This window comes from Coregonus lavaretus (genome assembly GCF_964263955.1).
Source record: "Coregonus lavaretus genome assembly, chromosome: 33".
Lineage (NCBI taxonomy): Eukaryota > Metazoa > Chordata > Actinopteri > Salmoniformes > Salmonidae > Coregonus > Coregonus lavaretus.
This window is the reverse complement of record NC_140020.1, coordinates 22,070,279-22,214,457: the sequence shown is the minus strand read 5'-3', so window position 1 is coordinate 22,214,457 and position 144,179 is coordinate 22,070,279. Positions and strand designations below refer to the sequence as shown.

Below are 144,179 nucleotides of genomic sequence, written 5' to 3'. Positions count from 1 at the left end.
CTCCAAAACCGGCTTTAAAAAAAGCCTGACTACAGTTTGCAACTGCACATGGGGACAAAGGTCGTACTTTTTGGAGAAATGTCCTCTGGTCTGATGAAACAAAAATATAACTGTTTGGCCATAATGATCATTGTTATGTTTGGAGGAAAAAGGGGGTGCTTGCAAGCCGAAGAACACCATCCCAACCGTGAAGCACAGGTGTGGCAGCATCATGCTGTGGGGGTGCTTTGCTGCAGGAGGGACTGGTGCACTTCACAAAATAGATGGCATCATGAGGAAGGAAGATTATGTGGATATATTGAAGCAACATCTCAAGACATCTGTCAGGAAGTTAAAGCTTGGTTGCAAATGGGTCTTCCAAATGGACAATGACCCCAAGCATACTTCCAAAGTTGTGGCAAAATGGCTTAAGGACAACAAAGTCAAGGTATTGGAGTGGCCATCACAAAGCCCTGACCTCAATCCTATAGAAAATGTGTGGGCAGAACTGAAAAAGCATGTGCGAGGAAGGAGGCCTACAACTTCACTCAGTTACACCAGCTCTGTCAGGAGGAATGGGCCAAAATTCACGCAACTTATTGTGGGAAGCTTGTGGAAGGCTATCCGAAACGTTTGACCCAAGTTAAACAATTTAAAGGCAATTCTACCAAATACTAATTGAGTGTATGTAAACTTCTGACCCACCGGGAATGTGATGAAAGAAATAAAAGCTGAAATAAATAATTCTCTCTACTATTATTCTGACATTTCACGTTCATAAAAATAAAGTGGTGATCCGAACTGACAGGGGATTTTTACTAGGATTAAATGGCAGGAAATGTATTTGGCTAAGGTGTATGTAAACTTCCGACTTCAACTGTATATTGCAACACCTTCCCCATAAGCATTCCTGTCTCTCTATAGATGTTATATCCTTGTATTGCTGCTGCTGTATCATGAAAGGAATTATCTAAGTGAGTTTCAGAAATGGCTAATACAGTGTAAATGTTATCTGATTAACCTTATTTGTAATGTGACATACTGTCACACCCTGATCTGTTTCACCTGTCTTTGTGCTTGTCTCCACCCCCCTCCAGGTGGCACCCAACGTGGGGTTCGAACCCACGACCCTGAGATTAAGAGTCTCATGCTCTACCGACTGAGCAAGCCGGGCTCTCTTCCAGGTATGGCGACACTGGTGGACGAACATCTGGGCCAAGGGTATGCTGACTTCTTCCTCTTGCTCCGGGAAGAGCAGGGGTTGATATCCTAGGGAGCACTCAAAAGGCGAGAGACCAGTGGCCGAGCAAGGGAGGGTGTTACGGGCGTACTCTACCCACACGAGCTGCTGGCTCCAGGTGGTGGGATTGGTGGAGACAAGGCATCGACGAGTTGTCTCGAGGTCCTGATTGGCTCGCTCCGACTGGCCGTTAGACTGGGGTTGGAACCCATAGGACAGGCTGGCCGATGACCCAATGAGCGTGCAGAACGCCTTCCAGAACTGGGATGAGAACTGAGGACCCCGGTCAGAGACCATGTCCACCGGAAGTCCATGGATCCGGAAGACGTGCTGCACCATTAGCTGGTCCGTCACCTTGGCTGAGGGTAGCTTGGGGAGAGGAACGAAATGGCCGGCTCTGGAAAACGGTCCACCACGGTAAGGATAACCATGTTGCCATCAGACGGGGGGAGACCAGTTACGAAGTCCAGGGATATATGTGACCAGGGACGGTGAGGGACAGGAAGTGGTTGAAGGAGGCCAGCCGGAGCTTGCCGAGGAGTCTTATTCTGGGCACACACGTGCAGGCGGCGACGAACGCGGAGACCAGTAGCCCAGTCGATCAGAGGATTGTGCCTCCGGAGCCAGGAAAACCCCAAAACCACGGGTGCATGAGGGGATTCAATGGGCAGGAACTGCATAGACTCACTGTGATTACCCGACACTTGTGTGGGGATTCCCAGCTCCAACACCAGGGTAGTGTCCATAAAGCTCTTGTCGGCCCCAGAGTCAATGAGCACCTGGAGAGATTTGGACCGGTCACCCCACAACAGGGTAGCATGGAGAGGGGTACGAGAAATGGAAGATGGGAAACTCCCCATACGTCTCACCAGCGTACTAGTACCTACTTGATGAGCCTGGTTCTTTAATGGGCAGGTAGATAAAAAATTAACCTTATTTGTAATGTGACATACTGTCACTCCCTGATCTGTTTCACCTGTCTTTGTGCTTGTCTCCACCCCCCTCCAGGTGCCGCCCATCTTCCCCATTATCCCCTGTGTATTTATACCTGTGTTCTCTGTTTGTCTGTTGCCAGTTTGTCTCGTCAAGCCTAACAGCGTTTTTCCCATACTCCTGTTTTGCTCTAGCCACTGTTTTCCAGTTTTTACCGGTTTTTACCATTCTGCCTGTCCTGACCCTGAGCCTGCCTGCCGTTCTGTACCTTGTGACACTGTTCTGGATTACTGACTTCTGCCTGCCCCGACCCTGAGCCTGCCTGCTGTTTCTGTGGATACTGTCACACCCTGATCTGTTTCACCTGTCTTTGTGCTTGTCTCCACTGGAGGGGGGTGGAGACAAGCACAAAGACAAGTGAAACAGATCAGGGTGTGACACATACAGTATATTAATATGGGCTATTTTCAGCCCTTTCCTGGGGAGCTTATCAGAGATAGATATAATACGGAAAATAACAAACAAAGCAAGATACAAATAAAAATAAATTCAGCAGTCCGTTAATCAGTTGGTGTGTAAGTGTGTGTGTGCTGCGGGGTTGAAGCTACGAACCCATAGGCTTGGCTTTCTCATCGCTTCCAGGCTTTTGGGAGGGATGGTGGACAATGAACCTGTCATAGCGGATGTAAGTAATGTCCCCACGTGCTCTGGCAGCTTTCATGGCCCGGATAAGTTATTTTCTCTTCTGGCGCACAGCTTCAGGATACTCCTCGTTGAGGAAGATATATGTTCCTCTCAAGTTCTTGGCTCTTTCAAGAACAGCTACCTTGTCCTTGAACCTCAGGAACTTGACCACTATTGGCCTGGTGGGTTTTCCAATCCTGTGGGCGCGCTCCACCTCAATCTTCCTGTGGTCCATCTTCATCTTCTCCGATATCATTTCCCTCACTTTGTCCTCAGACTCCGTCCAGGTCTCATGTGAAGATTCTGCAATTCAGTTCACAACAATGTTGTTTCGCCTGTGATTGTCTCTCGAGATAATCTGATTTCTCCGTCATTGTTATCATAGACTCACATACAGAACTGATGTCCTCTCTCAGTGACTTACAGATTGCTGTCATCTTGCCATTTTCCTGTTTAACCTCTACGGGATCGGTGTCCCGTATACGGGACGGTTGAACTAAAGTGCGCTAATGTGATTAGCATGACTGTTGTAAGTAAAAGCAAACTTTCCAGGACATAGACATGTCTTATATGAGCAGAAAGCTTACATTCTTGTTAATCTAACTGCACTGTCCAATTTACAGTAGCTATTACAGTGAAAAAATACCATGTTATTGTTTGAGGAGAGTGCACAACAACAACAAACTTATCACGGCAACTGGTTTAATACATTCACCTCTTAAGGTAAATAATGTACTGACATTGAGTAATCTTGCTCTGATTTGTCATCCTAAGGGTCCCAGAGATAAAATGTAGCATAGTTTTGTTTGATAAAATCAATTTTTATATTCAAATGTATGAACTGGGTTCTACTGTTTGAACCCCTGCTGTCTCTGGCTCCACACCCACCCTGTCCGGCCAACTAAACTCAGCAAAAAAAGAAACGTCCTCTCACTGTCAACTGCATTTATTTTCAGCAAACTTCACGTGTAAATATTTGTATGAACATAACAAGATTCAACAACTGAGACATAAACTGAACAAGTTCCACAGACATGTGACTAACAGAAATTGAATAATGTGTCCCTGAACAAAGGGGATGTCAAAATCAAAAGTACTGCAGTGCATCTCCTCCTCATGGACTGCACCAGATTTGCCAGTTCTTGCTGTGAGATGTTACCCCACTCTTCCACCAAGGCACCTGCAAGTTCCCGGACATTTCTGGGGGGAATGGCCCTAGCCCTCACCCTCCGATCCAACAGGTCCCAGACGTGCTCAATGGGATTGAGATCCGGGCTCTTCGCTGGCCATTGCAGAACACTGACATTCCTGTCATGCAGGAAATCACGCACAGAACGAGCAGTATGGCTGGTGGCATTGTCATGCTGGAGGGTCATGTCAGGATGAGCCTGCAGGAAGGGTACCACATGAGGTAGGAGGATGTCTTCCCTGTGACGCACAGCGTTAAGATTGCCTGCAATGACAACAAGCTCAGTCCGATGATGCTGTGACACACCGCCCCAGACCATGACGGATCCTCCACCTCCAAATTGATCCCGTTCCAGAGTACAGGCCTCGGTGTAACGCTAATTCCTTCGACGATAAACGCGAATCCGACCATCACCCCTGGTGAGACAAAACTGCGACTCGTCAGTGAAGAGCACTTTTTGCCAGTCCTGTCTGGTCCAGCGATGATGGGTTTGTGCCCATAGGCGACGTTGTTTCCCCTGATGTCTGGTGAGGACCTGCCTTACAACAGGCCTACAAGCCCTCAGTCCAGCCTCTCTCAGCCTATTGTGGACAGTCTGAGCACTGATGGAGGGATTGTGCTTTCCTGGTGTAACTCGGGCAGTTGTTGTTTCCATCCTGTACCTGTCCCGCAGGTGTGATGTTCGGATGTACCGATCCTGTGCAGGTGTTGTTACACGTGGTCTGCCACTGCGAGGACGATCAGCTGTCCGTCCGGTCTCCCTGTAGCGCTGTCTTAGGCGTCTCACAGTACAGACATTGCAATTTATTGCCCTGGCCACATCTGCAGTCCTCATGCCTCTTTGCAGCATGCCTAAGGCATGTTCACGCAGATGAGCAGGGACCCTGGGCATCTTTCTTTTGGTGTTTTTCAGAGTCAGTAGAAAGGCCTCTTTAGTGTCCTAAGTGTTCATAACTGTGACCTTAATTGCCTACCGTCTGTAAGCTGTTAGTGTCTTAACGACCGTTCCACAGGTGCGTGTTCATTAATTGTTTATGGTTCATTGAACAAGCATGGGAAACAGTGTTTAAACCCTTTACAATCAAGATCTGTGAAGTTATTTGGATTTTTACGAATTATCTTTGAAAGACAGGGTCCTGAAAAAGGGAGTTTAGATGTGTGCAAGTTAGTGTATAAGCTGATGATCCATCATGTATGACATTCCTGGGAGTGTTTAAACGTACATTTTGTATTACCATATCATTTGTGTATGTTCTCTATAGTTATGTACTTGAAAATGTATCAATTGACCAATACGGCACATTTGGGCAGATTTGATACAAAATAGTCCAGTATTGCAATGCTTCACTAGAGCAATCTGAAACTTTGCACACACACTGCTGCCATCTAGTGGCCAATATCTAAAATTGTGGCCATTCTCTTGTATTTCAAAGATGATGTAACAATTATTTTTTGAAAACGCATGTTTTTTTGTTTTGTATTATCTTTTACCAGATCTAATGTGTTACATTCTCCTACATTAATTTCACATTTCCACAAACTTCAATGTCTTTCCTTTCAAATGGTATCAATAATATGCATATCCTTGTTTCAGGTCCTGAGCTACAGGCAGTTAGTTTTGGGTATGTCATTTTAGGCAAAAATTGAAAAAAAGGGTCAGATCCTTAAGAGGTTAAACTCATCAAGCTAACCCTGGGAGAACTGCAAACTGCTCTTCAGGTCCTGGACCTCTCTGGTCATGTTGTCTATTATTTTATTAGTTGACTCCACCAGTATTTGGACACAACACTTGAAGCGCTTGTTGTTGTAACAACTGCTTGGAGAACTCTTTTTGTTTGTTTAAAATATCCTTCACCTGTGATAGATAGACACCACAGTCCTCAACGGTACTCCCACCAGCTTTGGTCTTTGTCATGGCAGCAACGTAGGTTACGCTGTTACTCCTCGCAGTTCCAGACAGGGCAGTTTACCGGGAAGATGGAAACATCAAAAAACTGCAGGGATCTAGACAGCCACAAGCCCGGGACAATCCGTGGTCCCAGCCACAGGGGCTAACCAAGTCGCGGGCTGTGTTCAAGCCCTAAAGGAAATGCTGTTAGCTTGATAGGCAGCTAACAGTGGCAGCTGGGCTAGCTGCTACCCCAAGCAGCTCATCAGACCCTTGGTCGGCAGGATCCCTGGACAGATAGCAGCGGTCCCAGGAATTGATGCCAACCGTGTCGCGGGATCCAAACTCAAAAGTTAGCTAGCTAGTAACCAAACTTATTTAACACTTTTTCAGAGACTTTAAAAACTTTCCAAAACAACAAACCAAGCTCTCCCTTGTTCTGTGTTCAACGGGAAGTGACGTCAGAGTACGATCTAACTATACAAAGTGTTCTCTTATTTAAGAACTAGAACAATACACCATGCATACAGGGTAGGCTAAATGGGATTTGATATGGTTGATGCTGCAGAGAGTAGACAGAAGGCAACAGGTAGGTAAGGTGGACTCGTTTTGCTAGTTCAAAATAGGGCAGTCCAGTATGGCATAACCAAATACCTGCAATGCTGGTTCGCAAATGACGACTAGGTAACCTTAAATACATAACGTTGTCACGACGTACTGACGATGAAATGACAATGTAAGCAACTTACGTTGTACCAACCAAAATGGGTATTTTACTTTGATGTTGTAGATTCGTAACTACAGTGGGGAGAACAAGTATTTGATACACTGCCGATTTTGCAGGTTTTCCTACTTACAAAGCATGTAGAGGTCTGTAATTTTTATCATAGGTACACTTCAACTGTGAGAGACATAATCTAAAACAAAAATCCAGAAAATCACATTGTATGATTTTTAAGTAATTAATTTGCATTTTATTGCATGACATAAGTATTTGATCACCTACCAACCAGTAAGAATTCTGGCTCTCACAGACCTGTTCGTTTTTCTTTAAGAAGCCCTCCTGTTCTCCACTCATTACCTGTATTAACTGCACCTGTTTGAACTCGTTACCTGTATAAAAGACACCTGTCCACACACTCAATCAAACAGACTCCAACCTCTCCACAATGGCCAAGACCAGAGAGCTGTGTAAGGACATCAGGGATAAAATTGTAGACCTGCACAAGGCTGGGATGGGCTACAGGACAATAGGCAAGCAGCTTGGTGAGAAGGCAACAACTGTTGGCGCAATTATTAGAAAATGGAAGAAGTTCAAGATGACGGTCAATCACCCTCGGTCTGGGGCTCCATGCAAGATCTCACCTAGTGGGGCATCAATGATCATGAGGAAGGTGAGGGATCAGCCCAGAAATACACGGCAGGACCTGGTCAATGACCTGAAGAGAGCTGGGACCACAGTCTCAAAGAAAACCATTAGTAACACACTATGCCGTCATGGATTAAAATCCTGCAGCGCACGCAAGGTCCCCCTGCTCAAGCCAGCGCATGTCCAGGCCCGTCTGAAGTTTGCCAATGACCATCTGGATGATCCAGAGGAGGAATGGGAGAAGGTAATGTGGTCTGATGAGACAAAAATATAGCTTTTTGGTCTAAACTCCACTCGTTGTGTTTGGAGGAAGAAGAAGGATGAGTACAACCCCAAGAACACCATCCCAACCGTGAAGCATGGAGGTGGAAACATCATTATTTGGGGATGCTTTTCTGCAAAGGGGACAGGTCGACTGCACCGTATTGAGGGGAGGATGGATGGGGCCATGTATCGCAAGATCTTGGCCAACAACCTCCTTCCCTCAGTAAGAGCATTGAAGATGAGTCGTGGCTGGGTCTTCCAGCATGACAACGACCCAAAACACACAGCCAGGGCAACTAAGGAGTGGCTCCGTAAGAAGCATCTCAAGGTCCTGGAGTGGCCTAGCCAGTCTCCAGACCTGAACCCAATAGAAAATCTTTGGAGGGAGCTGAAAGTCTGTATTGCCCAGCGACAATCCCGAAACCTGAAGGATCTGGAGAAGGTCTGTATGGAAGAGTGGGCCAAAACCCCTGCTGCAGTGTGTGCAAACCTGGTCAAGACCTACAGGAAACGTATGATCTCTGTAATTGCAAACAAAGGTTTCTGTACCAAATATTAAGTTCTGCTTTTCTGATGTATCAAATACTTATGTCATGCAATAAAATGCAAATTAATTACTTAAAAATCATACAATGTGATTTTCTGGATTTTTGTTTTAGATTCCGTCTCTCACAGTTGAAGTGTACCTATGATGATAAAAATGACAGACCTCTACATGCTTTGTAAGTAGGAAAACCTGCAAAATCGGCAGTGTATCAAATACTTGTTCTCCCCACTGTATCTTACTTACGTAACTAGTACGAAACCAATATGAAAACTTTGTGTTGTGTTATGTTGTGACAACATAACATTGTTTTGTGGGTAGTCACCTACAAAATGATTGGCACCCTTTTCTTTTATACTAATACAATTGCTCAGAGAAAAATGTTTTGTTTAAGTAATAAATAAGACATCACTAAAAGATAGGTATCGATTATTTGCACCCTTAAAGATTCGTATAAATACAAATGCCTTACAAATGCTTACAGCAAATGCTTTATGATAGCATAATCTCCCGTAGCAACCGTGCAATTCCAAACACAAAAACCGGGCAAATAAAAAAAAATACAAAACACAGCGGAATATAAAGTGGCCAGCGGCAAGTAAGAGGATGACTCTTACACGTCAAAATTGTAGGAGAAGGCCCTCCCGCAGTTGAGAGGCTTACAGTATTATAATATAGATAAACCATACTATAACATTGGATGCTAGGTAAATGTTAACATTTCATGTACACATTCAAATCTCATTAAAATCATGTTTCCAGACACAAATCTCATTCCATCATTGCAGCACTACACTCAACAGCAATGTTCCCTAATTTTTTTTCCAGCACTGAGCAAATTGCAGGTCTGCTGAGCGCAAACTTGAAAGTTGGGAAAATCCTGTACAACCTCCGGTACACGTTTATTGTGAACAGTGAGGCTGTACCCGCTTTAAGTTATAGTTTTAACAGTAGCCAAGTAGGCTACTGTGGCTATTTGATCATAATGTAGGCCTACCAGAGTGGCCTACCATCAAAAACAATGGAGGAAATGCATCCCCATAACATTTTAACATGGATATAGCTGTTCTACCATTCAGCTTACAGTAGCAGCCAATGTGTGGTGTTCAATGTAGGCCTACATTCCATGAGACGTTTGAAAAAAACATGCAGGGCTTGACATTAACCTGTTTGTCCCCTTGTCTTTCAGACAAGGAGGTGACTGAAAATGTTGTGCTTGATGCAAGAAACCACTTTACAAAATAAAATGCATTATTATTCCCATACCATTATTACAGAGAATCAGACAAATTATGCTACGCTCTGCCTATTGGCTACTTAGCTTGTTCAAGACGTCTCAAAATACAACACTGCCCCTTTAAGACATAGAAAAAGCTCTTTACCTGACTCGCTTTTCAAAGATGGCTCGAAATCCTCACATTTTGTGTTCTTGTAGGAAGTAACCACTCCGCTACTGTTGACCAAAAATTGTCTATAACTGGGCTAATAACTCACTAACTAGCAAATAATATGAGCATGCAGCTCTCACTTTGATCTCAAAACAAGCGCATCTGCTCTCGACTGCTCATACTGTAGTCTAAACACAGTCCAGTTCAAAGTGAATGGCAAAGATCCATATATGGCAATGACTATTTGCATATAGGCCTACTGCAGCTCTGATTGATTATGGCGCAATGGTCTGTGTAGAGTCCGGGCCTGAGTCATGCCTGTCAATTCAATAGAATCCTACTCCAATGCGCTCTGCCAACAAGAAAATATTTGGAACAATTAGTTTTGCATACTACTGTATGTCTTGCATAGTTATTTTTGTTACGGTATGTTACATTGTAAGTGTCTAATATTGCATCGATTCGATCACAATTCCCACAGTAGAGCGAAACGTTGATAGTGTTATCTAAAGGGGAAAACTAGAAAGTTCAGTGAAGTTCAATCTAGTGCTTCTCTGCATAGGCTTATATTTATTCTGCTGGGCAGTCCTAGGGGAGCTGTGTGCAGCTTAGAGGGAACATTGCTCAACAGGCCATTCGAGGAGGAAGGAAAGGATGAAGAAATCAACTTAATGACTTGGTTTGAAGATACTTAGTGGTGATAGTCCCGTGTAGCTCAGTTGGTAGAGCATGGCGTTTGCAACACCAGGGATGTGGGTTCGTTTCCCACGGGGGACCAGTATGAAAAAAAATTAAAAATGTATGCACTCACTAACTGTAAGTCGCTCTGGATAAGAGCATCTGCTAAAATGTAAAATGTGATCTGGCCACACATTTTGAACATTGTCACAACTTCCTCCGAGGCTGCCTCCCCTCCTTGTTCGGGCAGGCTTCGGCGTTCGTGGTCACCGGCCTACTAGCCACTGCCGCTCCATATCTCATCATTCCATTTGTCTTGTCTTGTCAATTACACACACCTAGTTCATATCCCCTCATTAGTACGTGTATAAGTGTTCCCTCTGCCCCCTTCTCCTTGTGGGTGATTGTTTCGTGTGAGATGAGTGTAGCTCGGTGGAACTACCCGTACTTTGTATTGCCGGGGTTATTTTCCCCGTGTGCCTGTATTGTATTCCAGTGCGCCTGTATTACTCACTGTGCTGTTGACGCTATCCAGCGTAACTGTGTACTACGGAATAAACTCTGTTCTGTGATTTACCCTCCTGCGCCTTCCCCCCGAATACCTTGATTTGGCGCACGCGTTCTCTAAAACGCAGGCTACCAAGTTACCACCTCATCGGGCGGGGGATTGCGCGATAAACCTCCGGGTAGACGCTGTACCTCCCAGGAGTCATGTGTACCCCCTGTCGCAGGCTGAAACGGAGGCTATGGAAACATAAATCACCGAGTCCCTGTGCCAGGGGTTTATACGTCCCTCCACTTCACCCACCTCCTCGAGTTTCTTCTTTGTGAAGAAGAAAGATGGCGGTCTGCGCCCTTGCATTGATTATCGACCACTGAACAGGGAGACGATAAGATTTAGTTATCCTCTCCCCCTCATTTCTTCAGTGATCGAGTCAATGCATGGGGCGCGCTTCTTAACCAAATTAGACATCAGGAGTGCGTACAACCTGGTGCGTGTCCGAGAGGGGGATGAGTGGAAGACAGCATTCAGCACAACCACGGGGAATTATGAATACCTGGTGATGCCCTACGGTTTGATGAATGCTCCATCCGTCTTCCAGTCCTTTGTGAACGAGGTGTTTCGGGACATGCTTGGTCGCGGGGTAGTGGTCTACATCGATGACATTCTGGTGTATTCCGCTACGCGCGCCGAGAATTTGTCCCTGGTTCGCAAAGTGCTGGCCCGACTGTTGGAAAATGACCCTTATGCCAAGGCAGAGAAGTGTATGTTTTTCCAGCAGTCCGTCTCCTTCCTCGGATACCGTATTACCACCTCAGGTGTGGAGATGGAGGGAGATCGCATTTCAGCCGTGCTTAATTGGCTGACTCCAACCACGGTTAAGGAGGTGCAGCGCTTCCTTGGCTTCGCCAACTACTATCGGAGGTTTATCCGGGGCTTCGGCAAGGTCGCAGCTCCAATTACATCTCTGTTGAAGGGTGGGCCATCCCGGCTCCACTGGTCTGCTGAGGCTGACCTGGCCTTCAGTAAACTGCGGGGTCTGTTCACCTCAGCCCCGGTACTGTCACGACTTCCTCCGAGGCTGCCTCCCCTCCTTGTTCGGGCAGGCTTCGGCGTTCGTCGTCACCGGCCTACTGGCCACTGCCGCTCCATATCTCATCATTCCATTTGTCTTGTCAATTACACATACCTGGTTCATAATACGTGTATAAGTGTTCCCTCTGCCCCCTTGTCCTTGTGGGTGATTGTTTCATGTGAGATGAGTGTAGCTCGGTGGAGCTACCCGTACTTTGTATTGCCGGGGTTATTTTCCCTGTGTGCCTGTATTGTGAGGTTGTGTCTCTCTCTGGCGGGAGTCCAAGGTAGTCCAAGGTAGACACAAACAACATACCTTATACGGATCAAGATCCCACAACCCACTAGTGCCAATAGGCTGCCTAAGTATGATCCCCAATCAGAGACAACGAGCTACAGCTGCCTCTGATTGGGAACCACACCGGCCAACATAGATCTACACATATTAGAATATACAACATAGAACATACACAACAAAGAATATACACACCCTGACTCAACATATAAGAGTCCCCTGAGTCAGGGCGTGACAGTAATAACGCATGCACACGTTGAAGTTTTACGGTATATATACCAATTTATTGCGCTTTTTCAGCTTTCCATACCATATTCAAAATGTCTTACAGTGTATAGCTATTTCTATGATGCACTTTCTATCCCTACAATCTACTCAGCTCCCAGTCACAAGTGAGTGCGTATCTGTTGTCTCTTATCCTATCATCAGTACAGTATTTCTCTACTATCAGCCCATACCAGGGATTTACTACACCTGTAATAGGTCTTTATCTGGTTTAGTATAGTGGGATTTAGAGTATCAGTAATGACATACACAGGTCTACAGTATATACAGTACACACAAACAGTTGGACACAGGGGATCAGACTACCTTACTCTCTCTGAAGAAGAACCTGGGACCTGCAGACATACCTGAGACGATCACACATACCTGGAACAGGTGAGTCCAACAGTAGCAGAGATCCAGGGCCAGCTCTAGCATTTTGGGGGCCCTATGTGAGATTTTGATGTTTTTTACCTGGTGTTTTTACCTGGTGTTTTATCTTTATTGCCCATTAATTAAAATACGCGGCTAGATTATCTCTTTGTGCTTTGGCTCTAATAATAAATACCTCTGTCTTTTCTTGATTTAGCTGGAGGAAGTTGTGAGCCATCCAAGTATTTAAATCACTAATACAGTCTAATAATTTATCTGTGGAGCTAAAATCCTCTGGTGACACAGAAATGTAAAGTTGTGTATCGTCTGCGTATTAGTGAAAATAAATGCTGTGCTTTCTGATAACGCTGCCAAGGGGTAACTTAACAGTACCGGACCCAAAATCGAACCTTGTGGAATGCCACATGTGATATCAATTTTTTCTCTGTGTTATGTTCACCAAGGATGACAAAAAACTCTTGACAGGTTAAATAGGTCCTAAACCAATTTAGAAATGCCAACCCACCTCTCCAGTCTGTCTAGAAGGGCATCATGGTCAACAGAACTTACATCCAAGAGTACAGACAGGACAGAGAGCTATTTGGCATCTGTTTTAATTTTGCTTAAGAATGGAAAGTTGGAGATTGGCCGAAATTGTTAAGAGCTGAAGAATCTAGATTACTTTTCTTCAGAAGGGGTTTCACCAGTTTTTGTGCAGTGAGGAATGTGCCTGTGAACAGGGAGTGATTAACAATAGCTTGCACTTCTTCAGATATGCAATTAAAAACAGTTTTGAAGAAGGTGGTGGGGATATGATTAAGAAGGCTTGAATTGTGATATCACTTTCCTGAGCATGTCTGTGTCAACTAGGGAAAATAACTCCATAGTGCCTTTGCGTGGTAGGCTAGGGCACACACAGTATCATCAGACTTCTCATCAGGCCTTGCTTGACTGATAAGATAGCCTAATGTTTGCTAATCTCTGAAATATGTTGCAAACTCATCACATTTAGATGTGGAGAAAAGTTCACATAGGTTTGCGGGGGTAAGATTTATCAGGCCATCAATGGTCGAGAAGAGCACTCTCAAATTATTCTGATTGTTAGTGATCAAGTTAGAAAGATGAGCCCGTCTGGCATTTCTAATTGCCTTGTTATATATGCAAAGTTGCTCTTTCAGAATATCATAAAGGACCTGTAACTTTGACTTTCTCTACTTCTGCTCTGCCTTTCTGCAATTTCTCTTTAATTGATTTGTTTCCTCACTCAGCCAAGGGGCCCTCCGTTTGGATGTGGCCTTTTTCAACCTTGCTGGAGCTATGGCATCAATGGTTGCCCTTAATTTGCTATTAAAGTTATCAACTAAATCATCACAAGAGGAAGGTAGAATAGGTGATGGTGTATTGTTCATACACCCAATAAAATCTGCAGCAACTTCAGAGGTAAGATAGTGTTTCTTAATAATGCGTTCAGTATTCCCCTGTGCTATGGGCAACAAGGTAGTAAAAAAAGACACAGTAGTGATCAGATAATGCAACATCAACAATAGAGGATATGTCAATAGAAAGCCCCTTGGTAACAACCAGGTCCAGAGTATGGCCTCGGTTATGGGTGGGAGTAGTAACATGTTGGATAAAGTCCATAGAGCTCAAAAGATTTTATCATAGTTCTCAAGGACAATAGACAATAGTTCAAATAAATCAGTAAAGAAAGTGGGGCAGTGCTTTGGTAGCCTATACAGGGTTATAGCCAGCACTGGTGGCTGATATTTAAACAGTATATAAATTATGCTCAAAAGACCCAAAGTCGCCAAATGAAATGTCCTTACAGCATTAGTAAAAATAGAGGCTGTCCCCCTACCCTTTTTCCCTTTTCTGATAGAGCATGAAAAGCTGTAGTCCGTGGGGGAGGCTCCAATAAGAGCGGCACTACAGTCGAAAAAAAGCAATGTTTCAGTGAGAAACATGCAACCAACTTTGCGCTCAGTAATGAGGTCATTCACAACAAAGGTTTTACTAGTGATTGCTCTAACATTTAAAAGCGCCATATTCAATGAGTTTGGGCCAGTCTGCCCCTGGGGCATCTGCCTCGAGGTAACCAATGGAATAACAACCAAATTATTAATGTTACAAAAACGTTTCATGATGTTACGTTCCCCAGTTTCTATGTTGTGGTTTGTGTATTTACATGTAGGTATTTCAGGAAATGGGTTCCTGAAATTCCCCAACAAGCAGCTGATTGGTTTAAAAACATTGATGATTGGAGAGCTGACACCGCGCCCTCGTCAGGACGCAGCTGTCTCCAATTTAACAACTCCTCCTGAAGCTATATAAGCCCCAGTTGCTCAGAAAAGGCAGGAGAAAAGGGGAACTAATTGCTGAGAGTTACAGCATGTTGGTTATATGCTAAGAGTTGGTATGTACTGTGTTGTTGTTACTCTGAGAACCAATTATAATGTTTTGTGTTAGTTTGTGGCTCAGAGTTTCTATAATGTCCTGAGTTAGTTTTTTCTCAGGTTTTTGTTGTGAACCAGTTTATGCTCTTTTTGTTTAATTTGTTCCCAAGGGGGGAAGGGGAAGGCACCTAGGGAGTGCTTAGGCAAGAGGCCCGCGTGCATACATTACCCGTAGAAGTTGACTGTCTATGCACACTAGGAAAGACCTGGGCGGACCATCCCTTGTATTTTGGTTAGTGCACCAGGTGGTGCTAGTTCAGTAAGTAGTGGGTAGGCAGGTAAGGTAGGAGAGGGGGCTTTGATATTTACTTTCTTTGCTTTGGTTCCGTCCAGCCCCTTTTCCCCAAACTTACCGTGCGAAGGAATAAATTCCCTGTTAACGGTATTCTCTGCCTTTTGTCATCCTTACTCACACCTACAGTCCCATACCTCTTTCACACCACGGAGAGTTGAGTTGTAGCAGGGCGTTGCGTTCCCTCTTCCGAGAGGTGTGTGTAACACATGACAATCTCCAATCTATCAGAATGGTAGGATATGACAGTTTGTATGAACTCACTAGAAGGCGGAGTTAAAGGAACATAAATTAGGTTACTCATAACCATAGCACTATTTCTATGGGAGTTGATATGCTTTCCAAGTCCTCTGTTGCTTATTCTGACAGGGAGGACTGGAGCACTACCAGACCCTGTCCGTCAGTCTCTAAAACAGTTCAATGTTGCTGGAAATAATTCTGGAACCCCTGTGGTTAGGGTGAATCCCGTCTCTTTTAAAAGGTGCTGGTTGCTCCCACAGCAAATCAAAGTTGCCACAAAATGAGACATTCCTGTACTCGTTTAGGGCAATGAGTTGGCTGAAACATTCTGAATCCCTTCGATAGCACCGGAGGGGGCCAGAAATAATGATTATCTTCCCTGTGCTAGCGAGGGTGTTAACATTTTTTAGTCCTCCCTCAGTTCCTCAGATTGCCTAAAGCGAAGGTCGTTAAAACCTACATGAGTGACGATGGTGTCAATATTGGAGTAGTTGGCCAGAACCGTGGGCAGGAGGGAGTTGATGTCATGGACATGGCCTCCTGGGTGACAGTGGACCTTTGTCGGTCGTAAGCAGGCAAAATTCTCTCACCATCGAGCTGCCCACAATGATGGTGGTCGTGATGGAATCCAATGGGGAATGAAGAAGGGGAGCGGAATGGGACTGCCTCGGGCAGGGGGGATGGAGGCTTCGAGCCAGGCTAGCCTGACTCTTCACACTAGCAACAGCGGATGGCATCGGAAACCCAAGGAAGGTGGAAGATGGCCCGAGACCCTTCTGTCTTGAGTCAGCGATCTGCTGAACTGTGGTGGCCGTGGGGGAGGGTGCCGCTGCCGGCTGGTGGTATACTCCCAGGATCCGTGCTGACTCTCGGAGCTGGTAGGTCGGTCTCAAGCGGGCCAAAGTTGTTTGATTGCTGGATCGGATCTTCCCGGATAGATTGAAGGGTGGCCAGACTGCCTCCCCGATCTCCTACGCCTTGCGAGTGTCCAGTCTCCCATGGGCCGCGGAGTTAAGCTTAACATCTGTCCGTTGGATTGGGACAGATCAACGCCACCCGACTCATCGACAACTTTGCTATAGGAGGCATTTATAACTGAGATTCAGTTTGCCTGGGCTACAGCAAGGTCGGTGTACTTAGAAATCACGTTATCCTTTTCTAGCAGCCGAGCGAGCAGGTAGAGGATGTCTTCCCTAAGCTGCTTGATGGTGGTGCATTTAGGGCAGACAAATCCCAGTCCATTTTTCAGTTACTCCTTATCTTCATCTTGTGACTGTGTGGAAATCATCTCACAACTAAAGCATTTGTGCCCAGCCGTGGATAAAAACACCGGTTGGCGAGCACTGCTAGCGTTAGCCTGCTCCGTTTTAATGACGGCTGCTACTTAACAGGAATCCGGATCACAAACTTGTGGTCCCAGCCGTAAAGGCTAATCGTGTCACGGAATCCGTAGCAATAAGAACTTTAGTTATGATTAAAAACCATTTCATGAAAACGATTTCATAAAAACAGCAAACCGAGTGTAGACAGTACACTGTTCTGTTGTGCACTCTGATGATGTTGATGCGTGATTTCTACAGGCTCAGAAAAGTTGGCTCGTCTCGTCTGATAATTTATTTCAGGTTTAAAGCTAATTTCCTGCAACGCTACACATTTTGCCATGACCTATGTATGCCATGTTAATGATATCTGAGTGAGAGTGACTAACAAAATCAATTGGGGCCCCCTGGAGGTCAGGGCCCCTGGGCACGTGCCCAGCGTGCCATTTAAGAATGATGGAGGCCACTGTGTTCTAGAGGGCCTTCAATGCTGCAGAATTTTTTTGGTATCCTTCCCCAGATCTGTGCCTTGACACAATCCTGTAACGGCACTCTACTGACAATTCCTTTGACCTAATGGCTTGGTTTTTGCTCTGACACGCATTGTCAACTGTGGGACCTTACATAGACCTTACATAGACCTAGCCAGTCTCCAGATCTCAACCCCATAGGAAATCTTTGGAGGGAGTTGAAAGTCTGTGTTGCCCAGCGACAGCCCCAAAACATCACTGCTCTAGAGGAGATCTGCATGGAGGAATGGGCCAAAATACCAGCAAGAGTGTGTGAATACCTTGTGAAGACTTACAGAAAACGTTTGACCTGTGTCATTGCCAACAAAGGGTATATAACAAAGTATTGAGAAACTTTTGTTATTGACCAAATACTTATTTTCCACCATAATTTGCAAATAAATTCATTAAAAATCCTACAATGTGATTTTCTGGATTATTTTTCTCATTTTGTCTGTCATAGTTGACGTGTACCTATGATGAAAATTACAGGCCTCTCTCATCTTTTAAGTGGGAGAACTTGCACAATTGGTGGCTGACTAAATACTTTTTTTCCCCACTGTTTGATGTTTTTAAGTTTATTACGATCCCCATATGCTGTTGAACATGCAGCAGCTACTCGCCCTGGGGTCAACATAAAACATAAAATACATGACAGAGTTCAGAACAGTTGCAGACAAGAACAACATAAGATAATATTTTATTCAATAAAAATATGAATGATATATTGTCAAGAAACCAAAAAGAAAATGTACACACTATTCATATATACATATTCATGTACTTATATACAGCATAGTTAAATTAGATCTTTAGAAAGAGGAGAGGCGCTGTGATACAAGATGTTTGTTATCTGTTTTTTAAAGCACTTTTTGCCTGAGCAATGTCTGGTGGCAGAGCATTACACGATGACATGGCTCTATACATTACTGAGCATTAAATCCGTTTTTGGTTTGGGTACCGTGAAGAAACCCATAGTCTTTAATGAGTCCGACGCAAAGGATATACTGCTTCTCCGAGACCAGTCCCAAATCCCCGTCATTCGAGTGAAGAAAAGACGGAAACACAGGGGGCGGAGATCGGGATGCCTTGTGAGAATTCGTCGGCTAGTGGGTAACCCGCCTCTACCATCTGTTCTATTGGCTAATGTGCAATCACTGGAAAATAAACTGGATGATCTCTGCTCGAGACTATCCTACCAACGGGACATTAAGAACTGTAATATCTTATGTTTTACAGAGTCGTGGCTGAATGATGACACAGATAATATTCAGTCGGCTGGGTTTTCCGTGAATCGGCAGGACAGAACAGCTACGTCTGGTAAGACGAGGGGTGGGGGTGTGTGTCTATTTGTCAATAACAGCTGGTGCTCGATGTCTAATATTAAGGAGGTCTCAAGGTATTTCTCACCTGAGGTAGAGTACCTCATAATAAACTGTAGACCACACTATCAACCAATAGAGTTTTCATCTATATTTTTCGTAGCCGTCTATTTACCACCGCAAACCGATGCTGGCACTAAGACTGCACTCAACAAGCTGTACAAGGCCATAAGCAAACAAGAAAATGCTCATCCTGAAGTGGCGCTCCTAGTGGCTGGGGACTTTAATGCAGGCAAACTTAAATCAGTTTTTACCAAATTTCTACTCGCATGTCACATGTGCAGCCAGAGGAAAAAAAAACTATAGAGCACCTTTACTCCACACACAGAGACGCATGCAAAGCTCAACCTCCATCTGGCAAATCTGACCATAATTATATCCTCCTGATTCCTGCTTACAAGCAAAAACCAAAGTAGGAAGTACCAGTGAATCACTCAATATGGAAGTGGTCAGATGACGAGCATGCTACGCTACAGGACTGTTTTGCTAGCACAGACTGGAATATGTTCCGGGATTCATCCAATGGCATTGAGGAGTATACCACCTCAGTCACCGGCTATATCAATAAGTGCATCGACGACATCGTCCCCACAGTGACCGTACGTACATATCCCAACCAGAAGCCATGGATTACAGGCAACATCCGCACCGAGCTAAAGGCTAGAGCTGCCGCTTTCAAGGAGCGGGACACTAATCCGGACGCTTATAAGAAATCCCACTATGCCCTCAGACGAACCATCAAACAGGCAAAGCGTCAATATAGGACTAAGATTGAATCCTACTACACCGGCTCTGACGCTCGTCGGATGTGGCAGGGCTTGCAAACTATTACGGACTACAAAGGGAAACCCAGCCTTGAGCTGCCCAGTGACGCAAGCCTATCAGACGAGCTAAATGCCTTTTATGCTCACTTCGAGGCAAGCAACATGGAAGTATGCATGAGAGCACAAGCTGTTCCGGACTACTGTGTGATCACACTCTCTGTATGCCGATGTGAGCGAGACCTTTAAACAGGTCAACATTCACAAGGCCGCGGGGCCAGACAGATTACCAGGACATTTACTCAGAGCATGCGCGGACAAACTGGCAAGTGTCTTCACTGACATTTTCAACCTCTCCCTGACCGAGTCATACCCACATGTTTCAAGCAGACCACCATAATCCCTGTGCCCAAGAAAGCGAAGGTAACCTATCTAAATGACTACCACCCCGTAGCACTCACGTCGGTAGCCATGAAGTGCTTTGAAAGGCTGGTCATGGCTCACATCAACACCATCATCCCGGAAACCCTAGACCCACTCCAATTCGCATACATCAGCGTTCAACACCAGAGTGCCCACGAAGCTCATCACTAAGCTAAGGACCCTGGGACTAAACACATCCCTCTGCAACTGGATCCTGTACTTCCTGACGGGCCACCCCCAGGTGGTAAGGGTAGGCAACAACACATCTGCCATGCTGACCCTCAACACGGGGGCCCCTCAGGGGTGCGTGCTTAGTCCCCTGCTGTACTCCCCGTTCACCCCCGACTGCGTGGTCAAGTACGACTCCAACACCATCATTAAGTTTGCTGACGACACAACAGTGGTAGGCCTGATCACAGACAACGATGAGACAGACTATAGGGAGGAGGTCAGAGACCTGGCAGTGTGGTGCCAGGACAACAACCTCTCCCTCAATGTGAGCAAGACAAAGGAGATGATCGTGGACTACAGGAAAAGGAGGGCCAAACACGCCCCCATTCACATCGACGGGGCTGTAGTGGAGCAGGTAGAGTTTCAAGTTCCTTGCATGTCACAGTAAGGTCTATACCTGTTGTATTCGGCACATGTGACAAAAACAATTTGATTTGATTTGATTTAGTGGCGTGTCAGCTGTCATGCATGTTCAGTAATAGAGTCTCCCTCTTTTATGTACTGTACATGTACTATGTCTTCACATTTCCAGGGGTTGGTGACATTAACATTTCATAGTAATTTAACCAGAAAGCCATTGGTAGATTATATTATCAATAAAGTGTTTTGTTTTGTCCTTTGAAAAAACAACTTTGACTGGAATAGAAACAACCATCTAACTGAAACCTACAGACTACCTTCAGAGAGTGAAAGTAAACTATAACGGCCCTAGAAGAAATAATAATTGAATGACATTGTACACACAGAGAGATATAGGCCATTATCTATGTCCTATAAAATCTCACCCATATCTCCCAGACACAGCAAACTGCTGACAGAAAATTCCAGATAGGACTCATAAACTTAAACTTAAGATAAGCCGTTGCCACGAGTAGCAGGATGAAGTGCAGATATGCGCAATGCAAGACATTGCATTCACACAGAGTATATGCACATGTGCACGGGTGCACATAACACTGCTGCAATGTGATAGCAGCAGGCCTCAGCAGGCTACCATATTTGCTTGTTCACTTTGAAAGAGTGGATCCCAATGTAAGGCATCAATATGTGAAATCTGTACAAGGGTGTGAATAATTCCACCAGGAACTGTGTGTTTCTCCTTGGTGCTGCTCTGCACTTAAATTGTCCCATTGATTGCAGACATTTATGGTAAAACAACAACTTAGTGATAACATAATTATGGTTTCCTTAACAGCAATATGTTTCTACTAAACCTGGCCATATTCAATAAGAAATATCTTGTTTCTTCCAGGTCATCCACCTCGAATATCTCGAGAGTCATCTTGGGGAAAAAATGGGTGGCACAGAGACCAAGTCTCTTTGTTGTCACACGTGCAACCAGCCCATTGAAAAGTGGGAGGAATTGTCATGCGACAAAAAAAGACTCAAAAACGAAGCCAAAGAAAGCCAAAGGACCAGTGGGTGTTAAGGGACAAAATGAGGCTATACTGTGTGCAGAGTGTCGCACTAAACAGTTGGACAGGAAAGATCCAGTGAGAGGAAAGGACGAGCTGGAGCAAGAGCTGAGAGAAGCACTGGAGGCGGCCAGAGAGCTGTGTGTGGCAGACAGACGGATGGAGGAGGAAAGGTGGCAGAGCTCGGAGGTCACCAGAGAGGTGTTCCATGAGGAAGGAGGGAGCAACCCTGGAGACGAGGCTGGGAGAGAGTCCACCCCTTGCCCTGCTGATGAGACTGATGCTCCACACCAACAGGCACTCTGTAAGGCCTTTAAACATCTCCTGTCTCAAGATTGGCTCCCCGCAGCCGATGCTCTGTCTCAGGCTCAGGACCGGATAATCGATAAACTGAGCCAAACGGCAGCAGGGGAGGCAGGGGGTCCTGTTGGCATGCCTGACCTGAAGCCCATTGTGCATGCTGTTAGTTACACAGTGGGGACGAAGACCACAAGACAGTGCCTCTTCACTGAAGCTCTGACTGACACCTGGTACAGCTTACTGAAGGTCAAGACCTTGAGTGACCTTGTCTGCTTCTCTCCCACCCTGCTCGCCTGGAGAAGGCAGGGACTCTGAATGATCTCAGATGACAGCAATGGCAAACTGAAATTCCTGGAGCTGCTTCTCCACAACCTCGACAAGCTCAGAGAGAGAGAGGCAGATGACACTTGGGTGGAGCTTCTCCACAACCTCGACAAGCTCAGAGAGAGAGGGGCAGATGACACTTGGGTGGAGGTACAGAGGGAATGTCTGAGATGTTTTCTGGATGAGATGGGTCTGGATCTCTCTGTTGCTTCCCCCCTGCTGGCGTTGACAGGCTGAGGACACTGGAGTGGTCAGCAGGCTCTAGGTATGTTATACACCCTGTCACTGATACAGCCTGATCCCTGCCACACAGTGGAGCTGCTGGAGCTTTTGCAGAGACACCACATTCTTCCAACCTGGACCAACCCACAGGGGCTCTCAGTAATGGACATGATCCAACAAGAATCTGAACTCAAAGAGCTTCACCGGAAACTTGAGAAGCAGCTAGATTCAAGGGAGGAAGACCAACTCAAGTTCTTGGAACAAAGCACTGCCTCTCTGGACAAGACCAGTAAGGTAGAGGTGCTTGTGAATACAATGTATCAAAAAGTAAATGGTGAAAACTTCACCAACCCATAGACGTGGCTTGAACGAAGCATTGTTGGTAGCCTGCTCCTGGTCCTTTTATGTAAGAGCTTGGAATATGCTGGCCCTGTCAGCCTCTGGGTCATGTCTGGCATGTTATGCTACCTCATGGTGGATGTTGTGTCCACTAGGAAGGACTGGAGCCAAAGAGAGGACCATACAGAGCAAAAGAACGTGTTAAAGCTACTTACAGATCTTTACAGAGCCTTTTCCTGTTCCAAAGGCAGGTCTCCTACATACCATGAGATGCTCACCCTGTGTGAGTTAATTACATCCCCAGAAAGAAAAAGGCCTTGGAGATATGTGACAGCGGTGCAAGACAACTCTTGCATAGCTTCCATGTTGACAGCGCTCCAAGTAATGCAAGGCAAAGTAGTAGGAGTTCTGATGGACTCACCGTCCCACAGACTAGAGGAATGGGAAGAATTCTACAAGAATCTGAACATCAAATCCTTCTACACCGATACAGTGACAACACAAATCTTTCCCATAGACAAGATGGAGGGCTTCATCAATAACTTCCTGCATCTACAGCTGTGGGTGGAGAAAATGGAGGAGAGGGGATCAGTGTTTAAGCCTCAGAGCCTTGTTCTTGGGGGACATCTCCCAGAAAACACCATTGAGTTTGGGCACTTAGGAGTAGACAACAATCATATTCAGAACACTTTAACAACTTGTGAAAGCAGCTAGTACGAGTATGAAGTATCAGACCGAGATGATCAGCATTCTTCTGTTTGCTCTAAACACTCTTTCAGACACCAAAGGCACAGACAGCAGGAAATACACACCCAAAGACAAGCTAGCAGCAATCTGTAAGCAGTTTTCTACCAGACAATCTCCAAGAAAGATTATAATCTTGTGAGGCTTCTGGAAATTGTCTTGAGATGCATTCATTGCCACCGACAAGATGTGGAGAAAGAGAGGGAGACACCTTTCGACCATACGCTTGAGATGCTATGTTTTGAACATCTGTTGTCATCAGCAGCAAGAAACTGTCAAATGGAACTATTTCAACATTCTCTCAAAGTGCTCTCTACCCTGGTGAGATTGAAACTCTGGGATGGAGTCGGAGTTCTGGATATCTTCCGTCTACTGGTTAAACAGCTGGGGAAAACTGGAAACTTCAGAGTAAAGATCACAACTGCCACTGAATGTCAGAAGCAGTTGAAACAGCAGACAATCGATAGCTCTCCTCTCACTCTCTCCTCCACACTCAAAGTTTTACACTTAATGGAGGTTAACTTGGTGCCGTTAAGTTTCAAAGATGCAGAGGGATCCTCCGTTGCAGAGCAGCTGGTGTCAAATGAAGATGGCCCAAGCCTGTTTGCTCAGCTGAAGGCCAGTCTGCAGATGGACAGGGAAACGAGCTTGGATGATATCCTCAGGGAGCTGCAGAAAGCAAGTGACTTTGAGGGGATTGAGAAGATTTGTGAAACAATAAAATACATTGTGGGTCATGTGGCTAAAGAAATAAGAAATCAGAGTGAAAGAGACACTCCTGTAACAGGAGAATCTAAGGACCCAGACCATCTGAAATGTATACTATTGCATCTGTGTCAATCGGTTAAATCTGTGAGTCCCATAACTCCTCGTCTAACACAGATGGTCCGCTGGTGCCTGCTGGTTCTGTCTGACTCTGGTCGTCTACTGCAGCTGGGTACTGGGGAGGGGAAGTCCTGTGTGGTGGCCATGTTTGCAGCTTACAAAGCCAAATGGGCTGAAAACAAGGTAGACATCCTGTCCAGCTCTCCTGTCCTTGCCAAGAGGGACTCAGATGAGTGGCGCCGATTTTACAAGGATCTCCAAATTACGGTGGACTGCAACACTGATAAAAACAATGATGAAGCTCGTAAAAGGGGGGCGGCACGTAGCTTAGTGGTTAAGAGCGTTGTACCAGTAAACGAAAGGTCGCTGGTTCTAATCCCCGAGCCGACTAGGTGAAAAATCTGTCGATGTGCCCTTGAGCAAGGCACTTAACCCTACTTGCTCCTGTAAGTCGCTCTGGATAAGAGCGTCTGCTAAATGACTAAAATGTAATGTAAAAATGTAATAAGTGCTACGAGGCTCAAGTGGTGTATGGGACAGTGGAGAGCTTTGCTGCAGACTGCCTCAGACAGGACTTTGAGAAGAAGGACATGAGACCTGACAGACAATTCCAGTGCATTATTGTGGACGAGGTGGATTCTCTGCTGTTGGACTATGGCGTGCAGACCAGCTATCTTTCCAGTGACATGCCAGCCATGGAACACCTCAACATAATCCTAGCCACCATATGGAGCATGGTCTGCAAGTACAGATTCATCACTAACTCAGACACCTCAACCATCCAAGGTCCTTCTCTGCGTTTCTACAAAGTATTGTATGACAACACTGACCTCGACGACGCCCTGCTCCAGGAGCTATTAAAGAAGACAGAGACAGTTCTTCTTCCTGGCTTCTGTGACTCACCAGATAGCATGACTGATAAATGTGAGGATTTTACACAAGATTCAATGATTAAGTTCTTCTCTGTGGCTTCGGACTTCTTGTCTGGCACGTTGTCATATTACACACAAGACAGTGATGGCCAACTGAAACTCTGTGAAGGAAGCAATGTGGATAAGCTGTCTTTCCTACTCCTTGACAAGGGACATTGCAGCGCTCTGTACGACGATGTTGACAGACTGTGGAGCAGGCAGTGAGGAATAATCTTCACTTTACCACTCCATCCCAAAACGCTGAATCTAATACAAGTCACGGAGGAACAATTGTATCACCAAAAAATGCCATCCTCCAGCGTGGAATGAAGGATGTTATTGAGAAAGTGAAGGTTGAAAGTTCCATTCATTGAATTCTGGACCAAAGAATCTATGGAACCTAACACTACAGGAAACAGATGCATAGATACCAGAACACACATCCCAGGCTTTTTGAAAGATCTTGTGAATCAGAAGCTAGGGCTGTGGGTACGAAATGCCTTTCAGGCTCTTCAGATGCAGGAGAAGGAGAAATACATTGTTAGCCCAGACGGCATCTGCCCAGTGGACTCTGAGCATACCGGTGTGGTGGAGCGCAACAAGAAATGGGGAGACGGTTTGCAGCAGTTCCTTGAAATGAAACACTGGACCAAGCTGAGCAGCATGACAGTCATCACCAATTTCCTGTCCAATGTTTCCTTCTTCAAGAAGTACAAGGGCAAGCTCTTTGGAACCACTGGAACTCTCGGGAACCAGTGTGAGATTAATTCACTGAGTATGATGGCCTCTCAACAGTCAAGATCCCCTCGTTCTTGAACACCAAGCTGTTTGAGGAGGAGGGTGAAATGTTGGGCGACAATGATCAGTGGACAGAAAATATATGCGTTTTGGTATTGCAGCAGACGCAAAGGACTCGATACAGGGGCGGGAGAGCTGCGTTAGTCATCTGTGAGACAATTAAACAGGCCCAGAACATCCATACAGCTCTGGACAAGAGGCAACAGCAACGGCCCAGTGAGATCAGGACCCTGAAGATCTACACAGATGACAGCGAAGACAACACCAACATCACAGGGCAAGAACTCCAACCCGGTGATGTCATAGTAGCCACCAATCTGGCAGGGCGTGGCACAGACCAAGATGTCTAAGAAGGTGCTGAGCGCTGGGGGCTTGTTTGTGGTGTTGACCTTCCTTCCCGGCAATGACCTTGTTGAGCAGCAGGCGTTCGGACGCACTGCCCGTCAGGGAAAGCCTGGGTCCGCTCAACTGCTGGCCTGCTCCACCCACCTCCCAAGCCGAGTGTACGACCGGCTGCAGACATCTCAGAGCCCTGGCCCTCTACAGCTGCAGGATGCCAGGCGGGCGTGGGACCACGTGTCAGCAGAGAGAGTGTCACGGGTTCTGAAGAATGACATCCCTAGAATCCTACAGAGAGAGGAGCTTTTCTCAGAATACTGCAGGATTCTACAAGAGGAAGTTTACAGTAAAACCAAAGAGAAAGCTGAGCAGAAGGTGGAAGTGGACATATTGAATGAGTACTGGGGCCTCTGGTACCTGCGGAAGTCTGAGGAGATCCGAAAAAATAACCCAGAGCAACTGAAGGAGGAATTGAGGACAGACATGAAGAAAACCTACGAGCATCTTTAAAAAAAAACACTCAATGCTCCAGTATATATCACTACATCAAATTTGGTAACAAATTGCTCTTCAAGAAGGACTACATACATAGTAAGGAGCTCTACACCAAAGCAATTGAGTTGACTGGGCAGCCATTGCTTACTACTACCGTGCTTATGTTAAACACAAAACAGATAACCGACTTTGGCAAACTGAAGGTGTCATAGAGGACTTGAAAAAGGCTTGTGAGTCAGTGGATATTTTCATCAGCCAGTGTCAGACCATCCTCTGCCTGCTGTCTGACAGGGGAAGCGACGAGTCACAGCCAGACATCAGTGTGGGGTTGGAGTTACCTGGTGCCAACAGGCAAACAGAAAAGAGAGAGAAGGGGGCTGAGGAGGCTAAGGAAGAGCAGAAACAAGAGAAAGTAGGAACCACCAGGCACACTCGAGGGGCTGTCAACTCTTTGCAGGAGCAGATGATAGCCAAGGTGCAGATGTGGTTATTTTTCCAACAGAACATTGAGGCGGTGATCAGAGACAACAGCAAGAAGATGGAGCAGTACACTCTCTTCTCTCTGATGAAGAGCCCCAGCCCAGTGGACCAAAGAGAGATGTTCCGGCTCCACCAGATGGGCCTGGAGAGGGTGTTCGCACCAGGGATACGGTGCGCTTCTGCTGGCAGGGCCTGGTGATGATATCCCTGGGCATGGTGGAGCTCTTTGGAGGTCTGATCCTTGGTGATGTGGAGATGGGCATAGTTGCTTCACTGGGGTTAGGAGCCAGTGAGAACAGCCTGGGAGTCCTGGGGAAGCAGGGCCTCCGCGACATCATGACTGGAATCAGGGTCATGAAGACGGGAGAGTTGAACTGGAATACCTGGATGAGAGACTGCATCTTTCATCAACAACTTTGTGGTTTTCGAGGCGGTCCAGAATCAAGTCCGAAAAGTACTCCAGCTTCCAGAGGAGAGACAGGTTGGGATGTTTGAGAACTTGCAAGCGTCCTGAAATCTATGATGAATAAGAATCTGGAGGTTTCCCTGAGACGCACAGTTGACAATGTCTCCGAACTAATCGGTGAATATGGACTGAGAAAGGAAGAGCAGATAGACTTGAAGGAGATCTGTGACTCTGTGATAAAGTCCATCCAGGAAAAGTCACTCTGCTTCATGGAGAGGAGTATTGAAAGTGAGCCCCTGAGCAATCTCATAAGAGACATGGTGAGACACTATGAGCCGATGGAGGATAACAGAGTCACTAGCTGTTACAGTGTTCTACCGGAGTACAAGGCATACCTGATAGACGTATTCATGGAGCTGGTTACAAGGGCTCTGGAGAGCCAGATCACAGGGAGGAAACAGCCAAAGATGCTGCTGGAGCTGATGGGGTCAGTGGGTCACAGGGTGGTTGAAAAGCTGCAGGAGGAAGAAGGAATGGGCATCACTGCGATCATGAAGCAGGAGTATGAAGCGCCATTCCAGCGCAATGCTCCCGAAGCACTCATGGCCACCGCTGAAAACTTCATCAAGGACCTCTGCCGTCTCCTCACGGATCACAGACTGGCCCAGGGGACCCGGAGAGGTAGGAGAGCACCCTCCGAAGAGCAGCTGAGATACTTCCGCGGGAATCTGGTCAAGCTTGCGGCCGGTGAGCTGTCCAAGGCACTGTGGGAGATGCTGCTGCAGTTTCTAGGCCGCCAGCAGGTGGATCTGTTCTCCAGCAGATTTAGGAGAGGCATGGAGGAGGCCTCACGCAGCTTCACTAAAACCAGGAGGAGCAGAGCAGGACAGAAGACACCGACCAATGCCCGGAGAGCACCTATGCAGAGGCAGAGTACCATCAATGTCATGAAGCGGCTGGAGGACTCTGCTGAGTAAATCCAGTATACCACACGCTTACACTCATGCACGCATGCACACAGGAATAGGCAAATGTTCATTTATGTTCTTAGCAGGTGATCCTACAGCCAGGTTATGTCAGAGGACTGGATGTACTTCTTCAGACCTGTTGTTCAGATCCTGTTGTTCAGACCCCCCCCCCCCAACACACCACCTACCACCCACTTATATCTCTCACTCTCTCTCCTGCTCTCTCTCTCTTTAACTTTTACTATTTAGTATACATATAAATAAAGTATTAGGGCTCTATTCCATCTGTATTGCTGAAGCATTAAAGATTGCACTATAGAAATATAAAGGTAATTTCCGATTGAGACGACATATACAGCGTTTACCATGAATGCAGTCTCTGCTAACGCCAGAACATTGCTTTTAAATTTCAATCACACTGTAAATCAGCGATACAGATTGAATAGAGCCCTTAGTAGTTCAAACGCATACATTGTCTCTTTTTATTTTAATTAAATTTTTTAGGGGGTAGATCAGCTTTAATATTGCAGATGGATTGTGGCATCCATCAATGTAATTATCTGCATCATTTCCAATCCCCCATATATATTTTTTTCATATATTTTCCCCTACCACCCCTCACCTAATTGGAGTAAACTAATGGACAACAACACTTAGGCTTCTACTTCCAGTTTATATATACTATATAGATTTTACAGACACAGTATATTTTACAATAGTTATCTTTTGTTTGTTTTTAGTCCCATCCTTCAGCTACCCTCAACCACTCCCATCTATCTCTGAAGACCATCCATTTTTACATTTCTATTTGCCATATATTTTCAACTGTGCTGTTTCACAAAAGTTCTGAAACTTTATACATTTTACAGACACAGTATGTTTAATATTAGTTATCTTGTTATTTTTATTCCACCCATCAGCTCCACTCAAACCCTCCCATCTATGAAAAGTATGGAAAAGTATGAAAAATGTATGCACTCTAACTGTAAGTCGCTCTGGATAAGAGCGTCTGCTAAATGACTAAAATGTAATTGTAAATCTATCTCTGAACACCATCCAGTTTTGATTTCTATTTGCCATATATTTTTCAACTGTGCTGTGATGTTTCACAAAAGTTCTGAACCTTTCTATTCTCATAGTTTCTAAAGATTGTAAATTACATACATTGTCTCTTGTTTTCATGAATTTTTGCATTACATATTACCAGAGATAACACTGTAGCGAACTTAACCCAACACCTAGCAACTTAGTCAAGAGCTTCTGGCCTCTTGGCATAACGGTTAAGATGTTGGCTTCACAGTCGCTGGACCCAGGTTTGAGTCCCGGTCGGGGACACGCTTTCCTGAAGGAAGGGAGTATTGTAGCAACCTTAACATAACACCTAGCGACCTCATCAAGAGGTTCGGACCTTTTGGCGTAATGGTTAATGTGTTGGCTTGACAATAGCATCCCCTCAAACTCACAACAATAGTTAAAAAACGTATGGGTAATGTTAGATGGTTTATCTCAGGATTAGGCAACCCTGTTCCTTGAGTGCCGCAGGTACTGCAGGATTTTGTTCCAACTAGGCACCACACCTGACCAACTGAGCTAATTGATCAGATCAGTGATCGCCTAAATTCAACACACCTGGTCTTCCAGGTCGGTTAAATCAAGAACATGAAGTGCCTGCGGCACTCCAGTGCCAGAGTTGCCTACCCCTGTTTATACACTGATCTTTCCGTGACATAGACTGACCAGGTAAATCCAGGTGAAAGCTATGATCCCTTATTGATGTCACCTGTTAAATCCACTTAAATTGGTGTAGATGAAGGAGGAGACAGGTTAAAGAAGGATTTTTAAGCCTTGAGACAATTGAGACATGGATTGTGTATGTGTGCCATTCAGAGGGTGAATGGGCAAGACAAAAGTTTTAAGCGCCTTTGAACGGGGTATGGTAGTAAGTGACAGGCGCACCGGTTTGAGTGTGTCAAGAACTGCAACATTGCTGGGTTTTTCACACTCAACAGTTTCCTGTGTGTATCAAGAATGGTCCACCACCCAAAGGATATCCATCCAACTTGACACAACTGTGGGAAGCATTGGAGTCAACATGGGCCAGCATCCCCGTGAAACGCTTTCGACACCCTGTAGAGTCCATGCCCCAATGAATTGAGGCTGTTCTGAGGGCAAAAGGGGGGTGCAACTCAATATGTTTTATGAGTACATTATTAGGAAGGTGTTCCTAATGTTTGTACACTCAGTGTATATTTCCATATTAATCTCCATTGCAGTAATGAAGATAAAAACTGCCACTGTTATTTTTCACTACACCAACCTTTTCTCAAGTCAAATAGGGTTGGGCAATATCAACCTTTGTCCTATTGTGATTATGTACTCATAAAACATTATGATATATGATGGTATCGCCCCCTATTGCGGAGGTTCGTAATATCAATATAAATAACTTGTACACTGTAAATTGACCGCAAGAAGCCCAAACAGATATAGTATTTGCCAAAACATCATCATTTCATTGAGATACGATCACGTATGCTCTCTATTGGGAATACTTTGGAACAGATCTCCTAAATCTAAATTATTTTGAGCTTATTTCCGGTTGATGTTACAGTCTTTAATGTCCAACAACGAAAATGATATCAATAATAAAAAATAATTTCCTCAGAAAACTTAGGGGGCCAAATAAAATCGCCCATGGGCCGAATTTGGGGAAGCCTGGGCTTAACCATCGTCTGTCACGTCACAATGTCATCACCATCGACGATGGCGGTCAATCATCATCGATTGATGATACTATCGTAATATCGCCCAACCCTAGAGTGAAGATCACTTTCTGAGTCAAAATGCAAGCGGAGATCTACTGCTCAGATTTTCAACATTACTTTAAAAATGTAAGCATATACAACATTAAACTATTAAAAACTGTTCTGTAGCAATGAAGTTTGTGCAGTAGGCTATAGGCCAAACACATTATAATATTGGCCCTGCCAATGTTGTTCTTCTCAGACTATATGTGTTTTTTAAAGTTTTTTTAATTACCCCTTTTTTCTCCCCAATTTCAATCTTGTCTCATCACTGCAACTCCCCAACGTGCTCAGGAGGCAAAGGTCTAGTCATGCGTCCTCCGAAACATGACCCACTAAACCACACTTCTTAACACCCACCCACTTAACCCAGAAGCCAGCCACACCAATGTGTCGGAGGAAACACTGTTCAACTGAAGACAGCCTGCAGGCGCCCGGCCCGCCACAAGGAGTCACTAGAGCATGATGAGCCAAGTAAAGTCCCCCCGGCCAAACCCTCCCCTAACCCGGACGACACTGAGCCAATTGTGCGCCGCCCTATGGGACTCCCGATCACTGCAGGTTGTGATACAGCCCGGGATCAAACCCGGGCTTTTCTTTTTGTGAGCTCAATGCACAGTTTCTGTAGATGAAAGAGAGTGATCCGGCTCTATGTCTTTTACTGGTTTGTGACTCACTGACACCGCCCCCGGTTAGAGGGGAATAAAGCAGCCCAAGAGCAGCCCATCTGCCACAAGACCATGGTGCTTGCCTATGGAGCTGTGAGGGGAACGGCACCTCCGTACCTTCAGGCTCTGATCAGTCCCTACACCCAAACGAGGGCAATGCGTTCATCCACTTCTGGCCCCCCTACCTCTGCGCAAGCACAGTTCCCGCTCAGCCCAGTCAAAACTGTTCGCTGCTCTGGCACCCCAATGGTGGAACAAGCTCCCTCACGACGCCAGGACAGCGGAGTCACTCACCACCTTCCGGAGACACTTGAAACCCCACCTCTTTAAGGAATACCTGGGATAGGATAAAAGTAATCCTTCTACCCTCCCCCTCAGACTCATCCTCTAGCTTCAAAACAGAAACCAAACTCTAGTGGTATGGTACTTGAGTGGTTACTCCTTTCCTTTCAACACCCCCACTCCTTTCCACACGCCCACTACTTTCCTTTCGACACACCCACTCCTTTCCACACACCAATCAATCAATCAATCAATCACATTTTATTTATAAAGCCCTTTTTACATCAGCAGATGTCACAAAGTGCTATACAGAAACCCAGCCTTAAACCTAGGAAGAAACCTACAGAGGAACCAGGCTCTGAGGGGTGGCCAGTCCCCTTCTGGCTGTGCCGGGTGGAGATTATAACAGTACATGGCCATTAAGGCCAGATTTTTCTCCAAGATGTTCAAACGTTCATAGATGACCAGCAGGGTCAAATAATAATCACAGTGGTTGTAGAGGTTGCAACAGGTCAGTACATCAGGAGTAAATGTAATTTGGCTTTTCATTATAACAGTACATGGCCATTAAGGCCAGATTTTTCTCCAAGATGTTCAAACGTTCATAGATGACCAGCAGGGTCAAATAATAATCACAGTGGTTGTAGAGGTTGCAACAGGTCAGTACATCAGGAGTAAATGTCACTTGGCTTTTCATAGCCGGGCATTTAGAGGATGAAATAGCAGGTGCGGTAGAGAGAGAGTTGAAAACAGCAGGTCTGGGAGAAGGTAGCACGTCCGGTGAACAGGTCAGGGTTCCATAGCCGCAGGCAGAAGAGTGGAAACGGGAGCAGCAGCACGACCAGGTGGACTGGGGTCAGCAAGGAATCATCAGACCAGGTAGTCCTGAGGCATGGTCCTAAGGCTCAGGTCCTCCGGGATGGGAGGGAGAGAGGGAGAGAGAGATAATTTGAGGGAGCATACTTAAATTCACACAGGACACCGGATAAGACAGGAGAATAACACCATATGGACTGCCAACAGCACAGAACTCGGATCCGAGACCCAATTCCACACCCTCTTCAAAGAAGTATTCGATCACTCTCCTTCCGGTCATCCTATAGGAGACCTCCTCATAGACCTTCAACAAGGACACAATTTAGCTGCCGAGTATGCCCTCGAGTTCCACACCATGGCTGCAGGGAGTGGATGGAGTGAGGCTGCTTTACTTACCGTCTACCGAAGAGGGCTCAACAGGGAACTTCAGGCGGAGCTGGCCTGTAGAGGTGACCTTCAGGATTGAAATCAATACATTTGTATGTCCATCTCCATCAACCACCTCCTCGCTGACCGCTGAAGAACTCTGCCACCCAGGAACCCGACACCTTCTCTTTCCATGATTCCGTCATCCCGTCCAAGTCTTCCAGAGTCAATGCAGTCGGGCCATGCTCCTCTCCCGTGTTTCGAACATCAAAGGCGGATCCAAGAAGGGCTCTGCCTATACTGTGGAGGGAACGATCATCTACTCAGCCATTGCCCTGTTCGCCCCCCCCCCCCCCCCCCCCCCCCCATGGAGAGATGAGAAGGGTCCCTCAGCTACCATGCAGGTAGGCGTGTCCTTATTTCTAAATATCTCCCAGAAGCAATTCTCCATCCCAGTATTGATAACTGTGAAGGGGGTTACTAAGTACGTAGAGGGCTTGGTAGATTCGGGAGCAGCAGGTCATTTTATTGATCACCAGCTGGTACAAGAGCTTGACATTGATCTAACACCTGTCACCCCTCCCTTAAGGATTAACACCCTGGACTGGCATCCATTGGGCACGGGCTTCATTACGCACCTGACACAGAGCGTCACCCACCAGATTGGAGTCTTCCACACTAAAACCATTCAACTCATGGAACTCTCATACCCCAAACAGCCACTCATCCTCGGACACCCCTGGCTTTGTTGTCACGACCCTGCCATCTCGTGGCGACAAGGTGAACTATTGTCCTGGTCTTCTACCTGCTTCACCAGTTGTCTCAGCCTACCCTGCAGAGCCACCACCATTGAGGACTCTGCCTCTGCAGTGCCACCCACCATACCATCTGAATAAGCCCAGTACAGCAATGTCTTCAGCAAAATCAAGGCCTCCACTCTGCAACCACATCGCCCAGGGGACTGTGCTATTGACTTACTCCCTTGAGTGTCCCCACCGAAGGGTCGTCTTTACCCCCCATCTATCCCGGGAAATGAGGCAATGGAAAACTACATTGATGAAGCACTCAAAAGGTTTCATTCGTCCTTCTTCTTCCCCGACTGCGTCCAGCTTCTTCTTCATTGAAATAAAGGACGGTGGTCACCGTCCATGTATTGATTACCGTTCCCTGAATGACGTCACGATAAAGAACTGTTTCCCTCTTCCTCTGATCCCAGCGACCCTTGAACAAGTGGGCCGCGCCAACATCTATACAAAACTCAACCTGCGAAGTGCATATAATCTTGTCCGTATACATGAAGGCGACGAATGGAAGATGGCCTTTATCACCGCACGAGGGCACTACGAATACCTGGTCATGCCCTACGGCCTTACTAATGTCCCTGCCATCTTCCAATCCTTTATGAACGAGGTTTTCCAGGATATGATCAACCGCTTTCTCATCGTCTACATTGATGACATCCTGATTTACACCCACTCCCTGAAGGAACACACACAGCATGTACAAAATGTTCTTCAACGGCTCCTTGACCATAACCTTTATGTGAAGACTGAAAAGAGCACCTTCCACGTAAGCTCGGTAAACTTCCTCGGTTTCGTACTGACACCTGGAGGGGTCAGCATGGATGAGAACAAAGTCACCGCCGTAATAAAGGGGAATATATATATTCAAAATAAAAATAAACATGGGGGATTGGAAGTGATGCAGACAATTACATTGATAGAAGATACAATCTATCTGCAATATTAAGCTGATCCATTCCCCCCGAAAAAAAAAAAAAAAAAAAAAAGGATAAAAAAGAAAAGCAACAAAAAAAGAAAAAAAGAAAAAGGAAATACAATCTATAAATAATAAAACAAAAATAAATAAAAATATTATAATAAGTCAGCGCCGTCAGTAACTGGCCCAAACACACCACCGTTAAGGAACTCCAATGTTTCATTGGGTTCTCCAATAAAGCTAGCTAGCTAGCGGGTAGCTACTGGTAACTATTAGCAACTGTGGATAGTTGTTTCCAATGTTATTTCACGCTTAAGAGTACCTGTGATTATGCCAGCTAGCTACCTACCATTCAGCTGTTTTTCTAACATCATTATCTGAAGCATTAACGTTAGGTAGTTAGTAGCTACTGTACTCGAAATGTAGTTAGCTTGTTGCTACCTGGATAGCTAACTAAACAATAGCTGGAACGACCTAGCTGTAATATTTGGTGACGCTTTATCTCCGTTGGGACAGACGCGAACTGGCTGAATCGATTCAGTGGCTAGCTTTGCACTAAACTGGCTAACAGTAGCTACTAAAAGGTAAGTTATGACCTACATTTTATTTTTGTTTTGTTTTTACATACTGGTAACCAGAGTCATTCAAGGGAATTCGGGACATGGGTGACTAGTTAACGTTAGCTTGGCTCTCCCTGTGTGTTTCGTGCCGTGGGAGGAGGGGTTTGTTCGTTGGCAGAGAGCAATGGCTAGCTAGTATGCTAACTATTCTAGCTAACTAACTGGCTGAATAAGTTGTTGACGTACTCACTCAAATTGTCAAAACTAACCCAAAACTTTACACAACGTTAGACACGGACACGAATGATCTGTTTGGCGTGGTGGTTTGTTGCAACCGAGTACTGGTGCTAAACCGTGATATTGGAGGTTGGCATGCTAGTTGGCTATGGCATCATAGGATTCGGTGCCCTGGACGGTTTTCACGGAAGAATACAGTACCAAGTTAGCTAGCTGAATAAACTAAGTTAGAGTCTATTCCTAGAAAACATTGAACCGCTGTAGTTTACAACAATTATAATTTCTAAAGTGGAAGTTGGGATAAGTTGAATGCAAGTGGAGTTATATTTGAGTTTCAGTGAAACGTAAGTGAGGGAGGACCCGCTCTCTCGCTTTCCCAGATGTTTAGTTTATTTCATTCCGATCTTCTTTGCATTATTGTAGCCTTTTTCTGTAGCCTGTCAACTATGTGTCTGTCTATCCATGTTCTCTCCTCTCTGCACAGGCCATACAAACGCTTCACACCGCGTGGCTGCTGCCACTCTAATCTGGTGGTCCCTGCGTGCATGACCCACGTGGAGTTCCAGGTCTCCGGCAGCCTTTGGAACTGCCGTTCTGCGGCCAACAAGGCAGAGTTCATCTCAGCCTATGCTACCCTCCAGTCCCTCGACTTCTTGGCGCTGACGGAAACATGGATTACCACAGAAAACACTGCTACTCCTACTGCTCTTTCCTCATCTGACAATGTGTTCTCGCATACCCCGAGAGCTTCTGGTCAGCGCGGCGGTGGCACAGGAATCCTCATCTCTCCCAAGTGGACATTCTCTCTTTTTCCCCTGACCCATCTGTCTATCTCCTCATTTGAATTCCATGCTGTCACAGTCACTAGCCCATTCAAGCTTAACATCCTTGTCATTGATCGCCCTCCAGGTTCCCTTGGAGAGTTCATCAATGAGCTTGACGCCTTGATAAGTTCCTTTCCTGAGCATGGCTCACCCCTCACAGTGTCTGCCTTTGACTCATTTCTCTCTGCCTCCTTCTTTCCACTCCTTTCCTCTTTTGACCTCACCCTCTCACAGTACCCCCCTACTCACAAGGCAGGCAATACGCTTGACCTCATCTTTACTAGATGCTGTTCTTCTACTAATCTCACTGCAACTCCCCTCCAAGTCTCCGACCACTACTTTGTATCCTTTTCTCTCTCGCTCTCTTCCAACACTACTCACTCTGCCCCTACTCAGATGGTAATGTGCCGTCGCAACCTTCGCTCTCTCTCTCCTGCTACTCTCTCCTCTTCCATCCTATCATCTCTTCCCTCTGCTAAATCCTTCTCCCTCCGATCTCCTGATTCTGCCTCCTCTCCTCCCTTTCTGCATCTTTTGACTCTCTATGTCCACTATCCTCCTGGCCGGCTTGGTCCTCCCCTCCTGCTCCGTGGCTTGACGACTCATTGCGAGCTCACAGAAGAGGGCTCCGGGCAGCCGAGCGGAAATGGAGGAAAACTTGACTCCTTGCGGACCTGTCATCTTTTCACTCCCTCCTCTCTACATTCTCTTCCTCTGTTTCCGCTGCTAAAGACACTTTCTACCACTCTAAATGTCAAGCCTCTGCCTCTAACCCTAGGAAGCTCTTTGCCACCTTCTCCCCCTGCTGAATCCTCCTCCCCTCCCTCCTCCCTCTCTGTGGATGACTTCGTCAACCATTTTGAAAAGAAGGTTGACGACATCCGATCCTCATTTATTAAGTCAAATGACACCGCTGGTCCTGCTCACACTGCCCTACCCTATGCTTTGAATTATTTCTCCCCTCTCTCTCCAGATGAAATCTTGTGACTTGTGATGGCCGGCCGCCCAACAACCTGCCCGCTTGACCCCTTCCCCTCCTCTCTTCTCCAGACCATTTCCGGAGACCTTCTCCCTTACCTCACCTCGCTCATCAACTCATCCTTGACCGCTGGCCATGTCCCTTCCGTCTTCAAGAGAGCGAGAGTTTCACCCCTCCTCAAAAAACCTACACTCGATCCCTCCAATGTCAACAACTACAGACCAGTATCCCTTCTTTCTTTTCTCTCCAAAACTCTTGAGCGTGCCGTCTCTAGCCAACTCTCCTGCTATCTCTCTCAGAATGACCTTCTTGATCCAAACCAGTCAGGTTTCAAGACTGGTCATTCAACTGAGACTGCTCTTCTCTGTGTCATGGAGGCTCTCCGCACTGACTAAAGCTAACTCTCTCTCCTCTGCTCTTATCCTTGTAGACCTATCCGCTGCCTTTGATACTGTGAACCATCAGATCCTCCTCTCCACCCTCTCCGAGTTGGGCATCTCCGGTGCTGCTTACTCTTGGATTGCGTCCTACTTGACAGGTCGCTCCTACCAGGTGGCGTGGCGAGAATCTGTCTCCGCACCACGTGCTCTCACCACTGTTGTCCCCCAGGGCTCAGTTCTAGGCCCTCTCCTATTCTCCCTATACACCAAGTCACTTGGCTCTGTCATATCCTCACATGGTCTCTCCTATCATTGCTACGCAGATGACACAGAATTAATTTTCTCCTTTCCCCCTGATAACCAGGTGGTGAATCGGATCTCCGCATGTCTGGCAGACATATCATTGTGGATGTCGGATCACCATCTCAAGCTGAACCTCGGCAAGATGGAGCTGCTCTTCCTCCGGGGAAGGACTGCCCGCTCCATGATCTCGCCACAACGGTTGACAACTCCATTGTGTCCTCCTCCCAGAGTGCAAAGAACATTGGCATGACCCTGGACAACACCCTGTCATTCTCCGCTAACATCAAAGCGGTGACCCGATCCTGCAGGTTCATGCTCTACAACATTCACAGAGTACGACCCTACCTTACACAGAAAGCGTCACAGGTCCTAATCCAGGCACTTGTCATCTCCCGTCTGGATTACTGCAACTCGCTGTTGGCTGGGCTCCCTGCCTGTGCCATTAAACCCCTACAACTTATCCAGAACGCTGCAGCCCGTCTGGTGTTCAACCTTTCCAAGTTCTCTCATGTCACCCCGCTCCTCCACACACTCCACTGGCTTCCAGTTGAGGCTCGCATCTACTACAAGACCATGGTGCTTGCCTACGGAGCTGTGAGGGGAACGGCACCTCCTTACCTTCAGGCTCTGATCAGACCCTACACCCAAACGTGGTTACTACGTTCATCCACCTCTGGCCTGCTAGCACCCCTACCTCTACGGAAGCACAGTTCCCGCTCAGCCCAGTCAAAGCTATTCGCTGCTCTGGCACCCCAATGTTGGAACAAGCTCCCCCACGACGCCAGGACAGTGGAGTCACTGACCACCTTCCGCAGACACTTGAAACCCTACCTCTTTAAGGAATACCTGGAATAGTATAAAGTAATCCTTCTTCCCCCAACCCCCATAAAAATAAAAGGTGGTTGTCCCACTGGCTATCATAAGTTGAATGCAACAATTTGTATGTCGCTCTGGATAAGAGCGTCTGCTAAATGATGTAAATGTACTATCGCCGGTTCATTCGGGACTTCAGTTCTACTGCCGCTCCCCTCACTGCCCTTACCAGTCAAAAGACCGGACCCTTCAATGGACTGATACCGCCCTGACTGCTTTCAACACCTTGAAACGCTTCTTCACCTCAGCTCCTGTCCTTTGCCAACCTAATCCGACCCCTCCTTTCACCCTGGATGTGGATGCCTCCGAAGTAGCAACCATACTCTCTCAGTGGGTGGGAACACCTCCAAAATCACATCCCTATGCTGCCTTCTCCAGGAAGTTATCCTCTGCTGAGAGGAATTACAATGTGGGAAACCGAGAACTCCTCGCCATCAAGCTGGCCCTCGAGGAGTGGAGCCACTGGTTGAGGGTGCACAACATCCCTTTCTCATCCTAACAGATCATTGTAATCTGGAATATATCAGAGGGGCCAAGAGGTTAAACTCCAGACAAGCCCGCTGGGCTCTGTTCTTCACACACTTCCATTTTCATGTTACTTAAACTACCGTTCAAAAGTCTGGGGTCACTTAGAAATGTCCTTATTTTCGAAAGAAAAGCAAAAATAAATTGTACATTTAAATAACATCAAATTGATCAGAAATACAGTGTAGACATTGTTAATGTTGTAAATGGCTATTGTAGCTGGAAACGGCAGATTTTTTAAATGGAATATCTACATAGGCGTACTGAGGCCCATTATCAGCAACCATCAGTCCTGTGTTCCAATGGCATGTTGTTTGCTAAGTTTATCATTTTAAAAGGCTAATTGATCATTAGAAAACCCTTTTGCAATGATGTTAGCACAGCTGAAAACTGTTGTGATGATTTAAAGAAGCAATAAAAACGGGCCTTCTTGAGACTAGTTTAGAATCTGGTGCATCAGCAATTGTGGGTTCGATTACAGGCTCAAAATGGCCAGAAACAAATAACTTTCTTCTGAAACTCATCAGTTTATTCTTGTTCTGAGAAATGAAGGCTATTCCATGTGAGAAATTGCCAAGAAACTGAAGATCTCGTACAACGCTGTGTACTACTCCCTTCACAGAACAACGCAAACTGGCTCTAACCAGACTAGAAAGAGGAGTGGGAGGCCCCGGTGCACAACTGAGCAAGAGGACAAATACATTAGAGTGTCTAATTTGAGAAACAGACGCCTCACAGGTCCTCAACTGGCAGCTTCATTAAATAGTACCCGCAAAACACCAACAGTGAAGTGGCGACTCCGGGATGCTGACCTTCTACGCAGAGTTGCAAAGAAAAAGCCATATTTCAGACTGCCCATCTTTATTTTTTATTTCAATTTCTTTCTTTTTTTTGTATGCTTCTATATGCCAAATCTTTCTAACTGTGCTCTTTCACAAAAGCTCACAATATATAACCTATGTACTTATTATGGACACAGCATGTCTTACACTAGTTGTCTTGTTGTTATTAGTTGTTGTTATTAGTCCCATCCTTCAGCTCCATTCAACACCTCCCATCTATCTCTCAACAACATCCATATTGGATTTCTATTTGCCATATATTTTTCAACTGTGATGTTCTACAAAAGTTCTGAACCTTTCTATTCTCATTGTTTCTACAGTTTGTGAATTGAAAATAAACATTTTTGCTAAAAGTATTATTATATTATTGATCGATTGACCATGACTTTTCAGATCACCCAGTAGTGCTATCTGCAGGGTCAGTTCCATGCAAATATTGCAATCCTTCAGCCATTCCTGGACCTGTGTCCAGAAACAAGCTACAAATGGACAGTACCAAAACAAATGATCTAATGATTCTGTCTCTTCACAGCCAAATCTGCAGAGCTGGGAAGATTGTATCCCCCGTACAAATAACATTCTATTGGTAGCAATAGAAATTGAACAATTCTAAGTTTTAAATCCGGCGTAGTTTTGCGTATAAGTTCATAAACACTATGCCATGGAATTGGTACGTCAAAAATCTCTTCCCAACTATTTTGCAATCTATATGGGACGGCTGTCAATCTTTTGGTCCTTAAATGAAACTGGTAAACTTTTTTACTTATCGCAATTTTCTTTAACCAATTATGTTCTTTAATGCAAGGCCGACAGACAAGTTCCTTACTTTTTCCTCCTTCCACTTTCCTCTTCCATTTTTGCGGTAATGCTGCAATTATTTTGTTGTAATTTTGGGTAGAGCAGACATTTCCATATGTTTTTGTTAGCTGCATGTGCGACATAACTCCACCATTCCTACCGATAATATCATTTACGAAGATTATACCTTTTTTAAACATTTTCTCAAAAAATAAAGTTTTTTTTAATCAATTAGTATATTTGAGTTTAACCACAATATTTGTTGCAATATCTGTTCTGTCATTTCTGGAGGATTAAATTGAAATTGCAACCAACTTTCTATGGCTTGTTTTAGAAATAGTGATATTTGGGAGATGATTTCCTTTTCAAATACCTGAAAGTGAGACTGCCCATCTTAATATTTTCTTTTTATTGGCCAATCCTTTGGTCCTTAAATAAAACTGGTATACTTTTTTATTAATCAAACTGCATTGCTGGTTAAGGGCTTGTAAGTAAGCATTTCACTGTAAGGTCTACACTTGGTGTATTGGGCGCATGTGACAAATAACATTTGATTTGATTTGATCTCTCTATTATGCGTGGGAACACTTTGGAACAGATTTCCAAAATGAAAATCACGTGTGGCTGATTCGCTGGTGTTTTTACAGTCTTTTATGTCCAACAATAAAACATACAGTATATAAATTTTTTTGTGGGGGGTCAGAACTTGGTGGGACAAATAAAATCACCCGCGGGCCAAATTTGGACCGCAGGCTGCCAGTTGGGGAACCCTACAGGAGGTGAACCTTTTTAGGTTTTCTGAGGAACCTTAAATGGGATGGGTCTTTGAAGAATCATGCAAAAATCAAGAGTTTCAAATAACCATTATTGGTTCCACAAAAAACCTTTTATGGTTATTTGTGGAACTCATATGGTTCTTAAAATTTGGGTGGTTCTCGTTTTTGGGTGTGTTAACACTGTAAGGCAGGGGTGTCAAACTCATTCCATGGAGGGCCTAGTGTCTGCAGGTTCTTTATTTAAATTTTTATTAAGACTTGAGGAGTTCGTTGCTAATTAGTGACCTTAATTCATCAATTAAGTACAAGGGAGAAGCGAAAACCAGCAGACACTCGGCCTCGGTGGAATGTGTTTGACACATGCTGTTGAACCTTATTTGCACATTTCCCAGAGTGCCTTTCGAGTGAATTTTAGAGATACCAGTACCACCCATGACTGTGTTTGCTAGTGACATACATGGTTGTTGCATTCATTCATTTTCAGTTCTGTGCCCTTCACCAAGCGAGATCCTGAGTAAATATGTTATCATTAAAATGGTATTATTTAATACAATACATACACTACCGTTCAAAAGTTTGGGGTCACTTAGAAATGTCCTTGTTTTCGAAAGAAAAGCAATTTTTTGGTCCATTAAAATAACATCAAATTGAGCAGAAATACAGTGTAGACATTGTTAATGTTGTAAATGGCAGCTTCATTAAATAGTACACGCAAAACACCAGTCTTAACGTCAACAGTGAAGAGGCAACTCTGGGATGCTGACCTTCTAGGCAGAGTTGCAAAAAAAAAGCCATACCTATTTTCTTTTTATTGGCCAGTCTGAGATATGGCTTTTTCTTTGCAACTCTGCCTAGAAGGTCAGCATCCCGGAGTCACCTCTTCACTGTTGACATTGAGACTGGTGTTTTGCGGGTACTATTTAATGAAGCTGCCAGTTGAGGACCTGTGAGGCGTCTGTTTCTCAAACTAGACACTCTAATGTATTTGTCCTCTTGCTCAGTTGTGCACCGGGGCCTCCCACTCCTCTTTCTATTCTGGTTAGAGCCAGTTTGCGCTGTTCTGTGAAGGGAGTAGTACATAGCGTTGTACGAGATCTTCAGTTTCTTGGCAATTTCTCGCATGGAATAGCCTTCATTTCTCAGAACAAGAATAGACTGACGAGTTTCAGAAGAAAGTTATTTGTTTCTGGCCATTTTGACCCTATAATCGAACCCACAATTGCTGATACTCAACTAGTCTCAAGAAGGCCAGATTTATTGCTTCTTTAATCAGCACAACAGTTTTCAGCTGTGCTAACATAATTGCAAAATGGTTTTCAATTGATCAAATAGCCTTTTAAAATGATAAACTTGGATTAGCAAACACAACGTGCCATTGGAACACAGGACTGATGGTTGCTCATAATGGGCCTTTTTACACCTATGTAGATATTCCATTTAAAATCAATCGTTTCCAGCTACAATAGCCATTTACAACATTAACAATGTCTACACTGTATTTCTGATCAATTTGATGTTATTTTAATGGACAAAAAAATTGCTTTCTTTCGAAAACAAGGACATTTCTAACTGACCCCAAAGTTTTGAACATATATATATATATATATATATATATATATATATATATATATATATATATATATATATATATATATAATATATATATACAGTGGGGAGAACAAGTATTTGATACACTGCCGATTTTGCAGGTTTTCCTACTTACAAAGCATGTAGAGGTCTGTAATTTTTATCATAGGTACACTTCAACTGTGAGAGACGGAATCTAAAACGAAAATCCAGAAAATCACATTGTATGATTTTTAAGTAATTTATTTGCAGCTTACCGATCACTGCACCTGTACACAGCCCATCTGTAATTAGCCCACCCAACTACCTCATCCCCATATTGTTATTTACATTGTTAATTATTTTGCTCATTTGCACCCCAGTATCTCTATTTGCACATCATCTTCTGCACATCTATCACTCCAGTGTTAATACTAAATTGTAATTATTTTGCACTTTGGCCTATTTATTGCCTTACCTCCATAACTTACTACATTTGCACACACTGTATATAGATTTTCTATTGTGTCATTGACTGTACGTTTTTGTTTTGTTTATTCCTGTCACGCCCTGACTCTGGGGACTCTTATTTGTTGAGTCAGGGTGTGATTTTCTATGTGGTGTAGATCTATGTTTATAGTCTAGTATGTCTAGATCTATGTTGGCCGGTGTGATTCCCAATCAGAGGCAGCTGTCGCTCGTTGTCTCTGATTGGGGACCATACTTAGGCAGCCTATTGGCACTAGTGGGTTGTGGGATCTTGTTCTGTATAAGGTTTGTTGTGTGTTACCTTAGGACTTCACGTGTCGTTAGTTTATTGTTTTGTTGTTGTGTTTATTCATAAAATAAACATGTATACATATCACGCTGCGCCTTGGTCTGACCCGTCTATGAACGAACGTGACAGAAGATCCCACCAAACAAGGACCAAGCAGCGTGCCCAGAAGGAGCAAACGCCGGAGATTCAACGGGAGGTAACTTTAGTAGATGTCCTCCTCGGTTAGGGGAGAATTACTGAGGAGGAGGCCGTCCGTTAACGGGAGGCGATGAAGGTTGATGCCCAGGTAGGAGAGGAGAAACGGCGCCAACCGTGCCGACGACAGAGACCCGAGAGGCAACCCCAAGAAATGTTTTTGGGGGGGCACACGGGGTGGATGACGAGGCAGCAGGAGGCCGTGGAAGGGCGAATCTGCAGGTTAGGAGAGGAGGCCACCATGTTACGGGGGCTATTGGTTCAGAGGGAGCAGGAGTTATTCGGTCAGAGGGAGGCGCTACAGGAGGCTAAAAGGGAGAAGGAAAGTGTAGAGGCACGGCGAGAGGAGCTGGTTAGGCAGCAGAAGGAGCGGGGGTTAATAAAGGAACCCAGTCCCGCTCCTCGCACCAAGCAAGTGGTGCGTGTCGCCAGTCCGGTCCGGCCCGTTCCTGCTCCCCGCACTAAGCCAGTGGTGCGCGTCGCCAGCCCGGCCCGGCCTGTTCCTGCTCCACGCACCAAGCCAGTGGTGCGCATCGCCAGTCCGGTCCGGCCTGTTCCTGCTCCTCGCATCCACCTAGTGGTGCGCGTCGCCAGCCCGGCCCGGCCCGTTCCTGCTCCTCGCACCAAGGCAGTGGTGCGCGTCGCCAGCCCGGCCCGGCCCGTTCCTGCTCCTCGCACCAAGCCAGTGGTGTGCGTCGCCAGCCCGGTCCGGCCCGTTCCTGCTCCTCGCACCAAGCCAGTGGTGCGCATCGCCAGTCCGGCCCGGCCTGTTCCTGCTCCTCGCACCAAGCCAGTGGTGTGCGTCGCCAGTCCGGCCCGGCCTGTTCCTGCTCCTCGCACCAAGCCAGTGGTGCGCGTCGCCGGCCCGGCCTGTTCCTGCTCCTCGCACCAAGCCAGTGGTGAGCGTCGCCAGCCCGGCCCGGCCTGTTCCTGCTCCTCGCACCAAGGCAGTGGTGTGCGTCGCCAGCCCGGCCCGGCCTGTTCCTGCTCCTCGCACCAAGTCAGTGGTGCGCGTCGCCAGCCCGGCCCGGCCTGTTCCTGCTCCTCGCACCAAACCAGTGGTGCGCGTCGCCAGCCCGGCCCGGCCTGTTCCTGCTCCTCGCACCAGACCAGTGGTGCGTTTGTCCAGTCCGGCACGGCCCGTGCCCGTTCCACCAGTGCCTGGTCCGGCACCGGTCAGCTGCTCCACTCCGGAGCCAGAGCAGTCCGCTCCACCGGGATCCAGTCCAGCTCCGGTCAGCGGCTCCACTCCGGAGCCAGATTAGTCCACTCCACCGGGGTCCAGTCCAGCTCCGGTCAGTGGCTCCACTCCGGAGCCAGAGCAGTCCACTCCACCGGTGCCTGATCCAGCTCCGGTCAGCTGCTCCACTCCGGAGCCAGAGCAGTCCACTCCCCCGGGGTCCAGCTCCGGTCAGCGGCTCCACTCCGGAGCCAGAGCAGTCCACTCCACCGGGGTCCAGTCCAGCTCCGGTTGCATGGTCCCATGGTGTTTATACTTGCGTACTATTGTTTGTACAGATGAACGTGGTACCTTCAGGCGTTTGGAAATTGCTCCCAAGGATGAACCAGACATGTGGAGGTGTACCATTTTTTTATGAGGTCTTGTCTTGTCTCAGACAATTACTTGTGTCATGCACAAAGTAGATGTCCTAACCGACTTGCCAAAACTATAGTTTTGATAGATTAATTATTAATGACTAATTATTACACCCTGAAACTGTGTGAAATGTGTTAGAATGTGTGAGTGTAGGACTAGTAAAGATTATGACATTGTGTTACTATTTAGCAATGTGAGTAAGAGTTAGGCCAGACAACAAAGGACAAGGAGAACTGTCTACCGGCAACTGATAACTGAGGAATATAGGGAGGAGAGAAACTGTTAGGCTTTTTAATGAGTATGAAATTTGGTGCAGGATAGTGTGAGGCAGCCTGTGTGTGTGTGTGTGTGTGTGTGTGTGTGTGTGTGTGTGTGTGTGTGTGTGTGACCTAATGGTTAGGAGAGCAGTTTTAAAGTGGAAAACTACAGCCCGCCTACAGAGAGGAGGGATGTTTGTATGACGTATGAGTATAAAAGATGGACTCAATGAAAAAATCTCTGACTATGCAGACCGGGACACTGTCCCTTACTTAAATCCCAAAATACTTACAACCTTTTGGGAGACGCACAGAGACACTGAAATAGTTTGTTAAATAATTCACTTAACAAGTTTGTTAACAAGAAATGTGTGGATTGGTTGAAAAATGAGTTTTAATGACTCCAACTTAAATGTATGTAAACTTCCGACTTCAACTGTATATATATAAACATGTCTTACAGAGCCTTTCCATAAGTCCACTCAAGTTTCTTCTACTGTCTTCTGACTGTGATTAGAGCGATGTTGATGTTGTGCCATGATGCCAGCAGATTCCAGATGGCCTTTGCCGATCGCTCATCATCTTCATCCATCAGTGAGTAAATGGCTTGAATAGTCTCGCTGGAAATGGAATATAATGTAAAATTGTGCAGCAGACAGTAAAGACCAGCAGTATAATTATTTAAGCATTATTTTTAGCATTATTAGGCCTACTGTACAGTATTGTAGCCTACTGTACTGTTCATTTTCCTGGGCTTTCGCGTTCGGCGTAACACAGGCATCTGATGATAGTGTTTGCAAATAGCACTGTCCGTGACCGTAATCCAAAAGTCTAACAGTATTTTACCGACAAGCCTACCCGCGTGTGGTTAACTGTTTCATCACCGTTTAGCGCTGCTCTGAGACAAGCATGGGGACTGGTCTTGATAAATCAATCAGATTTTTATTTTCACTGAATCTCCGTTTGGGTATTGGTTAGCCTACAGTTAGGGTGTGGAAATGTTAGGATTATTTTGCTCTTCACTCGCAGTCACTTAGTAGCCTAGGCCTACTCCTGACCGGTCACGTTGTACAGCGCCATATTTTCCTCACGGAAACCCTGAGGCCTACATAGGCTACTGTAAAATGCATTTATGTTTTTCTTGGAATAGAAATACCATAATATTAATCAAATTAATTAAGCTACATTTCAAAAAAATCAATCCCATATAGTCTGTTTTAACAAAAAAAGGTTTTAAAGTCTCTAGTACAGCCAATATTAAAAACAGTCAAATGCATTTATGAATTAAATCGCTTTAACCGACATGTTGCGGTTTATTCACTGTTTAATTATTCAAGGCTCCCTTCGTTATTTCGTTTTATAACTAAAATGCTTGACTGTATTTAAAGACATGGATGACTTGCACTGTATGCTTTGCCAATAGGTAAGTTATGCTAAAAGAGCTACAGTAAACATGACTCTTAGGCCTACAGCTCCATGTCATTTCAATAACTTAGCTTCTCACAGATGCCCTCTGGTGGGAAAACTAGCACTAACTAGCATTAATGGCAACAATGGCTGAATGCTGCAGTACGACGCAACTTTTAAAGGAAGAATATATGTAAAGACAAGATTAAATCAAGAATAGTCTGATGGGTGACAATATTAGCCTATCGCTTGTGAATTATATATTATCACTTGTGAATGATACCCAGCGTAAGGCAAGAAACAATGCCTTTTTTTGGTGACTTTTTCGAATCATAGTCGTACACCTCATGTAGCTTAGCCCATTGGTCTATATGTTTTGAGAAGGTTTGTATCACAACTAAAGTGGCCAAATAACTTCTTAAAATGATGCACATTAATCCGCTTTACAAGGTGTGTAGCGCCTAACTGGCATATATAAGCAGCGCATGAGTTTCAAGTTTGGGGAAGATAATTTTCACAATAAAAATGCAGCTTTATAATAAAAGCATTACATGCATAATCGCATTTGCGGTCACTTTTGATAATGGTGTTTTCCCGCTAATGGAACATTCACGCTTATAGCCTACTGCCGTGTCCACAAGCTGCGCTTATAATGTGAAGAAATAGCCTAATAGTTTATCAACATTTTAAGCTAAACGTTCTGATCTGTTGCATCAGCATTATTGCGTAAAAACAGTTTTTTTGATGCTAGTGGTTGTATTAATTTGGGATCTATCACATCCCACTACTTTCCCAGACTATGTTTGGAATATTTATTTCTCGCACAGAATAGGTCAACTTTTGTACTATGGGGGATAGTAGATTGACATAGGCTAGCGCTTTTGCTGATAGTTAGGCCTACTCATCTTGTTGGCTGACGAAAAGTAAATGTGGCCAATTCTTCCAATATCTTCAATATGCACGTCGGAATTGGATAAGGACGAGCGCAGTTGCGTCCCCTTTTGTGTCTGTCTTCAGTTGTAGTATGTGAGAAAGACCCAATCACGTGATGGAGAGCCATGTAAGTGAGAGGTGCTTTGGCGCACGCAGCACTCAGGGAGAAGGGAATTATCATTATTTTTTTCAGCCTAAGGGCACAACGGCCACTGGCCACAAAAGGCGTGGATTGTTTTATGGGGCATTACGGCCACACAAATGGGATGCCGCTGGGAAATACGAGGCATTATCAAGTGCTTGTCAAATTGTGAATGAGAGACTGATGAAGTGTGTACAGCCTGCGCAAAAAAACTAAGCAGAGCTCATGCCTTTCATGCGACTTTTTTCAAATCATCATTAGAGTCGCATCATGCAGCCTTACAATCTATTAAAAATCTAAACATATAGCCCAATGTTTATAGAACAACTCAAGTTACATTAATAACTCTAAATTAGTACCTATTTTTTTGTTAACCGCGCACTACCTCAAATCGTTTGGAGAAAATATAGTTTCTATTTCATTCAGCTTTGTTCAATTGTATTCTTCATACTATAAAAAAAATATAAAATACTGCCATGGAATTCTAATCTTGTCTGCTAAATGAACTAGTGTAGCCCACACTCAGAGTATGCTATTCTGTTCTTCTGAAATAACTACAGTGGCTTGCGAAAGTACTCCCCCCCTTGGCATTTTTCCTATTTTGTTGCATTACAACCTGGAATTAAAATTGTTTTTGGGGGGGTTTGTATCATTTGATTTACACAACATATCATTTGATTTACACAACTATCACTTTGAAGATGCAAAATAAGAAATAAGACAACAAAACAGAACTTGAGCGTACATAACTATTCACCCCCCCAAAGTCAATACTTTGTAGAGTCACCTTTTGCAGCAATTACAGCTGCAAGTCTCTTGGGGTATGTCTCTATAAGCTTGGCACATCTAGCCACTGGGAGTTTTGCCCAAAACTGCTCCAGCTCCTTCAAGTTGGATGGTTCCACTGGTGTACAGCAATCTTTAAGTCATACCACAGATTATCAATTGGATTGAGGTCTGGGCTTTGACTAGGCCATTCCAAGACATTTAAATGTTTCCCCTTAAACCACTCGAGTGTTGCTTTAGCAGTATGCTTAGGGTCATTGTCCTGCTGGAAGAATTTCCCTGTATTTAGCGCCATCCATCATTCCTTCAATTCTGACCAGTTTCCCAGTCCCTGCTGATGAAAAACATCCCCACAGCATGATGCTGCCACCACCATGCTTCACTGTGGGGATGGTGTTCTTGGGGTGATGAGAGGTGGTGGGTTTGCGCCAGACATAGCGTTTTCCTTGATGGCCAAAAAGCTCAAATATTTAGTCTCATCTGACCAGAGTACCTTCTTCCATATGTTAGGGGAGTCTCCCACATGCCTTTTTTGGCGAACACCAAACGTGTTTGCTTATTTATTTCTTTAAGCAATGGCTTTTTTCTGGCCACTCTTCCGTAAAGCCAAACTCTGGAGTATACAGCTTAAAGTGGTCCTATGGACAGATACTCCAATCTCCGCTGTGGAGCTTTGCAGCTCATTCAGGGTTATCTTTGGTCTCTTTTTTGCCTCTCTGATTAATGCCCTCCTTGCCTGGTCCATGAGTTTTGGAGGGCGGCCCTCTCTTGGCAAGTTTGTTGTGGTGCCATATTCTTTCCATTTTTAAAATAATGGATTTAATGGTGCTCAGTGAGATGTTAAACGTTTCGGATATTTGTTTTATAACCCAACCCTGATCTGTACTTCTCCACAACTTTGTCCCTGACCTGTTTGGAGAGCTCCTTGGTCTTCATGGTGCCCCTTGCTTAGTGGTGTTGCAGACTCTGGAGCCTTTCAGAACAGGTGTATATATACTGAGATCATGTGACACTTAGATTGCACACAGGTGGACTTTATGTAACTAATTATGTGACTTCTGAAGGTAATTGGTTGCACCAGATCTTATTTAGGGGCTTCATAGCAAAGTGGGTGAATACATATGCATGCACCACTTTTCCGTTATTTATTTTTTAGAATCTTTTGAAAGAAGTTATTTTTTTCATTTCACTTCACCAATTTGGACTCTGTGTATATCCATTACATGAAATCCAAATAAAAATCAATTGACATTACAGGTTGTAATGTAACAAAATAGGAAAAACGCCAAGGGGGATGAATACTTTTGCAAGGCACTGTACATTTTCTTCATATCATGTTTCTTTAGACCTGTCTAAAATAAATAATGGATTTATTGTGAAGCTGTAGGCTATATTACATGGTCTGCATCAGTGGCTTGTAGGCTATGTGTGGAAGCCAGGAGATGCTAAATGTGGTTATGTTGATTAACAGTCAATTACCGTGAGACCGGCAGTTATTTTGTGACTGCCACAGCTCTACGTGTAACCACACCAGCCCAGCACCTCCACATCCGGCTTCTTCACCTGCGGGATCGTCTGACACCAGCCACTCGGACAGCTGATGAAACTGTGGGTTGGCACAAGCAAAGGATTTCTGCACAAACTGTCAGAAACCGTCTCAGGGAAGCTGATCTGCGTGCTCATCGTCCTGACCAGGGACTTGACCTGACTGCAGTTCGGTGTCGTAACCGACTTCAGTGGGCAAATGCTCACCTTCGATGGCCACTGGTATACTGGAGAAGTGTGCCCTTCACAGATGAATTCTGGTTTCAACTGTACCAGACAGATGGCGTCATGTGGGCAAGTGGTTTGCTGATGTCAACGAGTGCCCCATGGTGGCGGTGGGTTTATGGTATAGGCAGGCATAAGCTACGGACAATGAACACAATTGCATTTTATTTATGGCAATTTGAATGCACAGAGATCCTGAGGCTCATTGTCGTGCTATTCATCCGCCGCCATCATCTCATGTTTCAGCATGATAATGCACCACCCCATGTCGCAAGGATCTGTACACAATTCCTGGAAGCTGAAATGTCACAGTTCTTCCATGGCCTGCATACTCACCAGACATGTCACCCATTGAGCTTGTTCGGTATGCTCTGGATCGACGTGTACAACAGCGTGTTCCAGTTCCCGCCAATATCCAGCAACTTCACACAGCCATTGAAGAGGATTGGGACAACATTCCACAGGCCACAATCAACAGCCTGATCAACTATATGTGAAGGAGATGTGTCGTACTGCATGAGGCAAATGGTGGTCACACCAGATACTGACTGGTTTTATGATCCACGCCCCTACCTTTTTTTAAAGGTATCTGTGACTAATAGATACATATCTGTATTCCCAGTCATGTGAAATCCATAGATTAGGGCCTAATGAATTAATTTCAATTGACTGATTTCCTTGTATGTACGGTAGCTCAGTAAAATCTTAGAAATTGTTGTATGTTGCGTTTTATATTGTTGTTCAGTGTATTTGATAAATACATTTCCCCAATATATTTAAATATATTTATATTTGATTGAAATCCGTATGGGCAGCTAACGTTGGTTATTTAAGCCTGCTAGCTAGCTTAGCCACAGGGTGCGAATTACGAGGGAGCCGGGGTGGGGGGATGCTACTATGATTACGAATAGTCCTGAATGAATTGTGAATAATAATGAGTGCGAAAGTTACAGACACACAAATATCATACCCCAAAGACATGCTAACCTCTCACCATAACAATAACAGGTGAATTTAGCATTTTTGGGGGGTATGATATTTACAGTGAGGGAAAAAAGTATTTGATCCCCTGCTGATTTTGTACATTTGCCCACTGACAAAGAAATGATCAGTCTATACTTTTAATGGTAGGTTTATTTGAACAGTGAGAGACAGAATAACAACAACAAAATCCAGGAAAACTAAAATGTTATAAATTGATTTGCATTTTAATGAGGGAAATAAGTATTTGACCCCCTCTCAATCAGAAAGATTTCTGGCTCCCAGGTGTCTTTTATACAGGTAACGAGCTGAGATTAGGAGCACACTCTTAAAGGGAGTGCTCCTAATCTCAGCTTGTTACCTGTATAAAAGACACCTGTCCACAGAAGCAATCAATCAATCAGATTCCAAACTCTCCACCATGGCCAAGACCAAAGAGCTCTCCAAGGATGTCAGGGACAAGATGTAGACCTACACAAGGCTGGAAAGGGCTACAAGACCATCGCCAAGCAGCTTGGTGAGAAGGTGACAACAGTTGGTGCGATTATTCGCAAATGGAAGAAACACAAAATAACTGTCAGTCTCCCTCGGCCTGGGGCTCCATGCAAGATCTCACCTTGTGGAGTTGCAATGATCATGAGAACAGTGAGAAATCAGCCCAGAACTACACGGGAGGATCTTGTCAATGATCTCAAGGCAGCTGGGACCATAGTCACCAAGAAAACAATTGGTAACACACTACGCAGTGAAGGACTGAAATCCTGCAGCGCCCGCAAGGTCCCCCTGCTCAAGAAAGCACATATACATGCCCTTCTGAAGTTTGCCAATGAACATCTAAATGATTCAGAGGAGAACTGGGTGAAAGTGTTGTGGTCAGATGAGACCAAAATCGAGCTCTTTGGCATCAACTCAACTCGCCGTGTTTGGAGGAGGAGGAATGCTGCCTATGACCCCAAGAACACCATCCCCACCGTCAAACATGGAGATGGAAACATTATGCTTTGGGGGTGTTTTTCTGCTAAGGGGACAGGACAACTTCACCACATCAAAGGAACGATGGACGGGGCCATGTACCGTCAAATCTTGGGTGAGAACCTCTTTCCCTCACCCAGGGCATTGAAAATGGGTCGTGGATGGGTATTCCAGCATGACAATGACCCAAAACACACGGCCAAGGCAACAAAGGAGTGGCTAAAGAAGAAGCACATTAAGGTCCTGGAGTGGCCTAGCCAGTCTCCAGACCTTAATCCCATAGAAAATCTGTGGAGGGAGCTGAAGGTTCGAGTAGCCAAATGTCAGCCTCGAAACCTTAATGACTTGGAGAAGATCTGCAAAGAGGAGTGGAACAAAATCCCTCCTGAGATGTGTACAAACCTGGTGGCCAACTACAAGAAATGTCTGACCTCTGTGATTGCCAACAGGGATTTTGCCACCAAGTACTAAGTCATGTTTTGCAGAGGGGTCAAATACTTATTTCCCTCATTAAAATGCAAATCAATTTATAGCATTTTTGACATGCGTTTTTCTGGATTTTTTTGTTGTTATTCTGTCTCTCACTGTTCAAATAAACCTACCTTTAAAATTATAAACTGATCATGTCTTTGTCAGTGGGCAAACGTACAAAATCAGAAGGGGATCAAATACTTTTTCCCCTCACTGTATGCCTCTAACTTTCTCAGTCATCATTATTCACGATTCATTCAGGCTTATCCGGTAGCATTGACATTCATGTAGACGTGTTTAGAAACATATACTATTCTTATTTACAAAAAACATTTTTTTACATTAATTTATCTTGGGCCCAAAATAATCAGAAAAACTACCAAAACAAACAGCAAATGCATCCAACAGGTCACAAGCTTGATGTAATCATTGTGTGCTAGGAATATGGGACCAAATACTAAACTTTTGACTACATTAATACACATAAGTGATTCAAAACTTAGAATTGTTCAATTTAAATTATTATACAAAATTCTTGCTACCAATAGAATGTTATGTATATGGGGGGTACAATCTTCCCAGCTCTGCAGATTCTGCTGCGAAGAGACAGAATCATTAGATCATTTGTTTTGGTACTGTCCATTTGTAGCTTGTTTTTGGTCACAGGTCCAGGAATGGCTAAAGGATTGCAATATTTACTTGGAGTTAACCCTGCAGATAGCACTATGTGATCTGTGATCTGAAAAGTAATAGTCAATCGATCAATAATATAATAACACTTTTAGCCAAAAAAAATATTTTCAATTTACAATCTGTAGAAACAATGAGAAAGAAGGGTTCAGAACTTTTGTAAAACATCACAGTACAGTTGAAAAATATATGGCAAATAGAAATCCAATATGGATGGTTAAGAGATAGATGGGAGGTGTTGAAGGATAGGACTAATAAAAATTAACAACAACAAGATAACTAATGTAAAACATACTGTGTCCATAATAGGTATATAGGTTATAGGTTGAGAGCTTTTGTGAAAGAGCACAGTTAGAAAGATATGGCATATAGAAGCAAACCGGATGGACATCATGAAAATGATCGGAGAGGTTGAGGGTAGAGGACGTTCAGGAGTAAAAACAAACAAAATAGAATTATTGTAAAATTGACTGTGTCAATAAAATGTATATACACTGCTCAAAAAAATAAAGGGAACACATAAACAACAAAATGTAACTCCAAGTCAATCACACTTCTGTGAAATCAAACTGTCCACTTAGGAAGCAACACTGATTGACAATACATTTCACATGCTGTTGTGCAAAACAGGTGGAAATTATAGGCAATTAGCAAGACACCCCCAATAAAGGACTGGTTTTGCAGGTGGTGACCACAGACCACTTCTCAGTTCCTATGCTTCCTGGCTGATGTTTTGGTCACTTTTGAATGCTGGCGGTGCTTTCACTCTAGTGGTAGCATGAGACGGAGTCTACAACCCACACAAGTGGCTCAGGTAGTGCAGCTCATCCAGGATGGCACATCAATGCGAGCTGTGGCAAGAAGGTTTGCTGTGTCTGTCAGCGTAGTGTCCAGAGCATGGAGGCGCTACCAGGAGACAGGCCAGTACATCAGGAGACGTGGAGGAGTGTCTGCTCAAACGGTCAGAAACAGACTCCATGAGGGTGGGATGAGGGCCCGACGTCCACAGGTGGGGGTTGTGCTTACAGCCCAACACCGTGCAGGACGTTTGGCATTTGCCAGAGAACACCAAGATTGGCAAATTCGCCACCGGCGCCCTGTGCTCTTCACAGATGAAAGCAGGTTCACACTGAGCACATGTGACAGACGTGACAGAGTCTGGAGATGCCGTGGAGAACGTTCTGCTGCCTGCAACATCCTCCAGCATGACCGGTTTGGCGGTGGGTCAGTCATGGTGTGGGGTGGCATTTCTTTGGGGGGCTGCACAGCCCTCAATGTGCTCGCCAGTGGTAGCCTGACTGCCATTAGGTACCGAGATGAGATCCTCAGACCCCTTGTGAGACCATATGCTGGTGCGGTTGGCCCTGGGTTCCTCCTAATGCAAGACAATGCTAGACCTCATGTGGCTGGAGTGTGTCAGCAGTTCCTGCAAGAGGAAGGCATTGATGCTATGGATTGGCCCGCCCGTTCCCCAGACCTGAATCCAATTGAGCACATCTGGGACATCATGTCTCGCTCCATCCACCAATGCCACGTTGCACCACAGACTGTCCAGGAGTTGGCGGATGCTTTAGTCCAGGTCTGGGAGGAGATCCCTCAGGAGACCATCCGCCACCTCATCAGGAGCATGCCCAGGCATTGTAGGGAGGTCATACAGGCACGTGGAGGCCACACACACTACTGAGCCTCATTTTGACTTGTTTTAAGGACATTACATCAAAGTTGGATCAGCCTGTAGTGTGGTTGTCCACTTTAATTTTGAGGGTGACTCCAAATCCAGACCTCCATGGGTTGATACATTTGATTTCCATTGATACTTTTTGTGTGATTTTGTTGTCAGCACATTCAACTGTGTAAAGAAAAAAGTATTTAATAAGATTATTTCATTCATTCAGTTCTAGGATGTGTTATTTTAGTGTTCCCTTTATTTTTTTGAGCAGTGTAGTATGGATAAGCTGGCCTAAGCATTGTAGTTCACTAGTTTACTCCAATTAGGGAAGGGGTGGTGGGGTTGGAAAGTAATAAAGGGAAATATAAGGACATGTATATGTATTTATATGTATGTATGTACAGTGGGGAGAACAAGTATTTGATACACTGCCGATTTTGCAGGTTTTCCTACTTACAAAGCATGTAGAGGTCTGTAATTTTTATCATAGGTACACTTCAACTATGAGAGACGGAATCACATTGTATGATTTTTAAGTAATTCATTTGCATTTTATTGCATGACATAAGTATTTGATCACCTACCAACCAGTAAGAATTCCGGCTCTCACAGACCTGTTAGTTTTTCTTTAAGAAGCCCTCCTGTTCTCCACTCATTACCTGTATTAACTGCACCTGTTTGAACTCGTTACCTGTATAAAAGACACCTGTCCACACACTCAATCAAACAGACTCCAACCTCTCCACAATGGCCAAGACCAGAGAGCTGTGTAAGGACATCTGGGATAAAATTGTAGACCTGCACAAGGCTGGGATGGGCTTCAGGACAATAGGCAAGCAGCTTGGTGAGAAGGCAACAACTGTTGGCGCAATTATTAGAAAACGGAAGAAGTTCAAGATGACGGTCAATCACCCTCGGTCTGGGGCTCCATGCAAGATCTCACCTCGTGGGGCATCAATGATCATGAGGAAGGTGAGGGATCAGCCCAGAACTACACGGCAGGACCTGGTCAATGACCTGAAGAGAGCTGGGACCACAGTCTCAAAGAAAACCATTAGTAACACACTACGCCGTCATGGATTAAAATCCTGCAGCGCACGCAAGGTCGCCCTGCTCAAGCCAGCGCATGTCCAGGCCCGTCTGAAGTTTGCCAATGACCATCTGGATGATCCAGAGGAGGAATGGGAGAAGGTCATGTGGTCTGAACTCCACTTGCCGTGTTTGGAGGAAGAAGAAGGATGAGTACAACCCCAAGAACACCATCCCAACCGTGAAGCATGGAGGTGGAAACATCATTCTTTGGGGATGCTTTTCTGCAAAGGGGACAGGACGACTGCACCGTATTGAGGGGAGGATGGATGGGGCCATGTATCGCGAGATCTTGGCCAACAACCTCCTTCCCTCAGTAAGATGGGTCGTGGCTGGGTCTTCCAGCATGACAACAACCCGAAACACACAGGCAAGGCAACTAAGGAGTGGTTCCGTAAGAAGCATCTCAAGGTCCTGGAGTGGCCTAGCCAGTCTCCAGACCTGAACCCAATAGAAAATCTTTGGAGGGAGCTGAAAGTCCGTATTGCCCAGCGACAGCCCCGAAACCTGAAGGATCTGGAGAAGGTCTGTATGGAGGAGTGGGCCAAAATCCCTGCAGCAGTGTGTGCAAACCTGGTCAAGACCTACAGGAAACGTATGATCTCTGTAATTGCAAACAAAGGTTTCTGTACCAAATATTAAGTTCTGCTTTTCTGATGTATCAAATACTTATGTCATGCAATAAAATGCAAATTAATTACTTAAAAATCATACAATGTGATTTTCTGGATTTTTGTTTTAGATTCCGTTTCTCGCAGTTGAAATGTACTTATGATAAAAATTACAGACCTCTACATGCTTTGTAAGTAGGAAAACCTGCAAAATCGGCAGTGTATAAAATACTTGTTCTCCTCACTGTATGTATATGTGTTTGTGTGTGTGTGTGTGTGTGTGTGTGTGTGTGTGTGTATATATATATATATGTGAGAATAAAACATCTGGGGGGATTGGAAGTGATGCAGACAATTACATTGATGGAAGTTACAATCTATCTGCAATATTAAAGCTGATCTACCCCCTAAAGAAAATAATAATACATAATATACACAATATTTCTGTCCCCTAAAATGGAGGGATTATGTACAAAAAGTATTATTATTTCTAAACGGTTCACCCGATATGGATGAAAATACCCTCAAATTAAAGCTGACAATCTGCACTTTAACCTCATTGGCATTGTATCATTTCAAATTCAAAGTGCTGTCACTGTCCTAATACTGTTGGAGCTCACTGTATGTACAAAATACATTTTATAATGCAGTAGCTGTAAGCTTGGTGTTGATAGAAACTGTCTGAGTCATGCAGTGCTAACGTAACATTAGCAGGCTCGTAGGGCTAACGATAGCAGGCTAGTAGGGCTAAGGTTAGCAGGCTAGTTGGCTAGCAACCTTGCAAACTGATTTATAACAATACATTAATAAAGTATGTGCTTGTAATTTGGCTGAAAATGTAGTGCAAGCTATTCGGTTTAATTTGAAGTTATACATTTGAAGTTATTTCTTTTGGAGTTTACATTATAGGGAATAGGCTGGCTTGCCGGGTCCTCTATATTACATCACACCCTGGAAATATATTTTCCGACATGACTTCGGCATTCTTCAGAATTGTGATCGGTTTTATGTACTGTAATATCTTGAAAAATATAAAAGTGAAGTGTAACTTTGCATTGGGACTTTTGATGCGTATACTAATGCAAATCCAAATGTTACGTTTATGCTACCTACCCTTTAAAAGTTTTGAAATCTCACAGTATCAACTTTGCTGTATGCTCGAGGAGAGAAGCATTCAGCTGCAGATTATGTTTTGCATGTCAGCATTGTCCTTATAGTCTCTCCCTATGAGGGCTGAGGCCGCCTGGTCAGCAAATCTCAAAGTGCATGCGTGTGCATCTCAGATAGTATTTTTGCATCTGAAATCGAGACGTGTTCCAAGGCATCAGTGTCAAAGATAGTACAGTATGAAGATTCCTATAAACTGCTTCTCCAATAGAAATCCCAGATCACACTTGTATGCGATGTCATGGCGACGTTGGCTAGCTAAGCTCATGCGCAGAAACAGTCATCGGGTCTAACGTTCGTCTCGCTGAACTGCGCATGTGCAGACCATCAAATCAAAGGCACTCCTTCTATATAAAGTTGTTTTGACTAAAGTTAAAACGTGTCAGTTTGTCACTAACGAGGTTGGAGTAATAACATGTTCAGCTACTTAAGACATTGGCTCGAATCTACGTTGTGCCTTTAGATTTCGAGAAAATGAACAACTAAGGAAGAATTTTTCAATTCTCCCATTAACTTCCCAAACCCCGGTCTGGTCTGTCAAGTCTGCTTAGTAGAAGTATCATGATGTTGGGCCTCTGGGTTTAAAAACTCTGTGTCAGTGTTCCGTGCACATACTAGTAGGCACACTAGCTCTGGTCCAAGGCGTTATGTTAGTGCATTAGTATAGCAGTGGTCGAAGTTAGGAGAGTTAGCTATCTAGCTATGTGTCAAGATGAATTTCATTTTGAAATTGGTACTTTTAGACACATGAAATGGTTCTACATGGGAACACTTCACATACCTGGCGTGCAGAGTAGCTGTATCAAGCACCTACCGCCAACAGCGCGAGACAAATAAAAACATATTTGGCTTTCGACTAGGAATACCTTGGAGATCGACGTGTCGATCAAGATCGGCCGGTTGGTGACCACTACACTACACCAATGACACTGAAAAGTTATTTTAGCTGCTATGACATTCTAATTATTTATTTAGACCAATGTATTCATTAGTCAAGGGCAGCTCCCTAACTCTGGAAGGTATATCAGATGTTATTATTTTAAGGTTTTGAGTTACTCCCCGTCATGGATTTCAAAACATTGGAAGAGTGTAGACTGAGTACAATTACATATCTACCATAATTCTTAAACCAATCTAATACTTTTAAATAATTGAGGGAGAGTAGATGAGTGCACACACACAGGGAGGGGAATTGGGCTATTCTTGGGAGATTTTCAATTGGGCAAAATGTCTGTCCTCTCCTCGACTCCTCCATCCTCCTCTCCAGTTGTCAGTGGTTGAGGAGGGTGTCAATTCGTTAGTAGGCGAAAGGAGGAGTATGCTCCCCTCCTTGATTACCTACTTCAGCAGAGGATGCACAAGAGTATCCTACCGGGACCTAGCACGGAAGTGTTTTCAAATCCGCCACACCCCCTTTGAATCAGCTGTTGTTTTCTCGAAGCAGAAAAGCATGCACACATAAAACAATTATATGCTACTTGTCCTTTTATCTATACAATGTCTTGCACAACTAGCAGCATTTGTTTTTATCACTTTACACATTTATTTTGGGATTCCACCCCTGTGAATGCCATTTGCCTGATAACATGCGAGTGAAGGAGAATCAATTCATACAAGCGCAATTGTTTCCATGTTCCCTCTCCTTGCTGCCACTTCTCGATTACCTTTGACCTTTTTCAAAAGGAGGCAGAGAGGACGGAGGAGAGAGGCGATAGGAGTCTAGAAAAATCAATTGAGATTCTCCCCGTGTGATCTATTGAAATTTCCCTACAGCACAACAGTAGATGGCAGTGTTACTCCTGCAAAACATCAACCTAATATGTGTTTTATCAGCAATGGAAATGAGGGTGGGAGAGTTGGTGGTATAGGGAAGCCAAGGTGCTGTTTGAAGAGATGGGTTTTCAGACTGTGTCAGAAGATGGGCAGTAACAATATCAAATACTCCATATAGGTGGAAGTGTGTGTGGAGTTGTGTAAGAAAAAACTGCATAAAATATTACTGAGACTTGTTTGGGAGAATCTCTAGCCCCAAGCCAACACATTGAGTGAATAAAATTAAAATGCATTTAATTGGTCTGTGCATAGACGTTGAAGTCAGATACAGATCTTCCATATGGTGTTTTAATGTGTTCCATAGACATGAAGTATTGTGCATGAGCAGATCATTGTGAAAAGTCATGTTGCTGAAATTAAGCTGTCTGTAAAGTAGAAGTCAACTTTATTCATGTCCAAGGTAAAGGAGTAGGCTGGCCTATGCTTAAGATACTGCTTTTACCTAGGCTTTAGCTCCTCTTACAGTAAACATTTTTAAATCATGTGAAAGTTTCATGTTATCACATTAACTTCACATAAGATCACATATGATCACGTGAAATTCATGTGGTTTTCCATAAGGGTCAACTGGCTAAGCAGTGGTGGATTATAAAATGTTGTTCTCATTTTGTATCATGTTACGGTGCGAATCCCATGTTCTTACTGCACGTAAGGAGGACGGACAACAGATGGGACAGCACATCAAAGGGATGGTAGCCAAGCCAAAACCTCTTGTCTGGCAGCCATTTCATAAGCACTCTATCTGTCAAACGCAATAAAACAAGAGAGAAGATGATACAATTGACTGTGTTTAACAGCTCAACTCCCAACCCCAACCCCAACTCAATACCAAATATCCCAAACCCCCTAAAACCTCGGACCATGTCACCCCATTAAATGGCTTTTAGCAGGACCCGAGAAGAAAAGGGATACTTTAGTTTTATTAGTTACGATGTCCTTTCCCAAAGAATTGTGTGGAACCTACTACTGTTTTAGGAATCCTGTAATTGTCTAAGAGTTTCCAAGAATTACCTTGTTTGTGTGAACCTGTGAAACCATGTGAGCTTATTGTTGACCCTGTACTGTACTGTACTTAAGGTATCATGGTTTTTATCACGACAGAATTTACAGACAACTAAATTCAGTTTTAAGTTATTTAATGGTTTAATGGAGGTGGTTTATGTTGTAGCTTTGGACAAGACCTATTTGGCTTGGAGTTAGAGGTTCTATTTAACCATCTGGACAAGATGTACAAGCACACTCACATACATTTGTTTTATCACTGGATCGTTGAGTGCACAGAGGAACTTTGTTTGAAGAGAGTTGCAAAGACTAAGGGCTCGATTCAATGTTGCAGCGTGGTTGACATTTAAAGGTCATTTCAGATTGAGCTGACATATGCAGCGTTTACCGTAAAAAAGCAGATGTATTTTATATATATTTGAGAAGAGTGACATGTGAGATGTGGACCTCAGTGTGCTTTCTGCTTTTCTTTGAGGTTTCATCTCGGGTGACCACTTAAACCTCTCCCCCTTCATTCCAGTCTCTAGATTGATAAATAATGGCATAATCAGATAACGATGAAAATAGTTCACCAGAGACTAACCAACAAGGATATGGCTCTTTGAGGAAAACATTTGAGTTATTAGCACATACTGAGAATAGAACGCACATAAAGGTGTCAATTCTCTGAGAATCTCGCCAAAAAACTGCTAATTGACAAACCAGCCACGACCCATATTGGTGGAGAGAAAGAAGAAAAATAGGAAAAAAAATAAAATAAAAAATATCAATTCAAAAGTGACTTATGGATTCAGGCAGGCGGTTGGTGGGGTTGCATCGGCCTTGCTTTTTTTGTGCGTGTTCTTTTGGGGAAGGTTTTAATTGGTTTTCAGAAGGAGAGCGCTACTCCCACGTCACATCGTGTACTGGCAGAGAATGCGGTGCACAGCGCACTGGCGATAAATAACCTCTTACAACCATACAACAACCAAAATACACAAAGATCTCCCAGGGACCAGACCCCGCCATACATCACTAGACTACTTATTTTGCTCCCGCTCTCTCGCCCTCTTCAAATCTCCTTCCCTTTTATTTCTCACTCTCTCTATTTGTTTCTCTCCTTACTCGTTCTCTCATTTTTTCACTACCTCTTCAACTCCCATTTCCTTGTTCTTTCTCTCCCTCTCCATCTCTGTCCTTCTCCTGCCCTAATGTCTCCTCTTACGCTCTCCTCTGCAAACTCTCATTAATACATCATATTATTTTCTTTTTCCCCTTACTTACTCTCATCCTCTTTACCTTATTCTCATTTTCCTTGATGAACTGCAATATTTAGCCATCCTCCTCTCTCTACCCCTAATTTCAGTACCTGATATCTTCTCTCCTTTTTTTACTTTTCCTTCTCCCTCTCCCTTATTTCTCATCTCAATCTGAACATTTACCCCCATCTGTCAGAGTCGTAAGTTGCAACATGTCCTAATGGACCGGATTGCTTGGTGACTATATTTTTATAGTTTTCTGTTGTGCTTGACTTAGAAGCTACAGGTGAGGGGGAGAACCATGAGGCAATGTTATGGTTTCACTGTGTACTCTTAGAAGTAATGGAGCCTCAAATAACCTTTTGTGGTTCAAAGTATTGTCACTTTTTGACCTGAAAAGGTTCCTTGAGGATCCCCTCTGAAAATGTTATTAGAGGAACCCTTGTATAAAGGTTCAAACAGGAACCTTTTTGTGATGGGAGAGGTTCAATTTAGATATACAGTGGGGAAAAAAAGTATTTAGTCAGTCACCAATTGTGCAAGTTCTCCCACTTAAAAAGATGAGAGAGGCCTGTAATTTTCATCATAGGTACACGTCAACTATGACAGACAAAATGAGAAAAAATTTTCCAGAAAATCACATTGTAGGATTTTTAATGAATTTCTTTGCAAATTATGGTGGAAAAAAAAAAGTTTCTCAATACTTTGTTATATACCCTTTGTTGGCAATGACAAAGGTCAAACGTTTTCTGTAAGTCTTCACAAGATTTTCACACACTGTTGCTGGTATTTTGGCCCATTCATCCATGCAGATCTCCTCTAGAGCAGTGATGTTTTGGGGCTGTCGCTGGGCAACACGGACTTTCAACTCCCTCCAAAGATTTTCTATGGGGTTGAGATCTGGAGACTGGCTAGGACACTCCAGGACCTTGAAATGCTTCTTACGAAGCCACTCCTTCGTTGCCCGGGCGGTGTGTTTGGGATCATTGTCATGCTGAAAGACCCAGCCACGTTTCATCTTCAATACCCTTGCTGATGGAAGGAGGTTTTCACTCAAAATCTCACGATACATGGCCCCATTCATTCTTTCCTTTACACGGATCAGTCGTCCTGGTCCCTTTGCAGAAAAACAGCCCCAAAGCATGATGTTTCCACCCCCATGCTTCACAGTAGGTATGGTGTTCTTTGGATGCAACTCAGCATTCTTTGTCCTCCAAACACGACGAGTTGAGTTTTTACCATAAAGTTATATTTTGGTTTCATCTGACCATATGACATTCTCCCAATCCTCTTCTGGATCATCCAAATGCACTCTAGCAAACTTCAGACGGGCCTGGACATGTACTGGCTTAAGCAGGGGGACACGTCTGGCACTGCAGGATTTGAGTCCCTGGCGGCGTAGTGTGTTACTGATGGTAGGCTTTGTTACTTTGGTCCCAGCTCTCTGCAGGTCATTCACTAGGTCCCCCCGTGTGGTTCTGGGATTTTTGCTCACCGTTCTTGTGATCATTTTGACCCCACGGGGTGAGATCTTGCGTGGAGCCCCAGATCGAGGGAGATTATCAGTGGTCTTGTATGTCTTCCATTTCCTAATAATTGCTCCCACAGTTGATTTCTTCAAACCAAGCTGCTTACCTATTGCAGATTCAGTCTTCCCAGCCTGGTACAGGTCTACAATTTTGTTTCTGGTGTCCTTTGACAGCTCTTTGGTCTTGGCCATAGTGGAGTTTGGAGTGTGACTGTTTGAGGTTGTGGACAGGTATCTTTTATACTGATAACAAGTTCAAACAGGTGCCATTAATACAGGTAACGAGTGGAGGACAGAGGAGCCTCTTAAAGAAGAAGTTACAGGTCTGTGAGAGCCAGAAATCTTGCTTGTTTGTAGGTGACCAAATACTTATTTTCCACCATAATTTGCAAATAAATTCATTAAAGATCCTACAATGTGATTTTCTGGAAAAAAATTTCTCAAGTTGTCGGTCATAGTTGACGTGTACCTATGATGAAAATTACAGGCCTCTCTCATCTTTTTAAGTGGGAGAACTTGCACAATTGGTGGCTGACTAAATACTTTTTTCCCCACTGTATATTTTTTAAAATATATACAGTACCAGTCAAAAGTTTGGACACGCCTACTCATTCAAGGGTTTTTCTTTATTTTTACTATTTTCTACATTGTAGAACAATAGTGAAGACATCATGTATTATCCAAAAAATTGTCACCAGCAAAGCACCCCCACACCATCACACCTCCTCCTCCATGCTTCACGGTGGGAACCACACACGCGGAGATCATCCATTCACCTACTCTGCGTCTCACAAATACACTGCGGTTGGAACCAGAAATCTCAAATTGGACTCATCAGACCAAAGGACATATTTCAACGGTCTAATGTCCATTGCTCATGTTTTTTTGGCCCAAGCAAGTCTCTTCTTATTATTGGTGTCCTTTAGTAGTGGTTTCTTTGCAGCAATTCGACCATGAAGGCCTGATTCACGCAGTCTCCTTTGAACAGTTGATGTTGAAATGTGTCTGTTACTTGAACTCTGTGAAGCATTTCTTTGGGCTGCAATCTGAGGTGCAGTTAACTCTAAGTAACTTATCCTCTGCAACAGAGGTAACTCTGGGTCTTCCTTTCCTGAGGTGGTCCTCATGAGAGTCAGTTTCATCATAGCGCTTGATGGTTTTTGCGACTGCGCTTGAAGAAACTTTCAAAGTTCTTGAAATTTTCCGTATTGACTGACCTTCATGTCTTAAAGTAATGATGGACTGTCGTTTCTCTTTGCTTATTTGAGCTGTTCTTGCCATAATATGGACTTGGTCTTTTACCAAATAGGGCTATCTTCTGTATACCACCCCTACCTTGTCACAACACAACTGATTGGCTCAAACGCATTAAGACAAATTAACTTTTAACAAGGCACGCCTGTTAATTGAAATGCAATCCAGGTGACTACTTCATGAAGCTGGTTGAGAGAATGCCAAGACTGTGCAAAGCTGTCATCAAGGCAAAGGGTGGCTGCTTTGAAGAATCTCAAATATAAAATATATTTTGATTTGTTTAACACTTTTTTGGTTACTACATGATTCCATATGTGTTATTTCATCATTTTGATGGTAGCTTAGTGGGTAAGAGCGTTGTGCCAGTAACCGAAAGGTCGCTGGTTCTAATCCCCGAGCCGACTAGGTGAAAAATCTGTCGATGTGCCCTTGAGCAAGGCACTTAACCCTAAATTGCTCCTGTAAGTCGCTCTGGATAAGAGCGTCTGCTAAATGACCAATCAATCAATCAATCAATTCACTATTATTCTACAATGTAGAAAATAGTAAAAATAAAGAAAAACCCTTGAATGAATAGGTGTGTCCAAACTTTTGACTGGTACTGTATATATTGTAGCAGCGACAGCCTATCATATAAGATTGGAGGCCTGTTTTATTGGAGGTGTGGCTTTCAGATAGTTATTTTTGGCCACAAGTGAGACTAAATGTCATTCCTGTTTATCATGTTAAGTTTGTACATGGCAAATGTCAATTTCCCTTGAAATATTTTAATACAATATTAATAATATTAAAGCTGCAATATGTAACTTTTTGGGCGACCAGACCAAATTCACATAGAAATGTGAGTTATAGATCTGTCATTCTCATTGAAGGCAAGTCTAAGAAGCAGTAGATATGTTCTATGTGCGCTATTTTGTCACGCCATGTGTGTTGTTTCTATGTGTTTTGTGTGCTAGGGTGATTTTCTAGTTCATTTGTTTCTATGTTGGCCGGTGTGGTTCTCAATCAGAGGCAACGTGTATCAGCTGTTGCTTGTTGTCTCTGATTGGGGTCCATACTTAGGCAGCCTGTTTTCCACAGTGTGTTGTGGGATCTTGTTCCGTATGGTTTGTATTGTAAACAAGGACTTCACATTTCGTATCGTTTGTTGTTTTGTTTGTGTGGTGTTCTCTAACAAATAAAGTATGTTCACTTATCACGCTGCGCATTGATCCACTTCCTCCGACGATCATGACAGAAGATCCCACCATAACTGGACCAAGCAGCGTGTCCAGGAGCCAACGCCAGAGAGGGCTCTAAAGGATATCAACCTCGACTGGGTCAAGCCGCGGGAAGAGGAGAGAGGTTGGACTTTGGAGCAAAGGAGCAAGAGTCTGGCGAGAGCCATGGAGGCCTGGCCCACGGGGAGGAGAGACGGCCAGAACATTTTTAGGGGGGGGGCTCACGCCGTGGACGACGGGGCAGCAGGAGGCCGGGATAGAGTGGTTCAGCGGGTTGGCAAAGGAGGCCGCCAGGTTACGGGAGTCACTGGTCACCAGGGGGAAGGAGAATGTAGAGGCACGGCGAGAGGTACTGGGGTGTGTTGCCAGTCCGGTCCGGCCCGTTCCTGATCCCCGCGTAGGGCCAGTGGTGTGTGTCCCCAGTAAGGTCCGGCATGTTCCTGCCCCTCGCACCAAGCCAGTGGTGTGCTTCGTCAGCCCGGTCCGGCCTGTTCCTGCTCCCCGCACCAAGCCAGTGGTGCGCTTCGTCAGCCCGGTTCGGCCCGTCCCTGCTCCCCGCACCAAGCCAATGGTGCGCGTCGTCAGCCCGGTCCGGCCTGTGCCTGCTCCCCGCACCAAGCCAGTGGTGCGCTTCGTCAGCCCGGTTCGGCCCGTCCCTGCTCCCCGCACCAAGCCAATGGTGCGCGTCGTCAGCCCGGTCCGGCCCGTCCCTGCTCCCCGCACCAAGCCAATGGTGCGCGTCGTCAGCCCGGTCCGGCCCGTCCCTGCTCCCCGCACCAAGCCTGTGGTGCGCGTCGTCAGTCCGGCACAGCCCGTGCCTGTTCCACCGGTGCCTGGTCCGGCACCGGTCAGCTGCTCCACTCCGGAGCTAGAGCAATCCGCTCCACCAGTGTTCAGTCCAGCTCCGGCCAGCAGGGCCAGACCGGACCAGGGGCGCTTTGGGGGGTTTGTTGGAGGAGGAATGCCCACCCCGAGGAGGAATGCCCACCCGGCCCTCCCCTGTTCGGTTTATGTTTGGCGCGGTCGCAGTCCGCGCCTTTGGGGGGGTGGGGGGTACTGTCACGCCCTGGCTCTGGGACTCTGTTATGTTGAGCCAGGGTGTGTTGTTTCTATGTGTTTTGTGTGCTAGGGTGATTTTCTAGTTCATTTGTTTCTATGTTGGCCGGTGTGGTTCTCAGTCAATAGGCAACGTGTATCAGCTGTTGCTTGTTGTCTCTGATTGGGAACCATACTTAGGCAGCCTGTTTTCCACAGTGTGTTGTGGGATCTTGTTCCGTATGGTTTGTATTGTAACCAAGGACTTCACGTTTCGTTTTGTTTGTGTGGTGTTCTCTAACAAATAAAGTATGTTCACTTATTACGCTGCGCATTGGTCCACTTCCTCCGACGATCGTGACATATTTCTATGCTACCCGTGCTTAAGTTTTGTTTTTGCATCTTTTACTTTCGGTTTTGTACAGCAGCTTCAAACAGCTGGAAATACAATATTTCTGGTTATTGAAAATACATTTCACAGCGGTTCAGATGGTACAATGATTCTCTACACTATACATTGCTTGTTTCGTCACATAAACTGAAATTAGGTGAACTATTAGAATTTTAGCAACCAGGAAATGGGGGAACGCATTCTGCATATTGCACCTTTAACAATGCTGATTACATATAGTAATAAAGTGGTAACTATTCAAACATTAGGATATGCATATGCTCTTGAGGAACTCATACACCTCTGTAACCCTTAATGAAGCTACAAAACTGTCAGTGTTCAACCTTAACATGTGATGACAATACAACACAACAGATTAACAGGAATGACATGTATTATCACGGGTGGCCAAAAATAACTATCTGAATGCCATGCCCCTGCTAAGCCACACCTCCAGTCTGATCCAGCATCAACAACCCAACCTGGCTCTTTTTAAAGAAAACAACCCAACAAAGTGACCCAATGCCTGCAACCCAATGTGGGTCATCCAAACAACCCAGCAGTTTTACATACGTCCTCCAGCGGGGTTCTTTTAATTACTTTTTTTTTTACTTTTCCAGGTGAGAAGCGATATCCCAAGTATAAATACAGTAATGTACTTAGGGAGAAAAAAATAACGTTTTGAGCAAAACAAATTCTTCAAGGAGTAGGGCATTTCAGGAGTTGGTCTGATGTGATGTCACCGGCCTCCCCCCTTACTTGAGGAACAATATAGGAGCAATAGAGAACAAAAGAGGAAAGGCCCACACCCCACTTGTGCCATTTCATTTCATACCTGGACCACCTATTGAGATTTACTTTTGTTAAGTAAAGCAGGTGTTAAATTAGGTGAAAAGGAGCCTGGAGTAGGACTTTAAGAATGTTGGCTAGGCTGAAGATACTTTAGCTAGCTAGCGACCTAAGCCAACACCTAATATGTATCATCATAAACAACCGTCATTACCATCACAATACACTTTTTGGAATTAAAACAGGAGGCTACAGATGCACAATTGAGAGCATCCTGTGGGGGGGTATCACCGCCTGGTACGGCAACTACACCGCCCACAACCGCAGGGCTCTCCAGAGGGTGGTGTGGTCTGCCGAACGCATTACCGGGGACAAACTACCCGCCCTCCAAGACACATACAACACCCGATGTCACAGGAAGGCCAAAAAGATCATCAATAAAATTTGATTTGATTTGATTTGATTTATATAATATAATTACAGCCAATATTGTATTATTCAACATTGCTATTAAAATAGTACTCATATAGGAATGGGTAATTATTTACAAATTGATAGCTATCCCATAAAGCCATCGCTGAAAGTCACATATTTTTAATCTTCTTCTGAGTCTGGCAGCGCAACAAATCCAATGGCTAAATAAATTCTAATTGCTCTGCACGCGCCAGCAAAAAGGTTCCACCAGGAACCCTTTGCGACATTGAAACATTAAAGGTTCCTTCAAGAACTCTCAACTAACCAAAGGTGCAAATATGAACCCATTGACTGCAATGGTTCCTTGAAGAAGTCACCCTAAAATTGTAAGTGTGGTCAGCACACCGGATCTCTTGAGCAGTGAGATGGTGTGTGTGTGTGTGTATGTGTGGGTACACGTGTGTCAAATAATTTGCAGGAAATCTGGTCACAATATGGACACAGTAGATTAATACAATGTGTAGCCGTAACAAACCTTGCTCAGATAGTGAATGGATGACGAAAACCACTTGTCAGTGCAAGGTGTAACCAGGCCTATAAGTCTACAGTATATTCCCTAAATATGGAATGGGCCCCATAAGGCAGTACATATGTGCTGTTGAACAAGTATAGGGCTTTATCTGGACCATATGGGCTGCCGTGTGTTGCAGCGGTCTAAGGCACTGCATCTCAGCGCTTGAGGCGTCACTACAGACCCCCTGGTTCGATTCCAGGCTGTATCACAACCGGCCGTGATTGGGAGTCCCATAGGGTGCACAATTGACCCAGCGGCGTCCGGGTTTGGCCGGTGTAGGCCGTCATTGTAAATAAGAATTTGTTCTTAACTGACTTGCCTAGTTAAATAAAGGTACAAAAAAATCAGGGATGGATTGGGACCAGAAATTGGGCGGGAATCTCTAACACACCTGCCCATGTTTTCCTGAAGGCCCCCATTATTAGTCATATAATGATCAGTCAGCGCAAAAAAATGAATACATTGAAGGCCCACTGGGCTAAAGATGGCCCAGCCTATCTGGTATTTGCCTGAACTGCCCTATGGCCAGTCCGTTTCTGATATGGATCTATTGTTAAGGGGTAATGTAATTTACCATATTTATATATAAATATACACTGTACAAAAATATAAACGCAACATGTAAAGTGTTGGTCCCATGTTTCATGAGCTGAAATAAAAGATCCCAGAAATGTTCCATATGCACAAAAAGCTTATTTCTCTCAAATGTTGTGCACAAATTTGGAGCATTTCTCCTTTGCCAAGATAATCCATCCACCTGACAGGTGTGGCATATAAAGAAGCTGATTAAACAGCATGATCATTACATAGGTGCACCTTGTGCTGGGGACAATAAAAGGCCACTCTAAAATGTGCAGTTTTGTCACACAACACAATGCCACAGATGTCTCAAGTTTTGAGGGAGCGTTCAATTGGCATGCTGACTGCAGGAATGTCCACCAGAGCTGTTGCTAGAGAATTGAATGTTCATTTCTCTACCATAAGCCGCCTCCAATGTCATTTTAGAGAATTTGGTAGTACGTCCAACCGGCCTCACAACCACAGACCACGTGCATGGCATCATCTGGGCGAGCAGTTTGCTGATGTCAACATTGTGAACAGAGTGCCTCATGGTGGCGGTGGGGTTATGGTATGGGCAGGCATAAGCTACGGACAGTGAACACAATTGCATTTTATCTAAGGACATTTTAATGCACAGAAATACCGTAACGAGATCCTGAGGCCCATTGTGAGGCCCATTTTTTTAAAGGTATCTATGACCAACAGATGCATATCTGTATTCCCATTCATCTGAAATCCACAGATTAGGGCTTAATGAATTCATTTTAATTGATTGATTTCCTCATGTGAACTGTAACAGTAAAATCTTAGAAATTGTTGCATGTTGCGTTTACATTTTTGTTCAGTATATATACGGTCAGGTCCAAAATTATTGGCACCTTTGATAAAGGTGAGCAAATTTGTATGCTAAAAAAATTATATTATTTTATTACATTTAGCAGACGCTCTTATCCAGAGCGACTTACGTGCCTTGCTTAAGGGCACATCGACAGATTTTTCACCTAGTCGGCTCAGGGATTAGAACCAGCGACCTTTCGGTTACTGGCACAACGCTCTTACCCACTAAGCTACCTGCCGCCGCTAATACAATTGCCACTAATACAATTGCTTAGATAAAGTAATAAAACAAATCTAAAAAAGATAGGGGTCAAAATTATTGGCACCCCTGTTTTCAATATTCCGGCACCCTCCCCTTGCGAGGATAACAACACTGAGCCTTTTTCTAAAATGTTTTATGAGATTGGAGAATACATTGGGAAGGATCTTAGGCCATTCTTCCATACAGACTTTTTCCAGATCCTTGAAATCCATCGCCAGTGCTTATGGACTGCTCTCTTCAATTCAAACCACAGGTTTTCAATTTGGTTCATTGCAAAATGTTGATTTTGTGGTCAATAACCATTTATTTGTGGATTTTGATTTGTGCTTAGGGTTATTGTCTTTCTGGAAGATCTACTTGAGGCCAAGTTTCAGCCTCCTGAAAGAGGCAACCAGGTTTTTGGCTAAAATGTCCTGGTACTTTGTAGAGTTCATGATCCCGTTGACCTTAACAAGGGCCTCAGGACCAGTGGAAGCAAAACAGCCGCATAAAATCAAAGATCCACCACCATATTTTACAATAGGTATGAGGTGCTTTTCTGCATATGCTTCTTTCTTACGACACCAAACCCACCACTGGTGTGATTGGCCAAAGAGCTCTATTTCCGTGTCATCTGACCATAGCACCGGTTCCAATCCAAGCCCAATGCCTGGCACAGTGCCGTTATTTTCACATGGGATGGTGTCGGTGTATTGAAAACAGGGGAGTCAATAACGTTGACCCCTATCTTTTTGAGTTTTAAACAAAATGTCTTTATCTGAGCAATTGTATTAGTATGAAATAATATATATTTTTATTTATTTATTGAGCATAGCTCTGTATTTGTTCTTTCTTTTATACAGTCGATTTTGCTTGTCTTTATCAAGGGTGCCAATAATTTTGGACATGACTGTATGTCATTTAGCATATTTATAACTCGTTGTAAGCCCCAATGTAAATCCAACTCTCTCTTTCACACACACAAGTGTCCTTAGTACCCATTCCCATAATAACCACCATCTTTCTCTTTCTCTGTCTCCCTTTTCTGATAACTTTATCTCTGTCTCTGTCTCTCTCTCTCTCACACACACACACACACACACACACACACACACACACACACACACACACACACACACACACACACACACACACACACACACACACGTGTCCTTAATACCCGTCTCCATAACCATAACCACTTTCTCTCTCTCTCCCTTTTCTCCCCCCTCTCGCTATCACAAGTGCCCTCAGAGCGGAAACAGCTGGCAGAGAGAAAGGAGAAGTCCTAGGTCCCGGGGAGAGATGGATCCATCAAGAAGAGGAACACCAGAGATGCCCCCCATCTCGGAATTCAGCCCCCAACCGCAGCCCCCATGAATGGCACAACACCCCGTGCCCTGGTATGGGTAGAGCGGAGAAGCACAGAACAAGGAATCAAAACTGTGTGACCCCAGGGTGCAAGGTCAAGTCAAGGTCAATAGTTCAAGCTGACCTCTGGGGCACAAGAAGGGCAAGCATCATGTGGGACAGCTTTGTAGAAGTGAGAGAGGGAAGTTGTTTTGCTATTGTGTCGACCTGGCACATGTGGGGGGTTCCAAGAAGTAGAATTGAAGTAGGGTGGGAGGAATTAGTTTGATGAACATAGCTGAGGCAGCTGACAATATAAATTGTAGCAAATGCAGGGGTAGCCCCAACAGTTTCTTGAACCAGGGCCCTGTTAACCCAACATCATAGCCGTTACGCCAAGAGATCTGAACCTCTTGATTATGATGCTAGGTGTTGGTCGCTGCAATATATTGCCCAGGAAGTGCACACATCTGGTTTCCCAGGTGTAACAATTAATTTATTACGATTAACTTATTACGAAGACTTATTCACTAATTTATATTTTCCAACTCAGATCAAGGGGCAAGCGATGATCAAATGGGGAATTTAGGATTATCAATCTGAAAGTACTAACCTGACTGCACTTAAAAACTCTGGATCGATCGACAACAGCCTATAGTTAAATGAAAAAGCTCATATACTGTACTTTTGTATATTGGTGAACCATTACTCCTTTGACCCGGACAGCATTCACCCCTCCTTCCTTCATATAACTCCTAGGCATGACTTTTTGCCAGTCTCTGTTCCCTCACACACAAACCAAAGAGGGAAAGAACACATTATGCTTTTTAATTTGATTTTCCAGGCAATCATCGTCATCCAGCCACAGCGTCAGCCATTTTGTTTCCATCATCCTCCAAAGGCAACATTTTGAGTCTGACATGATCAGGAACAGGTAAAAGGTGAGCACAAATTGCCTTTCAAACCTCACAAATCAAATCTGGGCAATGGCTTCTCTGGAGAAGATGGGCCTATACTGTAAGTGAAAGCTAAATCAAGTCTTCCCAGCGTATTGGACCATGTACCTTTTCTGCCTGCGGTGCCCCTCTCTATGAGCCTAGGCAGAGTGTAATGACTTTACCACTGTCCATTACCACTGTAATAGGACAGTAGATTTAGACACACCTGGATGGAGCTGTCGTTCCTGGTTTTGAGCAATTACCGAAATTGGACAAGAAGCAAGAAGCGAGGAGCCGTTATTCTGAAATGATTATCGCAGCCAGGCGCACAACGGAGTAGCTCGTACAATGGGCTGCCTTCTGCTCAGATGCAAGATTGAGCTGTGTCAAGAGTTGTGGACTCGAGTCACATGTCTTGGACTTGAGTCTTACTCGAGTCACAAATTTGATGACTTGAGACTCGACTTGATAGAAAATAAAATAACTTGAGACTGACGTTTTGTCACTCATTTTGTGTCAAAGAGTCTCCGTGGATTACTCTCCACGCAGCCAGAGATAGTAGCCACAGCAATGCCCTTGCAAAAAAAATTGCTACAGATTGGCTGGTAAAACACACACTTGGCCCTCTGATTGGAACAGCAAACTGTCAATCAACACAGGTCAGGTGAGCTAGCAAACAGATTGCTGATTTGCTGTACAGCTATAAGATCGAATGCAGCAAACTTCAAATTGTAGGGAGAGAGGATTGCCATAATAAATCTATATGCGGCTCCAAACATAGTTTGGTAATCAAGAATATTAACTATTTACTGTGCAAACTCATCAGCAATGGGGCATCAAGCAACAATTAAGCCTACTAGCATAGGCCTGCTGGTCTTTTGGTATGTCAGAATTGCTTGAAATATATAATTTACTTATGAAGCTTGCATTTGGAATTTGTTGTTAAAATTCATTATTACTGTGGACATGGGACATAGGCGCAGTTCTCCACTTGCGCACTCCAAACTCCCGCCAGTGGAGAGTGCTTTGTTTTCTTGTTGAAATGTTTGCTGTTGCTTTCACACATTTAAATGCATGTGTGGTACATATATTGCATATAATCCTACAATAAATGCTAGAGTTTCATCATTCCATCCTCATCATGTTTGATAGATACATTTTCATTTAGCCTACCATTTCTTACACTCTGAGTGGACGAGATGTTTATTGTGCACATGAACATTTGCAAGACTCATGATGTTGAAGTTCTGTTTATTTATGGTTTCCTTTGTTCATATTTCCCGGGTTATGTTGGAGTTCCGTTTGTCTGTTGGTGCTTTCAAGACAACTCGGCGGGTAAAACTAGGCCAAATCATGACTTTAGTGATCTTCAGGTCGGAAAGCCGGAGCTCTAGAAAGATGCCCAAGATCCCGACTTGGAATTCCGAAGTTGGATGACAATTCAAAAGATTTTCCCCAGTCGGAGCTAATTTGTTTTTCGTGTTCCTAGTTGTCTTGAAAGCTCGGAAGTCTGAGATTTCCGAGTTCCCAATTCCCAGTTCCCAGTTGGTTTGAACACAGCATGTGTCCTATGTCTCTGTTATTCTGGTTGTGCGTGAAAGGAGCACGCACTCCTTAGTGCGCATATCGGCTACATGGTCAGTATGTTGAATAAGACAAAATTATTGTTCTATGTATGAATGGTGAGGAAATATCATTAATAATAATGATATCTGATTAAGACTAACATAACAATGGGTGTGGAAATTGCCTTTAACATTGTAGAACCAGTTTATTGGTTGTAATTGCCAAATTGGGTAATTGGATGGTCCTGGGAGGGGCTTACCAGTATACCTGTTTGAGCTCCTGTTAGACGGATTCGATGTTGGTTTCTCAAGGGGAGGCTGTGCAGTCTTGCCCTCTACCTGTGTCCGTTCAGATAGGACAGGTTAAGCCTGATACGTAAGCTATTTATTTTGGGCCAAGTATTTTCTGTATGATATGTCGCTTTTACCATTGGATCACCAATACCTTTAAATAAATCTACACTCTGAGCGAGTCAACCTGCCTTGCCTTCTGCTGATTTCATGCCCTTACGACTGCTACAAGGTCCCTGTTTTACAATTTCATAATCAAAATGTGTTGTAAACAAAATAATGAAAAGGGTTGTCTGTTAGCCTCAATAAATATACAAAGCTTTGAACAAGTCATTGCATGTATAGATTTATTTTTTACTTGACTCAAGACTCGACCCAGTCTACTTGGGACTCAAATTGAGACTTGGATCTTGTGACTTGATACTTGCTCATGATTCGAATAATGGTGACATGGTCCCACCTCTGGGTTGCGTAGAGGAAATGGCCTTCTGTAAGGTCTCTGAACACTATTGCTCTCTATTTACATTGATACAGCTGCAAATAGTTCAGATTTGTCAAGCATCATACTCTTTCTCTATCCTATATCTATCTCTCTCACCAACTCAATGATTTAGCGCCTCTCGCCAATAATCCACACGTAATTGGGTTACACATCATTTCCACCAAGCCCAGACAGACATGGTGCACTCACTGTACAACAATAAGGCCCCATCAACAAATATCAATGAGTATTGTTATTATGATACACCACATTAACCATTGTGCAGAGAGTTAGTATAATAGACTTCAATATGTTTACTAGATGCTAAAGGGGGAGTGTCATGGCCACCAACAGGGAGATGGCTGTTTATCAGAGCGGGATGGTGGGTGAATTGGAGCATGGCGTCAAAGGACCTTGGGCCCAAAGAAGAGGGGAGAGTACAGTGTGTGTCATCTCCTCCACTAATGCTTTGGGCCCCCGGAGTGCAGCACCTGCCTGGCTATATTTACAGAGCAATTACGGAGCAAAAACACACAAGCGTGTGCACAACTGTAATGTAGGAGTGCTGGCCTCTAGCTTAAAGCAGGAATCCGCAGATCGTGGGTCACCCTATGCCACCTCACTTGTTGTGTAATGTTTTTTGTAATAGACTTATTTGGTAGTAATGTCTTTCCACCCCAACAGAGCATTTATGGTGATTCACAATCCTGGATAGCATTGAAGAAGATGTGGTTGAATTCATAAATGGTGCGTACGTTCTCACTATAATGTACTCATATTCCATCAATATTATGTTATCAAATCAAAATCCACATTTATTTGGCATATGCACAGGATACAGTGGAGTGTATACGGGAGTATGCCATTGCATTGTACAGTAGACTATTGAAGTAACAATGTGTATGTCAATCTATAATGCCCAGGATAGCTTGGACCTGTTGGATGGAGGAAACAAAGTCAGCCATAGATGATGATGAACATCCTAACCATTCATCTACACTACATGTGTTCTATCAGCATTGTGTCAATGTGACATTCTACCTGCTACAACAGAAACCAACCAAATCAACTTTATTTCTCATTATTTCAATTCACAAGATAGAATGAATGTGCCATTGAGAATTGAACCTCTGTAGCAGGGCCGTAAGGATGCATTGCGGTCATACTGGCTCTGATTACCTCCAAGTAAGGAGTGAAATGTATGAACCAGGAGCATCACATAACAGTTTCTGGCCTGGAGGTGTGGGACCTGGCAACAGGGTCATCATTCCATGTTGCTGTGTGTGGCGAGTACTGGCCTCCTTTCGTGATCCGTTGCGGCACCATGTAGGCTTTTTTCCTGGGAGCTGGTAGCTAGCTGTATATGTCCTGCCTTGTATGTGTATTTTATTTAAGTGTTCAGTTGTCATTGTAATTGTCCCATAATTTTTACCTTGTAAAGTTTTTAAAACATGGATTTTTACATAAAAGAGATTTATGTGGTCAGTTTTTTTATCATGCAGCAAGTAGTCCAAGTCATCCATGGTTCTGTGACTCCGGCAGTGTTGATGCTGATGGGAGACATCACTGAAATGTATAAAAATCACGTAGAGCTGTGTTCTTGGCTACAGGATCATAAGCAATTTCCGGTCTGGACTCCCTGCAAAGAACATACTGCAAGGGTCAAACATCCGCTATTCAGTGTAGACCCCCACACATAACAGGCCCTGCCCCTACATAAAAAAGAGCCAGCGCTCATTTTTTATAAGTTGAACTTAAGATTTGTTTTTAAGTGCATTAGACAAACCATTAACAGCTATCACAGTTCGGCTACATACCGTAGCCTACTATTCAACAAGCTAGGCCAAGAGATTTCTATATGTAACTGCCATGTAAATGCATAGTTATAGGGTCACAGGAAGCATATTTTTCCCAGCATTGCAGTGGCCTACTGCATCTCTAAACATTGATTGCAAAAGGCTTTCAGAATTAAATACCTCTGGGAGTTTAATATTTTCCTTTGATATCCTCAAGGACACACATTCAGAGTGCTGTGCATATTACAATTTTGGTAATTGCAGGTAGGGTTATTAGGTGAAGTCAACAGAGAGAGAAAGTGGCCTTAATAAGTAATACATATTAGGAACTTTGTCATTCCTCCTCCTTAGATCTCACCCCTCACCTAGTCAGGTCTCAACTCTGCACTAGTCAAGTCTCACCCCTCCTCCTCAATCCTGTGTTGCTTTAGCAGTATGCTTAGGGTCATATGCTTTTTTCTGGCCACTCTTCTGTAAAGCCCAGCTGTGTGGAGTGTACGGCTTAAAGTGGTCCTATGGACAGATACTCCAGTCTCCACTGTGGCGCTTTGCAGCTCCTTCAGGGTTATCTTTGGTCTCTTTGTTGCCTCTCTGATTAATGCCCTCCTTGCCTGGTCCGTGAGTTTTGGTGGGCGGCCCTCTCTTGGCAGGTTTATTGTGGTGCCATATTCTTTCCATTTTTTTATAATGGATTTAATGGGGCTCCGTGGGATGTTCAAAGTTTCTGATATTTTTGTATAACCCAACCCTGATCTATACTTCTCCACAACTTTGTCCCTGACCTGTTTGGAGAGCCCCTTGGTCTTCATGGTGCCGCTTGCTTGGTGGTGCCCCTTGCTTAGTGGTGTTGCAGACTCTGGGGCCTTTCAGAACAAGTGTATATATACTAAGATCATGTGACAGATCATGTGACACTTAGATTGCACACAGGTGGACTTTATTTAACTAATTATGTGACTTCTGAAGGTAATTGGTTGCACCAGATCTTATTTAGGGGCTTTATAGCAAAGGGGGTGAATACATATGCACACACATTTACATTTACATTTACGTCATTTAGCAGACGCTCTTATCCAGAGCGACACCACTTTTCCGTTATTTATTTTTTAGAATTTTCTGAAACAAGTAATTTTTTTCATTTCACTTCACCAATTTGGACTATTTTGTGTATGTCCATTACATGAAATCCAAATAAAAATCAATTTATATTACAGGTTGTAATGCAAGAAAATAGGAAAAACACCAAGGGGGATGAATACTTTTGCAAGGCAAACCCTCCCCTAATCAAGAATCAAATATAATTAGCTAGCTAACTTCCTATTAGCTAGCTATCTTGATGTATTCATCATTGTAAACACAATGTAAAGGCAAGCTCCAAATGCATTTGTAGGTAACAGCCATGGAAGGGGTTGAAAGGACAGCCCCTGCAAACAAAAATGAGTCGTTATGATGTCCCCAGAACGTCACACAATGGTAGTCTAAAGTGGTCAGGACGTTGTGTCACATGTCCTGGAGGTTTTGTCTTGTGTCCGGATTGTCCAGGGGATGTCTTCAAGGATGTTCTTGGGGCAATGTATCATGGTCCCCTGGAGGTTTTGTCTAGTTCCTAGTTTGTCCCAGGTGTAATATTCCATATGTTCAATATGAATAATAAAGTAATGTCCAGACACAGATCCAGTTGACGGTTGTTTATCTAGAAGCGTTGCATGGCTCACACAATCACGTTCAGTGGTTGACTGACTACCATAAACTGTAGTACTATGGATCCACCATGTGGTGTCATATTAGGTTAGTGTTGTCGTAAACAATTATCAGTCATAATGTACTGTCGTGCCTAAACATTACACCAGGGATGTCCCTGAGGAAGTTTTCAGGACATTCTTGGAATGTTGAGTAATGATCCCCAGGAGGTTTTGTCTAGTTCCCGGTTTGTCCCAAGGGATGTCACCAAGGATGTTTTTAGGATGCTCTTGGGATGTTGTGTCATGGTCCCGTGGAGGTTTTTGTCTAGTTACCGGCTTGTTCCAGGGACGTCACCTGATAGTTGCAAAGAAACGATCCCCCCCCCAAAAAAAACGTTCTTCCCAGGGCACTTGCATCCTAGTTTCTTTACACATTATCCCATGTTACTGTTGCCAACCCCATCAAGACCCTGATTGGTGAGCCACTGATCCATTCACAGCTCTTTGTCTGTTGGCAATGTTAGCAACACCCACACACAGATAGTGCTTTTAACATAGTGTTTTCAACTTATACTGAACAAAAATGTTAACGCAACATGTAAAGTGTTGGTCCCATGTTTCATTGGCTAAAATACAAGATCCCAGAAATGCTCCATGTTTACATCCCTGTTTGTGAGCATTTCTCCTTTGCCAAGATAATCCATCCACCTGACAGGTGTGGCATATCAAGAAGCTGATCAAACAGCATGATCATTACACAGGTGCACCTTGTGCTGGGGATAATAAAAGGCCACCCTAAAATGTGCAGTTTTGCCAAACAACACAATGCCACAGATGTCTCAAGTTTTGAGGGAGCGCACAATTGGCATGCGTACTGCATGAATGCCCACCAGAGCTGTTGCCAGATAATTTAATGTTCATTTCTCTACCATAAGCCGTCGTTTTAGATAATTTGGCAGTACGTCCAACTGGCCTCACAACTGCAGACCACGTGTAACCACGCCAGCCCAACACCTCCACATCCGGCTTCTTCACCTGCAGGATGGTCTGAGATGAGCCACGAGGACAGCTGATGAAACTGTGGGTTTGCACAACCAAATAATTATTTGGGGAAACTGTCTCAGGGAAGGTCATCTACGTGCTCGTCTTGAACTGACTGCAGTTCGGCGTCGTAACCAACCTCAGTGGGCAAATGCTCACCTTCGATGACCACTGGCTCGCTGGAGAAGTGTGCTCTTCACTATTTTACCTGAACAGCCTACCACTTACCTCAAACCCCATACCATTTAATTACTTTACTTATAATGGTTTGGGACACCTGGGACCATCACTTGACATCCTGACGACTGGTAAAACAAATGTTCGATTCCCACGGGGGTATGAAAAAAATAAAAAATAAAAATAATGTATGCACATGTAACTGTAAGTCGCTCTGGATAAGAGCGTCTGCTAAATGACTAACATGTAAATGTGAATGTCTTCAGAACATCTTAAAAACGTCCTTACATGGTCCTCAATGACGTCCTGCTTACTTACAGTGAACTAGAGTCCCAGTGGTTCTCAGTGGGGGTCACGAGTGTGAAACTGCTTGCTAAGGTTATGGTTATGGTTAGAGCTAGGGTTAGTAGATAGTTAGTTGAAATGTTAGTAATAGTCTGTAGATAGTCTGTACTAGAACATCTACAAATGGACTACCCAAATAAAGTGTTATCAAAAAATAAGGTAGCACTTAATAATAACTCCATGTAATAAAGAATTTATAATGGATAAGTAAATCGTTAATTAATCATTTATTAATCATTACTCACACATTTGTTAATGTAAGTAAGCTAGTTCACACATTTATAAAAAATGTTTAAAGTCTGTATAATGATTCAAAATATCCTTCATAAGATGTTTAATATAGGTCCTTATAAACCATTTACTAATCATTAGTAAAGTATTTTTGCGTGGCCTCATGTAAAGTGAGGGCTATTTATACTTTATAAATGTTTTGAGTGACCAGTGTAATTTCTAACGGAAAGCTGGACATGCCATTGGTAGACATTCCAGCAGTAACTGATGCTCCTTAAGGTCTCAAAATTGTAAAAGAATAAGCACAAAACAGGATGTTTAAGGAAATAATATCAAACATGTAAGCGCATTCATCTTAAGATAGCTAGGTGAGACAACCACACACAGTCAAATATACAAGATACAAACATTCGATTCCAGCTAAACAGTGCCTTCAGAAAGTATTAAGACCCCTTGACTTTTTCCACATTTTGGTATGTTACAGTCTTATTCTAAAATTGATTAAATAGCTGTTTTTCTTTATCAATCTTCACACAATACCCCATAATGACAAAGCAAAAACAGGTTTTTAGACATTTTAGCTAGTTTATCAAAAATAAAGCATGATGCTGCCACCACCATGCTTCACCGTAGGGATGGTTCCAGGATTCCTCCAAACGTGACGCTTGGCATTCAGGCCATAGAATTGAATCTTGGTTTCATCAGACCAGAGAATCTTGTTTCTCATGGTCTGAGAGTCTTTAGGTGCCTTTTGGCAAACTCTAAGCGGGCTGTCATGTGCCTTTTTACTGAGGAGTGGCTTCCGTCTGGCCACTCTACCATAAAGGCCTGATTGGTGGAGTGCTGCAGAGATGGTTGTCCTTCTGGAAGGTTCTCCCATCTCCACAGAGGAACTCTAGAGCTCTGTCAGAGTGACCATCAGGTTCTTGGTCACCTCCCTGACCAAGGCCCTTTTCCCCCGATTGCTCAGTTTGTCTGGGTGGCCAGCTCTAGGAAGAGTCTAGGTGGTTCCAAAAGAATGATGGAGGCCACTGTGTTCTTAGGGACCTTCAATGCTGCAGAAATGTTTTGGTACCCTTCCCCAGATCTGTGCTTCGACACAATCCTGTCTTGGAGCTCTACCGACAATTCCTTAGACCTCATGGCTAAGGAATCATGTCCAATCAATTTAATTTACCACATGTGGACTCCAATCAAGTTGTAGAAACATCTCAAGGATGATCAATGGAAACAGGATCCACCTGAGCTCAATTTCTAGTCTTATAGCAAAGGGTCTGAATACTTATAAGGTATTTCTGTTTTAAATTTTTAATCAATTTGCAAAAAAAACAGTTTTCGCTTTGTCATTATGGGGTATTGTGTTTAGACTGCTGAGGATTATTATTATTTTTCATCCAATTTAGAATAAGGCTCTAACGTAACAATGTGGAAAAAGTCAAGGGGTCTGCATACTTTCCGAACGCCCTGTATAGCGTTTTGCAAAAACACACATTTTCATACACATCTAAAATCTATTAAAACATTTGAGAACAGTAATATTTGACACACACATACAGGTACCCATAAGCAACCATATTTTATGAAAAAACAAATGTGTAAAATGTTGTATATTTATATTTTTTGTTTCCTTACCGCTTCAGCAGTCTATGGACTGCTCTAAGGAGTGACTGCAATCCAAGAAACGCTAATGTTAGCATCTTCAGAAGAAAAACATTACTTTACATAGTACGTCTGAAGTTGTGTCACACTTTTACAACAGTCTGACTCTTTTGTAATAAAATGTTCAATATATTTTCTTAAACATTCTCTATATTGTGTGCTTGTTGTTTAACCATTCATACAATATGTTCTAGGGCAGTGATTCCCAACCTTTTTCGGTTACTGTACCACCAACTGAATTTTGCGCTGCCTGGAGTACCCCTGAAGTACCCCCTCATGTGAATTTTACCAGTAAACCTATGATCTCATGACTCTTCTAAAGTACCCCCTGTGGATAGGCCAAGTACCCCCAGGGGTACTAGTACCCTTGAGACATTAATCTCTGTTGGTTTAAGCTCTTAAATCGCTATATCTACTAAGCTAACATACAGTGGGGAAAAAAAGTATTTAGTCAGCCACCAATTGTGCAAGTTCTCCCACTTAAAAAGATGAGAGAGGCCTGTAATTTTCATCATAGGTACACGTCAACTATGACAGACAAATTGAGGAAAAAAAATCCAGAAAATCCCATTGTAGGATTTTTTATGAATTTATTTGCAAATTATGGTGGAAAATAAGTATTTGGTCACCTACAAACAAGCAAGATTTCTGGCTCTCACAGACCTGTAACAACTTCTTTCAGAGGCTCCTCTGTCCTCCACTCGTTACCTGTATTAATGGCGCCTGTTTGAACTTGTTATCAGTATAAAATACACCTGTCCACAACCTCAAACAGTCACACTCCAAACTTCACAATGGCCAAGACCAAAGAGCTGTCAAAGGACACCAAAAACAAAATTGTAGACCTGCACCAGGCTGGGAAGACTGAATCTGCAATAGGTAAGCAGCTTGGTTTGAAGAAATCAACTGTGGGAGCAATTATTAGGAAACGGAAGACATACAAGACCACTGATAATCTCCCTCGATCTGGGGCTCCACGCAAGATCTCACCCCGTGGGGTCAAAATGATCACAAGAACGGTGAGCAAAAATCCCAGAACCACACGGGGGGACCTAGTGAATGACCTGCAGAGAGCTGGGACCAAAGTAACAAAGCCAACCATCAGTAACACACTACGCCGCCAGGGACTCAAATCCTGCAGTGCGAGACGTGTCCCCCTGCTTAAGCCAGTACATGTCCAGGCCCGTCTGAAGTGCATTTGGATGATCCAGAAGAGGATTGGGAGAATGTCATATGGTCAGATGAAACCAAAATATAACTTTTTGGTAAAAACTCAACTCGTCGTGTTTGGAGGACAAAGAATGCTGAGTTGCATCCAAAGAACACCATACCTACTGTGAAGCATGGGGGTGGAAACATCATGCTTTGGGGCTGTTTTTCTGCAAAGGGACCAGGACGACTGATCCGTGTAAAGGAAAGAATGAATGGGGCCATGTATCGTGAGATTTTGAGTGAAACCCTCCTTCCATCAGCAAGGGCATTGAAGATGAAACGTGGCTGGGTCTTTCAGCATGACAATGATCCCAAACACACCGCCCGGGCAACGAAGGAGTGGCTTCGTAAGAAGCATTTCAAGGTCCTGGAGTGGCCTAGCCAGTCTCCAGATCTCAACCCCATAGAAAATCTTTGTAGGGAGTTGAAAGTCTGTGTTGCCCAGCGACAGCCCCAAAACATCACTGCTCTAGAGGAGATCTGCATGGAGGAATGGGCCAAAATACCAGCAACAGTGTGTGAAAACCTTGTGAAGACTTACAGAAAACGTTTGACCTGTGTCATTGCCAACAAAGGGTATATAACAAAGTATTGAGAAACTTTTTTTATTGACCAAATACTTATTTTCCACCATCATATGCCAATAAATTCATTAAAAATCCTACAATGTGATTTTCTGGAATTTTTTTTCTCATTTTGTCTGTCATAGTTGACGTGTACCTATGATGAAAATTACAGGCCTCTCTCATCTTTTTAAGTGGGAGAACTTGCACAATTGGTGGCTGACTAAATACTTTTTTTCCCCACTGTATGTAATTGTTTTAAGATTGTCATAAAATGTATCATTTAGCCATTTGATTTCTAATTTTAGGACCACTGTAGGTATATAAAAAAAATGTTTGCTGAAAGAGCTTGTGTTTTTAATTTACTATGCTTAATACATCAAGATAGCTAGCTAATAGGAAGTTAGCTAGCTGATGATATTTGATTAACTTAGCTGTACACTAAATGTATCTAGATAGCTAGCAGCTCATACACAGTGACCTACTGTAGGTAGATGGCTAGCTAGCTAATAATAAAATATTTTTTTGTGGGGGTTTTCAAATTAATTTTCTTAGATGCATGAATAGGTTTTCCCACTACCTCCATTTTTTGAGCTCCACAGAGAAACGAAACAATCTACTCTAAGAATGTATTCTGTCCAATTGTGTGAATAAAAGAGTGCAAGAGTAAGGGGTGAGATGAAGAACTGAGTCTTGACTAGAGCAGGGGTGATAACTGACCAATGCAGGGGTGAGTGATGAGGAGGAGGGGTGATGCTTGACTAGTGCAGGGTTGATACTTGTCTAGGGGAGGGGTGGGGGTTAAAGAAGGAGGAGGGGTGACGATTGAGGGAAGATGAATGAAGCAGGAGCAGATCTTGTAAATAATGGTGGTGAAAGCGAGGAAGATTGGACGATGGTCCAAAAAAAAGGGAAACGGAGCAAAGTACTATTGGGAAACAAAAAACATTCTGTGAATGTCCCCTCTTATCTTGTAGGAGTACAGTTTTTTTTAGGAGGAATCCATTTGAAATATCCAGACTGGTGGATAGAGTGTTGGGTAAAGTAAATGCAGTAAGGATTACGAGAAGTGGCCTTGTTTTGATTTTGTGTACCTCTGAGGAACAGAAGGAGCTGGTGTTGCGTCACACCCGATTCGAGAAGGTTGCCGTATCGTGCGTGGCTCTTTGGAGCAAGGCACCCCTTAAGGGGGTAATATCTGGCGTTTTGTGGGAAGTCGATGTGATGAAAATTAAAAATATCCCTGGAGTGATTGATGCACGTCAAATGAATCAAGTAGTTAATGGAGAGAAAGTGAAGAGTCTATCTGTTATTTTGTTTTTTGAAGCAGAGTCCCTCCCTCCCTCCCCAGTTGAAGTTGGAGTATATGAATTACTGTGTAAGAGCGTTTGTCCCAAGATTGCTGCAGTGTGATCGCTGAAGTGCCTTTGGAAATGTGGAAAGTGTCTGTAGAAGAAAGAAGCCAAGGTGTGAAAGTTGTGGAGAAATCATATTGAGTGTAGTTTGAGTTTTGATCGTGTGAAACGTTGCAATTGTGGTGGGAACCATGTTGCTTCATCTTTAAAATGCCCGATGAGGGTGAAGGAAAATGAGGTGGCTAAAGTCAGGGCCAACCAGAACATATCATATGCAGCGGCTGTCAAGAGGGTTGCGGGAACGAATGGTCCAGAAGGGCCTATGGTGGAGGATAGGCATTCACGGCATGAGGCACGTGTTGCCTCTCTTCAGCCGGACCCAGATATTGTACAGGTTAAGAAGGTGGACTTTACTCTTTATGGCTATGTTGATCTGTCAAAGTAGAAAAAAATTATAGAAAGATGGACATCATTGTGGATGAGGCAGAGCGGTTTCTGGGATTGGAGGACTTCTCGTCAAAGGAGTTACATGAAAGGCTGTCACGAGCCGTACTACCCTCTCAAGCCCCAGAGCCTGAGTGGGGAGATATGGAACTTTGAAGGACAGAAGAAGTGGGAGTCTGTTTTGCTTACTTTAGTGTTTAAAAAAAAACTATTTTAGTTGTGAAGAGTAAATTAGTTATCCCAATCAAGTAGGGTTTACTTTTTACTTTGAATCCATTAGTGGGCAGCAATACAATTTTGGGGATGTAGTCTGCCCTGAAACCCCACTGAAGAAGAAGAAGAAGAGTTGATATTTGGCTAGGGGAGGGGTGAGCGTTGAGGAGGAGGAATGACGGAGTTCCTAATATGTATTACGTACCTAGAGGCTATATCAGTTCTATCTGAGTAAGTTTGGACCCATTCTGTTCAATCTCCTCTGCTATCTTGTCGTGCCAGTTTGACGGAAAGGTCGAAACATGTTGGTTGCTGAACGAAGGACAGAAACTGCATGTCAATGTTCCTGATGAATGTTGTTTTTGTAACTGACCATTGGAACTTTTCTGACAGTCTGTGCGCTAGAATCTGCATGAGAGGTAGGTGACAACACGAAAACGTGTAAAATTTTAATACAGTGGTAAAATTGTAATAAAGCGGTATTACTGATGCCACACTGCTATTTGAGGTCGGGCTAAAGCTATCTATTGAATCCTTGATAACGGGTTCAAATTCCAGATGGACTTGTTACATTTGAGCGTCATGTATTTGTTATTTTATTTCAATAAACCACAATGCTAGTTTATTGTTGTGTACATAACTAATTTATTAAGGCAACGGATATCAATTTTTCTGTCCATCTGCTGAAATTATGTGCATATTTGTTATTATATTTTTCAATGAAGGGCCACCCAGCACTTTTCAATCAAGTAGGGCAGCACCCCACCACTTTTGATTTGGTTTAATAAACATTATTGTTGCAAAAGCGTTAAAAGGGGTTACAAAGTAATCATTTTCACACTAATTTAACTCATAATTTGTCACCTCGGGCACAATTAATCTATGCTTCACATCCGAGTGCTGCAGGTTCTGTGCGTGTCTTGACCAATCAGATTCACGGAAATCAAAGGTTGCGCGGCACGGCACTACGCAATAAAGAATGCAAAACTCGCTCTTCACTTTCCAACGGTATTTATTTAGCAAACATGATAACACATCACTTCCGACAGACACAAGCCAAAACTGTTAACAGAAATGTTGCAGCAGCCTACATCAAAATATTACCAATCTGACATGGTGTATGCCATAAAAAACGGAATGTCCAGTCTCAGCATTGGCCTACAATCGCAGTTGAATACAGCATACTCTGCCAAGGTAAACGAACCGGTAACATTATGTATTTATAGGCCATTTATTTTTGTCAGGAGACAAATGTGCGCAAATTTGGTTTATATTCAAACTTCGGCTGGCTAAACTACCTAGACATTTTCAATCCAAAATTAGTAACTGGAAAATCAATCAACACAATAGTAATGACATGAATAGACTGTGTGAGTAATTTTTTATATACAGATGCATTGGCGGACTAAACTGTGGAAACTAGCTCCATCGATTCGCCCTAGGTCGAAAAATAAATAATTATATATATTATGAAATGCCCACCTTGTACCTATGTTTGTCCTTTTGTATTTGAGTTACTTTATTTGTTTGCTGAAATTCATACTTTTTCTATAAATATTAAAATACAGCCACCGACTGTTTGATCATTGCTTTTGCTCAAAGATGGCAACTCAGCGCAAATGGCATGTGCCAATTGAATCTCAACAAGGAAACAGTAGGTTTTATTTGATTAATGTTTAGTATGGATTTCAGCAAATACAAAAGGACAAACATAGGTACAAGGTGGGCGTTTAATAATGTAAATTTTTTGAAGTATTGACGGAATCTATGTAGTCGGAGTTAGATTCCACAAAGCCTGGTCTCGGATCCACGCCGTTGGTGAAGTTAATCAGAAGAGAGGAGTTTATGCTGCTACAGATGCATACCCCCCCCCCCCTTTTCCCTTCAGACCAGCCTCAGTGTGTCGGGGCATGGACTCAACAAGGTGTCGAAAACGTTCCACAGGGATGCTGGCTCATGTTGACTGACTCCAATGCGTGAAAATTCCCAGCAGTGTTGCAGTTCTTGACACAAACCGGTACGCCTGGCACTTATTACCATACCCTGTTCAAAGATACTTTTGTCTTGCCCATTCACCCTCTGAATGGCACACATACACAAACCATATTTCAATTGTCTCAAGGCTTAAAAATCCTTCATTAACCTGTCTCCTCCCCTTAATCTACACTGATTTGAAGTGGATTTAACAAGTTACATCAATAAGGGATCATAGCTTTCACCTGGATTCACCTAGTCAGTCTGTGATGGAATATGTTGTATACTCAGTGTATACAAGCCATAAGACTCCTGAACAGCTAATCAAATGGCTACCTGAACTATTTGCAGTGTTGCAGTGTTGCAGTTCTTGACACAAACCGGTACGCCTGGCACTTATTACCATACCCTGTTCAAAGATACTTTTGTCTTGCCCATTCACCCTCTGAATGGCACACATACACAAACCATATTTCAATTGTCTCAAGGCTTAAAAATCCTTCATTAACCTGTCTCCTCCCCTTAATCTACACTGATTTGAAGTGGATTTAACAAGTTACATCAATAAGGGATCATAGCTTTCACCTGGATTCACCTAGTCAGTCTGTGATGGAATATGTTGTATACTCAGTGTATACTGTCTTGTTTTGTACGCTTTGTACAAAATAATAAAATGCAGGACGACAGGATATTTATAAACGTAGCTCTTTATTAACTAGCTATAACGTGCATGTACATGTGTCTCTGGCCATGATCATCTTTTGAATGACCTCACCACCTGGGTGGTCTTAACCAATCATAGCACAGTATGATATGACAGTATAATGCATCCAATTACAATTCAGTATGCTGACACATATGAATATTACATCCCCCTTCTTTTAAAAAAAGAAAAAATATGTAGAACAATAAAGCGTTTCTTTTGACTATATGCTCTGTAGTTTGAACTCGAGGTAAGTAACCATTTAAACTGCACCAACTGCATCAACATAACAGACAAACAATGATTCAGCATACTGTTACTTTTAGAACAAATATTTCTCAGCAACTCAGCTTTTCACTGTAGCAATGACATCTCAACATATCAAACAAATACCATACCAAAGCATTTCAAGTTAACTTTCAATAACAAGTTTACAGTCTGGAACTCTTTTAGGGCAGCGATCCGCCTACACCCTTTGACATTTCACAGGTCTAGGACAGCTCTAGGCTTGACCTCTCTTCCTGACCTTGTGTGATATGAAGCTGAGCATGCTTCTGTGTCAGTCAACAGTTCTTGTGGTGTTGCAGGTAAGTATGGTGTATGTTGTGTTGTGTCTGTGTTTAGTCCATCCCGTTCTCTTTCAGGGGAACAGTTCATCTCGTCAGTGTGTTGTTCTTTTGTGTTCAGTAGGTGACGACGATTGCGGCGGTACACCGCTCCTTCTGCGGTGCGAACGTGATATGAACGTTCAGTGTCAGCTGGTTGGATGACGACTGCTGGCTTCCAGTAGCCATGCTCCTGGATTCTAACTGACTCTCCGTCGTTCAGTGGTGGCAGTGGTCTGGCTGACCTGTCGTAGTATCGCTTTTGCTGTTGCTGTCTCTGTGCACGTTTTGCATGCACTTCCTTGTAGCTGACGACCTCAGGTTGCAGCTGCTGGTTGGTGCTGGGGAGGATTGAGCGAAGTCTGCGGCTCATCAACAGCTGGGCTGGTGATTTGAAGTTGTCAACTGGAGTGTTGCGGTATTCAAGGAGACTGAGGTAGGGGTCTCTCTTGTCTGCTTTTGCTTTGTCCATGAGTGATTTAGCGATCTGCACAGATTTTTCAGCAAGGCCATTACTTTGAGGGTAATGTGGGCTTGTGGTGACGTGTGTGAACTCCCATGCTTTTGTGAAGGATTCAAACTCATTTGATTTGTAACAGGGCCATTGTCAGATATTAAAGTCTCTACAATGCCATGCCTGGCAAAGGCTGCTTTCAGCTTGTGTATCACAGCTGCAGATGTGGTGCTGTGAAGCTTGTCGAGTTCGAAGTATCTGCTGTAGTAGTCCACTGTTATAATGTAGTCCTCGTTGTTCCACGTGAACAGATCTGTTGCCACGACCTGCCAGGGTCGGTCTGGGATACGGTGAGGTAACATTGGCTCTTTGGTGTTTGAGGGGCGTCGTTCAAGACAGGTGGGGCATTTACCAACCATGTCCTCTATTTGTTTGCACATTCCGGGCCAAAACAAAATGTCCCGTGCTCTCTGTTTGCACTTTTCCATGCCCATGTGTCCAGCATGGATCTTTGTCAAAATCTCTTCTCTGAGACTGGTAGGAATGATGATTTTCTCTCCTTTGAAAATTATTCCGTTGATCTGTGACAGTTCGTCACGATGGTTCCAGAACTCTGAGACGCTCTGAGGGCATTTTCTCCTCTCCTCAGGCCATCCTGACTGTATGACTTTCCTCAGCTGTGTGAGTTGTGTGTCTTTTTCTGTTTCTGCTCGGATCTCCTTCAGTTTTGTGTCACTAACTGGTAAGTTGCTGTACACAGTGTGCACCTGCATGTCCATGCCTTCACTGAGGCTGCTGTCCTTGTAGGTAAGAAACTTCCTGGAGAGTGTGTCTGCGACAGGGATGTCTTTGCCTGGACGGTGAGTGATTGTGAAGTCGTATTTTTGTAGTTGAAGGATCATTCTCTGTAGCCTTGGCGGGGCTGCGGCTAACGGTTTCCTCATGATTGACTCGAGGGGCTTGTGGTCTGATTCCACAATGACTTGTCGTCCATAGACATACTGATGGAAACGCTTACATCCGAACAGAATGGCGTACAGCTCCTTTTCGATTTGAGCGTAGTTGATTTCACAGTCTGTGAGAGATTTGGAAGCGTAGCCGATGGGTTTTCCTTCTTGCAGTAGCACTGCCCCTAGTCCATACTTTGACGCGTCCACCTGGAGTCTGAGCTCTTTGTTGGGGTCGTAGTAGGCAAGGATTGGTCCTGGTTCTCTCGTGATCAAGTCTTTCACTTTCTGGAAAGCGATGTCGTGTTGGTTGTCCCAGAGGAACTCACTGGACTGCTTTAGCAGCTGACGCAGGGGTGCATTAGCATTGGAGAGGCTGGGTGCGAACTTGGCTAAGTAGTTTACCATGCCAAGCACTGTTTCCAGCTCTGCGCGGTTCTTTGGTGGCTCCATTTCCTTTATGGCTGAGATCTTCTGCGGATCTGGCTTGATTCCATTCGCTGTGAGAAGATGCCCGAAGTAGCTGACCTCTGTAGCGCCGACTGTGCTCTTCTCGGGGTTGAGCCGGACTCCTCTCTCGCGGGACCTTTGCAGCATCGCGTTGAGGTTTCTGTCGTGTTCCTCTTTGGTTCGACCATAGACAAGGATGTCGTCCACAATTGCCACGACTCCGTCGAGGCCTTCGTACACCTCGTCGATCTTTCGCTGAAACTCGTCTTGGGCTGAGATAATCCCAAAAGGCAGGCGACGGAACCTGTAGCGTCCAAACGGTGTGTTGAACGTTGTGAGCTTAGATGACTCTTCTGTGAGCTTGATAGCCCAGTAGCCTGATCTGGCGTCCATGACACTGAAGTAGCGTGCGCCCGCTAGCTTGTGTGTGATGCCATCTAGCGTCGGTAAGGGGTAATGGGGGCGTTTGATAGCCTTGTTCAAGTCTCTTGGGTCGAGACATACTCTGAGCTTGCCTGTCCGTGGTTTCTCCACCACCACTAACGCGTTGACCCAATCCGTCGGTTCTGTAACCTTGGTGACGATGTCAGATTGCTCCATGCTCTCCAACTCTTTCTTCAGACGGGCGCGGAGAGCAAGTGGAATCTTTCTCGGTGGGTAGATCACAGGGGTTGCGTCTGGGTTAAGGTGAATGGTACATTCTCCTGGGAATAGTCCTATTCCTGTAAAAACATCAGCAAACTCCTCCATGACATTCTCTATCTCTACTGGTGCTGTCACTGATAAAACTAGCTTGATAAGGTCCATGTCTAAACATGCTTTAAGACCTAGCACTGCAGGTGCTCGAGTGTCAACAACGTAAAAGTCCAACATCATGTCCCTTTCCTTGTATTTGCATTTGAGAGTGCATGTGCCTTTTACTGGGAGCTGTTCACCACCATAACCAGTCAGTCTGCGCGTGGTGGGCTGTAGCTCACACTCAGATGTCAAGCTTCTGTACTTACTCAGAGGAATAATGTTTACTTGTGCACCAGTGTCTAGTTTGAATTTTAGCTCTGTGCCTTGTCTTCCTATCTCAATGTCAGCAAAGGCTTGCTCTGTCTCTGATATCTGACTTTTCTGTGTCACTGAATCAATAAACAGTTCATCAGCATTTGACTCTTTGATTGACATTTCATCTTCACTCACTGTATGTACTGTTTTTCCACAGTAAACTCTGCACACTTTTGCAAAGTGATTCCATTTTCCACATTTAGTACACTGTTTGCCTTTAGCTGGGCAATTCCCCGGTTCGCCATGCACTTTGTATCCACAATATCCACATGTTTTGGGGCGTTTGGAGTCTGTGTCGCTCTGTTTTGGAGTTCTGTCTGTCTCCGTTCTGAAACATGCTCTCTGGGCACTGGAGGTGTGCTTTGATGTCTGCCTGACTGCGTGCACTGCTTGTTCACGTGATGCGCTCGTGCTGCCGCCTGAAATGGTTTTCATCTGAACCTGTGCTAGCTCGTGAGATCTGGCTATGTCGATAGCTTTGTCCAGCGTTAACTCTGATCCAACATTCAAAAGTTTCTCTCTCACTCGCGGTGATTGTATTCCAAATACAATACGGTCCCTGACCATCTCATCCTTGTTTGCATAATCACAGTCTTTCACAAGCAGACGCAGCTCAGTGACAAACTGTTCAAACGATTCGCTAGCGCCTTGTACTTTCTCATGGAATTTGTACCTAGCGAAAATTGTATTGGTCTTTGGCACAACATATGCTTCAAAACGATCGTAGTATGTTTTCAGTACCTTTGATTCAGCCTCGGTAAGTGTCCATGTGTTGTAAATGTCTCTCCCTTTTTCACCGATCCAGAGGAGCAGGTAGCTGCACTTTTCCTCTTCTCCTCTTTCCTTCAGAGGACCCGTGAACATCAGCTCCACATGCTGTTTGAACTTACGCCATGCATCGGGTAGATTTGTAGACCCCCAATCCATTCGAGGTGAAGGAACTCCAGCAAAATCCATCTTTTAGTCCTTTTACTCTGACACCATGTCTTGTTTTGTACGCTTTGTACAAAATAATAAAATGCAGGACGACAGGATATTTATAAACGTAGCTCTTTATTAACTAGCTATAACGTGCATGTACATGTGTCTCTGGCCATGATCATCTTTTGAATGACCTCACCACCTGGGTGGTCTTAACCAATCATAGCACAGTATGATATGACAGTATAATGCATCCAATTACAATTCAGTATGCTGACACATATGAATATTACATATACAAGCCATAAGACTCCTGAACAGCTAATCAAATGGCTACCTGAACTATTTGCATTGCCCCCCCCCCCCCCCCCCCCCCCCCCCTCTCTTTTATGCTGCTGCTACTCTCTGTTTACTATCTATGCATAGTCACTTTAACTATACCTACATGTACATATTACCTCAGTTACCTCGACTGACCGGTGCCCCCGCACATTGACACTGTACCGGTACCCCCTGTATATAGCCTCAATTTTTTTTAACTTAACACTTATTTTTCATAAACTGCATTGTTGGTTAAGGGCTTGTAAGTAAGCATTCCACTGTAAGGTCTACACCTGTTGTATTCGGCACATGTGACAAATACAATTTGATTTGATTTGAAAGACGCAGGTCCCATCATAGCCCATATAAAACAATTTTACAACTGATTAATCCCTATGTCATACCGTACAGGGTCCAGAGCCTGAAATAGCCTATGCATTTATGTGACAAAGGTTTGCGTCATTTTATTACATGATTATTAATGTTTAATATTTATTATTTCAGTGAAAATATTAGGCTAAGATCATATGTAACATATTATCCGCACAAAATAAGATGAATAGGCCCAATTATGGGGGACGTAGAGATACCTCCCTTTTAAACCATTTGTTACAGGAGTAGCTTTAAAGTTTTATTTTCTTTCATATGTGACCGACCAGCTCGATTCGGTCCTATGTAGGAAAATTTGAAATTGTGTTTTTTTACATTGGATAAAAGTAGACACTCAGAGCTAGAAAATGGCATATCATACACTACAGTTGAGGAACAATGGGAATGCAATTCTGCTTTGACCACCCATACACAAAAATGTATGCACGCATGACTGTAAGTCGCTTTGGATAAAAGCGTCTGCTAAATGGCATATTATTATTATTATTATTATAAACTTGTAACCTCACTTTTGAGAAAATGGCCTTTGAATGTTTTGGTACACCCACTGGAGAACTCTTCTTCTACACCCATTCAGCATCGTTCACACCATCTTAAGCTATAGCCCCGCCCGTAAATTTAGAGTGTTGTCAGATTGTCGGTTCGTAAATTCAGACTGTTTCGCTCTCGGGGCGTTCAGAGCGCACACTGGGCGCTCTGGCCAAGGAGTAGTGTTGATCCGAGCGTTCTGTCATAACAGCGGCAGTCAAGTACCCAAGCTAACGTTGGCTAGCTTGTTAGCTACTTCCAGACACAAATGAGAGAACAGCTCACTCTGACCATCTTATTTGCTCTAGCAGAGTTGGTTAGGCTGTTTTTATGTTATCCAGAGTGTTGGTGACTGCAACTGTGCTGCTGGCAACAATTTAATTACGCTTTTTTGCCAACATTTACTGACACCGGCCATATTCAACGGGTGTTGAGCGTTCGTAAGTTATTCTGCCTTCTGGCACACTCAGACGAGAGTGCCCTGAAATCAGAGTAGATAGCCAGAGCGAATTTACCAGCTACGTCTATCAACAGTTGTCGCATTGACATCATGAACATTCTATTGAAATGGTTACTTGCATAGTGGAGTCTTTTGTTAAGACATGTAGCTAGCTAGCTAGCTAGCTAAACAATGAACCATAATCCCAACTCATGATGTTACTACCCTACAGTTGAGGAACAATGGGAAAGTAATTCTGCTTTGAAAGTTCATAAACTTGTAACCCCACTTTTGAGAGAATGGCCCTTGAATGTTTTGTTAAACCTACTGGAGAGCTCTTTGTCTATACCCATTCAGCATCGTTCACACCCTCTTAAGCCTTAGCCCCACCCATCTCTTTAAGGATTCACATGTGAGGCCATGTGCTAAACAGAGTGAGTACGGTAGTGTACTAAACAACCAAAGATTTCAAGACTAAAGGCTGGTTTATACTACAGCTATCGACATATCTGTAGACAGTTGTCGCAGTGACATCATGAACATTCTATTGTCGTCCGACATCAAACTTGTCATTGTCGTTATGAAAAAGTATGAACACGACAGGCTGCATGACATCAGCAGCCTGTTGATCCAAAATAGCATAAGTGGTGTATTTTAACACCAATAAACCCATCCGTTTAAATATGAATTTAGTATATGTCAATCTAGCAAACCAGGCAACTAAAATAAACGTTGTAAACTATTTTTTGGTTCATTTCTAGCTTGTTAGCTAACGTTAAGTTAGCTGGCTAGCCAGCTCAAATAATGATCATAGCTGACAGCGCCTTAACTTTAGCCAGTTTTTTGTCATTATTACAAGAAAATAAACTCACAACAAGATCCTTATTTACAAGTTAATGGCAAGCTATTTACAGAAAATAGCTTACGGTTGTGAGTGTGACGAAATAAAAGCAGCTCATTCTACCGGAGAATTTTAGAACTTGGACACTGTCTCTTTGGCCTAACGTAATTAGAAACGTATAATAACTGAAAATGTAGCTAGCTAGACTATTACCCGTATACATGCATGAACGCTTCTCCCTCTCTGTCACGGATACCATGGTTGCCCTTAGTTTGAAGATGTAATCCGGAGACATGTTTTATACAACCGCCTTCTGTGTTCTCTTTTCGACTCTCTCCGCATATTTGCAATCAAACACCATAATTTTCTCCATCTTCTTAGCTATCATACTTCACTTCCACCGGGCATTCCACTGATTTCAAAACTCGTTCAACTTCTTCCGTGACAACAACACTGTTGATCTCTGTTAATTCCCCATCACTGTTATTAGAAGACTCTACAATTTCTGGTTCAATTAAAATGTTTATACCTAAGTCAGGGATTTCCTCATCGTCTGATATATTTTCAGTGTCAGAGTCGACATGGCACGATCATCCTCCAGGAAGTGGAGAGCATTAGCAACACTCTTGCAGTTCTTTGTGATATCTTTAAAAAAATCAGCGTTAGAAAGGATTACCTACACATACTGAGCAGCTCATGTTATAGACAGAAGAAGCTACATGGCAGACCAGTCCGAACTTATCTCTCGGCATGTCTAGCCCATCCATTATCTCAGCCAATCATGGCTAGCGGGAAGGTTCCTGCCTTTTTCCGTGGCTAAACCAACTAGGCTCGTAATTTATCAATTTTATTCATATTTACAGATGGCATACAAGTTTGTTATTAAGGCACACGAAAGTTCACATGTTCCAGAAGGCATTTCTGCCAAAAAACATATTTCGATAAAAAATACATGTTTATGTTCAAATGCCTCTCCTGTGAAGTAGTGACGTGCAACATACGCATATGCCGACAGGATGTCAGTACAGTAATAGAGGTGTGTTGGATTCACAGTGTCAGTGGTCATAACCACACAGCCACACACTTTTCACTCTCAAATTGTCAATCATTGTTTTGAGAATAGCCCACTTTCCTTTAGCACAGGTTTAATGGACAAACATCAGTGGACTCAACCAAATTGAGTATGTAGGTAGGGTTTTGAATTTATTCAGGCCAATTAATATTTTCATTCATCCAGTAGCCTACAATTTTTTTTCACAATAATTACTTTCATCCAAATGTAAAATGTCAGTTTGGCTATAGCCTATTATTACACTGTCACCACCAGATAGTCGATTGCCTTGATATGATTTATTCGTCACCACTTACACCAGGGGTTCCCAAGGTTTTTTAGCCTGTGACTCCATTTTGATATTAAAAAAAAAAATTCAACCCCAACATGTTAAAAGTTATGTAATCACCAACCAATTTTTTCTTTTTTAATTGGAGCTATTTTTATTATTTTTATTTTATTTCACCTTTATTTAACCAGGTAAGCCTGTTGAGAACAAGTTCTCATTTACAACTGCGACCTGGCTAAGATAAAGCAAAGGAGTGCGATAAAAACAACAACAACACAGAGTTACAAATGGAATTAACAAAACGTACAGTCAATAACACAATAGAAAATCTATATACAGTGTGTGCAAATGTAGTACGTTATGGAGGTAAGGCAATAAATAGGCCATAGTGCAAAATAATTACAATTTAGTATTAACACTGGAGTGATAGATGTGCAGAAGATGATGTGCAAATAGAGATACTGGGGTGCAAATGAGCAAAATAAATAACAATGTAAATAACAATATGGGGATGAGGTAGTTGTGTGGGCTAATTACAGGTCTGTGTACAGGTGCAGTGATCGGTAAGCTGCTCTGACAACTGATGCTTAAAGTTAGTGAGGGAGATAAGTGTCTCCAGCTTCAGAGATTTTTGCAGTTCGTTCCAGTCATTTGCAGCAGAGAACTGGAAGGAATGGCGGCCAAAGGAGGTGTTGGCTTTGGGGATGACCAGTGAGATATACCTGCTGGAACGCATACTACGGGTGGGTGTTGCTATGGTGACCAATGATCTAAGATAAGGCAGGGATTTGCCTAGAAGTGATTTATAGATGACCTGGAGCCAGTGGGTTTGGCGACCAATATGTAGTGAGGGCCAGCCAACGAGAGCGTACAGGTCACAATGGTGGGTAGTATTTGGGGCTTTGGTGACAAAACGGATGGCACTGTGATAAACTACATCCAATTTGCTGAGTAGAGTGTTGGAAGTTATTTTGTAAATGACATCGCCGAAGTCAAGGATCGGTAGGATAGTCAGTTTTACGAGTGCATGTTTAGCAGCATGAGTGAAGGAGGCTTTGTTGCGAAATAGGAAGCCGATTCTAGATTTAACTTTGGATTGGATATGCTTAATGTGAGTCTGGAAGGAGAGTTTACGGTCTAACCAGACACCTAGGTACTTGTAGTTGTCCACATATTCTAAGTCAGACCCGCCGAGAGTAGTGATTCCCATTACGGACGCAGGCAATGAGGCAGTGATCGCTGAGATCCTGGTTGAAGACAGTGGAGGTGTATTTAGAGGGTAAATTAGTCAGTATGATATCTATGAGGGTGCCCATGTTTACGGATTTAGGGTTGTACCTGGTAGGTTCCTTGATAATTTGTGTGAGATTGAGGGCATCTAGTTTAGATTGTAGGACAGCCGGGGTGTTAAGCATATCCCAGTTAAGGTCACCAAGCAGTACGAACTCTGAGGATAGATGGGGGGCAAGCAATTCACATATGGTGTCCAGGGCACAACTGGGGGCTGAGGGGGGTCTGTAGCAAGCAGCAACAGTGAGAGACTTATTTCTGGAAAGGTGGATTTTTAGAAGTAGAAGCTCAAACTGTTTGGGCACAAACCTGGATAGTATGATAGAGCTCTGCAGGCTATCTCTACAGTACATTGCAACTCCGCCCCCTTTGGCAGTTCTATCTAGACGGAAAATGTTGTAGTTCGGAATGGAAATTTCTGAATTTTTGGTGGCCTTCCTAAGCCAAGATTCAGACATTGCTAGAACATCAGGGTTGGCAGAGTGTGCTAACGCAGTGAATAACTCAAACTTGGGGAGGAGACTTCTGATGTTAACATGCAAGAAACCAAGGCTTTTATGGTTACAGAAGTCAACAAATGATAGCGCCTGGGGGGTAGGAGTGATACTGGGGGCTACAGGGCCTGGGTTAACCTCTACATCACCAGAGGAACAGAGGAGGAATAGAATAAGGATACGGCTAAAGGCTTTAAGAACTGGTCTTCTAGTGCATTGGGTACAGAGAAAGGGTGCAGATTTCCGGGCGTTGTAGAATAGATTCAGGGCATTATGTACAGACAAGGATATGGAAGGATATGAGTACAGTGGAGGTACACCTAAGCATTGGGTAACTATGAAAGAGATAGCATCACTGGAGGTACAATTGAGCCGGTCTCCGCGTGTATGGGGGGTGGGACAAAGGAGTTCTCTGAGGCTGGTTGAGCTGAACTTGGGGCTCTACAGTGAAATTGTATAATAAGAACTAACCCAAACAGCAATAGGCTAGGCATAGTGACATGGGAGAGAGGCATAACGCAATCACAGGTGTTATTTGAGAGGGCTAAGACAACAACTGGTAATATTGACGAAAGTTTGGGCAGAGGCTAAACAGATAAACAGGATGGGGTACTGTGTAAAGGAACAGTCCAGCAGGCATTAGCTGTGTAGCTGAGTGATCATAAGGTCCAGTGAACAGCACTAAGTAAGTCCGGGAGCAGATCGTAGGCTGCTAAAGCACAGGCGAGCAGGAGGCTGTTGATTGCGCGTGCTAGCGGGCCGAGGCTAGCAGATGGATCTTTGTGGTCGTCGCAACGGGAAGCCTGTTGAAACCACATCAGACGATTACGTCGGCAGACCAGACGTGATGGATCGGTGGGGCTCCGTGTCGACACTAGGAGGTCCCGTCCGGTTGACAGAGAGGTAGATAGCCGGGAGATGGGCCTGGCTCGAGGCCAGCTCAAGGCTAACTGGTACGCCAGGAAGTGGATATTAGCCAACAACAACAGCCATTCGGTTGCAGCTAGCCAGTTGCGATGGTCCGGTGTTAAGGTCCAGTGATTCAGTGATTCCGGCAGAAAATCCGATATGCTCTGGGTCGATAGCACGCTGTGCAGACTGGCCAATAATTGTCCAGGCTAGAGCTGGCTGGTAGGTAGTGCAGGCCACAGACAGTGGTGAAGACCGCTAACGGTGGCTAATAGCAAGTAGCTAGTTAGCTGGCTAGCTGGCTAGTTTCAGCCATAGGTTCTTGATAGAAATAATAGAATCCGTTCCACATTGGGTGAGGCGGGTTGCAGGAAGGTATATTTAGTTAAAGGATGGAAAGTGAGATAGAGAAATATATACGAATAAAAGACAAAAAAAACTGGCTATTTACACCAGGACACGACACAATACATGACCGCACTACTACGCCAAATAGTTTTAGACTGATTTGTAATAATATTTAAATCTGAAGGAAGTATGGTTTGAAATGAATCACAAAGGCATTGGGAAGTTCCGGAAAACATCAGGCAATAATTGTGTATGATCTTCTGTGTAGAAAAGAACATCATCATTGATGATTTTCTTTTTCCACTAGTCTGATTTACTGGCTGGTCCTGTCCACTCTGTTCTGAGGAAAACAGATGACACATACTGTATTTGCTCCTAAGAGTTTTATCTTTCAGTGATGGGGTCATAATATTTTGTAGCTTAAACCGTTAAAAAGTTAGAGCCACATTTCTAGGAAGAAAACAGAAACCGCTCTGTTTATTACAACCGCTACAGGAGGTTACTCACGTAACCCCGGTTCTATGAACCAAGTGCACATTTCTTTCCAGAGTTTCTCTCGCGACCCCATTTTCAAATCAGGTGACCCCACATGCAACACATAGTTTGGGAAACGCTGACTTACACTGTAGTTTGCCTTGCTATGCAATCCTATGTACTTATTTGACAGTATGCCGTTTTCTGAGAAAGCTCACTCAGATAAAACCTCAATAGTGGTGCGTCCATTGGTACGCTCTCTCAAAATGTTGCATCCAAGATGAAGCCTATACTGCAATAGGATGTGTGTGTAATCACCCCACTCCAATGTTGCACAAGGTTTGAAACCATGTAAACAAAAATATGTTATATCTTTCAGTGTATGAAATGTGTCTTGGACAGGGAATGTGCTCTTTATTCTAAGAGGATTGGGGTAATTTGAGATGAGAACTGGCTTGAATTGATTCCCCATCAACACTAAGTCAATATTTTCAATAGCCGTTTTGTTTCTCCCATTGATCTTTTATCATCAGTCATGTTCTGTTCTTTCAATGGCAAACCTAGTGAAACCTAATGGCAAACTTTCTCATCTTTGACATGTCATTGAGAATCAGCCAAGCCTATTTGGGGATCTTGGAAAACAGTCGAAATTCATAGGATTTATTGGTCTTATGTCATTTAGTTTGTAAATTAGACAAATGCCTTTGCTCTAGAAGGCATGTTGGACTATATGTGGGGGTGTCCTGTTTTTGTAAAAATACCCCCAAGGTCAAGTCTCCAATCATTACTTTTCAGTCTCTTTGAGTCAGCAAATGCCTGGTAAAAAAAAGGACGAGGTTTTGGCAGTGGTGGAAAAAGTACCCAATTGTCATTCTTGAGTGAAAGTAAAGATACCTTAAAAGGGCAGTGATCCAAAGTACCTCTTAAGGCATTTTCCTGAGGGAAATGAAGTACTGTACATTTTTCGACTTCCTCAAAGAATCTCAGGGATAAGAGTGGAGTAGTCCTTTTCACCACTCCCCTGTAGTTTTACACACTGTAAAACTCAATGAGGCAGATGAGAGCCTCAGAAGCATGGATTCAATGTAGCGAATGCTCTGGCAAGTAACTATTGGCTCACCTCTTTCATTTCTAGGTACAGTTAGATGATTGTAATTTGATGGATGGATGTGCAACAAATGCAAACGTATAGTTGATTCGTAAAGAGGAGATTGAACCCTGGTCTCCGGTGGGAAGGCACAAGTGCTTATTGCCAGCTCTGCTGTGACATTTGACGTTTTTATCTATCTATCCCCCCATGTCAATTTGGCTCGGAGTTGCTGGGTCTGTGCTAGCCTGCTGAGCTAAAACCTAGGCATTTGCTGGGAAAGCCAACACAAACGTTTGGGTTTCATAATTGTGCTATAATGTGTAGGAGCACAAGGCTGCGGTTTCTTGTATCTCTGTTGAATTGGCCAAGTAGTGGCATGATGGTATAAGGGGATGTTGGATGAGTGGGGGTGTTATACCATCAGGCATGTGGGATGAGGTGCCTGTTTTATGGTTGAATAGCCAGTGTGCACGAGTCTGTCCGTTAGGAATCCTCTGCCTTGCGCTTTAGAATGGGCTAATATGCAGCAAAGCTCTCCAAATAGGGAAAGAAAGTGTGTTGGTTGGTTGGTCTTCTACAGATGGTGCTGGCCCGATATCTTATCCATACTCAGTAGGTTTAGTAGGTGGGAGTTGCTCTCTCACGCTTCATTGCCAGCTGTTTTCAGGACTGAGTAGTGGGGAGGCCGCTTTCAAGGCAAGGTCACTGCTTCAAACGAAACACCAAAACTCCCCCTTCATGTGCTCTCGCCCTGAAATAATAATTAAGGATGCAGAATGCTCTAGTAATTGTGCTTTCTGTTTAAGAATACTTGAAATTGGCTAAAAACACCAAGGTCAGTAATATCCCATCGAAACTTCAGTCGACTTGAATTAATAAAATAAAAAATTAATATTTGTATGACCGTATGAGATTTCTATATGTTTGTCCTCTGTTGCCTGTGTTTTGCAAGGGCCAAGTTCAAGTGTATGATTTGGATAATCTAGACCTGAGAAATCTAGACCAAAAGTTGTGGGGAACTGTGCTCAAAATATGTTCACTGCAATCTGAGAATTTCCAAAAGACAATAATAAGCCTGGGACTACATTAGAGCTGGGTAATATGGACAATAATCCATATCGCGATACATTTCCTGAATTGATGCGATAACGATAAATAGAATGATAAGTTTAACATTTAATGTGCACCAGTTTTTTTGTAATATACTTTAAACTACTACTACTAGTTCGATAGTTGTAGCCATCAATTGTCCCATTAACAATCACCCATATAAGCAAACATATTTCATTTCAAACTTCACATTTCTCTAGTATAGGCTACTTATCGTAATGAACAATATCAGCAAAATGCCTGGGACAAGTGACCATACGGTTGGTGTTGAACATTTTCGGTTTATCGTCCCAGCACTAGACTACATGTGGATTTATTCAAGACCAATGTATTATTCTAGACAGAGTACAATTTTCAATGTTGAAATAGCACAGCTAGACAATACACGGGCTCGTCTGTACTCAAGCTGGGACGGACAAGACTAAATGAAAAACAACTGTTGAACACCCTGAGACCGAGGGCAGCGAGCATACCCTGTTTGGTGGAAATTGGTGACCTGTGAGTCCTACTGCTCAGCAACAGTGGCATGAATCGGTGCATAAATGGACCAACACGACCACGTCTCCTCCTTGTCGCTAATCTCTTGTTCAATTTGTAGAGGATGTGGACTTACCGTGGAAGGCTTCCCACTGGGTAGAGTGCAAAAGCCCCTAACTGAAAGCATTCGTTTCACATTAATGGGGGTGGCATAATGGTTGAAGTATTTAATGTTGGAATAAGGAGAAATTGCTGGCAAAAAAACCCCAAAGGGGATAAAAGGCCACCACTTTACTAAAGAAAAGTTTAGAAATAAATACCTTGGGTCATACTTTTCCCATCAAGGCACTTCTGAAGAAAAACAAAGGGATAAACTTTTAGATTAAAAAGCCTTTATTTTCTTGCCATTTCATTAAACATGACAAACAAATGCCAATGCTTTTCGACATGGTGTCAGCCTTCATCAGGGCTTAAATGTTTTTATGCCCTGAAATTTTATAAACCGTATCAATCCACAATTGACTAGGACAAGAATATTCCGTGCCACCCAGCCAAATTGGAGTTGATGACAATACAAAGACCGTCAATAGCCTACACAACTTGAGATAACCGCATGCAGTATTAAGACATGGAACGTGTTGATTTGGCTCACCTCTTTCATTTCTTTCATTGAGTGGTCAAGCCCTCATTACACCTACAACTTATTCATTCTTCAGAACCCAGCCCTTTCGCACCACCGCCAGCTATTGCACCCATGATTCCTGCTGTGAAAATTGCTACAATATTTCGGACACACCCCTGGACCTACAGTATAGCGCTACCACCAGCGCTAAGATTTACCATTGCGTTAGGTTAGTTAAAATAAAGCCCTAGGAGTCCTATCTTGTTGTGAATAAGTGATTTGTTTTACATCACAGATAATTAAAGTAGCTAGCTAACCAGCTAATAGAGTTATTGACATTTGTTTACATCCATGCTCTACCGATCCTACCCTCTTTCGCTAGCTGCCATAACTGGCTCATGCTTCCAAAATGTGATTGGATGGCTTCAGCTATGTTTACATTTTGGGCATTGGGATGTATACACGTTCCTAGCCTGTTGAAGTAGCAGTGAAAGTGTGCCATATAGCCTTTGCTAAGGGGAAACACTCAACAAGGATGATTAACCTCTCCTTGGAACTGTGTTCCCCAGCAACACATGGGTCATAAAAGGCTACAGACGCCTGCTACCTGAGCTCGCCTGAAACGTGTGTGTGTATACACCAATGTGTGTATGTCTTCTGTCACAGTACCTACATTTCTGACACACTATTTACACAACAGGCTGGTAGCAGCACAAGGTCAGCCTTACAGCATCACCCTTGTAGCAGTTTAGGGGTTACATGTTTTGCTCAAGGCCACAATGGCACTAGGGGATGGCACCAGCCCTGGGTATAGTATATTTCAACTACATAATCTAGCTGCGCTTGATTGAGCTTGCCTGGTTTGCCACTGTAAGGTGGTGGTAGTCAATCTTAGCTGAGACCTGAACACTTACATTAGCTCCACAAACAAATGCCTTGCCTTTATCTCAGCATGCTAACACAATATTGTGGTGTGCAGGAGACCAGTAAGACCAGCAACTATCTGGTTCACTCCCACCAGATTTTTCTACTAAATATGTTTTTGTAAAACTGGGGCCCCCTACCGGCCACGCTTAGTAGCTAGGGACGACCCTGTATGTATCTGTCTTATCTTTTTTCTATCTGTCCACTCATTGGGGTTAAGGTACGTGAATCTTCAAGTTCACTGCAGTTGGTTTATTTTGGCTGGCTTCCAATAAAAACTGCACTCACAGCACTGGACTGTCAATGTGACTTCTGCACCAAGCCAGTCCTGCCGTGTCACAATCAATCAATACACGAGAAGACCCAGTATTAATCAATTGCACATTTGACCGTTTTAGCACTCGTTTCATACTTTAAAAGCACTGTTCCCTACAACTCTAACCATGTCTATCAACTCGGTGTATGTGTTTGTGCATGTGCGTCTGTATGCAGGGTTGGGTAGGTTACTTTCTAAATGTAATCTGTTTACAGTTACTGTCCAAAATTGTAAATCAGTAACGCAACTTTTAGATTACACAAACTCAGTAATGTAATGTAATTACTTTAATTTACTTTCCCCTTGAGAGGCATTAGAAGACGACAAAAATAAATATTACCAATTGAACAACAGCTACTTCAGGATAAATCAATGTTAGAGTTTTACATAGCTGGCCATAAATGGATGTTGCATTTTACTTTAAAGGATGGTTATGTAGGCTTCTTCTAACCCATCTCTTTCTACTACAGACAATATGATTAGGCTATATCTTTACATTAAAAACCAAAGTATTTTGCAGTCATTCCGATTAATTTATTACCCCTTGATCTTCAAGAATAGGACTTGGAAATATAGATTAGCCAACTTGTTTTACCTGAGCATAACCCCAAAACTATGGAATTATTAGCCTACTCTGTTGGTTATGATTTTTTTGTCATGGATGACTGATTGGGCTCATTGCTTTGAGAAATGCTGCTCTCATAGAATTGCGTACTTTGAGCACTACTGAAAAATGCTATTTGCATGTGAAAAATGTATGCCGTATGCTGCATTTGCTATAGGCCTATTGTTTACGTTGTTGTTGTTGACACTTTATCTAATTTGCAGCTGTTTAAGTCTATCAAAAGGGTGTGAGTTTGAGAATGTGTCCGTTAGGCCTATGGACATTTATTTTGGAATCCGCACGAATAAGATTGAGCAATAAAAGCCCCACTCGTGATCTTCTTAAATGAAACTTGTTTTTGACAGTATGGAGCACAATACCACAGAGGAGTTGGGAGGAACTCCCTCAATCTTTCATTCCAAAGGCTGGGATCTGCACTATGCAGCTGTTAGGCATTTTTCACTGGCTGTCCATTGATCACAAAAACTATTCTTGATAGGCAGCTTATACTTCTTCAATTCAAGCATTATTGGGTTAAAATACACATATAGCCTACAGTTGTGAACAGCCATCCACAACAACTAAAATATGTAAGGTGCAAATAGTTAAATTACAGTGAAGCAGTGTGATTCACACCAATGCACTATGTAGATATCAACACTAGTGATATCCGTATTGCCCGTAGGCTACACCACTTCTGTCGTCCTTACCTCCAAGTGTTTATTCAAGTTGGATAATCTTTGGATGCTGACAGCAGCGCACCATTGGAAGACACAGCTTGGGCTGTAGTCTAAAAAAGCCTATTCCTGTGTCATCATAGTGGTCTCTGACTTGTGGCCTCCAACATGCTTCACCGTAGGGATGGTGCCAGGTTTCCTCCAGACGTGATGCTTGGCATTCAGGCCAAATAGTTCAATCTTGGTTTCATCAGACCAGAGAATCTTGTTTCTCATGGTCTGAGAGTCTTTCGTTGCCTTATGGCAAACTCCAAGTGGGCTGTCAAATGCCTTTCACTGAGGAGTGGCTTGCATCTGGCCACTCTACCATAAAGGCCTGATTGGTGGAGTGCTGCAGAGATAATTGTCCTTCTGGAAGGTTCTTCCATCTCCACAGAGGAACTCAAGAGCTCTGTCAGAGTGATCATCGGGTTCTTGGTCACCTCCCTGACCAAGGCCTTTCTCCCCCGATTGCTCAGTTTGGCTGGGCGGCCAGCACTAGGAAGAGTCTTGGTGGTTCCAAACTTCTTCCATTTAAGAATGATGGAGGCCACTGTGTTGTTGGGGACCTTCAATGCTGTAGAAATGTTTTGGTACCGTTCCCCAGATCTGTGCCTCATCACAATCCTGTCTCGGAGCTCTATGGACAATTCCTTCCAACTCATGGCTTGGTTTTTGCTCTGACATGCACTGTCAACTGTGGGACATATTACAGACAGGTGTGTGCCTTTCCAAATCATGTCCAATCAATTGAATTCCAGTCAAGTTGTAGAAACATCTCAAGGATGATCAATGGAAACAGGATGCACCTGAGCTCAATTTCGAGTCTCATAGCAAAGGGTCTGAATACTTAATTAAATAAGGTATTTCTGTTTTTATTTTGTATATATTTGCAAAAATGTATAACCTGTTTTCGCTTTGTCATTATGGGATATTGTGTGTAGATTGATGAGGATTTTTTTTTTAAAATCAATTTTAGAATAAGGCTGTAACGTAACAAAATGTGGAAAAAGTAAAGGGGTCTGAATACTTTCCAAATGCACTGTATCTGCTTTTATCAGTATAAATGTCCATGTATCATTGTTCTGTCTATTGTAACAAAGTAAAAATCTAACTTGATGTATGCTTCTTGATTAATTCATCATTTGAAATAATCCATAATGTTAGCAGTTGAAATTAAACAACACCACCGACAGTTTTGAGCAACAGTTATGACAAGTAACAACATACAGATAGTAACAGTCTCATTTCTGAGCAGTTATTCAACTAACTGAGCATAACCCAAAAACTATGGAATTATTAGCCTACTCTGTTGGTTATGATTTTGTTGTCATGGAGGACTGATTGGGCTCATTGCTTTGAGAAATGCTGCTCTCATAGAATTGCATACTTTGAGCACTACTGAAAAGTGCTATTTGCATGTGAAAAATGTATGCCGTATGCTGCATTTGCTATAGGCCTATTGTTTACGTTGTTGTTGTTGACACTTTATCTAATTTGCAGCTGTTTAAGTCTATCAAAAGGGTGTGAGTTTGAGAATGTGTCCGTTAGGCCTATGGACATTTATTTTGGAATCCGCACGAATAAGATTGAGCAATAAAAGCCCCACTCGTGATCTTCTTAAATGAAACTTGTTTTTGACAGTATGGAGCACAATACCACAGAGGAGTTGGGAGGAACTCCATCAATCTTTCATTCCAAAGGCTGGGATCTGCACTATGCAGCTGTTAGGCATTTTTCACTGGCTGTCTACTGATCACAAAAACTATTATTGATAGGCAGCTTATACAGTGGGGGAAAAAAGTATTTAGTCAGCCACCAATTGTGCAAGTTCTCCCACTTAAAAAGATGAGAGAGGCCTGTAATTTTCATCATAGGTACACGTCAACTATGACAGACAAAATGAGGAAAAATCACATTGTAGGATTTTTTATGAATTTATTTGCAAATTATGGTGGAAAATAAGTATTTGGTCACCTACAAACAAGCAAGATTTCTGGCTCTCACAGACCTGTAACTTCTTCTTTAAGAGGCTCCTCTGTCCTGCACTCGTTACCTGTATTAATGGCACCTGTTTGAACTTGTTATCAGTATAAAAGACACCTGTCCACAACCTCAAACAGTCACACTCCAAACTCCACTATGGCCAAGACCAAAGAGCTGTCAAAGGACACCAGAAACAAAATTGTAGACCTGCAACAGGCTGGGAAGACTGAATCTGCAATAGGTAAGCAGCTTGGTTTGAAGAAATCAACTGTGGGAGCAATTATTAGGAAATGGAAGACATACAAGACCACTGATAATCTCCCTAGATCTGGGGCTCCACGCAAGATCTCACCCCGTGGGGTCAAAATGATCACAAGAACGGTGAGCAAAAATCCCAGAACCACACGGGGGGACCTAGTGAATGACCTGCAGAGAGCTGGGACCAAAGTAACAAAGCCTACCATCAGTAACACACTACGCCGCCAGGGACTCAAATCCTGCAGTGCCAGACGTGTCCCCCTGCTTAAGCCAGTACATGTCCCGTCTGAAGTTTGCTAGAGTGCATTTGGATGATCCAGAAGAGGATTGGGAGAATGTCATATGGTCAGATGAAACCAAAATAGAACTTTTTGGTAAAAACTCAACTCGTCGTGTTTGGAGGACAAAGAATGCTGAGTTGCATCCAAAGAACACCATACCTACTGTGAAGCATGGGGGTGGAAACATCATGCTTTGGGGCTGTTTTTCTGCAAAGGGACCAGGACGACTGATCCGTGTAAAGGAAAGAATGAATGGGGCCGTGTATCGTGAGATTTTGAGTGAAAACCTCCTTCCATCAGCAAGGGCATTGAAGATGAAACGTGGCTGGGTCTTTCAGCATGACAATGATCCCAAACACACTGCCCGGGCAACGAAGGAGTGGCTTCGTAAGAAGCATTTCAAGGTCCTGGAGTGGCCTAGCCAGTCTCCAGATCTCAACCCCATATAAAATCTTTGGAGGGAGTTGAAAGTCTGTGTTGCCCAGCGACAGCCCCAAAACATCACTGCTCTAGAGGAGATCTGCATGGAGGAATGGGCCAAAATACCAGCAACAGTGTGTGAAAACCTTGTGAAGACTTACAGAAAACGTTTGACCTGTGTCATTGCCAACAAAGGGTATATAACAAAGTATTGAGAAACTTTTGTTATTGACCAAATACTTATTTTCCACCATAATTTGCAAATAATTCATAAAAAATCAGGAATTTTTTTCTCATTTTGTCTGTCATAGTTGACGTGTACCTATGATGAAAAGTACTTTTTAAGTGGGAGAACTTGCACAATTGGTGGCTGACTAAATACTTTTTTCCCCCACTGTACTTCCTCAATTCAACCATTATTGGGTTAAAATACACATATAGCCTACATTTGTGAACAGCCATCCACAACAACTAAAATCTGTAAGGTGCAAATAGTTAAATTACAGTGAAGCAGTGTGATTCACACCAATGCGCTATGTAGATAAACACTAGTGATATCCGTATTGCCCGTAGGCTACACCACTTCTGTCGTCCTTACCTCCAAGCATTTATTCAAGTTGGATAATCTTTGGATGCTGACAGCAGTCGCACCATTGGAAGACACAGCTTGGACTGTAGTCTAAAAAAGCCTATTCCTGTGTCATCATAGTGGTCTCTGACTTGTGGCCTCCACCATGCTTCACCGTAGGGATGGTGCCAGGTTTCCTCCAGACGTGATGCTTGGCATTCAGGCCAAATAGTTCAATCTTGGTTTCATCAGACCAGAGAATCTTGTTTCTCATGGTCTGAGAGTCTTTCGGTGCCTTATGGGAAACTCCAAGCGGGCTGTCAAATGCCTTTCACTGAGGAGTGGCTTGCATCTGGCCACTCAACCATAAAGGCCTGATTGGTGGAGTGCTGCAGAGATAGTTGTCCTTCTGGAAGGTTCTCCCATCTCCACAGAGGAACTCAAGAGCTCTGTCAGAGTGATCATCGGGTTCTTGGTCACCTCCCTGACCAAGGCCTTTCTCCCCCGATTGCTCAGTTTGGCTGGGCGGCCAGCACTAGGAAGAGTCTTGGTGGTTCCAAACTTCTTCCATTTAAGAATGATGGAGGCCACTGTGTTGTTGGGGACCTTCAATGCTGTAGAAATGTTTTGGTACCGTTCCCCAGATCTGTGCCTCATCACAATCCTGTCTCGGAGCTCTATGGACAATTCCTTCCAACTCATGGCTTGGTTTTTGCTCTGACATGCACTGTCAACTGTGGGACATATTACAGACAGGTGTGTGCCTTTCCAAATCATGTCCAATCAATTGAATTCAAGTCAAGTTGTAGAAACATCTCAAGGATGATCAATGGAAACAGGATGCACCTGAGCTCAATTTCGAGTCTCATAGCAAAGGGTCTGAATACTTAATTAAATAAGGTATTTCTGTTTTTTATTTTGTACATATTTGCAAAAATGTGTAACCTGTTTTCGCTTTGTCATTATGGGGTATTGTGTGTAGATTGATGGTTATTTTAGAATAAGGCTGTAACGTAACAAAATGTGGAAAAAGTAAAGGGGTCTGAATACTTTCCAAATGCACTGTATCTGCTTTTATCAGTATAAATGTCCATGTATCATTGTTCTGTCTATTGTAACAAAGTAAAAATCAAACTTGATGTATGCTTCTTGATTAATTCATAATTTGAAATAATCCATAATGTTAGCAGTTGAAATTAAACAACACCACCGACAGTTTTGAGCAACAGTTATGACAAGTAACAACATACAGATAGTAACAGTCTCATTTCTGAGCAGTTATTCAACTAACTGTCACTGATGTTGTGCAGAATTTCTTGCATGTTGTATTCTGAATACTGGAAGGTTGTTGATAACGTAGGCACTGATTGCTGTCAACGCCAACCCAGGTGTACCTGAAAGACAAATGCTTGCACCAACGCATCAGTTATAATAGCCTAACATTCTGGAAAGTTCTCAAAGGATAACCTGCGTCATATAGACACAATGCTGTGTTTTCCAAATGTCATTTTTTTTAACAGGGGTGTATGTGTGAAGCTAACACGATTCATATCAAAAGTGCACATGACTGTGTTCTTTCATTTCCCTCACACAGACCTAGAGGCTCTCAACCCAGCATGACAGAGATATTGTCCTGTTAAATGATAGAAAATCGGCTGGTTAGGCTTCCTCTTGAATTTTAGTACTACAGGATAGGGTTGAGAAGGAAGTGAAGATTACCAGGGCCCATATTTAAGAAGTTAAACAGGGGGGACCTGATCCTTGATCAGCACTCCTACTCCAAGATGCTTTATGAATATGGGCCCAGAACATAAACTGGTACTGGTTTTATTCGGTGACGAAATTAACGCACCCTTTATGGCAATGGTTCGGAGTTCTCCCAACTTTGCAAAGCACTCTCTGGAGGCTGGCTCCCATTTTGCACCATCTCCCCTGGTTGAAAGAAAGTAAAATCCAACATAAGAGTCTAGATCAGATAATATAACAATAACATCCATAGTTATGGACTTGCAAACAGAAGTTATCATACTGCCAATAACGTTAGGTTAGAGCAAGGCATATAGCTAGCTAAAGTTAGCTAGCTTAGTGTCTTTTGAGAAGGTCTGTTATTTATGCACTACTAGCTAGCTAGTTTGCTAGCTCCTTAGCTAACTGCTAGCTAGGAGTCCAATTAATGTTCAACATAGGAAGAACTCATTTGATATCAAATTATGTAGTTACATTTACCATGTGTATGTGACGTGAACCTCCATGAAGGCGACCAATGGCGACACTCGATCTGTCCCATTTTCTTGACTACCAGCGGAGCTAACTGGTAAATCAAGCTTTTGGCGAACCCCAGTCGGGAGGAGAGCGAAAACATCTCCCCCGAGAAAAGCCTTCAATGCAGTTATTTGCTGTTCTTTCAATTAAGTTATGCCCTCCAGTTCTGATATAACTGCTGCTATAGCAGAATCAACATCAACCTCCTCAAGATAAGCCAATGTTATGATTTTCAACTTCAGCACCCAGTACAGGTGCTCTCGTCATCAACTAAACCACCCCCACAGGTTAACAGAGGATGCTGATTGGTCCGGCCATACGGTGGACGGAAGGGAGGGGTTCAAACGGTTTGAATATGGTCGTGGCCAGGCTGTATCCGTGTAGCGAAACAGAATGCAACATCAGAATGGTTTGTACAAGGCTAGGTAAAATATCCCTGGACTGTCCATATTTGAAATGTGTAACTAAATCAAGTGAATGGGGGGGATTGAGTTATTTATGCCAGAAGGGTGTGGGCTGGAATTAAACCCACGCTGGTACAATCGAACCCACGCTGGTACAATCGAACCCACGCCGGTACAATCGAACCCACGCCAGTACAATCGAACCCACGCCGGTACAATATGCGCACTGAAGGCAGTGGCCCTAACTGCTAGACCACCCCAAGCCACATTTTAACTCAACTTTGACAGTTGATTCGTAACCTTAGGTTCGTTAGAAACCTTAAGATGTCCTCTTTTTAAATAATATATTTTGTGCTCCATTCCGTAGGCTACCTCACTATTCTCAATTTCATTGTGTCTTTACATCTAATATTATAGGCATATGTGTCCACTTAGTTTTGATAGGCTATAGTTTACGTGTAGCCTACTGCACAGCTGTATTTCGGATACGCTTGACACTTGTATGTTGTAGCCTAGTGGAGAGCAATATATATATTGTGTTTAGCTATATAAAACAACGGTTGTTGATGTGTATTGCTGCATTTCAGAAACATTTTTTAACATAGGCCTAGCATTTGAACGAGCAAGAGAGAGGATGATTTTGATAGCAAGCCGTGATCAATGACTCGACTGCTCCCGCATGGAGAGAAAGAACTGCTCATTTTGATGCAGCAGGAAAATTCTCAGCAACAAAAGAGTGATCAAGTTAAGATCTGACATCTGTATCAGTTTATTACTTTGCATACTACCTTCTAATTCTTTACATTTTTTATTTGACTTTGTATTATTGATATTGATTATTGTACTGCAATGTTGAGAGAGCTTGCACACAACATTTTGCTGCACCTTTTATACATGCTGTAAACTGTATGTGACAAATCAAATTTGATTAGATTTTTTTTTTATTCTGCATTTTGTGTCACAGTCAGTTGACGCACACATTCAAGGGATCGGCCTGAGCAAGGCGCTGCGAAGATTCACTGATCTACAAATCACCTTGCATCTCAAATTACTACTCGTGTGATCAAGATTAGCGAATCTGTGCAGCGCCTTTCTCTAACGGGCTGGATTTTGAGTATTTTACTAGGACAGACATTTTTTTCTATGACGTTGACTATCGTAGAAAGCCCAATCGATTGGCCAGTGGGGGGGATGTCAGCTTCTCTGGTGTGTAATTGAGTTCCTGTGTCTTCCTTTTACCTGGGGCGGTTGCTAAGGGACCCTCAATGAGTGACTCTGGCATGGGTGGCACTTTGATTCCAGGGCCTGCATTCATAAAGTGTCTCAGAGAAGGAGTGCAGATCTAGGATCAGTTTAAACTTTTGGATCATAATGAACAAGATCACATGGACCGGGGGGACCTAATCCTTGGTCAGCACTCCTACTCTGAGATGCTTTATGAATACAGGCCCAGAATGACAGAGAACCATACAGTTCCACTTCCACTTCCTCTAAGAGCACAAGGACAGATGCAGAGCCTTAGTCTGACGCCATTAAAAGGTAATTTACAACCTTCACGAGTGCAGTCTCAGTGCTATGATGGGGTATAAAACCAGACTGAAGTGTTTCGTATACATTTTTTGTCTTCAGGAAGGCAGTGAGACAGGTTTTTTTTTTTTTTTTTTTTTTTTGAGGAATGGGAGATTCGATATAGGCCGATTTTTTTTATTTTTTTAAAAACATTTTCCGGGTCAAGGTTTGGCTTTTTCAAGAGAGGCTTTATTACTGCCACTTTTAGTGAGTTTGGTACACATCCGGTGGATAGCGAGACATTTATTATGTTCAACATAGGAGGGCCAAGCACAGGAAGTAGCTCTTTTAGTAGTTTAGTTGGAATAGTGTCCAGTATGCAGCTTGACGGTTTAGAGGCCATTACTATTTTCAAGAGTCAAGAGATACAGGATTAAACAACTTGAGTGTCTCCATTGTTCCTAGGACCTGGCAGTTCTGTGCAGACTCAGGACAACTAAGCTTTGGAGAAAAACGCAGATTCAAAGAGGAGTCCGTAATTTGCTTTCTAATGATCATGATCTTTTCATCAAAGAAGTTCATGAATTTATCACTGCTGAAGTGAAAGCTATCCTCTCTTGTTGAATGCTGCTTTTTAGTTACCTTTGCGACAGTATCAAAAATACATTTTTGGATTGTTCTTATTCTCCTCAATTAGGTTGGAAAAATAGGATGATCGAGCAGCAGTGAGGGCTCTTCGATATTGCACGGTACTGTCTTTCCAAGCTAGGCGGAAGACTACCAGTTTGGTGGAGCGGCATTTCCGTTCCAATTTTCTGGAAGCTTGCTTCAGGGCTCTGGTATTTTCTGTATAACAGGGTGCAAATTTCTTGTGACAAAAGTTTTTTTGTTTTTAGGGGTGCGACTGCATCTAGGGTATTATGCAAGGCTAAATTTAGATCCTCAGTTAGGTGGTTAACCGATTTTTGCACTTCGACATCCTTGGGTAGGTGGAGGGAGTCTGGAAGGGCATCTAGGAAGCTTTGGGTTGTCCGAGAATTTATAGCACAGCTTTTGATGATTCTTGGTTGGGGTCTGAGCAGATTATTTGTTGCGATTGCAAACGTAATAAGATGGTGGTCCGATAGTCTAGGATTATGAGGAAAAACATTTAGATCCACAATATTTATTCCACGGGACAAAACTAGATCCAGGGTATGACTGTGGCAATGAGTAGGTCCGGAGACATGTTGGACAAAACCCACTGAGTCGATGATGGCGCCGAAAGCCTTTTGCAGTGGGTCTGTGGACTTTTCCATGTGATTATTAAAGTCACCAAAAATTTGAATATTATCTGCCATGACTACAAGGTCCGATAGGAATTCATGACTAGAAGCTCAAAATATGAAAATGCAGTTTTTGTTGTTGTTTTTTTACATTTAAATTTGCTGTCATTAATGTTAGCGATACCTCCGCCTTTGCGGGATGCGCGGGGGATATGGTCACTAGTGTAACCAGGAGGAGAGGCCTCATTTAACACAGTAAATTCATCAGGCTTAAGCCATGTTTCAGTCAGGCCAATCACATCAAGATTATGATCAGTGACTAGTTCATTGAGTATGACTGCCTTTGAAGTGTGGGATCTAACATTAAGTAGCCCTATTTAGAGATGTGAGATATCACAATCTCTTTCAATAATGGCAGGAATGGAGGAAGTCTTTATTCCAGTGAGATTACTAAAGCGAACCTCAACCTAGATTGAGGCACAGACACGGTCTCAATGGGGATAGCTGAGCTGACTACACTGACTGTGCTAGTGGCAGACTCCACTAAGCTGGCAGGCTGGTTAACAGCCTGCTGCCTGCACCCTATCTCATTGTGGAGCTAGAGGAGTTAGAGCCCTGTCTATGTTGATAGATAAGATGAGAGCACCCCTCCAGCTAGGATGGAGTCCGTCACTCATCAGCAGGCCAGGCTTGGTCCTGTTTGTGTGTGTCCCATAAAGAGGGCCAATTATCTACAAATTCAATCTTTTGTGAGGGGCTGAAAACAGTTTTCAACCAGCGATTGAGTTGTGAGACTCTGCTGTAGAGCTCATCAATCCCCCTAACTGGGAGGGGGTCAGAGACAATTACTTGATGTCGACACATCTTTCTAGCTGATTTACACACTGAAATCACCAGGCGGTGTCAGAGGAAGGCCCTCAAAATTGTCAAAGACTCCAGCCACCCTAGTCATAGACTGTTCTCTCTGCTACCGCACGGCAAGCGGTACCGGAGTGCCAAGTCTAGGTCCAAAAGACTTCTCAACAGCTTCTACCCCCAAGCCATAAGACTCCTGAACAACTAATCATGGCTACCCGGACTATTTGCACTGCCCCCCCACCCCATCCTTTTTACGCTGCTGCTACTCTGTTAATTATTTATGCATAGTCACTTTAACTTTACCCACATGTACATATTACTTCAACTACCTCAACTAGCCGGTGCCCCCGCACATTGACTCTGCACCGGTACCCCCCTGTATATATAGCCTCCCTAATGTTATTTTATTTTACTTCTGCTCTTTTTTTCTCAACACTTTTTTAGTTGTTGTTTTATTTTTACTTTTTTTGTTAAAAATAAATGCACTGTTGATTTGATTTGAAACTATGTTGCGCTTGGTGACCTCTGACTGTTTCATCCTAACATCATTGGTGCCGACGTGGATAACATCTTTGTTTGACACAATCCTTTTCTCTCTTTCCCTACAGTTGGAATCCCCTGATATCGGAGACCCTGCAATTGTGTCCTTTTTTGATGTCGTCAGAGATCCATACATGGATGGATTGCTACTCCTCTTATGGATTTAGCGTCTCTTATCGATTCTGGAAAAAGTCCATGTCTGGTGATACAACCCCTGAAACCGTGTCCCATGCTGATGATGCATTAGAGCCAGACCCACTTGTAGGCATCCTATAGTTGAGGCTCTTGCTAATAATCTCATAGACCTCTGCTAAAGCCTGCTTTGAGAGCTCCTACAGTTGCCAGCAACAGTGACCATAAGCACACGTCTAGGATCAGCTTTTCCTCCCCCAATCATAATCTCAATCATTAATGAAGGAAAAATTCACAACTGACCTTAAATCAGCTTCAAGAGACACTGTCATCCTCCTACTCCTCCAGGACTCCTGCGTTGGTGTCTCTCATTGATGTCACAATATAGAAGACTCCCTGGCCTGACTTCAGAGCTCCCGCAGTCGCCAATGGCTGCGTCTCCACTCCCAGAGCGCGATTCTGCGCCCCTTCTGCAGCTGCAGGAAGTGGACCCCAGCCGGGTGGGCCGCGGTGGCCGCATCCTCTCGCCCATCTTCAGTGCCCCATCCCCGCCGCTGCCCATGGAGGCCCACCCCATCTGCATCCCCTCCCCGTACACTGACATCGGGCACGACTTCAACCCCTTGTCCTTCTACAGCCCCACTCTGCTGAGCTACGGTGGGCCCGCCCTCCCTGACTGCCCGTCCGCTCGCCAGTCCCTCAGTCCCTCCTTCTTCTGGCCCCCCCATGCTCACGTGGGGCCTTCATTGGCTCTGCACCATCGGCCCCAGTCCCGCCCCCAGCAAGGCCAGCCAACCCGAGTGCCCTGGGTGGAGCTGTCGCCCCGGGACCACGCCCTATCTGAGAGCAGGTAGGAAGGAAACTGAGTTTAGGTAGGAAGGACACTGGGTTTCTTCACTCCTTGGAGGCTTTTGCTCCAGCTCAGCACTAACAAACCTGATTCTACTTATAAACTGGGCAAAAGCCCCCACACAATGCAGACCACCAACTGCTGCATTTCATTAGAACATGCAGAGCCTATTCTTTGCAGGTGTGAAGGGACTAGATAGGTGTGAGCCATTGCTCCATCTTGTTTCCGCTACAGAACAAGAATGAGATTCTATTCATATTGTTTCCGCCATATTGCTTTAACCTATCCAGTCCTATTAGATCTGTGATGGTGAGTGATTAAGGTCAGAAGGGAGGGGGGCACTTTGAAAGCCTTATTATAAAGTTTTACCCTTGTTTTGTATGGTTTTCAAAACATTATCATCAGTCATGTTGTCACTGTTGTCTGTATTCTCTCTGTGTGATGGACAGCAAGCCTCTGAGGAAGCGCTCGCAGGAGGGCGAGGAGACGGTCATCTCGCCGGAAGGGAAGGCTGAACTGCACTTCTGTGCCGTGTGTCACGACTACGCATCGGGCTACCACTACGGCGTGTGGTCCTGCGAGGGCTGCAAGGCTTTCTTCAAGAGGAGCATCCAAGGTAGTAAGGGCTCAGTGTTCCAGATCATGCACATACAGTGCCTTCAGAAAGTATTCATACCCCTTGACCCCACATTTTGTTATGTTACAGCCTGAATTCCAAATGGATTAAATATATTTTTTACACACAATACCCCATAATGACAAAGTGAAAACATGTTTTTAGAATTTTTGCAAATTTATAGAAAATGAAGTACAGAAATATCTCATTTACATAAGTATTCATACTCCTTTCCTATAACAGCTCAGGTGCATCCAATTTCCTTTGATCATCCTTGAGATGTCACTACAGCTTGATTGGAGTCCACCTGTGATTGTTTAGACATGATTTAGAAAGAAACACACCTGTATGGAAAAAAAAATGTATGCACTCACTAACTGTAAGTCGCTCTTGATAAGAGTGTCTGCTAAATGACTAAAATTTACAATGTCTATATAAGGTCCCAAATTTGACAGTGCAAGTCAGAGTAGAAACTATACCATGAAGTCCAAAGAACTGTCCTTAGATCTCCGAGATATAATTGTGATGAGGCATATATCTGTGGAAGGGTATAAAACAATTTCTCAAGTGTTGAACGTTTCCAAGAGCACAGTTGTCTCCATTATTGGGAAATTGAAAAAATATGGAACTACCCAGACTCTGCCTAGAGCTGGCCGTCCGACCAAACTGAGCAACCAGGCAATAATGACCTTGGTCAGGGAGGTGACCAAGAACCTAATGACCACTCTGGCAGAACTACAGATTTCCTTGGCTGAGATGGGAGACCCTGCCAGAAGGACAACAGGCTCTACAGCACTTCACCAGTCTGGGCTTTATGGGAGTGGCCACTTCTGAGAAAAAGGCACATGACAGCACGCCTGGAGTTTGCAAAATGACATGTGAAAGACTGAGATCATAAGGCAAAAGATGATGTGGTCTGACGAGACAAAAAATGAACTCTTTGGCTTGAATGAAAAGCGCTATGTCTGGAGAAAACCAGGCACAGCTCATCACCCCTCTAACACCATCCCTGCTGTGAAGCATGGTGGTGGCAGAATCATGCTATGGGGATGCTTTTCAGTGGCAGGGACTGGGAGACTGGTAAGGATAGACAGAACAATGAATGGAGCCAAATAAAGGGAAAACCTTGATGAGAACCTGCTTCAGAGTGCAAACGACCTTAGACTGGGGCAAAGATTTACGTTCCAGCAGAACAATGACCCCAAGCATACAGCCAAAGCAATGCTGGAATGGCTTCAGAACAAGAATGTGAAAGTCCTTGAGTGGCCCAGCCAAAGCCCAGACTTGAATCCTATTGAAAATCTGTGGAAAGACTTAACGATTGCTTTTCAGCGCCGCTCCCCATCTAACTTAACAGAGCTTGAGAAAATCTGCAAGGAAAAATGGGAGAAAATCCCCAAATCCAGATGTACAAAGCTGATACAGACATACCCAAGACGACTCAAAGCTGTAATCGCCGCCAAAGGTGCTTCTACAAAGTATTGACTCAGGGGTGTGAATACTTATGTAAATGAGATACTTCTGTATTTCATTTTCAAAGAAATTGCTACAAAATGTAAAAACATGTTTTCACTTTGTCATTATGGGGTATTATGTGTAAATGGGTGAGAATTTTATTTAATGAATTTTGAATTCGGGTTGTAACACAACAAAATGTGGAGTAAGTCAAGGGGTATGAATACTTTCTGAAGGCACTGTAGGGGGGAATTCTGACTCGAGTTAAACGTGCGTAAATGGAACGCAATTCCCTTTTTATGCACTTTTCTTTCAACCTGTATTCTGACCTTGAACTTATACATATCACATTTTCCACAGTGACATTTATGAAACGCTTGCCTTATAACCTTGCAGGGATGCAAATTGGAGACCCAAGCTATACGTTTCTGTAGCCATGAGCAAATGACAGAATAGCGCCAAACCTACCAAGTTGATTTATGATTTCTATAATGTTTTGTTTGTATCCCCAGACTTTTCACTGTATTTTTTAAAACAATTTGTATCGTGTTAACTATCAGCCATGATCAGTAGCCTTTCTTTCCTCTGTCTCGTTCGTGTGGTTGTTCCTGAGGATCGCTAGCAATTGTGGATCATGTTAGGCTAACGTATTACAAGTTGTGCAATAATTTGGGACATGTAGCCTATTTGAATCATTATGGAACGCAGACCATACGTGGCAGTTTAAACCTGGAGCCTGGTGCACTGTTCACGATGACTGGACCGTTGTCATCACAGTTCCATGATTAGTGAGGATTATTAGAGTAGATTTATAGGAGTACTGTTGTAAAATGTTCTCACCTTCCTATATTTCATGAATTGAACAATTGAATATGGCAACTTTCAGGATTAATCAAACCACTGTATTTTTGATTCACCAATATATTTTGTGCGTAAAGGTTTCCCCCAAAAATGTTATTCATAAATACTTTCCTAACACTAAATAATATAAAAGATCAGAGTAGTTTTTAAAATACCAATTGGTGCTGAAAAGCAGATGAATATTTGTGTATTTCAATGGCTTTCGATGGCTTTCTTTCCACTTCTGGATTTATTGTCTCTTATTGATTCTGAAAAAAATCCACGTCCATGTCTGGAGACACAACCCCTGAAATATTCTGAACCGTTCTCTTCATATATTCTAGTGCAGGGGTAGGCAACCCTGTTCCTGGAGTGCTGTAGGTACAGTGCATTCGGAAAGTATTCAGACCCCTTCCCTTTTTCCACATTTCGTTACGTTACAGCCTTATTCTAAAATTGATTAAATAAAACATTTTCCTTATCAATCTTCACACAATGCCCCATAATGATTAAGTATTCTGACCCTTTGCTATGAGACTCGAAATTGAGCTCAGGTACATCCTGTTTCCATTGATCATCCTTGAGATGTTTCTACAACTTGATTGGAGTCCACTTGTGGTAAATACAATTGATTGGACATGATTTGGAAAGGCACACACCTGTCTATATAAGGTCCCACAGTTGACCGTGCATGTCAGAGCAAAAACCAAGCCATGAGGTTGAAGGAATTGTCCGTAGAGCTCCGAGACAGGTGTCATGACTTGCCCTCATGGGTTGAGGATCAAACATGCTGGCTAGGCAAAGGTTTGAACACCCCCTTTCCTGGGGGCCAGTTTTATGACCGGTCGGAAATACCGTGCAGACTTTCTCTTCCTTGCCATGAAGTATTGGGAGAAAGGACCCCTTTGTTAACAAAGGAAGTCTTCCCGCCAAGACTCCAACATCCAAAAGTGGATAATGAAACAATATTCCTACTTAAAAGAATGTGGGAAATGGTTGGTGGGGACTTATAGAACAATCATGTCAAATTCGTTACTATGTTGTGATGTCATTAAAGACGGAGGAACAACATAACTATCTCTGGGGGGCTACACTTCCCAGTTATCAATTTGTTGTATAAAACAAATGATTTAGTATAATAATAGTTTTGTGAAGATAACAATGGGATTTTAGATGAGATTGTTTTCCATATAGATTTTTTCTCATCAGTGGCCACGCCCAGATGAGCACAAACATGATGGAATGCCCCTTTTACCCCGAGTGCATAAAAATACTTGTGACGAAATTCACCTCCGACCAGCAGACGTGAAGCGTGAGCTAAATGTTGTAAAATGGTTGAATTTCTACAAGACCAGAAAGCGTGAGACGTTAGTCCACAAATTTGAAATTGAGAAATGCTGAAACTCTCAACCTCTACACGAGGTGAAGAAGAAGACAATGCACTAGACCTTATCATTTCAGTCTGCAGCTGGCATGTATAGTCGTCTAGAGAACTTTCACTAAAGACACGAGTTGGAAAGGACAATCCCTCTCCAACAACCGCGGGTACATCTGAAGTATCCATTCTAACCACGACTATGACCATAAACTCTACCAAGGACATTGAGATCTATGGTGGGCAAACCAGAGTCCTACATCATCAACTCAACTATCGAGGACAGCAACACGTAAATACAGTTGAAGTCGGAAGTTTACATACACCTTAGCCAAATACATCTAAACTCAGTTTTTCACAATTCCTGACATTTAATCCTAATAACAATTCCCTGTCTTAGGTCAGTTAGGATCACCACTTTATTTTAAGATTGTGAAATGTCAGAATAATAGTAGAGAGAATTATTTATTTCAGCTTTTATTTATTTCATCACATTCCCATTGGGTCAGAAGTTTACATACACTCAATTAGTATTTGGTAGCATTGCCTTTAAATTGTTTAACTTGGGTCAAATGTTTCGCGTAGCCTTCCTCAAGCTTCCCACAATAAGTTGGGTGAATTCTGGCCCATTCCTCATGACAGAGCTGGTGTAACTGAGTCAGGTTTGTAGGCCTCCTTGCTCGAACACGCTTTTTCAGTTCTGCCCACAAATGTTCTATAGGATTGAGGTCAGGGCTTTGTGATGGCCACTCCAATACCTTGACTTTGTTGTCCTTAAGCCATTTTGCCACAACTTTGGAAGTATGCTTGGGGTCATTGTCCATTTGGAAGACCCATTTGCGACCAAGCTTTAACTTCCTGACTGATGTCTTGAGATGTTGCTTCAATATATCCACATAATTTTCCTTCTTCATGATGCCATCTATTTTGTGAAGTGCACCAGTCCCTCCTGTAGCAAAGCACCCCCACAGCATGATGCTGCCACCCCCGTGCTTCATGGTTGGGATGGTGTTCTTCGGCTTGCAAGCCTACCCCCTTTTTCCTCCAAACATAACTATGGTCATTATGGCCAAACAGTTCTATTTTTGTTTAATCAGACCAGAGGACATTTCTCCAAAAAGTACGAACTTTGTCCCCATGTGCAGTTGCAAACCGTAGTCTGGCTTTTTTATTTGTGGTTTTGGAGCAGTGGCTTCTTCCTTGCTGAGCGGCCTTTCAGGTTATGTCGATGTAGGAATCGTTTTACTGTGGATATAGATACTTGTGTACCTGTTTCCTCCAGCATCTTCACAAGGTCCTTTGCTGTTGTTCTGCGATTGATTTGCACTTTTCGCACCAAAGTACGTTCATCTCAGAACGCGTCTCCATCCTGAGCGGTATGACGGCTGCGTGGTCCCATGGTGTTTATTCTTGTGTACTATTGTTTGTACAGATGAACGCGGTACCTTCAGGCGTTTGGAAATTGCTCCGAAGGATGAACCTGACTTGTGGAGGTCTACCATTTTATTTATGAGGTCTTGGCTGATTTATTTTGATTTTCCCATGATGTCAAGCAAAGAGGCACTGAGTTTGAAGGTAGGCCTTGAAATACATCCACAGGTACACCTCCAATTGACTCAAATGATGTCAATTAGCCTATCAGAAGCTTCTAAAGCCATGACATCATTTTCTGGAATTTTCCAAGCTGTTTAAAAGGCACAGTCAACTTAGTGTATGTAAACTTCTGACCCACTAGAATTGTGATACACTGAATTATAAGTGAAGTAATCTGTCTGTAAACAATTCTTGGAAAAATTACTTGTGTCATGCACAAAGTAGATGTCCTAACCGACTTGCCAAAACTATAGTTTGTTAACAAGAAATGTGTGGAGTGGTTGAAAAACTAGTTTTAATGACTCCAACCTAAGTGTATGTAAACTTCCGACATCAACTGTAAATGTTGCATTTCTAATCCGAATGAGCGATTATTAGGGTGCATAAGTATTATGATTACTGTGAGCGTAGTTTCCAAAGTAACTACGATAGTTTAAATTAATGAATAGGACACACCCACAACCACAACTCTGCAGCTTTAGTTAAGTGTCAACATACCTGATTTAACTAGTCAAAGTCTTGATCGGAGACTCTGAGTAGAGTTAGATGTATGACTGCTTGGCTGGAACAAAAACCTGCACCCACAGTGGTCCTCACAGGGTAAGATTGCCCCCACCTACTCGAGATGAAGAGGGAATTAGTGAGGTTCTTCAATAGATAATTTCACATCAGAAATACCTGCCGCTTTTACAACTTATTTACCACTAATCATATAAGGTCATCAGTGAAAGCCATCACAGATAGCTTGTGTTGTCAATCCTGTTGGACATCTTTCTTCTGCTATCTTTGGGCCGGATTTACCAAGGCCAGGATTCAATCCGATCGCACTTTGTTGACAATGTGTCCTTTTAAAGGTAATGTTAAAGCGTTCGCAGAGACCGCATTCACTGTAAATGCTGCATGTTGGAAATGACCATTAAATGGCACGTTAGCAACAAAACGTGATCGGATTGAATCCCAGCCTAAGCATTTAGCACCACAATATGCTGAAAAGGGAATAAATATTGAGGATAGAACAAAAGGGTAAGGCTACGTCATTGAGACTTATTAGCACGGATGAAATTGTATATGCAATTGTCAGTTTTTGTCAGTCAAAGTTCTCAACTGGGACGAGCTGCATACATGAGAAGACTGACAATTTGTGCAATTTTGTCGGACAATAATTTCCATTGTACATCTTCCGGCAATTGGGAATTTTCAAATACAATATGACTGTGGCCTAAAACAAAGGTGTGTAAAAAGAATAAAGCATCAAGGTAAATGTAAATGAACACAGTTTTATGCTTTACATTTTTTATCCCTTTGTCCCTTCGGTGGAAACACTTATTAAATCTAGCCCTTTCTCTCTCAGTCAAGGACTATTCAATGTACTCTAGTACTGTAGTGTTTCTCAACTCCGGTCTTGGAGTACCCCCAAGGGTTGCTCATTTTTGTTCTAGAACACAATTGCTGGGCTAGAACACAATTGTGCACTGACTATGGGTTCCCTCAGGAATGTATTGGGACATGCTGCTCTATTTGTCCTCTCGTAATTGGGTCCAGATCCCTTTCTCAGGGGCCAAAGGTGAGAGCACATTGTTCACCCTCTGGGAATAGAGCTACTGGTTCCGGCTGTGGTGTGTGTGTGTGTGTGTGTGTGTGTGTGTGTGTGTGTGTGTGTGTGTGTGTGTGTGTGTGCATGAATCTCACATCTTAAAGGGATTAAAAGGAGACAAGCCAAAAAATGGTCTGCCGAGGTCCTCCCTTTGATCAAGATTGTAACTAAGATGATTGTGGGAAGAAAACAGCGTGTTTGGCTCATCCTTCGATTGGAACTTGGAACTGTCATTGCCACTGCCATTTCAATCTGGTTTCACATCAAGGAATGTTCCTGGAACTATTCCAAAGATTGCAGATAACAAGCAGCAATAACAACCTTTATACCACAGCATTGTTGAATACTTGTTTCTAATTGGCTAGAAGGACATTCTAGAATGGACATTAAAACCAGTTAACGAGACAGTTGTTCTCATCGACGGGGCTGTAGTGGAACAGGTTGAGAGCTTCAAGTTCCTTGGTGTCCACATCACCAATGAACTATCATGGTCCAAACACACCAAGACAGTCGTGAAGAGGGCACGACAAAGCCTATTCCCCCTCAGGAGACTAAAAAGATTTGGCATGGGTCCTCAGATCCTCAAAAAATTCTGCAGCTGCACCATCGAGAGCATCCTGACTGGTTGCATCACCGCCTGGTATGGCAACTGCTTGGCCTCCGACCGCAAGGCACTACAGAGGGTAGTGCGTACGGCCCAGTACATCACTGGGGCAAAGCTTCCTGCCATCCAGGACCTCTATACCAGGCGGTGTCAGAGGAAGGCCCTCAAAATTGTCAAAGACTCCAGCCACCCTAGTCATAGACTGTTCTCTCTGCTACCGCACGGCAAGCGGTACCGGAGTGCCAAGTCTAGGTCCAAAAGACTTCTCAACAGCTTCTACCCCCAAGCCATAAGACTCCTGAACAGCTAATCATGGCTACCCAGACTATTTGCACTGCCCCCCCACCCCACCCTTTTTACGCTGCTGCTACTCTGTTAAGTATTTATGCATAGTCACTTTAACTCTACCCACATGTACATATTACCTCAACTACCTCAACTAGCCGGTGCCCCCGCACATTGACTCTGCAACGGTACCCCCCTGTATATATAGCCTCCCTACTGTCACTTTATTTTACTTCTGCTCTTTTTTTCTCAACACTTTTTTTGTTGTTGTTTTATTCTTACTTTTTTTGTTTAAAATAAATGCACTGTTGGTTAAGGGCTGTAAGTAAGCATTTCACTGTAATGTCTGCACCTGTTGTATTCGGCGCATGTGACCAATAAAATTTGATTTGATTTGATTTGGAAAAGATATCGGGACACCTTGCAATCATGACACAATGTGCGCCTAGACATGCAGACTGTACTTGCTACATAGTTACAGAAAACTAAACCAACAACTACAAATGCTTCAGGTACACTTGATATTTATGTTTCCTGTTAAAGTAGAGCAGGGATGGGCAACTGTAGGGGTCTCAACTTACTGTTGCAAGTTAGAATAGTAGAATACACGAGGTGTAATATCGAAATTTGGTTATGCATCAGCAGTTTTTCTCTTGATATGTCAGTCACTGATACTCAATTAGCCCGTGTCAACTAAATTTTTTTAGATTGGAAAGTTTGTCTAGCGGCCAGCTATCTAAATTTAGTAATCATGGTGGAATTACCGGCCGGGGGGTCCCCATTGATTTTCTTAGTCAGTCTCACTCAGATATCATATTAAAACCTACAAACATTTCTCTCCGCCCTATGGAAAAATGTGTAGAATTGCAGGAAACTCCAAAAATGTTCTCTATGCCCCATGGCAAAATGTGTAGAATTGCACGAAATTTACTTGAGTAAAATGTTAAATTTTTCTCTCCACTGTCAAGAGGTGGGCTGTTAAAATGTTTGTTTTTTTTCGCAGTGGGGGGGTTCACATGTTGGTACGCAGACCTGCGAGCAACTGCCGTTCCTCATGATGAGTTCAAATTTTTTGTGACCCCCACGCCCATCAAAGCTGCCCATCCCTGAAGTAGAGGAACTTTCTCTCTCTCTCTCTCTGACCTTTTACATTTGTTTTCTTGTATTTAGCTGCCAATGTACACATGGAATAAAACATAAAAATGTTTGTCTTCCTCTTATCTCTTCTCTCCTATCTACCCTTTGTAAACCCCACTCCATCTCTCTCTCTCTCAGGTCACAATGACTACATCTGCCCGGCGACCAACCAGTGCACTATCGATAAGAACCGCCGCAAGAGCTGCCAGGCGTGCCGCCTCCGCAAGTGCTACGAAGTAGGCATGACAAAGTGTGGTACGTGTCTCTCGCTTTCCCCCTCTCCCTTCATCCTCCTCGTCTTCTATCTCCTTCACACCATCCTCACCCTAATCTTGCCAGTGGTGGTTGTCACAAAGCGTCTCAGATCAAGTCCACCCTAACATACAATCGTATTCATTATGGCCCACGACAAAAATTACGTTAAATACATACAGCTTCTGTATAGTCCAGTGTGTGGCCAATGTTTGTGTCCAGTGCCTTAGAAATGATTTATTTTTGATATGTGAATATTCCCCATTGGCTAGACTTTGCTCACACAATGAGCAGAGGCACTGGGGTTAGGATTTAGAGACATACTCACCCACATGTTTGCAAGTGGACAAGAAATATAGTTTGCAAAACTTTGCTATTTGCTTTCTCTCCTTTGTGAGCCTTGTGCATCAGGTGGTTGTCTAGGATGTTTTGCTCCATTCAATGTAATGATCTATTTTTACAAAGCTAAATTAAGGTTCAGTTGCTATAGTGACGCAGGTTGGTACAGTTGTCATTTCATTGTTCGTTGATCACACATTTCCTTGTCAAGATGAACATTTAGATTTTAAATCCAAACTTTTGGACAAGATAGCCAAGTACAAGGCAAGATGACTGAAGTCCAAAAGGAGAGGGTGGCCGTCCTTTCGCTTGCTTTCGCCGTGGTGTGTTATAGCGACCACCTGCTGGGTGCCGGTGAACTGTGGCTGTTTGTGCCGATTCAACATGTAGAATCGTAAAATCGCCGCTATTCTTGTCAGAGGCACTTGCCCATTCATCGGCCTGGTGGTATTCCCTCTTACTACATTTACATTTTACATTTTAGTCATTTAGCAGACGCTCTTATCCAGAGCGACTATCGGTGAGATATATGCAACTGGCCCATGACTTACCATGCAAATGTTGTTTGACAGGCAGCTGGTCAAAGGGGAGTAATTGCTGGGAATTGTGGAGGTGAAATCGATGGGGTGTAATTGAGGGCTTGATATAGCGATCTCAACCCCTTATTTTAGGTATATCAAGGTACTCTGGTCACCTCCTGTTTCCCTCAGGCATGCGTCGCGACCGCAGCAGCTACCGGGGTCATCAACCGAGGCGCGTGGGTCGCTTCTCCCGGGGCGCGGCTAGTGGGCCCAAGCGGGCCCTAGCTGAGAGGGGCGAGCCAATCAAGGAACTCCTCCCCCCAGCATTAACCCCGGAGCAGCTGATTGGCCGGATAATGGAGGCGGAGCCACCGGAGATCTACCTCCAGAGGGACATGAGGATGCCCCTGACGGAGGCCAACGTCATGATGTCACTCACCAACCTGGCCGACAAGGAGCTGGTCCACATGATCAGCTGGGCCAAGAAGATCCCAGGTTGGTGTTGATTGATTTATTGTCTATTTTCTTTATTCATGATTTAAAAACATAATACTTTCCTCGCATCATATGTTCTATTTTATTCCATTCTTTGTGCACACGTTGAGTACAGCAGAAAAACTGTATAAAACACTGACACAATGAACATGAGGCCGAAAAGTCTTAAGTTTGCTTGTAAAGCCTGTGTGTATCCTCTGTCAATGGGTGTGACAAAAACAGAGTGAGATAGCATTAGGTACAGCATACTGTTGAGTAACTTGAATCAATATCAATTGAATACATTTGATATCTTAGATTTTACTGGCATAACATAGCGTAATATTGTTCTAATTTCCTAAAGAAACTGCCCCTAAGAGTCCATGTTTTCAACAGCAGTCTCCTTTATTATCGACAGTGACAGTCAGGTAGTCAGAATGTAGAAGGGAGACAGATTAGGAGACAAAGGCGCTGAAACAGGATTTGTACCCATGTCTCCCGGGGTATATGTGGTTTGGGGGGCTAACCACTAGGCCAGACTCAGAGAGCAAACATTAATTATGTATGTCAATCTCTCCTGGCACAAAGTGGAGGAGAGATTGGCTTCATCACTACTTGTATTTGTGAGAGGTATTGACATGTTGAAAGCACTGAGCTGTCTATTCAAACAACTAGCACACAGCTCAGACACACATGCATACCCCACAAGACATGCCACCAGAGGTCTCTTCAAAGTCCCCAAGTCCAGAACAGACTATGGGAGGCGCACAGTACTACATAGAGCCATGACTACATTGAACTTTATTCCACATCAGGTAACTGATGCAAGCAGTAGAATCAGATAAATAAATTAAAATATTAAAATTCACCTTATGTAACAGCGGGGAATGTGAAGCAACACAAACAGGCACAGACACATGCATACACACATGATAACATACGCACCATACACACACGTACACATATTGTGTTGTAGATATGTGTTAGTGGAGTAGGGGCCTTAGGGCACACACTTGTAATGTTTTTAAAATGGTATAACTGCCTTAATTTTGCCGGACCCCAGGAAGAGTATTAATAAATACAAATACTGAGCAATGAGCATCGATGTACTATAGTCTACACTCCTCAGTGATGCTCTCCTCAGTGATGCTGCAAAAAGTACAGGGTAGTTTGGGATGTCTAGTTTTCTCTGTGCTAGAGAGAAACATTGCCCCTGCTTTATTCAGTAGAACCCCATTTGCTGCTAGGGTTGAAATAAAGTAAAAGGTAGTATGCAAATGGCCATGTACACATTTGACACAACGGTTGTGATATAGTGGAGAGACTTTCTGCATTCAAGTAATTGGTTGTGCACAATGGTTGTGTAAACATTTTCGTGCTGGCAAACACTGCAATGTATCACAATCATTGTGTCAAATGTGTTATATGTCAGTTGTACGACCTGAGTGTGTACAGGGCCATAATCCACTCACTGTTTGCTGTTCGTAAATATGACTTTTTTAAGTATCATTATTACATTGCGAACAACAAACTATGTTTACCATGAGCAGTATGCGGGAACATTGCCTTTAAATTTCAATCGTGCTGTAGCGCAGCTCTTCAGCACTATGGATTGAATCTAGCCCTAGATCAGCACTCTGAGACACTTCATGAATACGGACCCCGTTATGTCTTTACAGGGTTTGTGGACCTGAGCCTGTTCGACCAGGTGCACCTGTTGGAGTGCTGCTGGTTGGAGGTGCTGATGCTGGGGCTCATGTGGAGATCAGTGGACCACCCCGGTAGGCTCATCTTTTCCCCCGACCTCAGCCTGAGCAGGTGACCACCCTCTCTCTACTCCTGGATCAAGCATCTGTATGATTTCTAAAATATTTTCATAGTGGATCCAAATGAAGTATTCAAATGAAGTGTATGTCTGTCTGTGTGTGTGTGTTTTCAGGGACGAGGGGAGCTGTGTGCAGGGTTTCGTGGATATCTTTGACATGCTGCTAGCTGCCACCTCCAGGTTCCGAGAGCTCAAGCTGCAGAGGGAGGAGTATGTCTGCCTCAAGGCCATGATCCTCCTCAACTCTAGTATGTGTGTGTTAACGTTTGTGTGCATCTGTCTGTTTGGCCTTCTGTCTGTACTTCTGTCTTTCTGTTTGTCTGTACTGCATCTTTATAATTATTTTTTACTTCATATTTTATATATTTATAGCATGCATATCAAGATTAAGTTTTCAGCACAAGTCTGTTGCTATGTTGGACCATTTCTTCAGTGTAATCCTATCTGTTTGGGAGTCTAGGGAGGGTTGGCAAGGGCAACCAGAGGAATAACTCACTCTGACAAGGCCTAATGAGAACACTGTGTACCTTTTTGAGTCGCTGTCTCTCTCCACTCACATCATAGTTACTGTTTAACTCTCAAAGATGTAACAGTCAGAACCTGTTTCAAGGTCAGTGGATCACGAAAAATAACAACATTTGATTTAACTTAACTGTAACCAAAGTAATCGCATTTAATAATGCTACATGTTGGAAATTATTTATGAAGTGTAGCAAAGGTAGTTTGGTAAAATGTGCTTGCACACTAAGTCACCTTGTCTGAGACCTGAAGATTTGTGCTAGCTCCCAGAGATAAAGACTTGGCTTTAGCTCAGAGGGCTAATGTGGCTTTGAGTCATGGAGACAACTACAATTACGTTTTTTCTTTATTTTCTCAACTGTGTGTGTGTTTTGTGGTTGCAGACATGTGCCTGAGCTCCTCGGAGGGGAGCGAAGAGCTGCAGAGTCGCTCAAAGCTCCTGCGCTTGCTGGATGCCGTAACAGACGCACTGGTGTGGGCCATCGCAAAGACGGGCCTCAGCTTTCAGCAGCAGTCTGCGCGCCTCGCCCACCTGCTGATGCTGCTGTCACACATCCGCCACGTCAGGTACAGCAGCCACAATACGGTCTCCACTGTCACACTCGCAAGTTACCACTCCGTCACAATAGTCACCACCATCGTACTCGCAAGTTATCGCTCAGGCATAATACAGTCGCCACCATCGCACTCGCAAGTTATCGCTCAGGCATAATACAGTCACCACCATCACTCTTGGCAGTTACAATACAGTCACCTCCGTCACACTTTGTAGTTACCGCTCGGGCATAATACGAGCAAAACTATCACACTTGCCAGTTATCATGTTGCCACTACGGTATAGTAAAATGTTCAATACGGTCACCACCGTCAAGATTGAGCCACCATATTGTCATTACCATCACGACTGAACCATAAAACAGTCACTACTGTTTGCTGCTACCACAAGTGATCTTTTAATAAAGCTTGCGTTATACAGAAAAAGCTTTTCGACCAACATGGTCTTTACAAGGTAAACTGAATCTGATGAAGACCATTGGCTCTACTCAATCAGATCCGCTTTAGCTGACATCCGCATAGCGGTTGTTTTGGCGGTGTCAGAAGTGGAACTATGTAGATGAGTGAAAATCCACTTTGTCTGAGGATGACAGAGAATTAGTGTAGCCCATAATATCCAATGGATCTAGCCAAGGTCACCACTCGGAATACTATAAGATGCACGCGTCTAGGTTTACCATTACGCAATTGTGGTCCTCTGTAGCTCAGCTGGTAGAGCACGGCGCTTGTAACGCCAAGGTAGTGGGTTCGATCCCCGGGACCACCCATACACAAAAATGTATGCACGCACGACTGTAAGTCGCTTTGGATAAAAGTGTCTGCTAAATGGCATATTATTATTATTATTTATTATTATTATTATTAAGATGCTAAGGGACAAGGTGCTAATATCAATGGCGTAGCATTAAATGATTGAGTTAACCTTTGCTCAGAGCTGCACAGTTAGAGGCCAAGCATATATGCTATGTGTATTGTAAATAACATTTACCATTAGACAATTCACCAAATAATAATTCAACGAATATTACTCAGGAATGTGAGGACTACAGTTCTTATCAATTAAAACTAATCAGATGTATTACAGTAATGCAATAAGAATACAATTATCAAATGGTACAAATCAGAAATCTTCACGATATAAGTCTTCACATCATAGAAAATTCACCACTATGACATTCAAACGTACATATGGAGATCGGTTTACTAATGACTTCATGATCAAAGTTTAAACCTAGCTTTTATTCTTCCAAGAGCACCACTTTGCACGGCCCAAAACATTAAAACAAAATGCATAAAACTTCACAGGCATTCTCTAATCTAATCACCACACTTCAAAACTGTATGATAAGAGCGTCCCCCCTGTGTCGCTCCTCTTTGAACTATCCGCCTTCCGACGAACAGAATAACAGTTACAATAAAACATATAAAAATTCATAGCTCTTTATGAACTCTGGAAACAATCCAAACATGACAATTTAATTAAAACAGTAACATTCATTTAGTCAATTCAGCCATCCAAACAATGTCAAAAATGGTGATTGAGTCATCACGCTGGGCCTCGGCCCCAGCAAGTCGCTAGATGCATCTTCATCACTGGCCTTCATCATCATTCACATTTGTTCACTCTCTCTATTTTTCTATTACAACTGCGTTAGAGCTGTCAAATGCACAAGCGGCTCCTGGCTATACCAAAAGCGGATATTGCCATTGGCTGCACGGAGTCGCGTTAAGAGAAATCCCATGAAGCCTTGTTTACAAGTTTGAACACTGGAATGTGAGATGTAATCTACACCTCGATTAGGCTGATTGAAATGTTACATTTGAGCGTCATTATTTCTATCATTGCCTTCAGAAAGTATTCACACCCCTTGACTTTTTCCACATATTGTCACGCCCTGGCTCTGGGGACACTGTTATGTTGAGCCAGGGTGTGTAGATCTATGTATTCTATTTCTATGTTGGGAGTTCTAGTTTGTTTATTTCTATGTTGGCCTGAGTGACTCCCAATCAGAGGCAACGAGTGTCAGCTGTGGCTGGTTGTCTCTGATTGGGAGCCATATTTAAACTGTCTGTTTTTCCCGTTGTGTTTGTGGGTTCTTGTTCTAGTTGGTTTGTGTTAGACCGTTGACTGTCACGTTATCGTTTTTGTTCGTGTTATCCTTCAGTGTTAATAAATATGTTTGCATTCAACGCTGCGCATTGGTCCTCTGTTCCCGACGATCGTGACAGAAGAACCCACCAAAACTGGACCAAGCAGCGTGTCCAGGAGCCATCGCCAGGGGAATCGCTAGCAGATCTCCGTGGCAACCTCGACTGGGTCAAGCCTAGTGAGGAGCAGAGAGGGTGGACTTGGGAACAGTGGAGGAAGAGCTTCGACTGGGTCAAGCCCAATGAGGAGCTGAATGGCGGGAGTTGGAAGCAGAAGAGCGAGAGTTGGGCGAGAATTATAGAGGCCTGGCCCACGGGGAAGAGAGAACCCCAGAACATTTTTAGGGGGGGGCTCACGACGTCGGGGCAGCAGGAGGCCGCGATAGAGCGGTCCAGCGGGTTGGCAGAGGAGGCCGCCAGGTTACGGGGGCCACTGGTCGAAGAGGGGATGGAAGGTGTAGAGGCACGGCGAGAGGTACTGGGGTGTGTTACCAGTCCGGTCCGGCCCGTTCCAGATCCCGGTGTAGGGCCAGTGGTGTGTGTCCCCAGTACGGTCCGGTCTGTTCCTGCTCCCCGCACCAAGTGTACGGTGCGCGTCGCCAGCCCAGCCCGGCCTGTTCCTGCCCCTCGCACCAAGCCTACGGTGTGCGTCGCCAGCCCGGCCCGGCCTGCTCCTGCCCCTCGCACCAAGCCTACGGTGCGCGTCGCCAGCCCGGCCCGGCCTGCTCCTGCCCCTCGCACCAAGCCTACGGTACGCGTCGCCAGCTCGGCCCGGCCTGTTCCTGCTCCTCGCACCAAGCCTACGGTGCGCGTCGCCAGCCCGGCCCGGCCTGCTCCTGCCCCTCGCACCAAGCCTACGGTGCGCGTCGCCAGCTCGGCCCGGCCTGTTCCTGCTCCTCGCACCAAGCCTATGGTGCGATTCGCCAGCCCGGCCCGGCCTGTTCCTGCTCCCCGCACCAAGCCTATGGTGCGCGTCGCCAGCCCGGTCCGGCCTGTTCCTGCCACTCGCACCAAGCCAGGGGTGCGAGTCGTCAGCCCGGTCCAGCCCGTTCCTGCTCCACGCACCAAGCCAGGGGTGCGTATTGTCAGCCCGGTCCGGCCCGTTGCTGCTCCACTCACCAAGCCAGGGGTGCGCATCGTCAGCCCGGTCCGGTCCGCTCCTGCTTCCCGCACCAAGCCAATGGTGCGCGTCGCCAGCCCGGTTCGGCCCGCTCCTGCTCCTCACACCAAGCCAGTGGTGTGCGTCGTCAGTCCAGCACGGCCCGTGCCTGTTCTCCACACCAAGCCAGTGGTGGGCGTCGTCAGTCCGGCACGGCCCGTGCCTGTTCCACTGGTGCCTGGTCCGGCACCGGTCAGATGCGTTACGCCGGAGCTAGAGCAATCCGCTCCATCAGTGTGCAGTCCAGCTCCGGCCAGCGGGGCCAGACCGGACCAGGGGTACTTTGGGGGGTTGGAGAGGGAGTGGGGATCAGGCCCGGAGCCGGATCCGCCGCCAAGGCGGAGTGCCCACCCGGTCCCTCCCCTGTGGTATTTAGTTGGCGCGGTCGGAGTCCGCGCCTTTAGGGGGGGGTACTGTCACGCCCTGGCTCTGGGGACACTGTTATGTTGAGCCAGGGTGTGTAGATCTATGTATTCTATTTCTATGTTGGGAGTTCTAGTTTGTTTATTTCTATGTTGGCCTGAGTGACTCCCAATCAGAGGCAACGAGTGTCAGCTGTGGCTGGTTGTCTCTGATTGGGAGCCATATTTAAACTGTCTGTTTTTCCCGTTGTGTTTGTGTGTTCTTGTTCTAGTTGGTTTGTGTTAGACCGTTGACTGTCACGTTATCGTTTTTGTTCGTGTTATCCTTCAGTGTTAATAAATATGTTTGCATTCAACGCTGCGCATTGGTCCTCTGTTCCCGACGATCGTGACACATATTGTTGTGTTACTGCCTGAATTTAAAATTCATTAAATTGAGAATATGTGACACAGGCATACACACAATACCCCATATTGTCGAAATGGAATTATGTTTTTAGAAATGTTTACAAATTCATTAAAAATGAAAAGCTGAAATGTCTTGAGTAAACTATTCAACCCCTTTGTTATAGCAAGCCTAATTAAGTTCAGGAGTAAAAATGTGCTTAACAAGTCACAAATTACATGGACTCAATAATAGTACAGTGGGGAAAAAAAGTATTTAGTCAGCCACCAATTGTGCAAGTTCTCCCACTTAAAAAGATGAGAGAGGCCTGTAATTTTCATCATAGGTACACGTCAACTATGACAGACGAATTGAGGAAAAAAAATCCAGAAAATCACATTGTAGGATTTTTAATGAATTTATTTGCAAATTATGGTGGAAAATAAGTATTTGGTCACCTACAAACAAGCAAGATTTCTGGCTCTCACAGACCTGTAACTTCTTCTTTAAGAGGCTCCTCTGTCCTCCACTCGTTACCTGTATTAATGGCACCTGTTTGAACTTGTTATCAGTATAAAAGACACCTGTCCACAACCTCAAACAGTCACACTCCAAACTCCACTATGGCCAAGACCAAAGAGCTGTCAAAGGACACCAGAAACAAAATTGTAGACCTGCACCAGGCTGGGAAGACTGAATCTGCAATAGGTAAGCAGCTTGGTTTGAAGAAATCAACTGTGGGAGCAATTATTAGGAAATGGAAGACATACAAGACCACTGATAATCTCCCTCGATCTGGGGCTCCACGCAAGATCTCACCCCGTGGGGTCAAAATGATCACAAGAACGGTGAGCAAAAATCCCAGAACCACACGGGGGGACCTAGTGAATGACCTGCAGAGAGCTGTGACCAAAGTAACAAAGCCTACCATCAGTAACACACTACGCCGCCAGGGACTCAAATCCTGCAGTGCCAGACGTGTCCCCCTGCTTAAGCCAGTACATGTCCAGGCCCGTCTGAAGTTTGCTAGAGTGCATTTGGATGATCCAGAAGAGGATTGGGAGAATGTCATATGGTCAGATGAAACCAAAATATAACTTTTTGGTAAAAACTCAACTCGTCGTGTTTGGAGGACAAAGAATGCTGAGTTGCATCCAAAGAACACCATACCTACTGTGAAGCATGGGGGTGGAAACATCATGCTTTGGGGCTGTTTTTCTGCAAAGCGACCAGGACGACTGATCCGTGTAAAGGAAAGAATGAATGGGGCCATGTATCGTGAGATTTTGAGTGAAAACCTCCTTCCATCAGCAAGGGCATTGAAGATGAAACATGGCTGGGTCTTTCAGCATGACAATGATCCCAAACACACTGCCCGGGCAACGAAGGAGTGGCTTCGTAAGAAGCATTTCAAGGTCCTGGAGTGGCCTAGCCAGTCTCCAGATCTCAACCCTATAGAAAATCTTTGGAGGTAGAAGCTGTTAAGAAGCCTTTTGGACCTAGACTTGGCGCTCCGGTACTGCTTGCCGTGCGGTAGCAGAGAGAACAGTCTATGGTGGACTAGGGTGGCTGGAGTCTTTGACAATTTTTAGAGCCTTCCTCTGACACCGCCTGGTGTAGAGGTCCTGGATGGCAGGAAGCTTGGCCTCAGTGATGTACTGGGCCGTACGCACTACTCTCTGTAGTGCCTTGTGGTCGGAGGCCGAGCAGTTGCCATACCAGGTAGTGATACAACCAGTCAGGATGCTCTCGATGGTGCAGCTGTATAACTTTTTGAGGATCTGGGGACCCATGCCAAATCTTTTCAGTCTCCTGAGGGGGAATAGGCTTTGTCATGCCCTCTTCATGACTGTCTTGGTGTGTTTGGACCATGATAGTTTGTTGGTGATGTGGACACCAAGGAACTTGAAGCTCTCAACCTGCTCCACTACAGAATAGGGACGTGCTCTGTCCTTCTTTTCCTGTAGTCCAAAATCATCTCCTTTGTCTTGAGCACGTTGAGGGAGAAGTTGTTATTCTGGCACCACACGGCCAGGTCTCTGACCTCCTCCCTATAGGCTGTCTTGTCAGTGATCAGGCCTACCACTGTTGTGTCGTCGGCAAACTTAATGATGGTGTTGGAGTCGTGCCTGGCCATGCAGTCATGGGTGAACCGGGAGTACAGGAGGGGACTTAGCACGCACCCCTGAGGGGCCCCCGTATTGAGGATCAGCGTGGCAGATGTTATGGGTACACTTGTAATCGGCAAGGGCTAGGGAGTATTTTAGGATAAAAAGAAACAGAATAGAGTTAAGTACAGGCAAAATCCTAGAGGAAAACTTTTTTGTCTACTTTCCAACAAACACTGGGAGACAAATTCACCTTTCAGCAGGACAAAAACCTAGAAAATAAGGCCAAATATGCACTGGAGTTGCTTACAAAGATTACATTGAATGTTTCTGAGTGGCCTAGTTACAGTTTTGACTTAAATTGGTTCGACAGTCTATGGCAAAACTTGAAAATGGCTGTCTAGCAATAATCAACAACCAACTTGAATTTTTTAAATAATAATGTGCAAATATTATACAATCCAGGTGTGCAATGCTCTTAGAGACTTACCCAGAAAGACTCACAGCTGTGATTCTAACATGTATTGACTCAGGGGTATGAATACTTATGTAAATTAGATTTCATTTTCAACAAATTTGCTAAAATGTCTAACGTTTTGTCTTCGTCATTATGGGGTATTGTGTGTAGATGGGTGAGAGAATTCTGGCTGTAACACAACAAAATGTGGAATAAGTCAAGGAGTATGAATAATTCCTGAAGGCACTGTAGGCTACACATTCTCGTTCTGAACTTCTAACGCGAGTGGGACGGGTGTGGCTTGGTGACAATGATCAACAAGAGCAGCTGCTCACCGATTTGACAGCTCTAACGCAGTTCCACCAAGACACCGCTAAAACATTAGCATGCAGGTGTCGGCTATCGCCGGTTAATGCTTTCTAGGCCCATTTCTGTGTATTTTATTTTCTTCTGTATCACGAAAAGCAGTGAGCATACATGACCTCTGTGTTTGCTCATTGTGCAGTAACAAGGGCATGGACCACCTGCACTGCATGAAGATGAAGAACATTGTGCCCCTGTACGACCTGCTCCTGGAGATGCTGGACGCCCACATCATGCACAGCCCTCAGCTGCCCCAACAAGCCACCTCAGGGGGCCACTGTCCAGAGGTGAGCCCCCTGCAGCCCACCACCCCAGCAGCTGCCCCACCCAGACATGGACCCCCAGCAGTGGAGGCGAGCCCCAAGAACAGGAGCCATTGGACTGCAGGGACCCCGGTAGAAAGACAGGTTTGCACACTCCTGTCTCATTTCATTCCATCTCCTGTCGTTTTGCCCTTGAGCAAGGCACTTAACCCCTCAAACAACTTCAAAGGTGCTGCGCCGTGGCTTACCCTGGCTTCAAATCTCTGTGTGTGTGTGTGTGTGTGTGTGTTTTTCAAGGGGTTGGATGAAAATAAAAATAAAATCCTTAATTTCAGTGATATCAAAAAGATAATGGACAATAAACAATTCTTATTTTATGACGCTAACCTGCTATTATCCCCTCCCTTTCTCTGTCCTTTCCTCTTTGTCTCTTTATTAGTGGTGATAAGGGATCTCTAGCACACATGGAGGAGCAAAAAGGACAATGGAGAGTATGATGTGAAGCGGAACTCTGTGACTGGGACACTTCTTGGAAAAGCTTTTAAAAACCACTCTGAAATAGAGGAACTGGGAACGAGTAAAAGGGTGTTTCAGATGGTGCCTGGAAGGGGCTGCATCCCAATGCTTTCAAATGACATATTCTCCTTTCAGGCATTAGCACTGTTCTGATTGGTTTCTTGGAGGTCGCAAACGTAAACAATGTAACTATTTAAATGTCCCTGCAAAAGCTGTCTTTTGGTTTATGATCAGGTTTGAATGTAGCCTGGCTGATGCGACTCACGTGACCACACAGCGAGGAAAAGTTGTGACTCACTGGTCTGGAAAGGAGGCAGTTAATGCAATAGTCGCTCAGAATTTGAGCGGACTCATCGATTCGTTTTATCAAATGTCACCCCCCCCCCCCCCTCCCAGGGGGGTTGAGACCTCTCGTTGTTTGGATTTGAAAATCCAACAGTGGTAATGGAAGGGGGTGGCACTCGTGGGCTGTGGGTGTTTGAGTGAGAAAGACACGGAGGAGAACCAACCAGTAAAAGCACAGCCCCCTTCGAGTTTGGTATCAGCCAGACTAGTTTGAAAGTAGAATCTAAGGGAAAGTCTGAAATTAAACATCAGTGGATGAGTGGCAATGGAGGAAAAGAGATGAGGAGAGGAAGGCAGTTAGGAGTAGCCTACTGGGACACAGAAAAGCCCAATACTTTGCTAAGTGCTTGGTTGTTATGTGAAAAGGCACTTTCAACAGTCATCATGGACTCTCACCTCTTATTTTGTCTGTACTGTCTGAGGGCGGCAGGTAGCCTAGCGGTTAGATCGTTGGGCCAATAACCTGATTACCTGAGCCGACAAGGTGCAAAATCGGCCGATGTGCTCTTGAGCAAGGCACTTAAACCTAATTTGTTCCAGGGGCGCCATACTACTATGGCTGACCCTGTAACACATCCTATTTCGCCACACCTATCTGGTGTGAGAAGTGTTTTTTTTTTTTACTGTATAAATAAAATATCATTATACATTATCTCACAAAAGTGAGTACACCCCTCACATTTTTGTAAATATTTGAGTATATCTTTTCATGTGACAACACTGAAGAAATGACACTTTGATACAATGTAAAGTAGTGAGTGTACAGCTTGTATAACAGTGTAAAACAGTATGAAAAATGTATGCACTCACTAACTGTGAGTCGCTCTGGATAAGAGCGTCTGCTAAATGACTAAAATGTAAAATGTAAAAATGTAAATTTGCTGTCCCCTCAAAATAACTCAACACACAGCGATTAATGTCTAAACCGCTGGCAACAAAAGTGAGTACACCCCTAAGTGAAAATGTCCAAATTGGGCCCAATTAGCCATTTTCCCTCCCCGGTGTCATGTGACTCATTAGTGTTACAAGGTCTCAGGTGTGAATGGGGAGCAGGTGTGTTAAATTTGGTGTTATCGCTCTCACACTCCCTCATTGGTCACTGGAAGTTCAACATGGCACCTCATGGCAAAGAACTCTCTGAGGATCTGAAAAAAAGAATTGTTGCTCTACATGAAGATGGCCTGGGCTATAAGAAGATTGCCAAGATCCTGAAACTGCGCTGCGGCACGATGGCCAAGACCATACAGCGGTTTAACAGGACAGGTTCCACTCAGAACTCGCCATGGTCGACCAAAGATGTTGAGTGCACGTGCTCAGCGTCATATCCAGAGGTTGTCTTTGGGAAATAGACGTATGAGTGCTGCCAGCATTGCTGCAGAGGTTGAAGGGGTGGGGGGTCAGCCTGTCAGTGCTCAGACCATACGCAGCACACTGCATCAAATTGGTCTGCATGGCAGTCGTCCCAGAAGGAAGCCTCTTCTAAAGTTGATGCACAAGAAAGCCCTCAAGCAGTTTGCTGAAGAAAAGCAGACTAAGGACATGGATTACTGGAACCATGTCCTGTGGTCTGATGAGACCAAGATAAACTTATTTGGTTCAGATGGTGTCAAGCGTGTGTGGCGGCAACCAGGTGAGGAGTACAAAGACAAGTGTGTCTTGCCTACAGTCAAGCATGGTGGTGGGAGTGTCATGGTCTGGGGCTGCATGAGTGCTGCCGGCACTGGGGAGCTACAGTTCATTGAGGGAACCATGAATGCCAACATTTACTGTGACATACTGAAGCAGAGCATGATCCCCTCCCTTCGGAGACTGGGCCGCAGGGCAGTATTCCAACATGATAACGACCCCAAACACACCTCCAAGACGACCACTGCCTTGCTAAAGAAGCTGAGGGTAAAGGTGATGGACTGGCCAAGCATGTCTCCAGACCTAAACCCTATTGAGCATCTAAGGGCATCCTCAAACGGAAGGTGGGGGAGTGCAAGGTCTCTAACATCCACCAGCTCCGTGATGTCGTCATGGAGGAGTGGAAGAGGACTCCAGTGGCAACCTGTGAAGCTCTGGTGAACTCCATGCCCAAGAGGGTTAAGGCAGTGCTGGTAAATGATGGTGGCCACACAAAATATTGACACTTTGGGCCCAATTTGGACATTTTCACTTAGGGGTGTACTCACTTTTGTTGCCAGCGGTTTAGAGATTAATGGCTGTGTGTTGAGTTATTTTGAGGGGACAGCAAATTTACACTGTTATACAAGCTGTGCACTCACTACTTTACATTGTAGCAAAGTGTAATTTCTTCAGTGTTGTCACATGAAAAGATATACTCAAATATTTCCAAAAACTGTGAGGGGTGTACTCACTTTTGTGAGATACTGTATATATATATAAATAAATAAATAAATGTAGCTTTGAGTGTCAATCAAAAGATAAATGGCCATTTGCACTGGTTCATATTTTTTAACTGTCATGGAAGAAAGAAAAACA

General features: G+C 43.9%; 1 protein-coding gene across 3 annotated transcripts; it reads left to right on the top strand.

The window, feature by feature from the left end:
• The first annotated feature begins 88,200 nt into the window (after positions 1–88,200).
• esr2a (estrogen receptor 2a) lies at positions 88,201–142,373 on the top strand. Of its 3 annotated transcripts, XM_084150678.1 has the most exons (11): positions 88,201–88,351; positions 89,821–89,949; positions 118,692–119,605; positions 120,055–120,221; positions 129,243–129,359; positions 130,406–130,711; positions 132,370–132,508; positions 132,630–132,763; positions 133,418–133,601; positions 140,714–140,978; positions 141,274–142,373. In XM_084150678.1, the coding sequence occupies exons 3-11, from the start codon at positions 119,130–119,132 to the stop codon at positions 141,277–141,279; spliced, it is 1,794 nt and encodes a 597-aa protein (XP_084006804.1). In that variant the 5' UTR covers positions 88,201–88,351; positions 89,821–89,949; positions 118,692–119,129; the 3' UTR covers positions 141,280–142,373. The 3 variants fall into 3 exon arrangements, with proteins under 3 accessions (XP_084006804.1, XP_084006803.1, XP_084006805.1); XM_084150677.1 differs by lacking the exon at positions 89,821–89,949; XM_084150679.1 differs by lacking the exons at positions 88,201–88,351; positions 89,821–89,949 and adding an exon at positions 89,049–89,126.
• Positions 142,374–144,179: the final 1,806 nt, after the last annotated feature.

Excerpts from the sequence above, each read along its gene's own strand:
- esr2a (XM_084150677.1), top strand. The coding sequence starts at position 119,130 with ATGTCACAATATAGAAGACTCCCTGGCCTGACTTCAGAGCTCCCGCAG. Across the intron at positions 132,764-133,417 it reads CATGATCCTCCTCAACTCTA|ACATGTGCCTGAGCTCCTCG; the intron begins GTATGTGTGTGT and ends TTGTGGTTGCAG. Across the intron at positions 133,602-140,713 it reads TCACACATCCGCCACGTCAG|TAACAAGGGCATGGACCACC; the intron begins GTACAGCAGCCA and ends CTCATTGTGCAG.